At 41.5% G+C, this 144179-nt stretch overlaps 2 protein-coding genes and 1 long non-coding RNA gene across 5 annotated transcripts; 2 read left to right on the top strand and 1 right to left on the bottom strand.

The window, feature by feature from the left end:
* Nucleotides 1–57399: 57399 nt before the first annotated feature.
* LOC133135331 (uncharacterized) lies at nucleotides 57400–114662 on the bottom strand. 3 transcript variants are annotated; one of them, XR_009709383.1, is made up of 4 exons: nucleotides 114531–114662; nucleotides 113299–113438; nucleotides 112417–112475; nucleotides 57400–57911 (listed from the first exon to the last, which is right to left on the bottom strand). It is a non-coding gene; the product is annotated as an uncharacterized LOC133135331 (long non-coding RNA). The 3 variants fall into 3 exon arrangements; XR_009709381.1 differs by lacking the exon at nucleotides 114531–114662 and having other exon boundaries at nucleotides 113299–113796; XR_009709382.1 differs by lacking the exons at nucleotides 57400–57911; nucleotides 114531–114662 and adding an exon at nucleotides 111437–112113 and having other exon boundaries at nucleotides 113299–113796.
* spon2b (spondin 2b, extracellular matrix protein) lies at nucleotides 59452–90810 on the top strand. The gene is made up of 6 exons (XM_061252256.1): nucleotides 59452–59601; nucleotides 60516–60742; nucleotides 61082–61305; nucleotides 71073–71264; nucleotides 72499–72682; nucleotides 89659–90810. The coding sequence occupies exons 2-6, from the start codon at nucleotides 60523–60525 to the stop codon at nucleotides 89835–89837; spliced, it is 999 nt and encodes a 332-aa protein (XP_061108240.1). The 5' UTR covers nucleotides 59452–59601; nucleotides 60516–60522; the 3' UTR covers nucleotides 89838–90810.
* On the top strand, nucleotides 102936–113594 carry si:ch211-255i20.3 (transmembrane emp24 domain-containing protein 11). Its single transcript, XM_061252257.1, has 5 exons — nucleotides 102936–103065; nucleotides 109396–109487; nucleotides 111991–112116; nucleotides 112427–112573; nucleotides 113445–113594. The coding sequence occupies exons 1-5, from the start codon at nucleotides 102936–102938 to the stop codon at nucleotides 113592–113594; spliced, it is 645 nt and encodes a 214-aa protein (XP_061108241.1).
* Nucleotides 114663–144179: the final 29517 nt, after the last annotated feature.

Genomic DNA, 144179 nt, shown 5'->3' with positions numbered 1-144179 from the left:
CACATATATACCTGAATTGATTCGCCGTCTTTCGTGCAAGTAATTACAGTAAAACTACGCAAGTAGTCTCTCTTTCCCCAGCTAACACTAACACTCCCACTTTTACCTTTCCTTTGTTCAAAGGACACACGCGCTTGCGCGCACACACGCTCACATACCCAACTAACTTGCCCTACTAACTTCCCGTTAGTTTCTGTTCTGTGTTTGTACGTTTGTTTAATAAATATCTTTTATTAAACCCGGTGTCTGTTTTGGCGTCACATAGACATGAGAGCCGAGTCTTTCAAAGAACTTCCAACCTTCAGGTTATCGGTATGTTTAATCATTAATATTGTTATTTTAGTTATTAATTAAAATACAAAATTTGAGACTGATTACTTTTTACAGTTATACTGCTACATAACATTAATTGGTGTCCCGGTTTCGTAGAGTGTAAAATTCCTACGTTATTTGGCGGCCCGTGCAAGGACCCTACATGACACTATATCATGCCTCTTGGGAAAAACACAGGTTGAGAAACACCGATACTACATCAGAAGCATAGTGGAAGTGGTGCAGTTTCTGGCTGTGAACAAACTTCCTTTTTGTGGAAGCACTGAAAGTCAGTCTGAAATAAACGATGATAGTGATATCTCTGCTGGGCTGTTCCTGAAATTGTTTGAGTACACTCTGGCTAAGGATTCCAAACTTGCTGAAATAGCAAAAAACATCCCTCAGAATGCAAAGTACACATCAAAAGGCATTCAAAATGAGATAATTAACACTCTAGCTAGTATGGTGTTGCATGAGGTGAAAATAAAATATGATAATGTCAATACAGTTGGGTTCTGCATCAAATGTGATGGAACCAGAGGCAGGTGCAATGTTGAGAATCTTTCACTTGTGATTTGGTTTGTCTGTAATTCTGTTCCTGAGGAGCATTTGATTGGTTTACTGGACTTGAGTGGGTTGGATGCAGAATATATAACAATATAAATGCTCAAACACTTGTCCAGTGAAGGTTACAGTGCTGATAATATAATCAGCCAATATTGTGATGGCGCATCAATCATGAGTAGGATCAGGGGTGGGTGTTCAAGCAGTTGTGCATGCCATTCAGGAAGAGCCATGCGCCAAAACATTCTTTGAACTCTCCGGCTCACTACATTCCTTTGTTCAGCATCATTATGTAGCCCAGAACTATAAAGCACCCACTCTTAAAAGGTTACTCGAGATACGGTGGACCAGTCATTATGATGGGGATGCCATCTTGAACATTTTGTCAGCAATTTCTGAAGATAGTGTGGCAGCAATGGCTTTATGCACAGAGGCATCAGGGCTCCTAGTACAACTCAGGAAGCATCATTTTTTTGAAATTGGTAAATTCCTCATCAAAAGTTTTGGTGTCTTGAAGCCAGCGAATTCTATTCTGCAGTCTAAGGCTGTGGATCTTTGCAGTGCTGGGGAGGTTATCAGTGCCTCACTGCAAGCTTTAAAAGATATCCAAGAAGATGATTCATGGGATCATTTTGAGATATTCGACAAACAGCTTATAGACAGTTTTGTTCTCTCCACCTTTGGTAACACTGAGTCTAATTCCACCAACACTCCCAGCCAGTTTTTGAGAAGGGCCCTCCTAAACATCTTGGACAGAGCTATTGCAGAGATTGAGTACAGGTTTTCAAGGAGAAATATTGACCTGATGAGGGTAGTAAGTTGTCTTGTTCCCCAGTCTACGGCTTTTCTAGAGTTGGCCCTATTGAAACCACTGCATCTTGCGGTAGCCATGCAACAACCAATAGTCTGAAAATTTTTAATTGATGTGGCAAAATCCATTTTTCCACTGACACAGACCTGTCAACAGTGTGTAAACATATACAGGGTTATAAGGAAGCCTTTCCAGAGCATCATGTGAGACTTCTTTCTCCACTCTGACACGTGTCCTAACACCCTTCCACCACACAATGCAGCATGAGAGAAAAAGGAATTTGGTGATTCTGGCACATGAAAAATTAATAACCAAGAGTATTGATTTGGATGAGTTTGTTAGGGCTTTCATGAAAACAAATAGAAGACTCATGCTTTGAGGCAATTACTTTGTGTTTTGCAGTGGGAATAGCTAGGCATTCCTTTTTATTTTAACCATATTGCTAGAAATCTACAACCGTTTTCAGAGAAACCATAGACTACAATTTTTTTTTGTAATTACCTTTGTTTGTAAAGTGCTTGCTGCTTTCACTGTGCTCCTGGGGCCTTGAACACCCCAGTGTTTCTGCCTCCACCACATGATCAGGCAAGCTATTGACCACTCTCTATTTCCTAGTGTCTGTGAGAAATGTATTTCCAATGTGTTTCCATTTATGCCCCCTCGTTCTGCTAACCAAGCTCAACTTGAATAATTTCCTGTAGTTCACTTTGTTGATCCCTTTAATAAATTTCAATGCCTCAATCAAATCCCCCCTAAGTCTCCTTTTACTAAGCTTGAAAAGTCCTAGCATTTCAAGCCTTTCCTCATAAAACTTACCTTTTATACCCGGGATCAATCTGGTTTCCCTTCTTTGGACCTTTTCCAGCGCCTCTATATCTTTCTTGTAGTAAGGTCCCCAGAAGAGCAGACAGTATTCTGAGTGTGGTCTGACAAGGGCATTGTATAGTGTGAGTATGATTAGATTTACAGTGCATCCGGAAAGTATTCACAGCGCTTCACTTTCCCCACATTTTGTTATGTTACAGCCTTATTCCAAAATTGAATAAATTCATTTTTTTCCTCAAAATTCTACACACAACACCCCATAATGACAACATGAAAGAAGTTTTTTTGCTAATTTATTAAAAAATAAAAAACTAAGAAATCACATGTACATAAGTATTCACAGCCTTCGCCATGAAGCTCAAAATTGAGCTCAGGTGCATCCTTTTTCCACTGATCAACCTTGAGATGTTTCTACAGCTTAATTGGAGTCCACCTGTGGTAAATTCTATATAAGGTCCCACAGTTGACAGTGCATGTCGGAGCACAAACCATGCAAGCATGAAGTCAAAGGAATTGTCTGTAGACCTCCGAGACAGGATTGTCTCGAGGCACAAATCTGGGGAAGGGTACAGAAAATGTTCTGCTGCATTGAAGGTCCCAATGAGCACAGTGGCCTCCATCATCCGTAAATGGAAGAAGTTCGGAACCACCAGGACTCTTCCTAGAGCTGGCCGCGCGTCTAAACTGAGCAATTGGGAGAGAAGGGCCTTAGTCAGGGAGGTGACCAAGAACCCGATGGTCACTCTGTCAGAGCTCCAGCGTTCCTCTGTGGAGAGAGGAGAACCTTCCAGAAGGACAACCATCTCTGCAGCAATCCACCAATCAGGCCTGTATGGTAGAGTGGCCAGACGGAAGCCACTCCTTAGTAAAAGGCACATGGCAGGCCACCTGGAGTTCTCAGACCATGAGAATGGACTCTCAGACCATGAGAAACAAAATTCTCTGGTCTGATGAGACAAAGATTGAACTCTTTGGCGTGAATGCCAGGCGTCATGTTTGGAGGAAAGGCACCGCTCATCACCTGACCAATACCATCCCTACAGTGAAGCATGGTGGTGGCAGCATCATGCTGTGGGGATGTTTTTCAGCGGCAGGAACTGGGAGACTAGTCAGGATTGAGGGAAAGATGAATGCAGCAATGTACAGAGACATCCTGGATGAAAACCTGTTCCAGTGCGCTTGACCTCAGACTGGGGCGACGGTTCATCTTTCAGCAGGACAACGACCCTAAGCACACAGCCAAGATATCAAAGGAGTGGCTTCAGGACAACTCTGTGAATGTCCTTGAGTGGCCCAGCCAGAGCCCAGACTTGAATCCGATTGAACATGTCTGGAGAGATCTGAAAATGGATGTGCACTATTATCTGGAACTTTGGGGGTGCTTCTCAACCTATGTAAACACTAGACTTGTTAATTCACATAAGACTCGGTTCTCGTAGTGCGTCCACTCATTTTCTAATGATCTAAATCAGAAAAATGAAGAGCTTGTTTAAAATTCAGTGAATTCTGTAAATGTTGCAAAACCTTAAAAAGAAACAATGAAAATGTTCTTTTTATTATTATTTTTACAATGCACATGCATAGTAATTTCAGAAAAAGTAGGCTAAAGAAAATATAAGCAAGTAAAGCCAGCTATTTATAGTGTGCTTAAAAGCCACGAAAAAGCCCGATTCATGACATTACATCATCAAATTCCACATAACTTATGACATAAGGACATTTATTGTCTGCAACACGTTCATTTAACATTAAACTGATATTTGAATCACAATATTCATATTGATTTCCAGAAATACATTTTGCCCTCCATACGTTATGAGGAAGCAATTACACAAACTCATTCTCCAAACAATGCATATTAGGCTAATATAGTGAAAAGAATGTGATATCAATTGTAATTGTAGCCTACTAAAGACACGCTCCTTATAATCGCAGGTTAAATCCCAATGGGGAAATTATTTCAGGAAATGTTCTTCTGGCACTGCACGCAGCAGTAGTGAAGTCACATTTCGGCTCTCTTTGTTGTGTCTTTATCAATTAACTTACTCACAGTTGCTTCCTCCTGCATTTTGACAAATTTAAAAAACATAGGCTACATACGTGACATTCCTCACCTAGACTTCTCTCTGAAAGTCCTCGTGACTACTGTAGAAGTTGAAAAGCATAATATAAATTAAAAAGCAATGCAATACACTTAGCAAGCTACACGCTAGTTAGTAAAGGGATTTGTCAAAAAAATGCTAGTTTATTATATTTTCAGCGCTGCCAAGCGCACTTAAAAAAGTGCCTGTGCACATGTGCCCCACTTTGCAAGGTGCACTTCCATTAATCACTGGAGGTAAATGATTCCTAAATCAGACTAAATCAGAGGTGCTCATACAGATAACATTAAAAGGTCATGTCCTTCGGAAAATAATACATTCCCTTCTTAATGTTCTTCTTACAATTACTCTTAATTCAGTACTTTATAGGAGCCCCTTTGACAGCAATTACAGCTTCAAGTCTAATTATTTTAGCTGCTTGGTTCAGATAATAAGTTACTTAGTGAAATCAGATGGTGTAGCACACCAGCAAATTCCAACATACACTGCGGCCCACAGGACGTGGAGTTGAATTGCGCTGTTCTTGGCTGGTCTTTGGCTGGGCCACTCAAGGACAGTCAGAGACTTGTCCCACAGCCACTCCAGCATTGTCTTGGCTGTATGCTTCACATCATTGTGATTCAGAAAGGTGAACCATCCCATGCACCCTGAAGCAGGTTTGATAGATATGCCACCACCTTGCTTCACCGTAGGTGATGAGCTGTGCCTGGTGTTCGCCAGACAGTTATGCCCAAAGAGTTATATTTTGGTCTCACCATAACAGAGGATCGTCAGAGAAGACTTCCAAAGCTCTGTTTGAGTGACCGTTGGGTTCTTGGTCACATCCCTTACCAAGACCGTTCTTGCCCCATTACTCAGTTTGGACAGATAGCCATCTCTAGGAAGAGTCCTGATGGTTCCAAACTTCACAATTATCGAGGCCACTGTGCTCCTGGGAACACTCAAAACTTTAGAAATGGGAAGGAAGCAGGGCAATCCAAGGACCATGCCTACTGGCTAAGTACGCACACACATGGACTACGATTCATATTAGTCCAGGTTGTTTTCTGTTTGTGCTCTTTTCCATAGTAGGTGGCTGAGAACAAGAAACCACCGTATCAGAGAGAGCCATGTATGACCTTATAATATCTCTACCCTTTATTTGCATCATCCACCCTTAAATGCATATGCATTAAGGACATAAGCGCAAGTTGTGGCGACTCACCTAGATCATAAGCATACTGCAGTTCTAGCCCCGTGCGCCAGTTTGATACATACCGCGCATGTTTCCTGGACAGAATGCATCATACGTGTGCCTGAACATCGGCGCAAAAGGCTTAGTAAATCTGGCCCTATGTCCATTAAATTCAATTCACTTGTGGGGTGGACACATCTCAAGGATAAATAAAGCAAACAGGATGCACCAGAATTTGGAGGGGCACAGCAATACTTATGAAAATGAGAGATTTCAGTTTTTCCAAGACGGAACTTACATTTGGGCTGTACTCACCTACTGTTTCTTACCTGTTTCTTAATTCCTTACCTGCTATCTGTTAATCCATTCCTGCAATTCCTTACCTATTCATTAATACTGCAAAATCTGTTACCTGCTACGGATACAATTAACAATATTGTTGATTGAACAGCGTCAATCCTCCGACCCCAGGCCAGGAGATTTATTTTAACTGAAAATGTAACCATTACACACACCTAATGTAGGGGAAAATTCACAGAACAAAAGATCTCCCTCCTAAAAGCATGATAAACAATCACAAATTGAACTGTGTAGACCAGACAGTCAAGGACATTGGGTGTCTGATATGACTGTACAACTGATTTCTCCAAAACTCTTAATGATTCATGCCAGAAGTGTATCTATATGTAAGTAGCTTATAATCAATATATCACATGTAAGTGCATAAGTGACCCATGTGTAATCTAAAGTTGAGTAAAATAATTAATATGAAGTGGAAAGTACCAAAAATGATTACTATGCTGCAAAAAGTACCAAAAATGATCTATAGGTTGTAGAAGGTTCTACAAAAGGTAAAATTCTTGTCAGGTTTGTAAACAGGAAGCACAAGGTGGAGGTGTTAAAACAGGCCAAGAAGCTTAAAGGCACTGGGGTGTATGTAAGTGAACACTTGACAAAGAAAAATGCTGAATTAGCTTGGAATGGACGTATCTTGCGAAAGCTAAATAAAATCCAAGCAACCTGGACAAGGAATGGAAAAGTGTTCATAAGATTAAATGGACCACCAGAGCAAGCTAAGGTGGTTGTGGTTAGACATCTGAGGGACTTGGATCAATACAAGTAACAGTGACAAGTGACTAACAATGAAGTTCTCTGTGGACATTTTTCTTTTTTGAATCTTCTTTACCCTTATGGATTGGTAGATGAAGCATATATTTGCTTTTCTACTGAGGAGGATGATGATGAGGTTCTGAGAATGAATCTACTTTGGAATTTAAAAAGATTGACAGGACATAATTTATTATTTCTGATAAATGATTGATTCACTTAAGAGTCAAGTCTTTTCTAGATCTGAATTCACAGAACATAGAAGTTATGATTTTGAAGGTGATGTGGATCCGGAGAATCATGTTTTTAATCATATCAATGATTCTTGTAGATACTATACTGAGGAACAACTTAATGATAGTATTGAATTAGATAAGACATTTTCGTTAATACATTTCAATTGTAGAAGCTTACCTAAACATTTGACTAAAATCAATGAATATTTGGACACAATTAAAAGTAAATGTAAGTTGATAGCTTTATCTGAGACATGGATTAATAAAGAAAAAGATATTGATTTGCATATTAAGGGCTATGATTTATATGTTACCAGTAGAGCGAACAGGAGTGAGGAGGTGTGGCTATCTATGTGGATAGCGACTTAAAATGCAGACCAGTGGAATGCATGACAGCTGTAATTGATGATTTAATGGAGTGTATTGCTGTGGAAATTGAATTTGAAAAAGTGAGAAATATTATTGTTGCATGTGTTTACAGGAAACCAGGATCAAATATAGAATATTTTAAGGACAGTTTAGAAGAATTAATAAGTGGTTTAAATGATAACAAAACACTTATAATCTGTGGCGATTTCAATATCAACCTCTTAAAGATATCTACACATAAACAAACTTTAGATTTTGTGGATGCATTATATAGTAGAGGGCTGTACCCACTGATTACAAAGCCCAGTAGAGTAACCACATCTAGTGCAACATTAGCTCTATATGATAAACACTGTCCAACAGTTTTATGTACGCACAAACATAGTTATAATAAAAGACCCTGGATAACAAAGGGTTTACAAAATGCATGTAAAAAGAAAAACAAACTTTACAGAGACTTCATCAAATCTAGAACAGAGACTGCTGGAAAAAAATACAAGTTGTACAAAAATAAGTTAATCAGTATATTGAGACAAGAGAAAAAGAAATATTATAATAAAATGTTATATCTAAATAAAAACAATATTAAGGGTACATGGAATATCTTAAATACTATAATAGGGAACAAATATGGATCAACGGATCTACCCAACCATTTTGTAAAGGACAATAAGGTGATTAAAAACATGAATGAAGTGGTAAATGAATTTAATTCTTTTTTTTGTAAATGTTGGGCCTAGTTTAGCAAATGACATTATAAAAAACATGGACAAACTGGAAAGTGGCTGGAAAGGGGAAAATAAGGTGATACAGTCAATGTTTCTAGGAGAGGTGAGAGAAAATGAAATAATTTCTGTGGTAGCTAAAACAAAAAATAAGACATCAACTGACAGTGATGGAATTGACATGAAAATAGTAAAAATGACTATTGATTGCATAGTCAAACCACTATGTTATGTTTGCAATCTTTCATTTAGAGCAGGTGCTTTTCCAGAGAGGATGAAAACAGCTAAGGTCACTCCTTTATTTAAAGCAGGAGATAAACACAGTTTTAATAATTATAGACCAGTATCATTGCTTTCCCAATTTTCAAAAGTGCTAGAAAAACTGTTTGTTCAAAAATTAGATAGTTTTATTGAAAACAACAATTTATTGAGTGAGAGTCAATATGGTTTTAGGACAAACCGGTCTACAGGTCTTGCAATAATGGAAATAATAGAAGAAATTACAACAGCAATTGATAGAAAGAAATTTACAATAGGGGTATTCATTGATTTAAAAAAAGCATTCGATACTATAGACCATTCGATTTTTAAATACATTAAATACATATGGGGTGAGAGGAGTTGTTCTAAAATGGTTAACTAGTTATTTAAACAATAGACAACAATATGTGCAATATGCTGGTAATACATCAGAATGTATGAAAATTGAATGTGGGGTCCCACAAGGTTCAGTTTTGGGGCCTAAACTTTTTGTTTTATATATAAATGACATCTGTGAAGTTTCAAAATTATTGAGGTTTGTGTTGTTCGCAGATGATACAAATTTCTTTTGTTCAGGAGATAATTTAAAAACTTTATCTGAAAATATTGAAAATGAAATGGTTAAACTTAAATCTTGGTTTGATGAAAATAAGTTATCGTTAAATTTGAAAAAAACGAAGTTTATGGTGTTTGCTAATAAAGAAAAGGATGACATCTCATTATCTATTGATGGAATTAACATTGAGAAAGTATCCGAGTTTAGGTTTTTGGGTGTAATAATGGATGAAAATTTGACATGGAAATCTCATATATCACATGTAAAAAAAAAGGTGTCCAAGAATATTTTTATTTTGAGCAAAACGAAATATGTTTTAGATTGTAACACAATGAGAATGTTGTACTGTTCACTTATACTGCCTTATTTGTGTTATTGTGCAGAAGTGTGGGGTAACACATATATAAGCAATACAATGCCATTGCTTTTACTACAGAAAAGAGCAGTTAGAATTATTCACAAAGTCAAATTTAGAGAACATACTAATGGATTATTTGTTAAGGCACGGTTATTGAAACTCAAAGAGATAATTGAACAGCAGACATTATTAATTGTGTTCAAAGCTAAAAAGAGAGTATTGCCAAAGAATGTGCAAAAACTGTTTGTGTTTTCCTCAGAAGATGAAAATCATAGAAGGAGATTGGATTTTAAGCATCAAGTTGCTAGGACCACTTTAAAACAAATGTGTGTTTCTGTTAGCGGCGTCAAACTTTGGAATTCTCAACAGAAGGATTTAAAGGGTTGTACAGATATCTTTCAGTTTAAAAAAATGTATAAAGAAAGACAAATTAGACAATATGCATATGAAAATTAACTAAGTGTTTTGAACTTGAATATGATTTCTATTTTACAGGGTATTTTGTTTTATGTTGTTGGAATTAAGGGTGTAGGTGATGATGTGGGTGAAGGTGTAGGTTAATGGAAAAGGCAGACCATCTAAGAATGTTGTGTTCAAGTAAGGGGCAGACAAAAAATAAGAATTATATTCTTCTTTCTGCTCCTTTCCAATCATGAAAAGCATTAATTTGACAGATGTGTTGTGGACTTGTGTGTTAACTTTATATTGTAATGTGCATTTTCATGAAAGGAACAAATAAAAATGAAATGAAATGAAATGAAAGGTTCTGGAAAACACTATACAGTGAATAGCACCGTGTTTTACATGATTCCATTTAGTTAAAAATACAGCCTACAAAGCAAGATGTATGTAATAAAATCCTTTTTTGTTTTGGAAATCAATAGGGCGATTCACCACAATGGTTTCAGAACTGAGAAGGTAGCGCTGCCAAGTCAGCTGATGGTTTAGGAGGAGTTAAGATAAGAACAGTGTGGGTGATTGGCCAGAATGATGTTTTAACGGTGTATAAAATGGGTGTAAAAATGGCAGTCCGGGTCCATGTTTTTGGTCCGGCTTTATGATTTTCCTGAACAGCTTGCTGCCGTGGTGTCTTTTCCCTCGTGAAGATGTTTTTCGACAAATTGGAGATTTGGACTCTGTCGTTTCCTAGACACGACACTAACCCTCCAGCATATGTGAAACATGGCACAGTTCAGGGGACATTTCTCCATATGTAAATAGTTCATTGTGAATATTAACAAATACTTCAGATCATCATGTAAATAGTTATTGTTTTTTAATGTTGGTACCTTGCATGGCAGCCAATCGCCGTTGGTGTGTGAGTGTGTGTATGAATGGGTGAATGAGAAGCATCAATTGTACAGCGCTTTGGATAAAGGCGCTATATAAATGCTGACCATTTACCATTTACCATAATTTCACAAATTCTTTTGCAGTTTTTGAAAAGGGTTGTCTTGCCTTGTCTAGTCTTGTCATGAAGTATCCCATTTCATGAAGTCAGTACAGTGATATAGAAAGGATACTATGATTTAGTTCAAAGCAATTGTGGAAATTAAAATCAGATGGGGACAATTTATGGATTCAGTAGCGATCCAGCTAGTAAACTAGCTACGATGCCAAGTAGAAGTTTCCATCATTAGTGGAGTTATTATCAGTTAGCTAGGATATATAAGCAATAATGGTGCCACAACATTTATTAGCTGATTTTGCTGTGAAGCTCGCTAGTTTGGACATTACATAAAACTGATCCTTAGCATTTCTGATTTTTCAGCTCACTGGTTAGCTATATCCCTGAATTATATGATAGAATGCATTAAAAGTAAGCTTACAGTAAATCCTCAAATTGTGTCCGGGATTCTATTTGAAGCTGGGCCTCGGATAATAGCCGGGGGCTTGGCCGATTCTGACAAATAAAGGCCGGCCCCCAAATACAAGCCAGTTCATGAGCACTAGAAGACATTGTTTTGATTTAACTCAATGAAATAAAAGAGCTCTTCTTAATATTTTATATTGTTGGTTGGGTTAATATTGTTGCCAATGACAAGTCGTTGTCCTACACCATGGGTCTCCAACACGTTGCTCTCAAGCTACCAGTCGCTTGCCGCCCCCTTCTAAGTAGCTTGCCAAAGGCTGAAGCAGTATACATTTAAACACAATTGTTGCCGCGAGGCATTCCAGCCTACGAATTTAATAAAAAGTAAATCAGGCAAAATAAAAAATAAAAAATTAATAAGCTACTTGGCTACGCAATAAGGTTTCCATGTATTTACAGCACAGCTTATGTTCAATGAATGAATGAAAGCTGCTGCCTTGGCTCGCAATAAACAGACGGGTGGAAATCCCAACACTCTTTCAACTACATAAAACTTAACAGTGAACCATCAAATACCCCCCAGATTTCAGTGCCCATCAGTCCCAACATTTAGCAAACAGTCCAAAAGAATCCCAAACCAAAGTGAAAATCTTTTCATAGCCTACCGGTATGCTGCTCCAAACGAAACGCATGTCTCACAATAAAACACACTTTAGGAAAAAAAGATCCTTAACTTGCTGTTATCTACGCTAATTTGTTATTGTTCATGAAGGCGTGTCTGGCAAGTTGTTATTTTATGGATTCTGGACTTCCATGTGATTTATTGTGTTTGAGAATATTTGCAATAAACTAAGTCTGTTAAGACACTTCTACACCAGAAGCCTAATAAGACATAAAGGCCTGCCTCGAATACAAGCCTGCCCCAAATAAAGGCCTGTGCTTTGTGCAGCCTAAGTAAATAAAAGACCCCGGACACAATTTGAGGATTTACGGTACCAGTGAAAAAATCTGAACAATAAAGTGTGCAGAAAGAACCAGTTGTAATTTAATTCTTTGCTGTTGACCTGAGATTTAAAAATATATATTTTTGGTGGAAAAATACTTTGAGATCTTTGGGAAGGTTGTCCTCCACCGGGCAAGTTCACATGGTTTGTGACATGCATTAAGAATGATCCATACTTCTTTTTTACTTCTTCTGACTGAGGTATAATTTATCAAGCAAGATTACAAACAATGTTGTTCATAAGATAACAACCATGTACTAATAATGTTATATTATCTGAATAATTTTAAAATGTTTTAAATCAGATGAATAAGACCACTGCGATTCTGAATATTTATTAATTAATATGTGAGTTTCGCCTAGCGCGAATTCCAGCCCATTTCATTCAAATGTTTATAATTATTCTCTGGCAGGGTTAGGGGCAATTCCATGCATGAGAACGCCAACTGTAACGCACAATACAATGAAATACAGAAACATAGGCTATTTACTTCTTTTGAGGTGGACATTTTTCATCACAAAACATATTTCATAAATGGCACGGATGAATGGACGTCATGAGTAAGTGCATTGCTTCCATGTCTACAGCAACTTCTCCAGCTTTGTTTAAATATTCAGCAATATGCACATTTGTAAATCACCACACTTTAAACATGGCATCTCAAAATAATGTCGCCAGGTGGTGTGGTGTCGCCAGGATTCTAAAACTGGGTGTCCTCACACAATCAATATTAGCAAAAATAACTTACCAACTAAACAGACCAACTCCAAGAGCAAGCGTATTACTTACGATCATATTGGTAAATACGTGTGCTTTATTGCAACTTCTAATTGTGTTCTCTCTGTTCGTCTGAATATCCCGTAATGCGCATTTGTAAGTTACCACTCTATTCTGAATTTATGAAAAAGTCTAACCATTACAACTCAAAATAATAGCTCTGCAAGACATGCATGCTCTGCAGGATGGACATTGGGGAAAAAAACAGAACACTCTGGAAGTGCAAAGAGTGTGATGCCCCCTTGTGCTTGCAGCTAGACATGAACTGTTTATTTATTTATTAATGCATTTATTTCTGATTTTTCTCCCAATTTTGTAGCCAATTGTACCCTATGTAATCCAATTAGTGTTAGCTGTGGGATACACAGCCCACACCCTGTTCCTCGGCGGCCCAAAGGGATCTGGCGATCAGAAATCAACACGCCTTCTTCAAGCCGTCTCGTCTCATGCTCGTGACCGTGATTCTGAGGCACCTGGGGTGCTGTTGTGCGTGGCGATCCTCTAACCCACAGGTGTCAAACTCCAGTCCTGGAGGGCCGCAGTGTCTGCTGGTTTTCGGGTTGTTCCCAGCACCTGTGGTTCATTTAAGTCTTTAATTGGCTAAAGAATCCACACACCTTGTTCTCAAGGCCTTAATTGACAGCTGATTGAAAGGCATTACATTACATTACATTATTGGCATTTTGGCAGACGTTCTTATCCAGAGCGACATACAGTTGATTAGACTAAGCAGGAGACAATCTTCCCCTGGAGCAATGCAGGGTTAAGGGCCTTGCTCAAGGGCCCAACAGCTGTGCGGATTTTATTGTGGCTACACCGGGATTAGAACCACCGACCTTGCGTATCCCAGTCATTTACCTTAACCACTACGCTACAGGCCGCCCTGTACCCCTGCAACCACAAAAACCTGCAGACACTGCGGCCCCCTGGGAATTCAGTTTGACACCCCTGCTCTAACCCTACCAAGTCCCTCCCTCTGGAGCAGCGAGCCAATTATGCCGCTCCACGAGAGCCGGCTAAACTTGGCGTTTGGCAGGACCGGGAATCAAACCCCAGTCCTCGGTGTGCAACTGCAACGAACTGCAAAACATGAACTGTTTCGAAAAATGGCACAGAAAACATTGAGGTGTTTGTCAATGGCCTCTTCATTGTATGCAGTGTGTGTGGTGATTTCAATAAATTACTGAATCAAACAATGTACAGTACTGTGCAAAAGGTAGGTGTGAAAAAATGCTGTAAAGTAAGAATGCTTTCAAAAATAGAAATGTTAATAGTTTAATTTGATCAATTAGCAAAGTGAGTGAACAGAAGAAAAATCTAAATCAAATGAATATTTGGTGTGACCACCCTTTGCCTTCAAACCAGCATCAATTCTTCAAGGTACACTTACACAAAGTCAGGGATTTTCTAGGCATGTAGTCAGGTGTGTGATTAACCAATTATACCAAACAAGCTAATGGTCATCAATTTAATATGTAGGTTGAAACAGAATCATGAACTGAAACAGAAACACCTGTGTAGGAGGGTTAAAACTTGGTGAGGAACAGCCAAACTCAAATTTCAAGACAGACAGGGGTTTCCAGATGTCCTGTTCAAGCTCTGTTGAGGAAGCACAAAGAAACGGGCAATGTTGAGGACCGTAGATGCAGTGGTCGGCCAAGGATACAGCAGATGAAAGACACATCATACTTACTTCCCTTTGCAATCCGAAAATGTCCAGCAGTGCAATTAGCTCAGAATTAGCAGAAACCAGCAGGACCCAGGTACACCCATCTATTGCGCGGAGATGTCTGGTCAGAAGTGGTCTTCATGGAAGGATTGCGGCCAAAAAGCCATACCTCCGACGAGGAAACAAGGCCAAGTGACTCATCTATTCACGAAAACACAGGAACAGGGGTGCAGAAAAATGGCAGCAGGTTCTCTGGACTGAGTCAAAAATTGAAATAACTGTAGCAGAAGGCAGTTTGTTTGCCGAAGGGCTGAAGAGCGGTACAAGAATGAGTGTCTGCAGGCAAAAGTGAAGCATGGTTCCTTGCAAGCTTGGGGCTGCATTTCTGCAAATGGAGCTGGGGATTTGGTCAGAATTAATGGTCTCCTCAATGCTGAGAAATACAGGCAGATACTTATCCATCATGCAATACCATCAGGGAAGCATCTGATTACCCCCAAAGGTCAACAACCCCAAACATACAGCCAATATCATTAAGAACTATCTTCAGCGTAAAGAAGAACAAGGAATCCTGGAAGTGATGGTATGGCCCCCACAGAGCCCTGATCTCAACATCATTGAGTCTGTCTGGGATGACATGAAGAGATAGAAGCATTTGAGGCTGCCTAAATCCACAGAAGAACTGTGACTAGTTCTCCAAGATTTTTGGAACAACCTACCTGCCAAGTTCCTTCAAAAGCTGTGTGCAAGTATACCTAGAAGAATTGATGCTGTTTTGAAGGCAAAGGGTGATCACACCAAATATAGATTTTTGATAAATTTTGATTTTTCTTCTGTTCATTCCCTTCTTCTGTCCATGCATTCTGTTAATTGATCAAAATAAACAATTAACATTTCTATTTTTCATCTACATGTATGTAGTGTAAAGATTGAGAGAGTAATGGCATCTATAGGTATGTAGTGTAAAGATTAAGAGTAGTTTTTGGAAACATTTTTTCAATTAATATTTCAGCTGTCACTCTAGAAACTGAACATTCCGCCATTCATGAACGATGAACAAGCACACCATTTTGGACCATGCCAGAGATTTTCCAGTTGGTTTGGTGTCAATATCTTCAAAAATGTGGGAGGAGTAAGGCCGTTAAAAAAACAGGCAGTGGAGCAGGTTGAGGCCTTCAGGTACCTGGGTATGGAGATAGATAGTTGCCTGTCCTTCTCCCACCACACTGACTCTGTGTACAAGAAGGCACAGCAACGCCTGTTCCTGTTGAGGAAACTCAGGGATTTTAATGTCAAGAAGGACATTTTAACAGTTGTTTACAAATCACTTATTGAATCAGATCTCACCTTCAATATCTCCTCCTGGCTCAACTTCACATCTGTTAAGAGCAAATCAAAGCTCTCCCGGGTCATTAATCAAGCAAGTAAAATAATTGGCGTAAATTAAACTCAACTATCTGTACTCCACACACGAGCAATAGAAAGGAAAGCTAACCACATCACATCAGATTTCAGACATCCCCTGCCTAAGTCTTTCCAGCTATTACCATCAGGCCGCCGTTACAAAGTTCCCTCCATCAGGAAAAACATTTACCGAAACTCATTTATTCCCACTGCCATCAGAACCTTAAACAATCAATAACAACCCCCCCCCACCACCACCACCACCACCCACCCTCTTTTAGATGGCCATTGTTTTATTTATTAATTGATTGATTGCAGGAATGCTGTTTTGTGTCAGGTTGTCTGTTTTTTTTGTCTCTGATTGTTGAGCCACGCTGGAGATGATTTTCTGTCATGTCAGACAATAAAGTTTTTCTGATTCTGATTCTGATAATAATAACCTCGTAACCTGATCTTTGTGAGGAACTGCTCCTCTTCTAACCCCACTGTTACCCCTCTACACATGTCTGATCACCATTTAATTTCCTTCTTCATCCCCTTGCTCCCCTGCCTCCCTCCCCTCCTCTCACCACCACTGTTTCAGTCCGCTGTAACCTATGCTCTCTGTCACCCTCCTCGCTTGCCCCCAGAGTCACTGCACTCTCCTGCCTCTTGAATCCTTCTCCAAACTACCCACTGACTCTGCATCTTCCACCCTGCTTTCCTCTCTCTCCTCAGCAATTTACTCTCTCTGTCCTCTTGTCTCCAGGCCTGCTCAATCCTCAAATCCAGCCCATGGATTTCCAACCTCCTACGTACCTCCAGGGCCAGCCTACGTGCAGCTGAGAGGAAGTGGGTGAAATCGAAGGGCCCATCGGACCTCTCTTCCTACCAGTCTCTCCTAACCCTCGTCAGCTGTTCTCCATTTTCTCTTCTCTCCACCATCTCAGTCCTCCCTCACTGCTGATGACTTTCCAGTGTTCTTCAACAAGAAGGTCGCAGACATCTGCAGCACCTTCACAACCACCACCACCTCTGTGCCTGTCTCCCTTTCAGTGCCTGGCCTGTTCCTCCTCTTTCTCTCCTCTTTCACCTGCCCTCCCCTCAAACTTCCTTCAGGCAATCACACCTGACATCCTCCCATTTATTAGCTCCCTTGTGAACTCCTCCCTCATCCTTCAAGAGGGCCTACATCACCCCACTCCTAAAGAAGCCCACTCTTTACCCCTCCTTTATACAGAACCTACTGTTCTGTCTTCATTGTACGTCGCTCTGGATAAAAGCGTCTGCTAAATGCCATGTAATGTAATGTACTAAGTATCTCTCCTTCCTTTTCTATCCAAATCCATTGAACGAGCTGCCTCTGAACAACTCTCTTCCTTCTTCGTACAGAATCACCTGCTGGACCCCCACCAGTCTGGCTTCAGACCTAGCCACTCCTCTCTGTCAATTAATCCCTTCAGGTTGCACAAGCAGCCTCCCTCTCCTCTGTCCTGATCCTTCTCTCCAGCCTTTGATACGGTCAACCACTCCATACTCCTATCCTCCCTGGCATCTACAGGGATCCGTGGCACAGCCATAGACTGGATAAAGTCCTATCTCTCTGACCGGTCCTCCCCAGGTGACCTGGGCTGGTAGAGTGTCAAACCCCTTGCCCCCTTGTTACAGGAGTCCCCCAGGGCTCAGTCCTCGGTCTCCTCGTCTTCTCCATTTACACCAGATCCCTTGGCCCCATTATCTCTGCTCATGGCATGTCATTCGCCACATCCAACACACAGGTCTCTACCCTTATCTCCGCCTGCCTGAGAGACATCCAGAGCTGGGTGGGCAACCACCATCTAAAGCCCAACCCAGGTAAGACGGAGCTAATATTCATCCCTGCTCTAACCTCTCCCTTCCCCAATATTTCCATGTCACTAGGGGATACCAAAGTGACCTCATCCCCTAGTGCAAGAAACCTCGGGGTGATGATGGACCACAGGCTGTCCTTCTCCAAGAACATCGCTACGGTGATCCGGGCATGCAGATTCTTCCTGTGCAACATCCGGAGAATCTGTCCCTACCTCACCACCTACTCCACTCAGCTCCTCATACAAGCAATGGTCCTGTCCCGCCTGGACTACTGCAATTCTCTGCCACCTGGCCTTCCAGCATCTGCCATCAGACTACTACAACTGATCCTGTCTGTCATGGCTTGCATAAAATTTTAAACTTGGGTGCTCGCATACCAGGCAGTTAAGGGATCAGCCCCTGTCTATATTCAATCACTTATCAGAACGTATACACCAGCAAGACCCCTCCGTTACGCTACTTCGAGATGCCTGGCACCTCCCCCATGCCGTACCTACACCCATGGTGGTGGAATTACTTTCCTGTGGATGTCAGGACAGCAGAGTCTCTGACCACTTTCAAGCGCAGACTGAAGACTCATCTCTTCAGACTGCACCTTTCCCTCCCTACCTCACCACCATGATTAGCCTTGTGCGTGCCATATATTTTAATGGCACATATATAGATATTGTTGTATTGTATTAGATATTGTATTGTTGTACTCAGAGTATTCTAGCTGCATAAGTTATTCTTCAAGGGTTCCAATTGTATGTATATGGTCACGCTAGGACTCAGAACTGTACTGTCCTCATCACACTTGTCCCTGTGTTCGATCTGCACTTCGTTGTACATTGCTCTGGATAAGAGCGTCTGCTAAATCCTGTAATGTAGTGTAATGTAACTAGAGATGTGCACTTCCTACAGAAAATGTACATGTCTCACATATTTGCATTACAAGCTGATGTACCTAATAAAGTTCTCACTGAGTGTATATGAACATTTTGATGTATTATACATGTATGTATTGTAAAAATTGGTATTGGTATATTGTAAGAGAAATGGTTTGTGAACCAGTGATTGTATAGTCTGTTTGGTAGAAATATGAGGATTGTGAAATTCCCCATAACACATAACCATGTTAGCAACCTTTTTTGATTCTGACTAAATTAATGCCATTACCTGCCAGAATCTGTGCTCTCAATTGAGGAGTGATGGCAGCTGCAGGTGGAAGAAAAGATACACCAGTGGCCATGGCCAGTGGCAAGCGATCTCCTGGGCAGGAAGGCCTGGTTAACGGGTGGTTGGGGGCTGGACTTACCAGAGAATACTGTGGATGGCTCTGCTTCGTCGGGTAGCCTGGAGAGCTTTGCCTTGGATTCAAGCGTTCATATGTAAACGCTGGCCATTTGCTGGCCATTTGCTGTTGCTGAAAGTCGGTGGCAAGTTGCACCCTAGGCTGTGTAGAGGCTGGTGATGTAGAACTGTAATCCCGGGTGCAGTTTTTCCTTTTGGTGGTCACCTTCCGCCCAGTGGCTATAGGGGAAGATTTCCCAGTACTATACCTAAGTGTATGTCGTCTTGAAATGCTTGTTGTTGTTGTGTAAATCCATTGCTCTTTCATTTCAGTACCAAAGTAATGTAAAACATTAATATTCTTGTACAGGGGTTTCGACCCTTTCTAAAAAGGTATAATGTGTCATATTCAGGTGACACAGTTTAGGAATATTGTTGCATTCACTGAGCAGAATGCATATGCATAGTGCTTAAATATCCAATGAGAAATTGTGTTGCAGATAAAATCTTTGTCCAACATAGACTCATTGAGCACTTTATTTGGAACACCTGTACACCTACTTATTCATGCATTATTTAATCAGCCAATCATATGGCAGCAGTGAAATGCATAAAATCATGCAGGTACAGGTCAGGAGCTTCAGTTAATGTTCATATCAACCATCAGAATGGGGGAAAAAATGTGATCTAGGTGATTTTAACCCTGGAATGATTGTTGGTGGCAGACAAGGTGGATTTCACAAACTGTTGATCCCCTGGGATTTCCACGCACACTAGTCTCAAGAGTGAAGAATGGTCCAAAAAACGAAAAACAATCCACTGAGCAGCAGTTCTGCAGACAGAAACGCCTTGTTAATGAGATACATCAGAGGTGAATGGCCAGACTGGTCAAAGCTGGCAGGAAGGTGACAGTAATGCAAATAACCACACATTACAACAGTGGTATGCAGAAGAGCATCTCTGAATATACAATACATCATAACTTTATTTGTAGAAGTCTAAAAAATAATAAATACCTAATACAGTGCTCACTGAGTAGACACACCATGGAAGTAAAGGAGATTACACAAATTTACCAACCTTTCGCTTCACCAAACAATATTTGCTGACACAGCTCAACTAAAAATAGCCACTGTACCATTTGTTTCATTAAAACATTGTTCCAAGACCATTGTAAATCCCTTCCTATCATTGGAAAAGGCTCACTGACATGTTGACTCACCCTCTGCCTGTGTTTATAATCCTTAAATTCGGGTTTCAAAGTGTGCATTTGTCGGGCCATCAAATGTATCAAAACATTGTACAGCTGTACAACAGTTCAAGCTCATTGGTTGAAAATTGGTTCTAACTGCCACAGCCAGTGGGGGCTTATGCAGATTGTTCATGTAGCTGCCCAAATGGCACCCCAGACAAGCGATCACTGAAACTCTGTGTACTATTGCTTATTATCCAAGCAAAGACTCCATATCTAGTTATAAAACAATACCAGTTTGTTATCAGTAGCAAAAAGCAAATTAGCTGTAGTTACCTTGAAGCAAACCTCACTGGCAAGTCCACGGACAGCTGGCCTTCTTTAGTCTCTGTGTGTGACTTTGTATCAGACACCAGGGGAGACTTCACTGTTAAGTGAGTGCGGAGGGATGATGCAGTCATTGCTGACATCATTGTCAAGGCTGACATATTTTACCTCAGCACACAGTTCTTCTGGGGAGTTAAATAAGAGTCCGCCCCCATTTTTTGGTATAATGAAAATGTTATGCACGACATGATTTGTTATTACGCTTGATCCACATAATTCACATATCTCTCCCTTTTTCTCCCTCATATTTATGTATTGTTCAAAGAAATGCACTGTTAAAAAGACAATTAAACAAAAAAGTTGTTCCCAAAGTCCCAACCAAATGCATGTTGATCCCAAAGTCAATGAGAAATTATGTTAAATGATCGTGATCTCAATATTTACCAAGATAATCATGATTATAAGCCATAATGAATATTCAATCTTAATAAAATAAAATAAAAATACATGTAACCCAGTCATAGAAAGGGTTAATAGTATCTGTTTGAGTATAGGTAGAAGAGCATGTCTTATGACCAATGAGAAGTGTTTTATTGAAAAGTCCTGCCCCAATTGAGAACGCAATTTTCTTGGTTGCATTGCGAGAGTCCGTTAGAATAGAGCATGCAGAAAAATTGCCATTTCAAGTCTTACGTTCTAATTACTAAGTTTATTTCACTCAGAGTTGTTTGAACTATACAGCTGATATAATTTGTCAACATTCATGCATATTATGCCGCAAAGTATCCTGTGCCACGTGTAAAGATTGTCTTGGATAGGTCTTTTGATTTGATTGAACATTCCTGACGAGGAATTGGCGAGCCATCCATCCAGTCATTGTGGACCAGGAGAGAAAGACAACGATAGTTCTTCATGATTGATAAGACAAAGACCGAAGTTCTTCACGACTGACATCCTATTTACCACATCTCTCAGTGTGGTAGGACATTTAACACACACACACACACACACACACACACACACACACACACACACACACACACACACACACACCCTTTTATTTACTTTTATTTAAAAATGCCTTATTGTTTAGGACCCGGGTCATACAGGCATTCAAATTAGCCTACTGTGATTGTGACTGTGAATGTTTTGTATTGTTCATCTTCTTTTTCCTACAACTAAAATGAATCATTCTATACTTTTCTTATTCAGTGTTTGGCTCCTATCATTTCACAGTCCTGTTCCCCGCTGCTCCTACAAACCTAGGTGTGAGGGGTACTTACTCGACTAGTGGGTTACACTGTTGGCGAGCCAGCCAGGACCAGTGTGTGGCCATACTGTGAATATATATGAGCAGCAGGCGGTACTAAATTTTCTCTTAGAAGGTTTTATGTCTACTGGGTATATTTTTTGAGTGAATTGCCTTGTAAAATGGATATCATTGCAGCTGAAAATATCAAAATGCCCTTTCATTGTTAGCGGGTTGTTTGACACTAGGGTGGATGAGGACGTTTTTGTCAACCTTAAGTCACATGGGTCAATTTCTAGTATGGTCAAGATCAAAGATCCTGAATCTGAATATCACAATCAGATGATAGTTGAATTTGAAAGCGGTGCTGCAATAGAAGAACTTGAAACTGTTTTGCCATACGATTGACCATGTCCCGCAGATTCCAAGGTTGTACATCGTATCCAAACCCTGGCTAGCATTTACAGCTGTAGTGACTACTAGGTTTCTGTCAGAGCTAAAAGGTGTAGCCAAACTGAGTGGTAAACCGTTTGCCGAGGTTTTACAAGAGGAGTTGATTAAGATTACTGAATCTACTGATATAGAGGATCCCAGTGATGACGTTGAGTCAAGTGAGGAATCAGCTCCAATTACACTACCTAGTAAACCGTTGGTGACACCTCCCGTTGGTGATACTCAGCACAGCTTCACCCCAGCTTCTGTAGGGGTAAACCTGACTTCTGGTGGAACACAATCTCACGTGGGTCCTGTAGCTGCAGCTTCCCCTGGTGTAAGAGAGCAATCACAAACGTTTCAGTTACCTTTTGACCAGTTAAGCACTCCTGAAGTACAGCGTGTAGTAGTAGAGCACATTGTAAAGAGTGGAGAAATAGGTTCCCAGTTTCACTCCACTTACAAACTGAGACCCTTCTCAGGGAACTATGAGGTTGACTATGATACATGGCGTAGCAGTGTAGAATTCCACTTGTCCGATTCCATAGTATGTGACACTTGGTTGGTGCAGAATATCATTGATAGCCTTAAATGGTTAAACCATTAGGTCCACAGGCTTCTCCAAGAGCTTACCTGGAATTACTTGACTCTGCTTATGCTACTGTTGAAGATGGAGATGAGCTTTTTGCCAAGTTTCTAAACAATCATCAGAATGCTGGAGAGAAACCTTCCAACTACCTGCATAGGCTACAGACATCCCTGAACACAGTTGTGAACAAAAAAGTAATCTCCCCACGTGACGCAGATGCACAGCTACTCAAACAATTCTGTAGGGGATGCTGGAACAATACGCTGATCTCAACACTTCAGCTTGAACAAAAGAGATAGCAACCACCCACCTTTGCAGAGCTTTTGCTGTTATTGCGCACTGAGGAGGACAAGCAAGCAGCTAATTCCAACCGTATGAAGCAACATCCAGGGCTTACAAAGACCAAAGCTCAGTCTAATGCACAAGGTGCATGTTTCCTTGGTAATGATGAATCTACTCCAGTTGATGCAAGTTCATCAGCTATGGTTGAAATCAAGCAGCAGCTAGCCGCACTTCAAGCCCAGATTGTCACCCTAACAACTTCTAAAGAAGGGAAGCATGAAAAAACAAAAGGAACTACAAGCAAGAAATCTAAGCCAAAGTCAGAGAAGCAAGTGCCAACCACCACTGCTCTACCTGCTGCAGAAAAAAAAACCCAGACCTTGGTACTGCTTCCAATGTGGAGAATTTGATCATGTTGCTAATGCCTGTAGAAATCCCCTGAATCCAACTTTGGTTGCAGCCAAAAAGAAAGAGCTCAAAGAAAAGCAACAGGTATGATTCGGCAGACGCTCCTACTTTAAACTTGTAGTGGTCCTGTTGAGGGACAAACAGGAACCCAAAGTCAGACGACCTGCCCCAAATCAAAAGCAAAGAGCAAGGTGTCACTAAAGTCAATTAGTCTAGATCAGGAAGTGAAACTCCCCAAAAATCTCATTGGTGACAAATGCACAGCCAATGTCAATGTGTCGAGTGTAGACTGTAACTGTTTGCTAGATACAGGTTCTCAGGTTACTACTATATCCCAGTCGTTCTATGACAAACATCTCTCAGAACAGTCTATTCATCCTGTGAGCCATATTCTTGAAATTGAGGGATCAAATGGTCAGTCTGTCCCATATTAGGGAGGGCAAAGTGGAGCTTTAGAATGTAGACCGCTGTGTGTGCACGTGAGCTCGCCAATAGATTTCTCACAGAAAACGTAATTTGTCCACTTTTTTACTTTACAGTAGAGGTGATCAAACTTACAATAACTAAGTGCTAGTGTGTTCTAAGCCTTTACTGGTCCCTGTACGATGTTAGCATGATGTAGCTAGCATACGCGAATAGCACAAAGCCATACAATTTGCTTTTTAACGGCAGTTAGTCATTCGAACGATATAAATAAAAGCATTCGATTAAGTTCGACGGCACCGGAATTTTCTGTCGTACCGTCCATAAATGGCAAAAGTCCCACCATAGGATTTATTTAAATCTTTAAAAGTTATACATTTTCTGAATCGTCATTAATTCATCTTGTTTCTATCAGTGATTCGGCGTGATTGGACAGTTCTGTAGCTATGTAAATGACGTCAGAAGGATACAGCACTGTTATTTGCTACCTAAACTTTGACGCACGCTCGAGAGCGTTAACATGATTGAAGTCTGACATGTCTATTGTCAAAATCCATTGAAACTATGAAAAAGTAACCAGGGACTTTGGACTTATAAGGCTGGACATACCGAGTACCCAGCAAAAATATTGACCTGGCTCCAGTCACACTTTTGACAGTTCAAACCGCCACCAACTGCCATGTATGAGCGTGTGAAGTAAACCAGCAAAAGCTATTGTTGTGTCACCATTTTCGAGCTCCATACACGTAAAGAATGGAATGGCAGTGAAATCTGCCTGTTTTTCGGTGCCGTCGGGGTCCAGCATTTAACATTGATGGAATGCTGGTAAAATGAGCGCTTAAAAGCCACAAAAACAGTCATTTTGTCACATTAAAATTCAACCTAAGCAGAATTATTGTCCACCACACGTTAATTTAAGGTTAAACTGAGATAATAATCATAATATTCATGTTGATTTCCGGAAATACATTTTTCGGTTGTCCTCCCTACCCATATATGGGCTATGTAGAGATCAGTGTTAAGTTTCCTAAAGAGTTAATCGACACAGAACCTGAAATACAAACCTTAGCTTTGGTTGTACCTGACATCCGTTCTAACAGTAATGTACCATTACTAATAGGAATAAATACTCTTGATGCTCTCTATGAGCAGTACTGTCAAAACAAAAAGCTTTCTACCTCACTATGTGGTTACAGTCAAGTACTTAAAACACTGCAATTGAGGCAAAAACAGAGCTCTAGTGTTAGACTTGGGTTAGTCAAGCCATACACCGGAAGTCCTTCCAGCTGGTGAAAAGGTTCTCATAGAGGTTTTGTCTGTGCCAATCCTGTAAATAATGAGAATTGGGCTTTACTGGAGCACCCATCTATCTCATCTCTACCAGGTGGAGTATTTGCAGACAGCTGTCTAGTTACTCTACCAACGCAGTATCCTTACAAACTCCCTGTAGCGCTTAGAAATGAAACTCACCATGCATCTGAGTGTTCCAGTCAGCAGTCCACTGAAAAGACAAAAAAAAAACTTTTGTGATTTGCCCCTGCCTGAAGAATTGTCGTGAGCCACGGACCCCTTGCCGAGCTCAGACCTCACGTTCCCACGAGCAGTACCTCACCATGAGGTGTCTCGGGGATTAACTCTCTTTTTCTTTAAGTACTCCGAATGTCCTGGAGCCCTGGTAAGTTCTACTGAACTTCCAGCCCAGTCTCGAAGTGAAGGGTGTGATGCAAATCTGGTATACGATGTCCTGTATTCACTGTATTCCTCTAAAAGAACCTTTATCACATATGATTATATTAAGATATCCTTTATTATAATCAATCAAAAGAATAGAGTTATACAGCTGACAGGATATATATCGTCTTTCAGTTTGCTGATCACATGCAAGTTACATATACCCTTTTAGCTCTTTCTAATTTACCTTTCCACCATGATGTTAAAATTCAAGGTACACCCCTCAAATACCTCTTTGGCCTTTACCTTATCTTATGGCTCCCCCTTCACGGAGATAAAAGCTACTGAACTTCCATTAATACAATGGGTACGAACACCTACTTATTTATATCGTATATAGTATCTTACTAAAAAATAAAAGACATGAAAATGAAAGGAAACTTATAACTTTTAAATCACCTAATAATGCTACCTTCTATAGTATCTTACTGAAAACGAAAAGACATAAAAATGAAAGGAAACTTATAACGTTGAGCTTCTATGTACTACTTTTCCTACTTTTACAAGCAATATAGATTATAATTACCACCCATGCCCTAAATATAGTCATCTCGTTTTCCACGGGATTTGATCCCTCCTCCTTGCTGTTGATGAGCTCTTTGAACAGCTGCATTGGTTTGGGAATCTGGGGCAGGATCAGGACCCAGACTTTCGAAAGACGTGACTTTGCACTTCGTACTTCTCCTGCCTGTTGTATGGGATGTGCACTGGTATGTCTTCGAACACGTCGGGGGTTTGGCAGTGCAGCCGCAGCATATGCCACTCCTCACTGACACTGAGGTTAGGGGGGGGAGGCTTCAGGTTCTTGCGTGGGTCCAGCAGGAAGGTGTTCTGTAGCGTGGAGGAACCCCGCGTCCCGTCTGTTGGCCCCCAGGTGCAGTTCACGGCTCCAAGCATGTCGTAAAAGCCCTTTAACTCTTTCACCAGCTTTTCTGTATGATGAGGGATGCACGACATCAGTCCCGCTGCCACAACTCTTGGGCTGAGTCCGCACCGCGTACGTCACTCCTCTCTCCATATCCATATCCTGGAGTGGCGCGCAGAGGGAGCGCGCCACTCCAGCTTGACTACAGCTGTCCTGTGTTGCTCTCTCTTCAACAGCCCATAGATATCTTCTGAAGCAAAATTCTAAGATGCTTTTTTTCTTTCTTTTTTCTTGCTTTTTAACGTCTTAAAGCTCACTCCTTATATATCCTTAACTTGTATAAAAGTGTCCCTTTTTTTGATAAGAAATGTCCCCAGTATACCGAGTGGGAAGACATTTATCTCTTATGCAACTTTTTTAATGAACATATTCATCACTATTGTTTGTCTCACTGTCATTTTCTCATACCTCAAAGGAAATTTCCCCAATACTTTATCTCATGTGCCCCTCCGGTTGGGAGTTTCCACCATCTCAGTATACGAGTGGAAAAACACTAGCTCTTATGTAATTTTTCAATGAACCTATTCATCACTGGTATTTGTCTCCCTGTCATAATCTCTCCTTGGACTCTCTCCAAACTTTGACTTCATACAAGCCAGAAGTTAGTGCCCTCCACCATCTCAACACACTCTTCAGGTGCCCTTTTTTGTGGCACCTTAAGGGATCTACAAAGGACATCCAGCTAATAGCTGAGTGTAAATCATCCCCCAACTCCTCTACAGTCAGTCCTTTGATTCTATCCAATAAATTATCAGATTATAATCAGGAAGGCCCTTAAAGCCTATTAATATTCTTTTGGTATTGATATCCCTTCCGTTTTCCTTATCTTTTTGCTTTAGCCAGGCATTGTGCTCCTCCCCTGTAGGGTTGGGGTATATGTTGAATCTCCTCCAAGGTCATGCTGGAACTCATTCTATGCATGGCCTCAGTCAGAACTTTAACCTTGCTCCTTAAAACCCTAAATCTAAGTCCCCCGACTTCAGACTCCTCCACTGACAAGTAGGGCTGCTCATTATCTCTGAACCACATATTTTTCCTCTTACGGGCGTTCTTGCTACCACCTCAATGGCGTGTGCGAGGGGTTAACAATGCATTCCTTCCTAACCCATCCCCCGCCAATCTCTCATCAGGGGGGCCTAGGGCCGGGTCCTCGACAGAATAGAAGACTAGGGTAACTCACACACACTTTCTCGGATGTCTTTGCTCATCATGACCTGGACTTTGGTCATGCCACAAAGGTAAGGCATTACATCAAGCTGAAAGATGAAACGCAATTAAAACAGCGTGCACGTCCCATACATCCACAAGACTATGAAGCAGTCAGAAACCATTTGCAAATCCTTGTTGATACTGAGTCACCAAAAATGGTGACATAAGGTTATGTGTGGACTACAGAAAACGGAATACCCAGACCATCAAGGATGCATATGCACTTCCCAATCTGGAGGAATCATTTACTGCACTCACTGGATCCCAGTGGTTTTCAGTGCTGGACTTGAAATCTGGTTATTACCAGATAGAAATGGAAGTGACAAGGCGAAAACAGCTTTTGTATGTCCCTTAGGCTTCTGGGAATTCAATTGAATGCCGTAGGGCAGGGGTCTCCAATCTTATCCTAAAAGGGCCGGCGTGGGTGCAGGTTTTTGTTTTAACCCAGCAGTAACACACCTGATTATACTAATGAACTAATCGTGGTCTTTAATCAAGACCTAGATGAGTAGAATCAGCTGTCTTAGTCCTGTGCTAAAACAACAACCTGCACACACACCGGCCCTTTCTGGATGAGATTGGAGACCCCTGCCGTAGGGTATTACAAATGCTCCAAGCACATTCCAGCGTTTAACTACGGTTTCCCAGAGCATCTCCATAGTGACCAGGGTCGTGACTTTGAATCAGACACAATCAAGGAGCTTTGTGCATTAGCTGGTATACATAAATGCGTACGAGTCCATACCATCCCAGGGGAAATCCGTTAGAGCGCTTTAATCGTACCCTGTTAGGTATGTTAGGCACTCTAAATGACAAAGAGAAGTCAAAATGGCGTGACTATGAAAAACCTCTCGCACAAGCTTATAACTGTACAAAAAATGAGGTTACGTTCATCAAATTCATCAAAATCGCACTCACAGTATGTAAAGAACTTGAGGTCTCACTTAGACGAAAGCTATCAACTTGCTGTTGATAATGCCAAGAAGGTAGCAAACAAGTGAGAGAGTCTACTTTGGAAGTAGGTGACAGAGTTCTAGTGCGTAATCTTCGTCACCGTGGCAAGAATAAACTTGCTGATCGTTGGGAATCTACACTGCTCAAAAAAATAAAGGGAACGCTTAAACAACACATCCTAGATCTCGATGAATGAAATATTCCAGTTAAAAGTCTTTATTCATTACATAGTGGAATGCGTTGAGAAAGAAATAACATAAGAATGATCAATGGAAATCGAAATCATTAACCCATGGAGGTCTGGATTCAGAATCATACTCAAAATAAAAGTGGAAAAATCAGATCACAGGCTGATCCAACTTCTGTGGAAATTCCTCAAGACAATTCAAAATTAGACTCTGTAGTGTGTGTGGCCTCCACGTGCCTGTATGCACTCCCTACAACGTCTGGGCATGCTCCTGGTATCTCCTCCATGCTCTTGACACTGTGCTGGGAGACACAGCAAACCTGCTTGCCACAGAGCGCATTGATGTGCCATCTTGGATGGGCTGCACTACCTGAGCAACTTCTGTGGGTTGCAGACACTGCCTCATGCTACCTCTAGTGGTGAGGGCACTGGCAAAATGCAAAAGTGACCAAAAATCAGCCAGAAAGGATGAGGACAGGGAAATGGTCTGTGGCCACCACCTGCAGAACCATTCCTTTATTGGGGTTGTCTTGCTAATTGCCTCTCATTTCCACCTGTTGTCTGTTCCATTTGCACAACAGCAGGTGAAATTGATTCACAATCAGTGTTGCTTCCTAACTGGACAGGTTGATATCCCAGAAGTGTGATTGACTTGGAGTTACATTGTAATGATTATGTGTTCCCTTAATTTTTTTGAGCAGTGTATATTGTGAGAAAGAAAGCAGGGGATCTACCCGTATACACAGTCTGTCCTGAGGGTCAAGGAGGTCCCACAAGGACACTGAATCGTGATCTCCTACACCCTTGTGGTTTCTTGTCTGACACCGAGGAGGAGGTACCTGTTAGGCCAACACTAGTTTGTAGGCCTAGGACAAGGCAGAATCCTATCCAAGAGGAGGACGAATCGGCTGATTCGGAGGATGAAGCTGATAACTCTCAGTGGTTCTATGCTACTGGAAATCCTGTTGCGTAGAGAAGATTCACTACAGTCTTTCATATCCCCAAGATGATGGAAAAGACTACGGAGGTAGCAAATCCTATTCTGCCGATGGGGTATTCACCTGAAATCCCACTGCTGAGGTTCTCCAGCCTACGCAAATCCTGCTGGAAGCAGAAGCCTTACCTGACATATTCTCTGAAGATGCTGAAAAAGAAGAGCAACTAGTTAGTGAACCTTCTGACATATCCCCACCTGAGGAATCTCCTACTGATGAAGATGGAGACATTCCAGGGGTTCCTACAGAAGTGGCAACGGACAATGTAATGTTGAAGATGATGATGTTCCTATGCTCGACTTGTCTAGTCCAGAGGACAATGTTGCAATGGAAGGAGTCGCTACCAGTGACATCACTTCAGCAGAACCTGAAGCAACCAATCATCAACCCAGTGATGAAACTCCTCGGAGATCTGAGCGTTCACAAAGAGCACCTGGACGCTTTACATATCGAACGCTTGGAATTCCACTAATTTAATTTGCTCAAACTTTGTTAGAAAGGTTCAACAAAGCACTTGTTGATGTCTTTGACAATAATAATCCCTATACAAATCCTTACCCTGAGCTATATGAGAACATGAAGGGACTCATGTTGATTAAAGAGGGGAGGGTGTAACTCAGTCATAGAAAGGGTTAATATTACATTACATTATTATATTACATTACATTATTATATTACATTACGTGGCATTTAGCAGACGCTCTTATCCGGAGCGACGTACAACAAAGTGCAAATCAAACACAAGAACAAGTGCCAAGAGGACCTGAGAGGACAGTACAGTTCCGAGTCCTAGTGTAAACATACAGAAATTCAGAATCCTTGAAGAGTACAATCAACTTTCAAACTAGCATACCACAGTTGGCAGCTAGAATACAACAATACAACAGCCAATAAAAACAACAATACCTATACAAGTAACGATATCTATACATAAGTGCCATTACAGTCTAAGGCTAATCATGGTGATTGTGAGTTGGGGAGGGAAAGGTGTAGCCTGAAGAGATGGGTCTTCAGTCTGCGCTTGAAGGACTCTGCCATTCTGACATCCACCGGGAGGTCATTCCACCACCGTGGGACCAGGACAGACAGCAGTCATGAGCGTGAAGTGCAGGTGTGGCGAGGGGGAGGCGCCAGACGGCAGTGGCAGAACGGAGGGGTCTTTTTGGTGTATAGGTCTTGATAAGGGATTGAATATATACAGATAAGGGAATAGTATATAATATTTAATAGTTTGAGTATAGGTAGAAGAGCATGTCTTATGACCAATGAGAAGTGTCTTATTGAAAAGTCCCGCCCCAATTGAGAACGCAATTTCTTGGTTGCATTGCGAGAGTTCGTTTGAATAGAGCATGCAGAAAAATCGCCATTTCAAGTCTTATGTTCTAATTACGAAACATTCATGCATATTACCTCCAGGGACTGCCGTGAAGTATCCTGTGTATCGTTTGTTGCTGCGTGTAAAGATTGTCTTGGTTGGGTCTTTTGATTTGATTGAACATTCCTGACGAGGAATTGGCAAGCCATCCATCCAGTCATTGTGGGCCAGGAGAGAAAGACAACGATAGTTCTTCATGATTGATAAGCAAAGACAGAAGTTCTTCACAACTGACATTCTATTTACCACATCTCTCAGTGTGGTAGGACATTTAAAACACACACACACACTTTTATTTACTTTTATTTAAAAATGCCTTATTGTTTAGGACCCGGGTCATACAGGAATTCAAATCAGCCTACTGTGATTGTGACTGTGAATGTTTTGTATTGTTCATATTCTTTTTCCTATAACTAAAATGAATAATTCTACATTTTTCTTATTCAGTGTTTGGCTCCTATTATTTCACAGTCCTGTTCCCTACTGCTCCTACAAACCTAGGTGTGAGGTTGTCGTGTCTAGGAAATGACAGAGTCCAAATCTTCAATTTGTCGAAAAACATCTTTGCGAGGGAAAAGACGACACCAGGCAGCAAGATCTTCAGGAAAATCAGACTTTATTAGCACACGTGCATAAAGCCGGATCAGCTCTCCAGAACTGAACCCCGACTGGCATTTGTACACCCATTTTATACACAGTTACTCCACCTACAACTCCTCCTCAAACCGCATTCTGGCAAATCACCCACACTTTTCTTATCGTAACTCCTCCCAACGCTCCTCCCACAACGTCATTGTGGCAAATTGCCAATGGTCCTTATGCTCTGCCAACTCTGTACAAAGTTCAGGGCATTCTGCCAACTACGTGTCCTCACTTCACCCCGCACCTGCTCTTGGCAAACTACCAGACCTCATAAAGTTCTGGATGCCCTCCCTCTAACACGTCATCCATACACGTCACTCTGTATCTTTCGCTTTTATAAGACAAACTAAGCAGCAGTAATCATTGAAAATATACAGACAAACTAAACATTTCATTAATATTCACTTCTAATATAATTTTCTAATATACAGAAATACTAAACATTTCATTAATTATTCTCTTCTAAGGGAGTAAATGTACGTAGCATTCTTTGCTCTCATTTCAACAGTTTTCACTGTGGTTTCTTGCGTTTTCATAAGCTCAGCTATAATTAATGTTCTAGGTCAAATAGATACACTTCTGGCATAAAACATCGAGAGTCCTGGAGAAATCAGCTGTACAGTCATATCTTGCTCTGCCCGTGTCCTTGACAGTTTGGTCTACACAGTTCAAGACGGGGCCCCCCCCTGCCAGGTGGCTGGGCTCACTGTGTAATCCTAGCACAATTTAGCAGTTAATCAGTTTGAAACTATACAGGGTACATATCATACTTTAATACAGATATATTGATAAACTTTTAGCACACATCGTCGAGAGTTTTGGAGGAACCAGCCTGCTCACTAAGGTGGAGTCTGATTTTGACTTGTGATTGGTTATCATGCTTTTAGGAGGGAGATCTTTCGTTCTGTGAATTTTCCCCTACAAGGTGTACTTACTCTACTAGTGGGTTACATACACATTCAAAGTAACAAATGATCCCAATGAAACTATTTTCATGTTCAAAGTAGTCAATAAGACATTCATATACTCCATTTGTATAACCTATTATTATTGTAATTACTAGCAAGGGGGAGAGGTGAGCCTGGTGGTATTAGCACTACTGGAGAGGTGAGCCTGTTGGTATTGGCACTGGTGGTGGAGAAGGAGCCTGTTGGTATTGGAACTGGTGGCGGTGATCATGGTGGGATTGGCATTGGTGGAGAAGGAGCCTGGTGGTATTGGCACTGGTAGAGAGGTGAGCCTGGTGGCACTGGTACTGGTGGAGAGGTGAGCCTCATGGTACTAGCATTGGTGGTAAAGGGGCCTGGTGGTATTGGCACTGGTGGAGAAGGAGCCTGGTGGTATTGGTACTGGTGGAAAGGTGAGCCTGGTGGTATTGTCACTGGTGGAGAAGGAGCCTGGTGGTATTGGCACCGGTAACCCATTTTACTCTTCCCAGTATTCTACTTCTCCGTCAAGGTAGAGAAGACCCTGGTAATTTACTAGCACACAGCAGTTATACCATATTTGATTAATTGTGTCAGCCAAAATGAGTCAAAATATGGTGCTCACTCCAAATATCTCACCCAAAACCCTCTCCATCGGGCAACTGGCTGCATGCAAGCAGTACATGAAAAACTCATCAATGAGCAGCAATTTTCATGTAGGACTTGATGACCTCTTGTTCCACTGTATGAATGCCTTCTTCTCGCCTTGGACCAGCAAACAATTTACATGCTGTTGGCTCAATGGACTCCCGAAAGATAGAGAACACATGTTTTCATGGAAACCATGGAAGTCCTCATCAGAAACACACCACCTTTCCAGCAGAGGTCCAGACAGGATCAGGCATAAAACCATCTTCTCCAGTTCCTTAATCCTCTCCAATGCTCCATCCAATGCACCTGTTGAAACACTTTTTTATATAACACAACTGATCAACATTAATCATGAATCATACTGGTGTGCAATGGTATACACCTTTTTTTTCAGTGAAGTCCCAGTAAATATGTTTTTAACATATAACACCAAAAATAAAAGCTCATTATAAAAAATCCAGAACACCAACTGAAGGAATTGTGATGAAACAAATGCAGATCACTCTCAGATATGCTTATAGGCAATCAAGTTAGTTTCAGTTTGCAGTGACTTGTGTCTTATTATTTAGTGTTCGTGTGGAAGCATGTAGGATGGCTACATGTGGCAATATGGATGGCTGAGCATGTATTCACATCATCTTAATCTTAATTTCCACTTTCTTTTTGCACTTTCTAAAGGAAACAAAAACAAAAAAATATTACAAAACTGCATGTAATTATTGCAGTAAAAAGAAAGTGATTTTCAAACATATCTTTGAATGACTCCGAGTTCACTACCATGTTTTAACTGTTTAGTGTTTTCTGTTAATAAAATGTTTCAACAACCTAGCACAAACAGCAAAACGGTCTTCTGTATTACTATACTACACATTATTTACTGAACACATTTTGATATTGCCACCCTTAGCTAGCGAATTAGTTCAAATAAAGGCGGCATCTAAATGCACTTCAAGCTTTAGATCCACTTTTAACATTATATGTAATGACAACCGCCAAGCGATATAGCATACACTGTGCATGAAACATAGATAGCCAGGGCTAGCATGACCTAACGCCAGTACATGCATTGGAGGATACAAAAAGTTACTGAAAAGTAATAGTCAACAAATATTTTATCAAACTAGCTAGTCCTGCTCCCTTCTATTTTTCTGTGTCCCTGTCACGGCTTTTTTCTAGTAATTATCAGACACTACCTTTTTAGAGAGTACTTATTTAACTTTGGCGATCAGGTATTGAAAACCTTCTATTTGTCTGCTGCATGTGGTCTGATTACTGGTGAGGGTCAGCTGTGTGCCTTTCTATATAAGTCCCACGTCTGTCACGTTTCATGCTTGTCATGTTATGTTTAGTTGTTGTTACGATTTAACTGTTAGTCTTATCATGTCATATTATTTAGTTTATTCATGTCACATTTCCCAAACTTGTTATGTCACAATTTATGTTTGTTTCATGATATGTTCCGTTCATTGATTAGCATACACTTTTTTGTGTCTTTCTGCATTCATACTTTTTCTCTCTCTATCTTTCTGTCACTCACACTTCCCTAATTGTTTCAATTTCCCTTGTCTTCTTACTAATCTACTAACTTTAAATCAGGATTGGGTAATACTAACATTCTTACCATTACGTTTCTTGTGCGTGTCATTTACTAATTTACTAACGCTAGGGCAGGATAGGTTTATTACTAACGATTACTAATTACCTCGTTAACTTGTCAATCCTCCACACCTGGTTTCCATTCTCATGCTACTCTCAAGCTAATTGTCTAAACCTGTCTACACCTGCATATATAACTCAGTTCCATGTCATGTCTTTGCAAAATTGTTGCCCCCTGTTCGTCAGTACACTGTTGAGCGGTTTTGTCAAGCCATTGTCAACCCATTACGATCCTATTGCTGCACAGCAAGAGCTGATCAATGTTGGGTGGCAGCAGTGGGAACAGGTAAAGGACCAAGTGGCAGGCGAATCTCACCAAAACACTAAACTTGTGAAGCATACTGACACCATAGCAGAACTCATACTGTTGTATGAACATCTGTTGCGCAATGAGCGTGTGTTCGGTTAAAATCAGTCCAGAGAGTACATGAAGATGATAGACAATTGTGATGAAAACAGTGTAATCGTGCATGTGGACTTTGCAGAAGCACCTCAATATAGCTCTGAGGTACAATCATGCCATTTTGGTCAGAACCTCCCCCAACTCAATCTGCACACTGGCATGTACTTCGCAAAAGATGAATAAGCTGGCTTTTGCACTTTGTCTGAATCTTGCTTCCATTTGGGCATACATGTACCCTGTTCTCAAAACAATGAGACAAGTTCCCTGGTGTTCACACCATCCACTTTTGGTCTGATGGCCCTAGCAATCAGTATAAAAATAAGAAGAATTTCCCTCTTCCATGTGATGTCCCTTCAAGATTCGGGTTCCAAAGAGCAACTTGGAACTTCTTTGCCACTTCTCACGGCAAGGGAGCACCAGATAGCATCGGAGGGACTGTCAAAAGAACTGCAGATTGTCTACTTCTGCAAGGGAATGAAGTTGCAAGTGGGATAACATTCTATGACATGGTGGGGAAAAGTCTTACCAACATCCAATTGTTCCATGTCAAAGATTGCAATGTTGCAATGTTAATGGGGGAAATGGAGCAGGACAGCAAAGAAGTTCCCGAGGGAGTTCACACAAAGATAGCGGCAGATCACATTAACTGTGGAGACTGGCTTGCTGTTATATACGGCATGAACTGGTGGTTAGCAAAAGTCATCACTATGAATACACATCACCAAGATGTTAAAGTGGAATGCTTCCATCCTAATGGCCCAAGCACTCAGTTTCATCAAAAACGTGGAGCAAAGGACGTGTACTTCATTCAAATTGTAGAATAACACCAAATTGCTACATTTTTTCATCCAATTGTTTAAAAAGCTGAATATTAAATTTAGCATAGCAGATAAAAGATAAATATATATATATATGTACATTTCTTTGTATTCTGATCGTATGTGTTCTGATCATTTTTGGATCATTTGTTAGAATGCTTAAATTAATTACAATATTAACATCCTGGTGAAGCTGATATGAGACAATGTAAATTGATAGAGGTAACTCCCAATAGTTTTATGTTGTATCTAATTGTTTAAGTTACTTTGTTACCATAGCAGATGCACTGCAGACAAACTGTTCTTGTTCTAAATCTTGAATAAAAGGTTTATAATCAATAACATATTCACAGTTTTTTGTTTTAATGCAGTAATTCATTGATTCAATGTATTACAAAGTTGAAATGCAATCATATTTGTTGAGGAATTGTTGGTCTGTCTTCTTTTTTTTTTCTTCAGATTTTTTCCCTTTTTTTTTCAATTGTACCCCGTCTAATTCAATTAGAGCTAGTATTAGATACACCGCCCACACCCCGTCCCTCGGCGGCCCTACAAGGGCGACACGCCTTCTTCAAGCCATCTCGCCACATGCTGGTAACTGTGATCCCGAGGCACCCAAGGTGCTTTTTGTGCGGCGATCTACTAACCCTCCCAAGCCAAGTTTGGCTGACTCACGTGGAGCAGCATAATTGGCTTCCTGCTCCACGTGAGTCAGCCAAACTTGGCTTTTGGCAGGACCGAGAATCAAACCCCGGTCCCCGGTGTGCAACTGCAGCAAACTGCAACCGCATCTCAGCCTGTTGCGCCACCGCGGCCTATGTAATCTGTCTTCTAACATGAGAATGTGTTTTGAAATCTTTAAAACTTCTTGATTGTTGTTAAAGTTAAAGTTAAAATTCAATTATACAGTACAATCAAAAGGAATGGATGGAAAGCTTTATAAAATATATATATACATATTGAAAGTAATTCAGTGTGTATATATGTTTCAGTGTTGGTGAAAATGACGTCTTGTAAGTTTAGCATGATGTGGGTGAAAATTCATTCATATTTTTGGTGTCTGACAGTGTTGACATAAAATAAGTGATGGCAAGGTAAAGGGCACATTTTGATAAAAAAGAGAAAAGTTGGGAGATTGTATCAAAACGTAGCTCAGTAGCTTACTACATGTTAAATACATACAGTGGGGCAAAAAAGTATTTAGTCAGCCACCAATTGTGCAAGTTCTCCCACTTAAAAAGATGAGAGGCCTGAAAAAATCACATTGTCTGATTTTTAAAGAATTTATTTGCAAATTATGGTGGAAAATAAGTATTTGGTCAATAACAAAAGTTCATACTTTGTTATATACCCTTTGTTGGCAATGACAGAGGTCAAATGTTTTCTGTAAGTCTTCACAAGGTTTTCACACACTGTTGCTGGTATTTTGGCCCATTCCTCCATGCAGATCTCCTCTAGAGCAGTGATGTTTTGGGGCTGTCGCTGGGCAACACGGACTTTGAACTCCCTCCTAAGATTTTCTATGGGGTTGAGATCTGGAGACTGGCTAGGCCACTCCAGGACCTTGAAATGCTTCTTACGAAGCCACTCCTTCGTTGCCCGGGCGGTGTGTTTGGGATCATTGTCATGCTGAAAGACCCAGCCACGTTTCATCTTCAATGCCCTTGCTGATGGAAGGAGGTTTTCACTCAAAATCTCACGATACATGGCCCCATTCATTCTTTCCTTTACACGGATCAGTCGTCCTGGTCCCTTTGCAGAAAAACAGCCCCAAAGCATGATGTTTCCACCCCCATGCTTCACAGTGGGTATGGTGTTCTTTGGATGCAACTCAGCATTCTTTCTCCTCCAAACACGACAAGTTGAGTTTTTAGCAAAAAGTTCTATTTTGGTTTCATCTGACCATATGACATTCTCCCAATCCTCTTCTGGATCATCCAAATGCTCTCTAGCAAACTTCAGATGGGCCTGGACATGTACTGGCTTAAGCAGAGGGACACGTCTGGCAATGCAGGATTTGAGTCCCTGGCGGCGTAGTGTGTTACTGATGGTAGCCTTTGTTACTTTGGTCCCAGCTCTCTGCAGGTCATTCACTAGGTCCCCCCGTGTGGTTCTGGGATTTTTGCTCACCGATCTTGTGATAATTTTGACCCCACGGGGTGAGATCTTGCGTGGAGCCCCAGATCGAGGGAGATTATCAGTGGTCTTGTATGTCTTCCATTTTCTAATAATTGCTCCCACAGTTGATTTCTTCACACCAAGCTGCTTACCTATTGCAGATTCAGGCTTCCCAGCCCGGTGCAGGTCTACAATTTTGTTTCTGGTGTCCTTTGACAGCTCTTTGGTCTTGGCCATAGTGGAGTTTGGAGTGTGACTGTTTGAGGTTGTGGACAGGTGTCTTTTATACTGATAACGAGTTCAAACAGGTGCCATTAATACAGGTAACGAGTGGAGGACAGAGGAGCCTCTTCAAGAAGAAGTTACAGGTCTGTGAGAGCCAGAAATCTTGCTTGTTTGTAGGTGACCAAATACTTATTTTACCAAGGAATTTACCAATTAATTCATTAAAAATCCTACAATGTGATTTCCTGGATTCTTTCCCCCCATTCTGTCTCTCATAGTCATCTTTTTAAGTGGGAGAACTTGCACAATTGGTGGCTGACTAAATACTTTTTTGCCCCACTGTAGTGCTGAGTTTTTATATGCCAATTTTTGAGATTCCTAAAAGACACCCCTTTGGTTTAGATTTTTGAGTTTTGCCTTTCCCTCTGGTTTTGTTTGCCCTACTGCTTTCTTGGTTTTGACTATTTGCTTTGTTTTGTGACTTAGTTTCCTGCCTTAGCCCTTTTGTACCTTAGCCCTTTGATTACTTAGATTTTTACCCTTTGCTTGTTTTCATGACTATTCTTTTGCTTGCTGTTTTTTTGGTTTTGTCTTGGATCTCTTGGCTTGAACTTGGAATAAACACTATGTTTTTTGGATTATCCTGTGGTCTGGGTCCTCAGTGCCATACGTAACAGTGCGTTCTGACCACCATGGACCCAGCAGACCAGTCCCAGCTGCACTTTGTGTTGGGAAACCACAGAGCTGCATTGGGACGCCAGCAGCGGCAGTTGGACACCTTCTCCCAGCAGCTGCAATCCATCACCACCTGTCTGGCTAACCTGACCATGAACCTCCAATCCGCAAACCCCAACCCCGGCGCTCCACCACCCATTGCTCCGGTTGCTCCCACGGCACCACCAACCCCGGTGAGTGAACCTTGCCTCCCGCCTCCCAAGAAGTACGCCGGAGAACCTGGAGAGTGCTGATCCTTCATCACCCAGTGTCAGCTCATCTTCCATCTGCAGCCCACTACCTTCCCTACCGAGGCTGACCCGATAGGAGAAGGAGCGAAGGTTGAGAGGCCGGCTATGCCTCTACTGCGGCCAGGAGGGGCACTTTGTCTTGTCATGCCCAGGAAAAGCCAATGCCCACTAGTCAGCAGGGGAGCACTAGTGGGTGACTACTGGCCATTGGGAGTATTTGGTAATGCACCTGCCATCTTCCAGAATCTGGTCAATGACGTACTGGGAGACATGATCAATAAATTTGTGTTTGTATACCTTGACAATATCCTGATCCACTCCAAGACCAAGGATGAACACATCATACATGTTTGCAAAGTCCTTCAACGTCTGTTAGAAAATCACCTGTTTGTCAAACACAAGAAATGCGTCTTCCACTGCTCCACAACATCTTTCCTGGGATACATCATTTCGGCCCGCAACATCCGTATGGACCCCAAGAAGGTTACGGCAGTGATCGAGTGGCCACAACCCACTAGCAACGCTTCCTGGAGTTTGCCAACTTCTACCGCCGATTCATCCAGAATTACAGTACCACTGCTGCCTCCCTCACTGCACTCACCTCCAACAAAATAACTTTTCAATGGAATAATAAGGCCAATCAGGCATTTCTCGACCTCAAGGATCGTTTCACCACAGCTCCTATCCTGATCCACCCAGACCCTACCCGACAATTCATAGTCGAAGTGGACGCCTCCAACATTGGGGTAGAGGCTGTCCTATCACAACGCTGCAGCAAAAACAATAAGATCCATCCTTGTGCCTTCTTCTCTCGCCGCATATCACCAACAGAATCATCGGCAACCGGGAACTTCTGGTGGTCAAACTGGCCTTAGAAGAGTGGAGGCACTGGCTGGAGGGAGCTCAAGTCCCCTTTTTGGTGTGGACCGACCATAAGACCTTGGAGTATCTGCAAACCGTGAAAAGGCTCAATTCTCACCAAGCGCGGTGGACCTTATTCTTCTCCCGCTTCAATTTCACACTTGCCTACCATCCTGGATCCAAGAATGTCAAGCCTGACGCATTCCCCCCTCCAGCATTCGACCCCTCCAGCAAGGAGGAAAGACCAGACATCATCTTACCATCCAACTGCTTCATCAATGCTGTACAGCTTGAGATCAAGGACATTGTCTGCAATGCTCAGAACGGCGAAGGAGGTCCCAGTAACTGTCCGGGCACCCGCCTGTACATACCACCAGCAGCAAGATCGTAGATGTTACAATGGGGACACTACCACATTAATTCAGAGAAGGTGCTGGTGGTCAGGCATGAAGAGAGATATCTTGGACTTTGTTGCTGCTTGCTCTGTCTGTGCTCGAGGTAAACCTTCTCACACACCCCAGTCAGGTCTGTTACAGCCTCTCCCTATCCCTCACCGCCCCTGGTCCCATATAGCATTAGATTTTGTCACTGGGTTACCTCCTTCCTAAACAATTTCACCACCATACTCACCATTGTCGATAGGTTTTCTAAAGCTGTGCAGTTTGTTCCCCTCACCTCAGCCAAGGAAACAGCTAATTTACGTACCCAACATGTTATTCGTCTTCACGGTATTCCCTCTGTTAGATTTCGGTGTTTTCAAGATGTAACTGAGTTAAAAAGTTGACACACAAGTTCTGCTCCTATTCAAATGCATATCCCCACAATCACCCTGTTTTCCCCCTCTCTATTTACATTTCCTTTCCTGGCGTTGATTTGAGGGGGGTACTGTACTGTAATGTTTCTGTATCTGTCCTGTTTGTATTAGTGTTTATTCTTGTTATTCATTCATCATCATGCATCCCTGGCTATTGTTTCACATTCGTCATCCCCTGTTATGTCTGCGTCTGAATGTTTACATGGCCGAGTCACTCCCCCCTTAATCACTGAATCAGTGATATGCCTGTTATGTAATGTAATGTAATGTAATGTAATGTAATGTAATTAGTCGCAATCTCAGCAGAACCTCCCCACCTTCACCAATAACACTGGGATCGGGGTAGTTCAGAATGCCTCTGTGCACGACCTCAATGCCTTTGCACGCACAATGTTCAATCTTCCCAGAATTGTTGGTGCTGCTCTCCCATATACCAAACATCCATAATAAATGGCTAATCATAGCCTGATAAATCATTAATAGGGTTTCTCTGTCTGCCCCCCAGAGCCCCCCCTTCTCACACTTCATTATGATCTTCTCTGTGTGTACCTTCCATGTCATCCTTTCCTCAAACCATACCTCAAGGAACTTCAATTCCCTTACCCTTTCTAGTGGAGAGTCATACATGACCAACTCGTGTGTGACTCCTGTGATTTCGCCACTGATAATTTGAATGGCCACTGTTCCACCTTATTAAGAACACTTTCCAGTTGCCTAAACACGTACTTGACATTTTGTCCGCTTTTCCACAGATCTCCATCATCCAATCCAATCTGACGTTCCACCTGCTTAAATATATAATTAACCATGATGTTGAACAAGACTGGACTTCCGTGTGGGGTGCAATTTTCTATGACCACTGATTCTGAAAGTGATTCTCTAGCCCACATTTGTATTGTCCTGCCCCTCAAGAAATCCATAATCTAATTCAGCATTCTTCCCCTTACCCCCGCATCAAATCATTTTATCACCAGACTCTCCTTCCAGAGCATATCATAAGCTTCAATATCCCGGAACACAGCTGCTACTACCGCTTTATTTGCCAGAGCCCTTTGGAGCTCTAAGTCCATTGTTGGCCATCCGTGCCAAAAGCCACTCTGATCAATAAAAAAAAAAAAATTCAGATAGTGAGTTAGCCTATTGTCGTGAGCCACGGACCCCTTGCCGAGCTCAGACCTCACGTTCCCACGAGCAGTACCTCACCAGGAGGTGTCTCGGGGACAAACTCTCTTTTTCTTTAAGTACTCCGAACGTCCTGGAGCCCTGGTAAGTTCTACTGAACTTCCAGTCTCGAAGTGAAGGGTGTGATGCAAATCTGGTATACGATGTCCTGTATTCACTGTATTCCTCTAAAAGAACCTTTATCACATATGATTATAGTAAGATATACTTTATTATAATCAATCAAAAGAATAGAGTTATACAGCTGACAGGATATATATCATCTTTCAGTTTGCTAATCACATGCAAGTTACATATACCCCTTTAGCTCTTTCTAATTTACCTTTCCACCATGATGTTACAATTCAAGGTACACCCCTCAAATACCCATCCTCTTTGGCCTAAGCCTTATCCTATAGCTCCCCCTTCTGGATGTTTAAAAGAAACTATTCCTAGAATATTATGTTTATCTAAACTCTAACTCTAAAAAATAAAAGACATAAAAATAAAAGGAAACTTATAATGTATTACTTCTATGTATTACTTTTCCTACTTCTACAAGTAATATAGATTATAATTACCACTCAAGCTTGATTATAGTTGTTCTGCGTTGCTCTTTCGACATCAGTCCTGTTGCCACAACTCTTGGGCTAAGTCTGCACCGTGTACATCACTCTGTTCTCCATATCCAGATCCTGGAGTGGTGCGCAGAGGAAGCACGCCACTCCAGCTTGACTACAGGTGTCCTGCGTTGCTCTCTCTTCAACAGCCCATAGATATCTTCTGAAGCAAAATTCTAAGATGCTTTTTCTTCTCTCTTCTTTCTTCTTCTTTTTTCCTCTGCTTTTTTAACGTCTAAAAGCTCACTCCTTACATATCCTTAGCTCGTATAAAAGTGTACCTTTTTTTGATAAGAAATGTCCCCAGTATACCGAGTGGAAAGACATTTATCTCTTATGTAATTTTTCAATGAACCTATTCATCACTGGTATTTGTTTCCCTGTCATAATCTCTCCTTGGACTCTCTACAAACTTTGACTTCATACAAGCCAGAAGTTAGTGCCCTCCACCATCTCAACACACTCTTCAGGTGCCCCTCTCCGCAGCGCCTTAAGGGATCTACAAAGGACATCCAGCTAATAGCTGAGTGTAAATCATCCCCCAACTCCTCTACAGTCAGTCCTTTGAATCTATCCAATAAATTATCAGATTATAATCAGGAAGGCCCTTAAAGCCTATTAATATTCTTTCGGTATTGACATCCCTTCCGTTTTCCTTATTTTTTTGCTTCAGCCAGGCATTGTGCTCCTCCCCTGTAGGGTTGGGGTATTCCCCGACTGCTCGCTCAGCATGTTGAATCTCCTCCAAGGTCATGCTGGAACTCATTCTATGCATGGCCTCAGTCAAGACTTTAACCTTGCTCCTTAGTACTCTAAATCTAAGTCCCCCGACTTCAGACTCCTCCGCTGACAAGTAGGGCTGCTCATTATCTCTGAACCACATATTTTTCCTCTTACGGGCGTTCTTGCTACCACCTCAATGGCATGTGCGAGGGGTTAACAATGCATTCTTTCCTAACCCATCCCCCGTCAATCTCTCATCAGGGGGGCCTAGGGCCGGGTCCTCGACACCCCCTTCAACCCCTCGCACTAAGCCAATCTTAGCCCGTATGTGCCTCTCAATTAACTCACATAGCTTTAACATCCAGGTATCAAACGGTAGGGAGTACCAAGTACTAAATGGGCTCCCATCTGTCATCCTCCTCATTGTTTTTTATCATCAACCAAGCCCATGAGCACACCTACCAATGGGAGAGTGTTCTGCCCTATCTCCTGCACATATGCCTATATGACGTAAGCTGAGGAGAGCACTCGCCCCTCCCTTACATTTTTTCTGGTTATCTGTCACAAGAACAATTTATTCTTTTAAGCAGTCCTCTGACTATATGCATGAGAATACATATCTGGATATATAAATCCTAGGTTATATTATACTTTTCTTCCATAATCCCTCCTTTTTTCATATAAACGATAACATGTTTAAAGAGAAAATAATTTGTCTACTTTGCTCATACTGATACATAGAATAACATAAGATAATCATACTGATTCATAAGATAAACATAGAATAACTAGGAATAACTATGGAAAATATTCTATATAATTTCCCCCTTTTGCGGCTTCTAAGCCACACACATAGCAAGCTTATCCAACAGTAATGTGCCTGTTTCGTGCCTCACTCCATCGTTAGCCACCTCATTTTAGACAGTTGCACATCCGCAGTGTGCTAATATAAAAACAAAAAATAAAATAACAAAACAATGATGCAACCATTAGTCCCAAAAGCCAGTCCTCTATAGGAGCCTCGTATCCAAAGTCCTGTCCATTCCTGAGCGTTGTCTTCATTGGCATGTTGAAGCAGACGCATTCCAGGCATCCACGCATGCCTCCTCGCAGCGTGAAATGGGCAATGTCTCTCACATCCTCGAAGCAGATGATGCACCGATTCCTCGGGACTTCACCCCCTTCAACCTCGTAACTGCATCTCGAGACCAGGAAGCCATCAAGGAGAGCCTGGCGATCCAGGAAGGCTTTTCTGTACACATCGTCACCTCCTGTCCTTGTTCGGTACTTCTCCTTCAGGGGTATACCCCAAACCTTCTTTAAAGATAAAATAACACACAGATAATACAAACCCCTCCCCCACATAGTTCTCCCCGTTCGAGTGTTTTTACAGCTGCCGAGCGGGTATTTTGTTTCTCTTGATTATATACTTAGTCTGTTGTTTCCCTTCAAGGTCTTTGTAGATATAAGGAAATGCATTCCTGTGCATTGTCACAATATCTTCTCTTTTTTTATTATAAGGATAGAACCTAACTGTGCCGATACATGGTAGGGGTGTGACTAGTCCTTCTGACAATGGGTAATTTGGAATGTCTGAATATACAGTTATTGTATTTCACATTTTTCTCTGTGATTTTCTAGGTTGATGATATTGATGCATTCAGTCTTGTTCAAGACAAAGCACGGGCTGCAGAGACAACTGTACAGGCCCCTGGCCCCCTGCCTAGACTTCACGGTTATCTCAGAGTTTAGACAGGAATCTAGTGGGTGGTATTCAAGGTTGCAAGTGTTAAATAACCTCTTCTTATCTCCCAAGGCAAACAAAGTATTCACTATATGATTACGATACCCTCCTAATTCTATGGGATAACTGGGCGTATCTGTTTCGTTTGCCAACCCCTCCATTAGGGCTCCATTTTCCACAATCCATTTCCCGGTTATATTCTGCAAGAGATCAGATACAATTTTTCTTTATTTTATATTATTTCTTCATCCTACCTCTACCGGAATATATTATATATTAAGTTTTTTCATGCGCCTTTGATTATTTATACTTCCTGGGAACTTAATTTGTTCATAAATTTACACTGTTTCGACTAGGCCCGGTGGACAATTTGGGGGATTATTATTATTATTACTTTTCTTATGGACACACACTACGAGATTTCTCTTTTCACTTTGAGAATGGTTATTTATTAACCAGCAGGATTTCTCCAATCAATCTTAAACGTCCAACGGATCGAGTTACATCTCTGTTGGATGCGTGGATTTATGTATACGGTTTGCTGGTTTGGTGAAGGAGGCCAAGCAACTGTTCTTACACGGGACACCTCTCTTTGGAGTTTAGTCTTGGATTTGTAACTTTAGTGTGAGGATTCCTGTGAACTATTGATTGAATAGTTTGAGGACTCTGTTAAATCCCCTTCTTTGTTTGGAGGCCCTAGGCCTCAGGTGACAGTTTTGAATTCTAGGTATACGAGAGATATAAATCGTTCTCTGGGCTCCTGCCCCTACACTTTGATTCACAAGTATCTGCATTTCCATGGACATACAACTGAGGACTGTTATTATTTGTGACCCATCAAACACAAGCATGATCAGGTATATAATTTATATTCTTTCTTAACACCTGCCTACTAGAAAAATTAGAATTTAGATAACCCACAGTCAATGCATGTTGTACTAATACCAGCCACTTAGTAAATTTGTAATTCCATATTTGTATTCATAAGGTGCCTGTTATTGACAAAAAAAAGTCAAATTTCATATTTAGAATTCAAATTATATCTGTCATCTTTGTCTGAAATCTTGCCCTTCCGCATTCCTAGTAACCAAATAAAACCATGCTTTGGTTTTAGAACTCAATAAACAATTTTTCCACCTAATGAGTTTAATTACTGTTACTATGTTACCAAGATTGAAATCAAGAGCTCGGAGGAGGGAACTCACCATGGATAGAGCTAACGGTACTGCTTCAACGTTCTCCCGCACTCCCAGATTTCCTTCCCCTGATACATTCCCGGTTTGGCTCATGGTTTCATAGGAATTGTTCCAAGTTGCCATTATTCCTGAATGCGTGCCTCAGCTGTTTTTCTGGTGTGACTTGTGTCTCTGACTGTTCCAGGCTTTATACCTTATCTGTTTGGGTTTTTGGTAGCCATTTTGGTTTTTGAGGTCAGTGTCCTTCACCCCTCTATCTTTTCCCTATGTCTATCGTAGGCCTCCCTTAACAATCAGTGATTTCCTGCAGGGGTCGTCTGGACAAGATTTCAGCAAAAGTATGATGATGCTCATGCTCTTGTTCTTGAGACTTGAACTTGTGGTATGCATACTGTTGTCTACGACGCCTGCACCTTAAGCATACAAAAATGACATATAGTATTCCTATGATTAGTATTTATCATTAAAATAAATTAGTTGAGGCTTAATGTTCTTGCTTCCCTGTGTAATTAGTCCTGAGCGGTGGCATAAAGTAGTCAGGGACATAATTTTTGAAATAGTCCTGGTTTTGTGCATTATTCCCTATATCTCCAGCATAGGCCTCCCACCAACCACTCATTAACGTATAATGAATCCATTCTGCCCTGTAATTTGTTTTAGGATTTTTTCCTTTCATAACTTTAGTCAAGTACCAACTAATCCAATTTCTAAGTTGTTCTTCTACGGACCTATATCTGAAGGTTACGTATTCATCGCCTTCCCATGTGCATGCCATTGTCATTACACCCTTTTTAACGTCGTTTTTAGAGATTGATTTTTCCCTTATATCTTTTTCGTCTTCCGTATTTACCGATATCGCATACTGGCTCATTTCTTCTATCATCTCCTTTTCTTTCTGAAGTATCTCCTCTACTAATTCTAGAGAAGGTATTACTGTCTTAATCAACAACGATGGCCTTGCTTGGATTGTATCGGCTGCCCAAATGCCCTTTCGAAATTTACCTTGACCCCATTTTATTCCTCGTCGTTCTAATTGCGACCATCGAAGTCCAGTTTGACTCGATAACCCTTTCCTTATAATCAAGGGGTATTTAAGCTCACATCTCCTCGCCCTTTGAGTATTTTTTGTCGGGACCTCCCGCTTTACTTTACGCCCCAATGAGTTTGGACAGTATCGAGTTTGCCTGCCTCTTGAACATTTCTGTTTCCCGTCTGTGGTGATACAGCTGACATCACATTCTATCATACTGGATTTCCGACCTCCGCGAGTTAAATAGTGACAGCATGTTTCGTTTTTCATTTTCTGACCGCAATTTTCAGTACTGTTTTCACTTCCTGGTGATGTCATGTTGTATTCACACCAGATCACATTTATTTCCTTAGTAAAGCATGTATATTGGTAAGGGACTCAATATTTCATTACATAACTTCCTAATCCTAATACTGCTACAAAAATTATTAACCCTATTATTGCTAACCCTTTCCTTTCCCGATCTTGTTCCTTCTTCAAAGACTCACTGCGTAGGATTTGTTGATTTTCATGTACTCTGTCAGCATTTCCTGATCGGAAACACCTGCTGAAACACAACATTCTCGGCCTCCTTGTGCGTCGTTGCTGAGAAGCATCACTAGGTCCTCCATTGTTCGGGTTATCTCTCAGTGGTATTGGAGTAGCAAAATCGCTGACGTCCTTGTACTCTGGCTCGGTGTCTGGAACTACAGGTTCAGCTGCTTTTCCCGTAGCGCCTGCTTCTCCTCCCTCTTCGTCTGTAGACAGGGGTTCCACTGAGTGCCTAGCTGAAACAGAGTATACACCTTCGCCAACCACAACTCTGGTGGTGACTGTTATGGTAAGTGTGTAGAGAGGCCCTGTGGCCTCATCTTTATCATCAGAATGGTTGTGGCGAGGGTTTATCCGCCCTGTGGCTCCCCGCCGAGATTCCTCAACCACAATTGTTTCTCTCACTTGCCCTTTATCATCAATTAGGCCTTCTGCGCACACAGTTAATTGTCTTCTCACCCCTTTTAATATCCCTTCTACAGGGAAAGCGTGTAACCTGAAGTATGCCACTTGCCTTACTTTTTGTGCTCTAGCTTTGAACTTTCTCATTAATAGATCTGTATCACTGCTGTACCATGCTCTGGTTGTATGATCCCCAAAAGGTACGTCTAGTACTTCAGCATCTTCTGGTGGGTACAGACAATTTTTAACTTCCTCTTTATAATCTGTTAATCTCCATACTACTCTTCCTTCTCTATTTATGGCTTTTTGCCCAAACCTCATAGGTCTGGTATCTGTTTCCCCCCTTCGGTTAACCATCAGCAGCCAGGTGGGCCCGTAGTTGTATGTCTGTTCAATAACATTTCTTAGTTGGTCGTCTCGTTGTCTACCCATAATGGTCTGGGCGTATGTTGACTTTTCCTGACCTTTGGAGGTCTCGTTTTTATCATAGGGGATTAATGCATGAGTGAGGCCTGCTGCTACAGCTGATCCCTGAGTTCAGTGAGTTCTCTGCACTCATTACATGTCACGAGTTCCCCTTCTGCTGTTTCAAGGCAGTAACATTTTTTCCTAGGCTGCCCCCCCTTCCCAGGCCCCTCTATCTCTCTAGCCATGAGGAAAGTGGTATTTGTCGCAATGCTAATTCTGCATTGTCCACAGACCACTAATCTGTGCATCATCACTACTGGAGAATGCCCTGTCTGGGCTGTCATTCCCCATAGGGCGTCCCCTGGTAACCCCTCTATGTTTGGGGGTACTCTTGCCCCACCAGGTCCCTGATATCCTGGCCTTAAGTCATTACATGAACACAGGATGCAACAGCCTGGCCCTTTAATATCTTCCAGCACTGGAAAGGTTTTTTTAAATTTATTTCTGGCCTCCATTTTGTGCCAGGTCATGACCTTTTCGAGCTGTTAAAACTCTAAATGTCCCATCTGTCTGTCTGCCCACCTTGACCCAGACTTTAGGGAACAAGCTTTTAGGCAGTAAATAATTAGTAAATATATTGTCTGATCTGATTTCTTTCTTCCCATACCTTGCCGCAGAGGATGGATCAGGGTGTACCCAGTGCACAAATCAACTATTATCAGTAAGTATCGGTGCCCCCCTGTGGATCGCATCACAGGACCGGCCACGTCCATGCAAATACTTCCCCAGGGTACTCCCGACCTTATAGTTAATCCAGCACTCCACAGGCCGTGTGGTGTATTAATCATCTGGCATTGTGAGCAATTCTTAACTACTCCCTTCACTACTTCTTTCAGCTTGGGTATATGTAACCTATTCAGGTTCTTAATTACATTAAAAGAGAAATGTCCATTCTCTTCATGTATTTTCCGAACCAATGCCTCTCCCTCTGTCGGAGGCACGACTTGTTTAGTCCCTACTATGGGCTATTCTTTATTAGGAAATATACTTCTATATGTGGCTCTGGCATATCACTGACAGCCATTTTCCCACCTAGTTATGAATTTATATTTATACTATTACTTTATTAGAATTTACTGTCCAATACAGTCTTCTAATATTGTAACTTATTCTAAATTATCTCGATTCCTTTCGAGTTTGAGTATTACGGTTTCACTACGGAGGTGCCTAGCACCTTTCTCGTCAGTGCCAGTAATCGACTCAAGCCCCACGAGTAGGAATCTATTCGGGCAGTGCCCCACTAGGCCGTGAGCAGTTCTCAACAACTCAAGCCCCACGTTGGGCGCCAAAATTGTCGTGAGCCACGGACCCCTTGCCGAGCTCAGACCTCACGTTCCCACGAGCAGTACCTCACCAGGAGGTGTCTCGGGGACAAACTCTCTTTTTCTTTAAGTACTCCGAACGTCCTGGAGCCCTGGTAAGTTCTACTGAACTTCCAGCCCAGTCTCGAAGTGAAGGGTGTGATGCAAATCTGGTATACGATGTCCTGTATTCACTGTATTCCTCTAAAAGAACCTTTATCACATATGATTATAGTAAGATATACTTTATTATAATCAATCAAAAGAATAGAGTTATACAGCTGACAGGATATATATCATCTTTCAGTTTGCTAATCACATGCAAGTTACATATACCCCTTTAGCTCTTTCTAATTTACCTTTCCACCATGATGTTACAATTCAAGGTACACCCCTCAAATATCCATCCTCTTTGGCCTAAGCCTTATCCTATAGCTCCCCCTTCTGGATGTTTAAAAGAAACTATTCTAAGATGCTTTTTCTTTTCTCTTCTTTCTTCTTCTTTTTTCTCTGCTTTTTTAACGTCTAAAAGCTCACTCCTTATATATCCTTAGCTCGTATAAAAGTGTACCTTTTTTTGATAAGAAATGTCCCCAGTATACCGAGTGGAAAGACATTTATCTCTTAGGCAACTTTTCTAATGACCATATTCATCACTTTTGTTTGTCTCACTGTCATTTTCTCATACCTCAAAGGAAATTTCCCCAATACTTTATCTCATGTGCCCCTCCGGTTGGGAGTTTCCACCATCTCAGTATACGAGTGGAAAAACACTAGCTCTTATGTAATTTTTTAATGAACCTATTCATCACTGGTATTTGTCTCCCTGTCATAATCTCTCCTTGGACTCTCTACAAACTTTGACTTCATACAAGCCAGGAGTTAGTGCCCTCCACCATCTCAACACACTCTTCAGGTGCCCCTCTCCGCGGCGCCTTAAGGGATCTACAAAGGACATCCAGCCAATAGCTGAGTGTAAATCATCCCCCAACTCCTCGACTGTCAGTCCTCCAATAAATTATCAGATTATAATCAGGAAGGCCCTTAAAGCCTAATCTTTTTGCTTTAGCCAGGCATTGTGCTCCTCCCCTGTAGGGTTGGGGTATTCCCCGACTGCTCGCTCAGCATGTTGAATCTCCTCCAAGGTTATGCTGGAACTCATTCTATGCATGGCCTCAGTCAGAACTTTAACCTTGCTCCTTAGTACTCTAAATCTAAGTCCCCCGACTTCAGACTCCTCCGCTGACAAGTAGAGCTGCTCATTATCTCTGAACCTCATATTTCTCCTCTTACGGGCGTTCTTGCTACCACCTCAATGGTGTATGCGAGGGGTTAACAATGCATTCCTTCCTAACCCATCCCCCGTCAATCTCTCATCAGGGGGGCCTAGGGCCGGGTCCTCGACACTATCTGTGACCATCCTTTCCATTACTTTGTCGAGTGGTTCAAATATGTGGTTCAAGATAAATGTACAACCGTTTATGGACACTGAGGAGTCTGAAGTCAGAGGACTTAGATTTAGGGTTTTAGAGAGCAAGGCTAAAGGTCTGACTGAGGCCATGCGCAGAATGTGTTCTAGCATGACCGTGGAAGATGCTCAACATGCTGAACGGGTAATTGCTGACCCAGGGAGTTTGGCGTTCAAAGAAACGGTAGATGTGATAACATACTTAGTTGACACGTGTGGGCTTGCTCCTACAGGGGAGGAGCACAATGCCTGGTTAAAGCAACAGGATGAGGAAAACAATTAAGATAATTGGGAGATCAAAGAGTATGAGGAGATGGGAAAATGTCGAAAGAAGATTAAGAGGCTTCAAGGGCCTTCCTGATTATAGCACAAATAATTTATTGGATAGGTTCAAAGGACTAACAGTGGAGGAGTTAATGAATTACACTCAGCTATTAGCTGGATTTCTTTTGTAGATCCCTTAAGGCGCCACAAAAAGGGGCACCTGAAGAGTGTATTGAGATGGTGGCAGGCACTAACTTCTGGCTTGCATGAGGTCAAGGTGTGGAGGAAGTCAAGGAGAGACTATGAAATTGAAACAGACACCAGTGATGAATAGATTCCTTAAAAAAATACAAAAAAGCTAGTGTTTTTCCACTCGTATATTGAGATGGTGGAAATTCCCAACCGGAGGGGCACATGAGATAAAGTATTGGGGAAATTTCTTTTGAGGTATGAGAAAATGACAGTGGGACAAACAGAAGTGATGAATATGGTAATTAAAAAGTTGCATAAGAGATAAATGTCTTCCCACTCGATATATTGGGGTCATTTCTTAACAAAAAAGGTACACTCTTATACGGAAAAAGGATATATAAGGAATAAGCTTTTAGACCTTAGGATAGCATCTTAGAATTTTGCTTCACAAGATATCTACGAGCTGTTGAAGAAAGAGCAACGCAGAACAACTATAATCAAGCTTGAGTGGTAATTATAATCTATATTACTTGTAGAAGTAGGAAAAGTAGCACATAGAAGTTCAACTTTATAAGTTTCCTTTTATTTTTATGTCTTTTATTTCTCATTAAGAGAAAAATGTAGAGAAGTTTTTATAGTTTAGATAAATATAATATTCTAGGAATAGTATCTTTTAAACGTCCAGAAGGGGGAGCTATAGGATAAGGCTAAGGCCAAAGAGGATGGGTATTTGAGGGGTGTACCTTGACTTTTAAACATCATGGTGGAAAGGTAAATTAGAAAGAGCTAAAGGGGTATATGTAACTTGCATGTGATCAGCAAACTGAAAGATGATATATATCCTGTCAGCTGTATTCTATTCTTTTGATTGATTATAATAAAGTATATCTTACTATAATCATATGTGATAAAGATTCTTTTAGAGGAATACAGTGAATACAGGACATCGTATACCAGATTTGCATCACACCCTTCACTTCGAGACTGGGCTGGAAGTTCAGTAGAACTTACCAGGGCTCCAGAACGTTCGGAGTACTGAAAGAAAAAGAGAGTTCGTCCCCGAGACACCTCATGTTGAGGTACTGCTCGTGGGAACGTGAGGTCTGAGCTCGGCAAGGGGTCCGTGGCTCACGACAACTTTGCACAGCACTGATGTGAGAGCTATTGGGCAGTACATGTTCGGACTGTTTGTTCGGCTATAAAATAGGCACCACCACTGCATGCTTCCATTCAATAGGCAACTGCCCAGTCCCCCACACTGTATTCATCAGTACCAATATCTCTTCCATTGTTATGTCATTAATATGCTTTAGCATCTCATATCATGGGGGTGACATGGCTCAGGGAATAAGAGCAGTGGTTTGGCAGTCGGAGGGTTGCCGGTTCGATCCCCCGCCCGGGCTGTGTCGAAGTGTCCCTGAGCAAGACACCTAACCCCCAAATGCTCCTGACTAGCTGGTCGGCACCTTGCATGGCAGCCAATCGCCGTCGGTGTGTGTGTGTGTATGAATGGGTGAATGAGAAGCATCAATTGTACAGCGCTTTGGATAAAGGAGCTATATAAATGCCAAGCATTTACCATTTACCATTCACATCCTACCCCATCCCTTCCTGGAGCTGAGTTCTGTCCCAACTGAATTACCTTCCTCAGTTCATGTAGGAAAAATAAAACATTTCTGGCCCTGCTATTATCCCCATTGGCTTCCAGCTTCCCCTCCCTAGCCAGCGGCTCCTCTTGCCTCATCTGCCCTTCCTCCCCCACTCCATTTGGACTATGCACTGCCTTGAAAGCATTAACACATGTTTGTCTTGGCCATATTATTGACTGCCACAACCTGGTCTCACACCCCATGGTATGAATTTTGTTAAATCATTACAAATAAGGACTGCTCGCGTCATGTGACTTGACGACTTTCCCCAGTTAAGTACAAAACGTAACGGAAATCTGCCATTTTCTGGACAAAATCGCGGTTGAGAGGACAGCTGGTATACATTTTTAGAAAAATCCTTATTTCACTATTGCACTTCGATTGAGTGTGGTTTATTCATCTGTGGTTTTCATCTCTCATTTGTCTGTGTTGGTGGCTATATGTACTATTTGCCGTGTCCAAAAGTTATCGCCCTTTTAGCAAGCTACACACCCATATTGTCTAGCTTGCGTAATTTAGCAAGCTGGGTACAGTTGGATCATGGTTGTGGGGATTAGCATCACAGATGTCCACAATCTCATTCATTCATTCATTCATTCATTCATTCATTTTTTTATTAGGTTGGGTTTGTGGTCCGACCGTTTGAAGTAATTGATGGAAGAAATGTTGTGTTCGTTTTTAATGAACTGGCCTGTCAGTGACTCCCCAGTCTGATAGAATGTTTAAACTCATCAAATTAGGTGAATCAATAAACTCATAATTAGGTTGTACAACACGTTTCCGTTATATAATAATACAATCTGCTAATCCGTGTTGGTGCTTGATTAATAAAGAAGAGACAAAAGGCCTTGTAATGGGTAGCTAGCTAACTAGCCAGTACTTTTATTTATCTCCAAAGATAATACAATCAAAATATTATCCTGAATTTGTTTATAATTTACTACCAAAAGGCTTTGCTTCCAAGAGGGCTAACCCCCCCCCCCCCCCAAAAAAAAACCATGTTAGCTTGATATGGTCTAGGAAAAAAAGGAGGGAAATTCCCTTTCTGTCCCCTCATGACAACAAAGGTTTTCACTTCCTTTCAAATCCACTTACCGCATTTATAATATCAGTTTGTAAAACGCAAACTAATATTAGCCTCCGATTCAAAGCACAAAAAAAATTCTCCTTCATTGCTTGCAAACACACAACCCTACTAACACCACAAACCGGAAGTGCGTAGGTACGTATCAAGCACGAAACCAGTAGTGTATCACCGATCCTTGCTTGTTTGGATTTGCCCGGTTCCTGACAGAAACCAAAATGTATAAAAATACCCTGATCTGAGAATGTGGACTTTAACCTCATATTAATTGTATGATTCCAAATCTAGAATTGTGGCAAATTAGAGGCGAATCAAGACATAATGGGTCTTTGTCCCAAACGTTATTTAGGGCACTGTAGATTATTATCTGTGTTGTTTATTATATCCAGCTTTTTTCATTTTTATTAAGTCAGGTAAATAGAGCAGGAAGTGTGGCATTTGGTCCCGATAGGTTCAGTCTGGCTTCAGCCTGCAGCGCATTGTCTGGATTCTGCGCCTTTGTTGGATAATTACAGTTGGGGGGGAAATCCCTAATTTCAAAGTACAAGCTTTGACCTACTTTTCTTAGATTTTTTTCAACTGATGCGGCTTAAATTCTTAATTAAGTAGAGGCAGCTGTTACAGTACAGCAGACAAGAGGGCAGCTCTTTCTTGCTTTCCCTCTCAGCTAATTGCTACAGTCTGGAGAATGGGCAGTGCCTTTACTGCTATACTCTGAGTACTGCCTCATAATATTCTCATAATAGAAAATAATGCAAAATGTATGTGTGTCTGTTTGTGTGTGTTTGTGAATTATAAGTGTATGTCTTTGAGTGCCATGGTGAGCAGCATACATGCATGTAAATTTGTCTTTTGAGGGATAGGATAGGAGTGCGGAGTTTTATCAGGATGTGGTGTGATGGTACAAGTTTGGAATCCTGTGGGTTTTAGAAGAGCTATTCAAACAACAACCAGCCAGAAAGATCCAAGGCCATGACCCTGACAAAGTCAAACTCAAATATCAAAAGTTCACAACCCAAGGAAACCCGGATGCTTGTGGTTATTGCCTATTGTTCATGTGATAATTCTCACTGGTAATAAAAAATATCATATAACATGGCTATGACTTCTTCTATGACTCTACTTACCCTGCTGAAAAAAACGGCTCAAGCTCAGTTTTGAAACAGCTGGTAGCTGGTCGACCAGTTAGACCCGCTCAAGTTATGTTTTGAGCTGGTACTCAAGCTGGTTGACCGGTTAGACCAGCTCCATACTCAACATGGTTCGACCAGCTCAAGCTATGTTTTGAAACAGCTTGTCAGACTACTGATCTGTGTTCTTTCTCCTGTTTCAGTCTAGGGGCGGCCTGTACTGTAGTGGTTAAGGTACATGACTGAGACCTGCAAGGTCGCTGGTTTGATTCCCAGTGTAGCCACAATAAGATCCGCACAGCCGTTGGGCCCTTGAGCAAGGCCCTTAACCCTGCATTGCTCCAGGGGAGGATTGTCTCCTGCTTAGTCTAATCAACTGTAAGTTGCTCTGGATAAGAGTGTCTGCCAGATGCCATTAATGTAATATGTAATGTATGTCCTTGCTGTTTTCACATTCAAGTCAAAATAAGCTAAGTGTTGCCCTGGATTTGCAAGCAAGCAGGGATGCAGAGTGACTGCCTCCAATTCCCATTCATCAAGCAATCTGATGCGGATCTTGACATAAGAGAGATTCATGTGCACAGGCAGAGGTTTTATAGCTCTCTCAAGAGACTGAAGCAGGGCTCTCCATGCCGAGAAATGTGCCTTCTTATAATCATAAAATGAGTAAAAGTGATGCTAATTATGTTGGACAGTTTTTCAGTGTTTACACAATGGGAATATACAAATAAACATCAATAAGGCATAAACTCTTGTTTGCTCACTAAAACTAGCTAGTTAGCTAGCTAGTTTGGTCGAACAAAAGTTCACATTGCATAGCAACCGCCTGGCACTATGTGTGATCAGCTGGGAAGTATTTTCTTGTAATGACATTGTTCATAAATAACACTTTTAATTGGATTGTGTCTGCTTTAATTGGCTATGTTTTCCACTGATCATCATTAAATGCAGGTACATTTTTTTACTGGTAGCAGGGAACATTTTCATTTTGTTCAAGCTAAAATGAGCTATACAGCTACATAATATTACATTAATAGAGAATGGTGCAAACTTACGAAGCCTGCAGAGCTAGTTTGGGCAGACAACTCGAGAACATGATGCTTACATCTAATGGGAGCTATATAAACCACCAACCTTACCTGTTCAGGCCCTTGCTCATTTTGCTGCTGTGTTACCATATTGTGCCACCTGCTAGCTGTTGCTGCATTGCTCAAATTGTCCTGCTCTGGAAATCATGCAAAAGCTGCCCTGCTAAATGGAATGTAAAGTTAATTACATTACATTCCATTTAGCAGACGCTCTTATCCAGAGTGATGTACAATAAAGTGCAAACGTGATGTTCTCGGAGAGGGACAGCCTGTTGTCCATCATCATTCATCAAGAGGTTCCTTGCACTGGGGGATGAGGTCACTGTCGTATCCCCTAGCGAAATAGAGTAATCAGAGAAGGGACAAGTTAGAGCAGGGATGAAGATTACCTCCATCTTACCTGGGTTGAGCTTTAGATGGTGGTTATCCATCCAGCTCTGGATGTCTCTCAGGCAGGTGTAGATACAGGCAGAGACCCGTGTGTCAGATGGGGGAAAGGAGAGAGTCATCAGCATAGCAATGGTATGACATACCATGAGCAGAGAAAACAGGGCCAAGGGATCTAGTGTAGATAGAGAAGAGGAGGGGACTGAGGACGGATTTTACCAGCCCAGGTAACCTCGGAGGAGTGACTGGAGAGGTAGGACTCAATTAGCATCCTTAACATTGCAATGTAATTTTGGAACCCACTATATAATTAGCCATACGCAAATTAATCTTGTGATAACCTGAGTATTGGGAGGGCATAGTTTATGCCTGCCAAGTTTCATAGCTCTAGGACCAACCATTTTTGCTGCCACTTCGATTTTAGGGAAGAATAATGCATTACATACAAAAATGTAATAAAAAAATAGGGTTCCAGCACTCCATGTTTGGACTGGTAAAAATAATAAAAAACAGAACAAAAGCCATAGGGTAACAACACTGAGCTTGGACCCCTAATTGTTGAGTGCTTTTCATACATGGCACACAAACCGCTTTACATAAGTCAAAATAATAAATAAGAAAAAGAAAAGAAAATGCTTATTGCAGTGCGACTTTCCGTAATTATGATGGTAATCTCTCAGAAAACAGTCTAGCTTCTTGTTTTGTAGTTTGTGGAAAACAACACATGCAGACTTAATATCAGCTTATTTGGCTCATTGATTATATTGTTAAAATGGTGGTATGATACAGTTTTATCATTTTAAATTCACTGATTCGGTAAACTCAATTAACATTGCAATGTTATCACATTTGACCATGTTAATACTACGTCAAGCTGAGATGTCATAACACATATTGCTGTCTGTTTGTGAAGAGCAGGCAAGTAATTTTAATTAATTAACATGTAACAGAGATATACCGATGTTTGGGTTCAAGCTAAATCCCAGAAATGCACCCAAAATGGCTTTGGTGGAGATGATGAGACAACATTAATCTAAGGTCTTAAGAGTTAGGCCATGTCCCCTTGCCTGCTTTAATATTCTACTCAATGACAGTAACAGGCTTTGGCTTTCCCTGGAAATGCAAAGATTCTCTTTGCCAGCATTGGGAGAGGGGCTGGGTGGAAGTTTGAAATCCGGAGACAAGTTGGTGTGGGTTGGAGCCGTATGGGGCAAGATCTGAACATGTGGAAGCAATTACAGCAGCAGGCTCATAGAGTTTTGCATGTGGCCGATGTGCTGGCCGTCTCCGTGGTGAAGAGCAGTTGGCTGAGTCGCCTGGTGCATTCCTGTGAGGAGCACAGCACTGCTTTGCAGACACAGTCATGTGCTCACATTTAACAAAGGGGGGAAGCCTGAGTTTAAAAAACCAAAAGCTTTTTGTGGGTGGAATTTGAAAAAGGGCTGTGCTGCGGAGCACGGTGCTTGTATCAGAGCATGCCAGCAGGGTCAGGAGGTTAATACAGTCGCTTGACTTCAACGACCCGTGAAAGGCATAAATAGCAGACTGCAGTGGTCAAGATTTGCAGTCCACCCTAAAGACAGCCTCGGCTCAGCTGATCTCCTCTCCTCTCCACTCCTACAGCACTGCAGACCAAGGTGAGTAGCTGCATGGTCCTGTGTTTTCACTCCTCATGGTTAACTGTTCCTTTTCTGTAGCTGTGCCACATTGTCATCCTTTAACTCTGCTGTGCATTACAAATGAACATTTTTTTGCAGTGTGAGGCTCAAAACATGCATTTCGCAGAAACCTTCAAGAAAGATAACTTTGTGGTTTAGCAACCAAGCATGAACAATTCAACGAGAATCAATCCCATTCTTGCCTAGCAAGGGAGGCTGGTCTGGCTTTCCTATTGACTATTAATTTGAAGTAGTTTCTCTTGTTTCTCTGATCTACTTTGTCCTGCTGTAACTGGAATGTTCTTTTTTTTTGTACATGACATATGTGACACATTGCCTTAATGGCACTTGTTCTGGGAAGCTAGTTTCCTGAACTGATATTTTTTAAATATAATTTGTCACTTTACTATATCTGAAGAGCCTGCAATAGGGAACTAGACTCAAGACCACATGGTTTTGGTTATGTATCCGTGATATCCACAATTTCACATATTCAAGACATACATTTTGGGATTTTAATATTATTTTTTTTTGCAATCTTATTTTTGTTTTACATTTTTGTTAAATAAGACAAAAAAATTGCCAGTTAGGTGAGACTTTCTAGATTTGCCAATGACTTGCCAAATAACAAAATGCATTTAATGTCTCATCACAAGAATAAAATACTTCAGGCAGACTTACTCCTTTGCTACAAAATTAATTGGCACATTCTAAAGATATCCTTGTGAAAATACAGTATATTGTACATTTCATTTTCAGTCATAATTGGAATATATGGGAGCAGTTAAATTAAAGCAGGCACCCTGTGCCCAACATATTTGTCACAGCCCATTTTTCGAAGACTCTATGTATGAATGATCTGCCCAAAATTAAAAATCTCTCCCCCAACACAGGCACAGAATGGCAAAGATGTCATATGTCCATACAAAAGGTCTCCTGGGTTGGCTGGCCACTCTGTCTGTGCTGTGCAGAATCCTGGCAATGCCTGTGGAGGTAGACCCGGAGTGTTCTACCACCAGTGCCAAGTATGTCCTGGTATTCACAGGCATGTGGAGCCAGACAGCCTTCCCCAAACAGTATCCCATGTACAGACCACCAGCACAGTGGTCCCATCTAATTGGTGAGTTGAACCCACTGACTTCCATTTGTATTGCCATTGCTGACCCAAATGCACTTGTCTTTGCATAACCTGGTGGAAATAAAATATGCACATAACTGAGGAGAATATTAAGGCATAAACACAAAATAAAGTTGAGCGATTTTCCTTTTGCAAAAAAACCCCCCAAAAAAACTGTCCATTACCAACATTATGGGGAGCCCTTTCCTGGAGCCCTTAATTTATAAATGTTTGTTCACACACTCTTAAGAGACAACGTATGATGAGTGAGGGACATAGAAGTGAAAGTAGAGTGGTAATTAGTGTAATGACAACAGAAGGCTTGTATTACTTTCCTTCCAGGTGTGACACACAGCTCTGACTACCACATCTGGCAGAAAAATGAGTTTGCCAGTAATGGTGTGAGGGAGTTTTCTGAGAATGGTGAAGCTTGGACGCTCATGAAGGAGGTGCAGGCGGCCGGAGAACGAATCCAGAGTGTCTATGGGGTATTTTCTACTACAACTGTTGTCAACGGAACAGGCCAAACTTCCTCTGAGTTTGAAGTTTTCACCAGGCACTCCTTTGTAAGTTTACTGTCACATAACATGGGACATGTGTTTTTTGATTCCTCCATTTTCATCCTCAACAACACAGCATGCCCCACTCATGAATTACATAAACACCCAGTATGAAAGAAAATGCGACATGGCTCAGGCAGTAAGTCGTCTGGCAGTCGGAGGGTTGCCGGTTCGATCCCCCGCCCGGGCTGTGTCGAAGTGTCCCTGAGCAAGACACCTAACCCCCAAATGCTCCTGATGAGCTGGTCGGGGCCTTGCATGGCAGCCAATCGCCGTCAGTGTGTGAGTGTGTGTATGAATAGGTGAATGGAGAAGCATTAATTGTACAGCGCTTTGGATAAAGGAGCTATATAAATGTCTGCCATTTACCAAAATGCACATGACCTTTTAAAATTCCAAAAAAATATTCAAATACTTAAACATTATTTAGTTGAGCTGTCATGAAATGGCTGGACTACATGCCAGTCCAGAAAAGGACTGCACCATTTTACTTGCCTTTATGCAAGTTATCATTTTCCAATGTTCAGTGTTCACACAGAAAAACAATTATTTCCCACTGTAACATCTGAAACAAATTCATTGGCAATAAATATGTCATTTGGAAACAGTTGGTTGAATAAATTAATACAAGCATGTTTATGTATGCTACAGAAATAACTGTAACTGCAGTGCTCATTAAGAGGCATGCTGGTTTTATGTACAACAAATATATAAACCCGCTTCCCCTGTTTTAAATATGCTTGTAGGATATGAGCCACAAAAACAAATTGATATTTCACATTCCAGGTAGGGTGATATGTGTGATAATAATGACACACGAGTTTGTAGACACACCCCTCATATTTTGCATAATTGGGGGGAATTCAATTTCCTGCCATCTCCGTTTCTGGATCAGAACATTGCCAGATTGACTGGCTACCCTATAGCCAACTGCTGAACTTTTTGACTGTGCTGTATCACTTCTTTGAATTGCAGCTATTTTCCAGGGACATGAACATTGAATTTGATAACATTGCAGGCCACTGATCTTTTAATGTAACCAATGGGTGATCACCATGGTGGATAGGAGCTGGTTGATTGATTGGCTATGGGCCAGCATGGGAAGGAAATTAAGATACTTGTATTATTCTTCCCTAAAGAATTCACAAACTGAACAATTTTAGCTTTAAACTGTTTCTATTGATGCTGACGAGCACACACTGTTTTCTCCTTTACATGTTGTGTCTTGTGTGTTTACAGACATTTGCTCTAATCGTCACTAGTTTAAGAGGTAGCTGGGCTAGGCTTTACGCCATTTATTGAAATTGACTTGAATAGCGTTGATTAACTAGAGGTGACTGTCCCCAATGCCAATGGTTGGATAATTCCACACTACCGCAGCTTTGCTATATGTAAAAGCTACACTTGATATACTTGATGCTGTCTGAGATTTACAATTTAATAGCTTTTCAAAATGCTCAATAACAAACCGCACTGTTGGAAGAATGTGGGGTACTTCATTTCCATTCCATGATGTTATTGAGAGTTCTTTACAAAAGAGGAATTTAACATAGAGAGAGTATGTATTATTGGGTGGATCGAGACTCCTGGGGAATCCTGCAGTTGAAATCCTTTGGAAAATCCAAAGTTTTATGCAACAACAAAATACTGGGTCACAGATATGGTGAATTACCTTTCTCATTAAATAATCATAATAAAGGGACCCGATAATAGGGGGACTGCAGATTACAGGGAAGCTATATTATTATGTCAGGACTTTCTGGCCTGTAAATGGCCACTGAACTGTCAATGTTTTTGAATCAAGCAGGTTATATAGACCCTTGGCATTTTCATAATCCTCATTGTACGGTGTTCTCCTTTTTCAGTATACTCAATGAACTACTTGCAAGTATACTTTAGAATACCTTGAGGTTACTCTGTAGTATATTTTCTATTTATTAAGTAAACTTACTGAAATACTTGAATAAACTTCAAAGTATCTGGTGTGATGCCAGCCTGAGGAGGGCCTCAGCAGCACATGGTGAACAGACACGCAAATGTATTGCCTTGCAAGGCACCAACCAGCTCGTCAGGAGAATTTAGGGGTTAGGTGTCTTGCTCAGGGACACTGACACTGCCAGACGACTGCTCTTACCACCTGAGCCAATATTGCCCCATACTACTTGAACTACTTGCAAGTATGTTTTAGAATACTTCAAAGTTTATCTGTAGTAGACAGCCCAGCTCAGCAGTCATAGCTCAATAGTCGCGGGAGTGAACTTTAAATTGGAGAAGCCCATGCACGGCCGTTGCTCAGAGCGTCCAAGTGTATTCTGGTTAGCTAATTGAGAGGTTTACTGGTATATAACATTACAATGTTTGTAGCTGTGATAGTAAGATTTTAGATGACTCAATATAACTAGTATATCTGGCAATACACGGACTTGAGACTCGACTCTGACTCGTTCAAAAATGACTTGAGACTCGACTCGGACTCGTCAATAAGGACTTGTGAACAATAAGAGTCTGCCAAATGCCATCGTGGAAATGACGAAGTGAATAATGTCACAGCCAATTATTGTTTTTCATTTATTCATATTCCTTAGTTAAAATACACCCAATGTTGTTTTACGTGCTACACCGCACGCCTTTCAGTTGCAACCATAGCTACACCCTACACTGTATTTCTTATAGCATAGTTCGCTAAGATTACAGTTCCGCATGTTGTGGCCTTTGAGTTTTAATAATTCAGGCCCAGGGAAACAAAATGATTCCAATGTGCAAAAATTAAAATAAAAGATGCTGGAGCAACCACGTCAAATTTCAATAGACATTTGAAAACTCTGAAAATACGGAATGGTAAGTCAGTTTTCCAGCACCGGAGCTGATTCCACCGCTGTTCACTGTTGCGTTAACGTAACTTGGCTCAGACTCTGTATAATATTTGTGTTGCCGTTTAATCAGCATCACAGAAGTGCATATTTTCTTATTTTGTTGACTGCCAAGTTGTAGCGATGTTGGCTTGTATTTCAAATGGTTGATTTTGAAAAGCTATGCATGCTAGAGAACCACGAGTGTAAGCAGTTAGAACAAAAACAAACTTCTTCAGGTTGGCTTGAAAAGCCCCATACATTTTCATTGTCAACGTAGTTTACACAAATAAGCTGCATTTTCAGCAAATCGGCCATGTAATGGGATTTGGAGCCTGATCAAGGGTTGCACTATTATAAAAACCTTTCAGTATGGTTTTTAAGATTGATATGCAAGCAGGACAGCGAGTGATTTTGAATTCTTTGTTAGGTGAAGTTATATACTAGTTGCATGGACATTGTTTGGTATTCCAGTATCATACTTATGTGGGAGCGGGGGCGGGAGACCAAGAGAGACCGGGATGGGATCAGAAAGTTACTCATGAAAAGAGGATAACCACTGGTATAATCTAGGAACTCCTCGTGAATTTGTGGGACCACTAGAGGAGGGGGGAAAAAAAGGAAAGAAACTCCCTGGCGAAATGCCAACTGAAACAAAACCGGAAAAATCGGTCAAACCGGGTATCTACAGACTAACAAAATAAGGACCACCCAACCAAAGAAAAGCCGAACTACAATTAGCATAATGGCAACTTCTAGTTCCTGAATGCCTTTGAAGACTAAAAGCAATTCAGTCCTCCGGCTACCTCTTTATCGGCTCAGTGTATGTATCAGAATGAAACACCAAAGCCCAGAACAGTGCTAGGAAGCTCTCCATGCAGCTGGCCGCGATTGGCAATGATTACATCCACATTCTACATGCGGAAGGCAATTTATCATGATGAACGTGTCTGGCACGCCCTCTCGTGGTCTTCAGAGGTAAAACCCGGAATTTCCGTATGTAGGCTGGGGAAACCATGACACATACAAATAAGAACTGTATTTGATGTTAACATTAAAAGTGTAGGGGTCCTCGCACGGGACTCCAAATTATGTAGGGTCCTCGCACGGGCCGCCAAATAACGCAGGGATTTTACTCTCTACGAAACCGGGGCGCCAGTTAAACGTTGTGTAGCAGTATAACTGCAAAAAGTAATCAGTCTCATAAAATTACTATTATCAGAAATATCTAACCACAAATTTAGTATTTTAATTAATAATTAAAATAACCAATATTAATGATTAAACATACCGATAACCTGAAGGTTGGAAGTTCTTTGAAAGACTGCTTTAACTCGGCTCTCATGTCTATGTGATTCCAAAACGGACACCGGGGTTTAATAAAATATATTTATTAAACAAACGTAAAACACAGAACAGATAAACTAACGGGAAGTTAGTAAGGAAATTTAGTTGGGTATGTGTGTGCGTGTGTGTGGCGCGCTTGAACAAAGGAAAGGTAAAAGTGGGAGTAGCTAGCTTGGGTGTGGTAATGAGTTAGAGTTAGCTGTGAGAAGGGACTACTTGCGTAGTTTTACTCTATATATGCGCAAAAGACGGCGAATCAATTCACGTACATATATATGTAGCTAACCAAACACATTACAATGGTTGGCTGGTAAATATTGAAACACAGGTTCACAAAAACAGTTAAGACTAAACTAAACACTGGCTATGCCTGAATGTTTGTTTTCTTACTGAGTCCATACGCATTGCTGGATCGAAAAGACATGCTGTCCTTGTAGAAGCGGCGATGGTGCTGTGAATGGTGTCCGGGAGAGATGCGCAGGCTGGGGTGTTCCCGTCTTAGCAGCGCGTTGACGTTTGATCCGCTGGTCCTTTTCCAGGTGTAAAAGTTTGTTGCTGTTTCGTTGTTGAGCTTTATTGGGGTAAACTGATGTAGCATTCCGCGTACAACAATTTCCACTCACTATAGGCCACGTAGTTACCGCGAGGTAACTGGGTGTGTCCGTAGGCCTGGTAGTGCGCTGTGCAGCATTCAGCCTCTGTCCGAGTTTCAGAGCAGATGAGCTGAAGTGCCAAAAAGGGTGCGTCGAAGAGAAGAAGCAGAAGAGGCAGAAGAAGCAGAAGAGAGATCCCAAGAACGTGTCTTGCTCTTATACGGGACCGTTTATTGCTCCCGCCATTACGGGATTGGCTGAACCAAGTTAGACGTCATTCGTGGTGGACGTCGCAGAATTTTGAATGTGGAAGTTGTAGCCCCTACAAAAGCTACCTTAGAACCTGAGTTTGGCATATACTGTATTTGCATGCAGTTTTGAAATGATTTATAATTTTACTATGCATTGGTTAATGGCATTCCTTAGGATTTGAGGTTTTCTTATAGCAGAGTGTAGTCCCAAAACCATAGCTCCTGATTTCTTGCATAAACAATATCTAGCCTCATTTGATTTTGATGATTGAAGTAAACAGTTACCTTTCATTTAAAAATGGAAAAGTAAGAGTATATTAATAAACCAATTCTGCAACGGGATTCAAATTTCAATACATTGTATCTTGGTTTACAAATAAAGTCATAATTATTATTATTAAGTTGCAGATGCAGATTAAACCTAGTCCTAGACTAAATTTAATTGGAGATTGGCCATACAAATCTTTCTTTAGCCCAGCAATAAGATTAATCTGTGTCCATGTAACAAGCCCCTATTTTGTTATTGACCCTCATCTTATATTACAGGCCTATGGTAACATTGTGTCACATGAGTCACACCGAGTTCTTAAATAGAATGGCTATTTATTTTATCTTATTTATTGATATATCAATTACCTACCACACCAGACCTGAGGATTTGGAAAAGCCTTTCTCCTGCCAGCTTGAGAAAGGCTTTGCCAAAATGTTGGCTCTGGCATGGTAGTTCATTGATATATACGAATAAGTAAATTAAATAACCACTATCTTGCCCCTGGTAATACTGCTTTTTCCGTTGTCACACACTTGATGTCATATACAAAATATGTCTTCTCTATATCTTCAATTAGCATAGGAATTGTGATGAATATAGTATACCCATACTGTTATTTAGGCTGCACCATTCTGGAGACTTGGACTCTAGCAAAATGTAATCATAACAAATGACACCAAATTTTAGCACTCAAGTAATTACAGCCATCTGTAATTAATAAAATTGAAAACAATACAGGTCAATATTCTGATTAAAAACAAAGAAATCTCATGAGTAATTCCACTATTCCTTGCACATTACAATCAAAATATAAATGGTTATCTTATTCACTAACAGCTTGTATTAGAGTAAATTTTCATAAACTGAGATAGAAAAATACATATCACAGTCTGTATTTGGGTTAAAAACTAAGAAATGTATAATTCCCTCCATATTACAATCTAATATGTTATCTTATCCAGTTACCGATTGTATTAGATTGCAATGGCATACTGTGCAATAGAACTAGGTTATACAGTAACATTACCTTTCAATGCATTTTTCCATATATTTTGCCTGATTAACAATCAAAATATGGATTCGCTCAGTAAATAGCCTGAATTAAAGCCATTTTACACCATTGTGGAAAATGTTTTATCAATTGTGCTCAACTTAAATAGTTTGTATTGATCCAGTGTCTTCTTAAATCAAATTGTGTAACATTGTGTTACTAGGTGAGAAGAAAATGCTACCACAGGAAATTTGGAAGCATTGTTGAACAATTTCATTTCAAGCTGTAGTTAGGCTATTTCTTTGTCATTATCATTTCTTAATAGCTGTGACTACATACTGGTCTTGATGTATATAACATAATGGGCTGTAGCTTTCAAAATAGGACTGGTGTTTAAACCCATGTGGCAATAACAATATTATTTTCCATCGAGCCAATGTCGGCATAACTCCTTTTGTAGGAATTTGGTCCTTTGTGAAGTAAAACTTGTAAAAACAAGGCAGTTCAATCACAAAATCATGTTACAAAGGAATGAGCTTTTATGCCCCAAACCTCCTGAAGTAAAATGCAGGTACCTGTCCCTGATTGGGTGACAGGCAGATGAATAAACATTATATGTGGTCAAGGAAACCAAATGTTAATTGTCAGCAAAGCAGACAGTGAACCCCCTTGATCATTCAGTATGGGCTTCCTAACCCCTCTTCATCATTTAGTATGATTGAGGTGTTAGGTGACCATCCAAGAACACTGAAGCAGGAAATGTATTCTTCCTTACAATTGTACAAATACATCATAAAAGTGCCAACTTTGGTTGGCATAATTAGCCTAATTATTATCTGACCTTTATACTTAGTTTTTACTCTTATGGGTACACAACTGAAACGAATGGTTGAATGCTAAATAGGGTAGTTGGAAGATATCTAAAAGTTGTGCATTGATCTTTTAAAGGGTCATTATTTTAGTAAAAAAAAAAGATGCAATAGCATTATTCTATGAACATTAAAATTACAATATAAAAATGTGGTCGATGGTGACTGAAGAATCAGTTGGACAATTAATTTACCTATGGATAGCAGAGGTGGTGTCCAGTCACTTCTTAAATTAACCGAAAATTGTATAACCCATTTAGTCTCTCTTGTCCCATTCTACATCTCTTTCCAAATATAATTCCAGTTGTCAACAGAGTGAGAAAAATGCACATTTTAGTCCATAAACTATTTCTTCTATTGCTGGAACTCACAAACTGTATCTGCAGTTTCATCCAAGTTTCAGCTGCAGCACACCAGTATTCTGGGGCACCAACCTGACAGACTGGACTGGATGACCAAAAATTACTTTCAATTTCAAATACTTTTCAACTGTCAAATGTAGGTGTGACATGGACTACCATACAGAGAAGACTACACCAGCAAAACCTTAAGAGCAGCAGTTCCTAAAATGGGTCCCGTGGAGTAATGCCCTGTATATGCTGGTTTTTGTTCTAACCACAATTGTAAAAATTAAAGAATTTAACAAGCTGTTTTCCTTAATTAGGTGCTTTTCAGGTTTAGAGGGATTACTAGCCATCTTAAACCTCATTATGTCAGAAATAGCTAATAATGTCAGGCAGATTTTAATTCCCATATTGTGCTATAGTGAAAACAATGCATTGGTTACATTTTGAAAAAAATTGTATATTAAAAAGTAGATTCTTTTTAACTGATCAAATTAAAGACTGATGTGAATCAGTAGGCTAGTAATTTCAGAAAGTGTGGACATCTGGCCACCAAAACAAACCATCTGGAACATAATGAAGAATTCAAAGGCAGAGCAAATGAAGCAGACCTGCACACTGTAAAAACATTACATAATTAAATTAAACACATGTTCAACTACCTAATTATGAGCCTATTTATTAACCTCAGTCTTTTATTTGCTATCTCCTTTCATGTGACTGTTTGCAATACAGTATAATGCACGAAGCAAAATATGAACATGGTCATTGAAATCTTCTTTGGATTGCAAAGCTATTTCTGGTAAAAGGTGGTTTAAGGTTTCAAAGTCCTATGGTCAAGGCACCACCTACCTCAGAGACCTCATCATCATCCATGAACCTGCATGCTCCCTTTGCTCCAGGACCCCCTGACCCGCCTTCGGACAATGAGAGATTGAGCCTTCTGGTGATGTGTCCCTCGCCTCTGGAACTCCCTCCCTGATCAGCTTAGAACTGCTCCATGTATTGATGGTTTTAAAACAGGCCTTAATTTTTTACTGGCAGGCCTTCCTTTAAATTAATTTTTTTGTTGCCTGCTCACTTTTTTCTTGCTTTGCAGTAAAGCACTCCGAGATCTGCCACCACTAATGAGAAGTGCTTTATAAATTGAATTTATTATTATTATTATTATTAGTCGTAGTAGCAGTAGTAGTAGTATTAAGGTAAATAAACACAAAAAGCGCATTGCATTGCATGGATTGCATTTGTGGTTGAAATGAAAACCAGCATAGACAGGATACTTCAGAACCTTGTTTGGGAACCACTGCCTTCGATGGTTCTCTGCAATATTGCTAAAATTACATTAAAAACACTGGTTGAGGTAGTGTTATGGCTTGAGCATGTATGGCTGCCACCAGAACTGGCTCCCTTGTCTTCATTGATAATGTATAGAAACATCTGCTCAGATCCAATGCCTCAAAACTCACTGTATCACACATTGCCTGGCAGCAGGAGAATGGCCCCAAACATACTGCTAAAGCTACCAGGGAAAAAGTGGAATGTTCTTGACTGGCCAAGTCAATCACCTGTCCTGAATCCAACTGAACATGCGTTTCACTTGCAGAAGACAAGACAGAAGGCTCCCCAGTAAGAAACAGGAACTGAAAATGGCAGTGGTACAGTCCTACCAGAGCATCACCAAGGAAGATACCCAGTATCTGGTGATGTGTATGGGTCACAGACTTCAGGCAGCCATCAATACAAAGGATTTGCAACCAAATACCAAATATGATTACTTTATTTCACATTATGTTCATTACTTTCGCTCCCCTAAAATGTATAATAATGGCTTTAATTCCTACATACCTGTAGATCATAGAAAGCAGATCTGCAAAGAAGAGTGGGCTAAAGTTCACAATCCAGTATATAGTCACGTTCCCCTACATTTAGTCTAAATATCAAAAACCATTCAATCTAGCATATATGCAATAATAGAGGAAATCAGTCTACTTTAATGCATTGTTTTATTTAAAGTCCCATGTGCTGGAGTACAGAGCCAAAACAAGAAAAATCGAAGTCACTCTCCAAATACTTATTTACGTCTCATTTGTTCAGCATGTCTTGTGTCTTCTTACACTAATTCTGTATCTCATCGTAATGTTTTTGGTATCACGTTTTCACAGCATCATTCTTAATGACTCATGACCTCCATTGCCTCCGTGTATTGTTTTTGGTATTATATTTTCACCTACTAATTTTTTCTGCCTCTTCTGTTGCAGCTTTCCTTCATAATACGGATTGTGCCAAGCCCCGACTGGTTTGTGGGTGTGGACAGCCTTAACTTTTGTGAGGCAGGCCATTGGAAAGAGAACATAACGCTAGACCTCTTTCCTTATGATGCTGGCACTGACAGTGGCTTCACCTTTTCCTCCCCCAACTTTGAGACCATCCCTCAAGAGAAGATCACAGAGGTAAAAACTGACCTTTGAGTTGAGTTAGATATAGTGCGGTGCAAATATGCGGGCACCTCTGGTTTAAATGACTGTTACAATGAATATGTATGTGATCGAAAGCAAACCTGAACTCTAAATGGTACAAGTATTTGTACAGTATCATTGTACAGCAAGACAATGATCCAAAGCATAGCCTGAAATCAACTATGATATACCTCCAGGAAAAACGGATTAACGGTTTTGAATGACCACCACTGTCCCCAGACTTGAATATTATTGAAAATCTGTGGAGAGATCTCAAACATGCCATACATGCAAGGAGGCCGAAGAATATTTTTGAGCTAGAGGTGTTCCACCAGGAGGAATGGGAAAGAATTCCAAAAGTAGGAATTGTAAGACTCTTAGCTGGCTACAGGAAGTGTTTACAAGCTGTTATAGTTGCCTGAGGAGTTACAAAGTATTAACTGACAGGGCTCCCAAAACTTTGCACAGGGCCTTTTTCCTTTTTTTATAATTTTGAAACTGTCAAAAAATTAAATTAAGGGGAGCCGCGGTGGCGCAACAGGCTAAGACGCAGCAGACTTGCGGTTGCAGTTTGCTGCAGTTGCACACCGGGGACCGGGGTTCGATTCTCGGTCCTGCCAAAAGCCAAGTTTGGCCGGCTCACGTGGGGCAGCAATAATTGGCTCGCTGCTCCAGAGGGAGGGACTTGGCAGGGTTATTAGATCGTCACACAATAAGCACCTCGGGCGCCTCGGAATCACGGCAACGGGCACGGGACGAGATGGCTTGAAGAAGGCGTGTCGCTCTCATTCGGGCCGCCGAGGGACGGGGTACGGGCGGTACATCTAATACGACTACCTCCAATTGAATCAGACGAGGTACAATCGGCTACCAAATTGAGAGAAAAAGGGAAAAATCTGGAAAAATAAATTAAATTAAAAGTAATCTTACTTAAAAATTTGAAGAAATGTGTCCCTTTTAACGTTGTACCATTCAGAGGTCAGGATCACTTCTGTTCACTTCAATATTAACTGTAAAGGCTTTTTGCACACTACTGTATTTCACTATGTATGAGTTATCAATCATGAATCTTTTGAGCAAATGAGGATCATGATAGACAAACATGTCCTAATTCATAACAATACTGAGGACTATTACTAGTATGACTATCAAAACCAGGGACTAAACACATATGCAATGAATCATGACAGATCACTGAAGATATAGTGATGGTTAATTTCTTCTCCAGATAACATCATCATTCCCCAGCCACCCAGCTAACTCCTTTTACTACCCCCGGTTGAAGCACCTGCCTCCCATAGCCCGGGTGACTCTCACAAAGGTCAAGAGTAACCACATCTTCAGTCTGCCCCTTGAGCCTACCCAGTCCAACCAGATTCCCACTGGCAACGAGATTGGGCATTCTCTAATAAGTAAGCATTGGAAAATGTCTTTTAATCAGTGGAAATATGACACAGAAAATGGATAGCCATTTGGGTTATGTCAAGACAGTTATCATTACCCTTAAGTTAAGACCTGACTTTATATATTGTAGAGAGACCAATTAATTAACTAATTGATCGTATTTGTCACATGCATTGGACAGTTGTTAAGAATACCTTGTGTGCTGGATCCACATGTACTCCAGATAAATAATTTTGATACAGAACTCTGAGCAAGTTCTTTGAAGGTGTTGCACATTGGTATTTTGATTCTCTGAATCTTCAGTGAGCATCTGGAGTGCATTACTCCAAAAAAAGTGATCTTATAAGCATTAATGTTTATGCTTTGGGCTTGTGGTCTTGCACATTTGTTTTTGTTTATGCAAGTAATTTGTGTGAGCTGTATATGTTTGCAACATTTGCTTGAGCTGTGTTTATGTAAATGATGTTTTTGTTCATACAATGTGCTTGTGCAGGTGGTATATGCATCCATAAGTGAGAGCAATGTGCTTAAGTGATGTGTTGTTTGACCTTATTCACAACACACTGCCCAATTGCCAGATCTTGATAGTGAGAGCTGTTCTGAGTTGAGAGTTGCTACGGCAACCAGAAAACCAACCAAAAACAAGAAAATACATGACAACATCTACTGAAGTCCACTGTTTATAACTGCTTAGCATTCAGGAATGATTTGTAATGGAAGCAAAGGCTGATGCAATCTACAGCTCTGCTTTCATTTCTATGTTCCATCTGTTCCATCTTGAAGAAATGTGTACTATCTGCAGTAGATATTGTGATTTTAACCAAACTGGGTCAAATACATGCTTATATTTGAAAATGTATTTAAATACACATTTGCAGTATTTTCAAATAAATTTACTCATGACATACGCTGTATTTGATTTATATAAATACCTTTAATAGAAAACCAAATACTTTCACAAATAGAATTTAAAAACTACAAAGCTACCAAAATACTTTCCTGGGAAACCAAATATTTCTGAAATAGTATTTAGAGCCTTTTAAGAAAACATTAAAATAAAAATCCATTTTAGAATATTTTAAAATATTTCAAATACATGGCAAATCATTTGATAAAATTAATTATAATTAATCATGAAAAATGATAATATTCCTGCCTTTAAATCCAGTATTTCCTAAACACTATGTTCAATTGTCTCAGTAATGGAGAACTGAAATGGTTTAAGGAAAAAGTCTGTCATTCAAAATAAAAAGTCTCTCAATCTACATGTTCCAGTCTATAGAAAACATGGAACAGCTATTTGATTAGACAGATGCATCCAATCACTGTCAGGTATAGGAAGATTTAAGTAACGAATCTTGATTCTAGGATTTTGATTGCCTTTTGAGCCTTTGTTATTGGTGTTTGTCAACAGTCAACAGTCAAGGAAGACATTGGCACAGTCTTGATCCTTGTGGTGACAAATCCAATAGCAAAGGCTCCAAAGGCTCCTGCTGAATTCCGGGCATCCGATCTCCAGTGGCCAGCCCCATGAATCCGAGCGACCTATACAAATAATCTCATAAAACCTATTCACCCAATGAAGCCAGGACAAAAAATGTGGTGGCTTCCACCTCTGTGCAAGCATATTTTTAGCTGCAGTGAGATCAGCCAGGACAGCATGATACATCTCTGTTAATAATATTGAATAATGTTACAACCACTTGGTTCCAAAACTGATTTGCAGCAGGACAATTCCAAAACATATGCAGGAAGGTGCCGATGGACCCCTGAGGACACAACTCACAGATCGGAGAATGAACAGGCTTCGTGATGTGACATTTTTTATTTGTTACAGTGATGCTGTGTTTTATTTGGCTCTTTGCTTCTATGCTAAAAATGTCACCGGCCCATGAAAAAAAACTTGCAAGTAGGGGTGGTAGCGTTGCATTTCAGCCTGTAACAGGCGGAGCAGGCATTTGTAGAAAGATTATCCATAATCCATAGTGATTTAGGATTCGCTTTTCACACAACCAACACCAGGTGGCAAATGTGAGCACTCTACTCCACAGCTGTTGTGAGCCCACCCTTGCCGGTGTGATGGACGTAATTTTGCCATTTCTTTTCTTGAAATATCTTGCTTTCAGTAAAGTTATCGTAAATTTCTTGTTTTTCGCTGCTGCAAACTCTTCTATTATCTTGGAGTAATCCAATTTGCAACAGATTTGGTGCTCAATTTAATTCAATCCATTCAAACGATCTTGTGACATTGTCGAATACAAATAGTACAAGATGCAAAAAACTCCTCTCTCCTGATGCCACGGTTACCAGCACAGTTAACAAGTGCAGGGCAACGCTACATGTTTTGGGTACAAATCCAAAACATTTTCCCAGTACATGTACCTAAGGGTGAATTGCATACATCACTGGGATAGCTCTTGACAGCTGTTTTTATCTCGAAGCTCAGATTATCTGCATCAATGTCTCCAATTTCCTTTGCAAGATGAAGGTGCTTGTCATGCAGTGTGTTATCACTGATCCATCCATCTCTCAGTAAGACTGATTAAAGCTGCATGAACCAGGTGTTAACTCGTATAAAAAACCAGGAAACGAACTTTAACTTTTGTACTTTACTAGCAATCGTTAATCAACAAACATTGCTTCACTTGTCTCATACCAGAATCATTCGCGCATCCTCCTTAGCTTAATACAACCAAAACGTAAATACCGTAAGTACAGTCATATAAGCTCAACACAAAAAGTAAACTTAACAATCTCCCTCTTTTTTTTTTAATAGAACAAGAACAAGAGTAAAACCTAGATCTGGGAGATAGACTTAATAAAAATGTATTTTATAGCGGCATTGACTATTTCAACTAAAATGTATTTTCTGGTCGGAGTGTTTTATTTCAAAAGCCATATGCCATCACGGAGTGCCTTTAGAAGTACAAGTGCCGATGCTCCTTTTTTAGTCAAGCAGTCAGCAAGCTGTTCTTTTGTAGTTGACCAAATAACACTTTGTATCTTCTGAGCTTGGATCAGCTCCTTGATGCTGCTTATCTCCAGACGTAGTCTTTTTTCAGTAACGGATTTTGTGGATTTGATTGCATCAACCAGCGAGTAGTTGTCAGTGACGCATATTATGGGTAACACTTGTCCATTAACCTCTCCTTTGGTCAGCTCAGAGAACAGTGTTGTGAGGAATACGGCATTGTCAATTCCATCAGCAAGAGCTAATGTTTCTCCAGCAAGTGTACTACGTACAACTCTTCTGATCCTTTTTGACTGCCAGCAGATGGGGGAGAATTTTCCTTCCTGACCCATTAGCATGATGAGATGTCCACCTTGGGTACCTCCATCTGGGAGGTTGCCTAGTGATGCGTCACTGAAAACTATTAAGTTAAGAGAGTCATTTTTTCCCAATTGTTGGAATTTCAAAGTTACATGATCAGTTTTCAGTTTCCTAACAATCTTGTTAGCCTCATGTAAACTTTGTACTGTAGCGTCTTTTATGGAGGACGCTAGATTGCATGCATCAAACATCACATCAGGTCTACTCTGTCTTGCAACCCAGAGAATCTGGCCAATCTTAGCTGATCAGTCTCGGGTCCAGTGAGAGGAGCATCACGCTGTAGAGCTCTCGATGAATCAATGTGAATGGGATTAAGATTCTTAATGTAGCCGTCTTGCTGCATCAGTATAGCCCTATTAACAGTGGTGATTTCCATGCCAACATAACAAAAGCTATCTACCTCTTCACGACCAACTTCAAAAACAGTCTTCAGCTGTGGAATCACTTTGGCTGCAAAATCAGTTGAGCCACCCCAAATAAAGTCATCAACATGACATGCAAGTATTCCATTAACATTGCAGTCTTGATCCACCCAGTAAAACACAGCAGGATCAACCTGTGACACTCTGCCACCCGTTCTCTGCATTGTGTCTTTCACCTTGTTGTACCAATAAAGTGAAGCATCAGCCAGGCCATATACACATTTCTTGAGCTTCCAAATTTTACCCTCACTGTTAGCTTCAGGAGGAGGGCAAATGTAAATATCTCTTGACAGCTCAGCTCCTTGGAGAAATGCAGATTTGATGTCCATGGAGTGCAGTCTCCATTGTTTTTGACAAATTACTGCCAAAAGTAATCGGAGGCATTCTGAAGCACATGTAGGCGAGTCCTTAGGAAGTTCCTTAATGTCCAGTTCTTCAAAGCCTCTTGCAACTAGGCGCGCTTTAGGAACTATGCCACTCTGGGTCTCTTTCAAAGTGCAAATCCATCTTGTAGAGACCTTCTTTTGTCCAACATCTGTGATCTCCTCATACACCCCATTATACTTCCAATTACTGAGCTCATTTTGCTTTGCATAATCAAATGACACATCACTTATTACCAGAACATCATCCTCATTGACGTCAAGGCTGGGTCCTGGATTTTCCACAGGATCAATGTGAAGATTATCAACTTGTGATAGGTCAGCTGACCCTGATGTGCCCGAAATGCTAGCTGGTTCGGAGTATTGTAAGTTGTACCAGTGCTTGTTTTTTCCTTTTATTTTCCCTGCACGCCCAAGAACTTTAGCAGTATGTTTAGTTCCACTGTCCCTGTCAGTGTATTGCACAGTCTGTCCTGCCTTCAGATTGAGTCCTTCTGTTTGTCTTATCATTCGATATCTTCCTCTGTATTGTCAATGTCACTGTCCACATCATGGTCTGTAATTTTTTCTCCATTTTCTGGCATAAGAGGGGTATCTACAGCAATGGGTTCAGTGTCATGCATATCTTGGCCGCATTTGTCTTCATCCTGGTTGGGTTGCAGAACATCAGGTTCCACTTCCTCCACGTGTTGTGCATTCACTTTGCGAAGTCTGGAGTGATGTACTCGGACGTAGGTGCCACCATGCCTCACAAATATCACCATACCATCCTGGCCAATGACAGTGCCAGGGCCTTTCCATTCATCACAGTCAATGCGCTTATAGTACACTTTATCACCAGTTTCATATTTCTCATCAGTAGGACGAAGTTGCTTTCTTAGAGCCCTTCGTATTCTGTCAGAGCATTCCACTTCTGTGAAAGCCTTTCGCGCTGCATGCAGAGCAGAGATGTGTTTTCCAACCCAGGCACTCCCAGGTGGGTTGTCAATCAACACAGAGGGGAGATTTGGGTTCTGTCCAAACACCAGTTGGTATGGGCTGTAGCCATGGACATTGTGCATATTAAAGCCCAGTCAAGTGCTGTTTCCCAGTCACAGGCATTGTTCTGCTTAACCTTAAACAGAATTTCAGTGAGTGTTTGATTGTGCCTCTCAAGGAGGCCATTGCTCCAAGGACTGTATGCAGCTGTTGTCTTTATCTCAATGTTGAACTTTTCAGTCATGTCTCTCACTTCATCATTATTGAACTCACCACCATTGTCACTATACAGTCTTTGTGGCGGGCCATGGACACTTATCCAGTCATGAATGAAGTGTTTCACAATTTCTGATGATTTCTTTGTGTTAAGAATGCTTCCAGCACTGAAACGTGTGAAATGGTCAATTATGTGTAAGTACCATAAGCTAGACCCTAGTTTGTGTAAGTCTACTGCAACCGTTTCATTGTACTTTGATGCCAGGGGCAAACCAACAGCGGGCTTGGGCTGAGGTCTGCTGTATTTCTGACACGTCTCACAGCAGCTCACTCTCTGCTTTAGAATAGAGACAACATCACCATCTTTGTTACCTGAGCTACTCAACAGTCTTTGAAGTTTGTCCACAGACGCATGCCCAAACTGTTTGTGCAGCTTTTGCAGGATTTTATGCTTTTCGTCTTTGGTCATATTTTCTGTCACTGTTAGAATTTCATTGTCCATTTCACTGTCAACCACATTTTCTTTGCAAGCTCTGTCTTGAATGTTGACACAATAATGTCCTGAGGTAGTCAGTTCAAGTGTGACTGGTTGCTTGAACATTACTGCTTTGTCATTTGCAATATCTAGGACTGCCCCAGCCTTCTTAAGGGATGCTTTGCTCAATAGTAGAGGGATGTCTGTTGGGACCACCTCCGTTTCAATGTGGCACTTTGTCTGACCAATCTTTGCTGGGATTCTAACTCTCTTAGTGGAGTGAACAACTCTACCATCTCCAAATTTGAAAGCCCTAAGACTCGGAGCATTAAACATTTTCACCACCGCACTGTGATTCAGTTCACTTATATAATGATCCAGTCATTTGTCTCCACAGACTGTGCGTGTGCATGCAGTGTCAATTACAGCAGATCCCAAAGACTCAACAATAAAGATCTCTGTGTCAAAAAGAGGATCATTGGCAAATAATGTGATATTAACTTCTTCAAAGATGTCATCTTTCTTTGCATTGTCCTCTATCAGTTTCACCTTCTCGCTTTTGTGTGGACAATTCTTTGCCCAATGAAAAGTGCTTTGGCAAATAGCACATTTCGTTCTTCTCCCATACTTGTCTAAAGGATTTGTGCCTTTTAATGGTCCCCTCTCTTGGCTGGTTCTAGGTCGCACATCGCCCCCTCTCCTTTGCTCGGTGAAATACGCGCTATCTTGCTTAATTTGAATACCCACAGGAGTTGATGTGACCGTTTCACCAAAAATCCGTTTCAAAGCAGATTTCATCGATGCAAAGGTAAGGTCTGCACATGCTGTTAAGGCTAGCTGCTTGTCCTTAATATCCAAACAGGCGGAATCTAGCAATTTGAAAGCTAGCACTGCATCAGGAAGAACCATGTTGTGCTTCTTAATCCGGTTATATCTCTGTTCAAAATCAAAGATGAAGTCCGCCATGAACATATCAGTGCATTTGATAACACTGTCAAAGTTTGTGTATGCCTCATAGGCACGATCTTTCTCTTCTTTTAGAAACACTAAATCAAGCGCTGTGACTAGTTTGTCCATACCGTCATCCTCGTCCAAATCCCCCGCTGGAATTTCCAGCGCCGTTTCTCTTGCTCGCCCCGTGAGTGACAATGCAACAGCGAGCGCTTGCTTTTTCTTGTGTAGCTCCGTAACCCTTTTCCATACTTCAAGCTCATTCTTCCAACGTTCATACGACCCACTTCCGTCGAATCCTGGTGGGACCTTGTAGTTGGCTGTAGCCATCCTCTGCTACCAATGTTAACTCGTATAAAAAACCAGGAAACGAACTTTAACTTTTGTACTTTACTAGCAATCGTTAATCAACAAACATTGCTTCACTTGTCTCATACCAGAATCATTCGCGCATCCTCCTTAGCTTAATACAACCAGAACGTAAATACCGTAAGTACAGTCATATAAGCTCAACACAAAAAGTAAACTTAACACCAGGGAGAGAAAAACTTTTTGCTTGTAGTTATCCTCTGGTAGTATTGCTACAGACTCATTCAGTGATTCGGTCCTATCTTCGGCTTCTGGCACTGCTGGCTCCTATGATTGCGGTTGCAGATAAATACCCTCCTTATCGTCGGCCTTCGTCTTTCCATCCCTCTGCTCTTTATTTCCCGAAACTAGGCTAGTCACGGCTGCACTAGGACTAACTAGAGGTTAGCTTCTCTGCACACTTGGATTTGGGCTGTTTACCACATCCTGTCAGATCCTTTCAAGCTCTGTTAAATTGGATGGGGATATCTGTGAACTGCTACCTTCAGGTCTGTCACCACCACGGTTCACTGTAGGGATGGTATTAGGCAGGTGATGAGCAGTGCCTGGTATTTTTCAGACATAATGTTTGGATTTCTGCCCAAAGAGTAACATTTTTGTCTCATCAGACCAGATAATCTTTTTTCTCATGCTCTAAGAGTCCTTTTAATGCCGTTTGGCAAACTCCAAGCAGGCTGTGCTTTTTACTCGAGTGGTTTCCATCTAGCCACTCTACCGTAAAGGCCTGATTGATGGAGTGCCACTGAGATGGTCATGCTTCTGGCAGGTTCTCCCATCTCTGCAGAGGACTTCTGAAGCTCTTTTAGAGTGACGTTGGGTTCTTGGTCATCTCACTGTCCAAAGACCTTCTCGATCTATGGGTGACATTGGCTTAGGCGGTAAGAGCAGTCGTCTGGCAGTCAGAGGGTCGCTGGTTTGATCCCGCCCAGGGTGTGTCTAAGTGTCCCTGAGCAACCCCAACCTGACGCCTAATCCCAAAATGCTCCTGACAAGATGGTTGGTTCTTTGCATGGCAGCCAATGCCAACTATTTAGCATTTACCATTTACCCAGTGACTCCGTTTGGCGGGATATCCAACTCTAGGAAGACTCCTTGTGGTATCAAACTTCTTCCATATCAGTTATTTCAATTATTGCAGCCACTGTGCACCTGGGAACACTCAAAGCTTTAGAAATGTTTTTGTTACAGGAGTAGTGCACTCAACCTTCCATGGTTACATAATATTTGTTTCCATTACATTAAATTACAAAGCATTTAGCAGGTGCTCTTATCCAGAGCGACGTACAACAAAGTGCAGTTCATACACAGGAAGTGTGAAGAGGATCCTAGAGGACCTGGTTCTGAGTCCTAGTGTGACCATACAGATACAATTGGAACAGTTGAGGAATACATCAACTTACGAAATAGCATACCATGGTTGGCAGCTAGACTACCCCTAGAATACCCCGAGCCTGGTATGATATAACACCGGGTCTGTTTCACCATAGGCGACTGGTCTAATGATCATTTATGCCAATATAGGTCTACAGACAATTTGATATATTTTTATATAATGGTAAACTTGCATTTTATATGCCAATGCATTTTATATGGCACGGAACAATCGTGGTGGTGAGATTAACGTGTCCATTTTTCACTGAAAGCAGGGAATTTCCGCTTTTAATATCCGATGGATAAATAGCCGAATTATAATGGATTGCTTCATTTCTTTTTATGGAGTTTGAATTTGTGTGTCAACAAATAAAAACATATGAAGAAACAGCATAGAATAAACTATAAATTAACAAACAGCTACAGAAATTATTTGACACTGCAGTACTGTAGCATTAAATTCCCTCCGGTGTTTGCATTCTTAACCCTCTAAAATGACAGCAGATTGCTTGCTTGTATGACTGTAGCTTGTGGGTTGAATGTAAACAGCGTATTGTAAAGGTTTAAACAACCATAACCATTGTTGAGGAAATATTTTTGTCACTTTTCCTCCTCGTCCCTTTTACGTGGGTGAAGTTGTATTGGCAGCAATGATGTTGAAGAAGCCCTCAGTCAATAGTTTTTCATTACAAATCTTTAGTTTAAAATAAAACAGATTAATCTGGGGAATTTGTGTGCTCCGTGCAAGAAGCTTCAAGAGACCAGAGAATTCCAAAGTAACAGTAGGAAGTATCCTAGTTGTTATACAATATAGCTAACCAATCATTTGTCACACAAACATCACATTGTCTATCTTAACCTGCCTTAATATTTTCACTCGATGAAAGCTGAGCTGTCTAAGCCCCTCATCTCTGTAATGAGTTAGGCTGCCTGGCCTGCAATCACCGAATGAAAACATTTGCCTGCGAAGATGCACACTGCTTGGCCTGCACTCACTAAATGAAAACATTTTGGAACTAATGTCATGACTTTTAAAACACCTGATTAAGTGTACTCCTTGTACTTTGTGTGCTCTTGTACACAAAGAGCTCTTGTACAGCTCAATATGTTTTAACAGACACAGTTTTAATAACTTCATTTTAACAGCATTAAAATGATCCTTTAAACATTATGACTTGTTTATATTATCATTGTAGTACTAAACAGCATCTAAATGAAACTTAATTATTATTCTAAAATAAAATAAAAACTTCAGCACCATTAACTTTACTGAAAAGATATAACAGAAAAGAATCACAAAGACAAAATAAAAGGTGGATCTGGGGAGGTGGTGGGTGTTCTAGAGTTCAGCAGCGAAAGGTAATGGCAGGGGAACGCTACACTTAATTTCAGTAAGGACCAATCTCGTCTGGTACAATAGCTTTTTATTAGAACATAAAGGAGTAGGTAAGAGTAGGTTTTATTTGAGGGTATTCAACATACATCAAGGTACTATACATACAACCATGTAATCCCCTCATTAAACCCAATTACTGTTATCTGAAATATCTAACCACAAATTTAGTAATTAAATTAATTAATAATTAAATTAACCAATATCAATGATTAAACATACAGATAACCGGAAGGTTGGAAGTTCTTTGAAAGACTGATTTGACTCAGCTCTCATGTCTATGTGACACCAAAACAAATGCAGGTTTATTAAAATAAATGTATTAAACAGACGTACAAACACAGAACATATATGGGGTTGAACTAATGGGAAGTTAGTAGGTTAAGCTATGGTAGGAATCTACGCAAGCGCCCGTATCCCTTGGTAAAAGTAGCTAGCTTAGATAGTTAGCTAGAGTTCTGAGTGGGAGTGATAGTGTTAGTTGTGAGAAAAGATAAATGGTAAATGGTTGGCATTTATATAGCGCCTTTATCCAAAGCGCTGTACAATTGATGCTTCTCATTCACCCGTTCATACACATACTCACACACCGACGGCGGTTGGCTGCCATGCAAGGCACCGACCAGCTCGTCAGGAGCATTTGGGGATAAGGTGTCTTGCTCAGGGACACTTCAACACAGCCTGGGCGGGGGATCGAACCGGCAACCCTCCGACTGCCAGACGACTACTCTTACTGCCTGAGCCATGTCGCCCCTAAGAGAGACAACTTGCGTAGTTTAACTCTATACCTACGTGAAAGACGGCAAATCTATTCACATACACATACAGCTAACATACAGCTGCATTCAAAAGATAACACAAATACAAATAGAAAACCACAGATTCACAATTTAAGTTAAAACTAAGTTAAACACTGGCTATGACTGGAATGTTCGTTTAGTCTTACTGAGTCCACCCGCATTGCTGGCTCCAGGAATGCTAAGCTGCTGTCCTTGTAGAAACAGCGGGGTGCTGTGAATCATTGTCCTGGGCAGATGCGCAAAGCTGGAATGTTCCCGTGTGCTGCGCAGTGTAGTCCGGTCTGGTCGGTTCTGAAAAATCTCCGCTGGCCCTTTTTACATTTGGAAAATTTGTGCGCTGCAGTTTCTACTGGTGAGCCAGTACACCAGTTTCCACTCACTATAGGTAACTTTAAGTTACCGCGAGGTAAGCTGGGTGTGTCCGTGAGGCCGAGTGGTGCACTGTGGAGAACGCAGCCTCTGTTCGAGTGTCGATCGCAGGACCTGATGCAGTTGCAGGAGCCGGAGTCCGGAGGCTGCTGAGGTGAAGAAAAGAGCAAAGAGAGGGCCAAAGAGAAAGTCCAAAGATGGGCAGACAATGCTTGTCCTAGTCCTTATACTGTGAAGGTTTATTGCTCCCGCCGTTACAGTATTCGCTTAACCGTAACTAGATGTCACACCAGGGTGTTGTTGCGAAAGTGTTCTGTGGAATTGAATGTAGTTACGTGGTCCACAGCGCTTTTAACAAAGGGGCTTTGTCACAAAGCAGCTTTATAGAGAACCGGCCTCCGAGGGCAACAGTGGCAAGGAAAAACTCCCTGGCTTACAGGAAGAAATCTAGAGCAGAACCTAACTCAGCGGGGGAACTCATCTGCTGGTTGACTTCGGTTTGATACGTAGACCAGCGGAGAGGCACTGCCCCATGGTGGAGAGAGAGAAAGTAGAAGCATCTAAAGTACAGAAAGGCAAAACACACATGCTCAGTTCTATAAACTATTTACAATTAAAGTTCCCCCCTAAAATAACTGTGGCATGTAAATAAGAGCATACAGTGGTGTGAAAAAGTGTTTGCCCCCTTCCTGATTTTTTATTTATTTATTTATTTATTTTTTGCATGTTTGTCACACTTAAATGTTTCAGATCCTCAAACAAATTTAAATATTAGTCAAAGACAACACAAGTAAACACAAAATGCAGTTTTTAAATGAAGGTTTTTATTATTAAGGGATAAAAAAAAATCCAAACCTACATGGCCCTGTGTGAAAAAGTGATTGCCCCCTAAACCTAATAACTGGTTGGGCCACCCTTAGCAGCAACAACTGCAATCAAGCGTTTGCGATAACTTGCAATGAGTTTCTTACAGCGCTGTGGAGGAATTTTGGCCCACTCATCTTTGCAGAATTGTTGTAATTCAGCCACATTGGAGGGTTTTCGAGCATGAACCGCCTTTTTAAGGTCATGCCACAGCATCTCAATCGGATTCAGGTCAGGACTTTGACTAGGCCACTCCAAAGTCTTCATTTTGTTTTTCTTCAGCCATTCAGAGGTGGACTTGCTGGTGTGTTTTGGATCATTGTCCTGCTGCAGAACCCAAGTTCGTTTCAGCTTGAGGTCATGAACAGATGGCCGGACATTCTCCTTCAGGATTTTTTGGTAGACAGCAGAATTCAAGGTTCCATTTATCACAGCAAGTCTTCCAGGTCGTGAAGCAGCAAAACAGCCCCAGACCATCACACTACCACCACCATATTTTACTGTTCGTATGATGTTCTTTTTCTGAAATGCGGTGTTACTTTTACGCCAGATGTAATGGGACACACACCTTCCAAAAAGTTCAACTTTTGTCTCGTCAGACCACAGAGTATTTTCCCAAAAGTCTTGGGGATCATCAAGATGTTTTCTGGCAAAATTGAGACGAGCCTTAATGTTCTTTTTGTTCAGCAGTGGTTTTCGTCTTGGAACTCTGCCATGCAGGCCATTTTTGCCCAGTCTCTTTCTTATGGTGGAGTCATGAACACTGACCTTAACTGAGGCAAGTGAGGCCTGCAGTTCTTTGGATGTTGTTGTGGGGTCTTTTGTGACCTCTTGGATGAGTCGTCGCTACGCTCTTGGGGTAATTTTGGTCGGCAGGCCACTCCTGGGAAGGTTCACCACTTTTCCATGTTTTCGCCATTTGTGGATAATGGCTCTCACTGTGGTTTGCTGGAGTCCCAAAGCTTTAGAAATGGCTTTATAACCTTTTCCAGACAGATAGATCTCAATTACTTTCTTTCTCATTTGTTCCTGAATTTCTTTAGATCTCGGCATGATGTCTAGCTTTTGAGGATCATTTGGTCTAGTGTACTTTGTCAGGCAGGTCCTATTTAAGTGATTTCTTGATTGAGAACAGGCGTGGCAGTAATCAGGCCTGGGTGTGGCTAGAGAAATTGGACTCAGGTTTGATAAACCACAGTTAAGCAATCACTTTTTCACACAGGGCCATGTAGGTTTGGATTTTTTTTCTCCCTTAATAATAAAAACCTTCATTTAAAAACTGCATTTTGTGTTTACTTGTGTTGTCTTTGACTAATATTGAAATTTGTTTGATGATCTGAAACATTTAAGTGTGACAAACATGCAAAAAAATAAGAAATCAGGAAGGGGGCAAACACTTTTTCACACCACTGTACATCATTTGAAGATGGTGGTCCAAGTTCTAATAATATGAGACAGCTCATAGCTTTCTGTGCTGACGAAACAACCATAGTTCCTGGACGGAGGTAGCACTGGTAGGCTCCGGAAACCAGCACCTGGTTATGACACTTGGAGCTCACTTGGGTTGTGTGTGGGCGCCAGTGCAGATAGCAGCCATGGAAAAATGGGGACAGAAGTTTGTGTTAGTTTGTGATATTATAACAAAAACACCTTTCTTTTCCTGGTCCATTTACCATGAATAGAGTAATAATGCATAGTAAGATTTGATATAGTGAGGTCCAAGGAAGGGTTAAAAACCTTAGTGTAAAGGTTAATCGTTTGCCATTAATAAAGGGACCTTCCTTTTTTAATGCCTTTCAGAAGAACATTGATTGAAGGATCCCAAGTAGACTCTGAGCTGAAGGGTCCAGGCATCTGATATGAAACTGAATTCCCAAGACCAGTGCTTTAATAAATACAGGCTGTAATCTCTATGACTCAAGACACTGGACTGTAAAGGCACATACTATGTTTGGGTCCACTGTGAAAATGGCTACTAAAAAACTTGACAAAACACAAAAAGTAAGCCCAGGCTGGATTTTTTAATGTTGCTTTTGCCAAACCTGCTCTCATGTGAGAGGCTGAAGGCAAATGGCGTTGCAGATTATGATCTAATCTAGCACTGTTAGGCTGAAGGGGGGGGCAGGATAGACCATTTGGGGCAGCATCTGGGCATAGGAGTCTGAAATCCTGAAATCTAAATCAAGACAATCAGCTATTTTATTATCTAGGCCAGGAATATGTGGTGCCTAGATTGTGAAATTCCCCATAACACATAACCATGTTAGACACCTCATCAATCTGTTAATGAAAGTGATTGAAGAGCGACCTTCCATTGCTTTCCCCAAAGAATGGAAGCTACCACTATAGGATGTAATTCAAGCAATGCTGCCTGGTAAAACTTCAAATTCTCTTGGCCAGACATCAGAAAACCATTGGTTTTTAAAGATACCATTGAAACCAGTCGAGGGGGCTGCATCAGTGAAAAAAATAAAAATAAAAATTTAACTGACGTTTCTACACATCATTGTAGAAAAAAGGAAATTCCATTCCACTAGTTTAACAAGACCAATCTGATCTGCATCCCTCATCTATTAGGATTACTTTGTGCAGACTCTGCAGATTTAGAGAAGTCAAGTAGCCTGGAAAATAAAAGAAGGCCCTTGTGATACACATAGCCTAATACACATACCGAAAGTCAGATGCCCTAGCAGAGAGAGTAACTCTCTTTTAGTGACTGATCGTGTTTCAGATCTCTGGCAGAGATAAAACATGTTCTCGGAAGAATAGGAAAAGCTCTTGTTGCCAAAGATCCAGGGGACCTTGGCCTTGAATTTTCTTAACGGGCCATTCGCCGAATAAGACGTGTTGTTTGGCTGTCCCCTGTTACAATAACATCAATGACAGGTGCTCAGCAATGACTGAACCAAGAGCTGCAATGTAGGCTAAGCAATGTGGACTTGAAAATAAAAATGGACACATGGTAACCGTGTTTTATTTTAGTAATGGATTTAGTAATGCTCCATTGCTAATAGCGTTCTGTTAAAGGCAATTAATGGATTAATGGATTAAGAAATTAATGCATCAATGTATTTCGGTTGTAGCAGGTAACTTGAATTTCTTTATGTTAATTTGACCATTATTTAACCCCATCCACGCTGTTGAGACGTTGATGTCCCAAATTAGTGTTGCATTCATATTTATAAGATAATAAAAACTGCAACGTAATAAAACCTCAAGACGGTGATGCCCGATTGTTAAACACTCTCTGCTTGCAAGAGCAGCACTTTAGATTTGTGTCTACCTCTATTTGCAAAGCAGAGCAATGAAACAACGTGGACTGAATCAGAGACTGAGACAATAAAAGGCATATCCTAACAATCCTTCATACCATTTCTCTATGTCAAATAAACATTTTCCAATATAAGAACAAAAATCTACAATTCAGAAGATGCATGATTCTTTTTCTAAACTCACTTTTATTACACGTCCGACCAACATATTTCCAATTTGGTAGAAATACAAGTTTGTTTTGCAAATTATTCAATACAGACATATTTATGGAACCAAATATCCCACGTGGTTATGATTGTTTATATACTTGTTTTCTGACTAGCGTTGAAATTTATTTTGTAATCCGTTTAGCTATTTTCGATAAAATATATTATACCTTTTTTAAAAATAAATTATAGCTAAACAAATGCCGCCTTGAAGTACTTGTGAATGTGGTGTAATTGCATTGATAGGTCATTTCAATACTGAACTAATGTCAAACATAATTTTGTTCCATTTTAAATGTGATGCAGTTTATTTTATTATTTTTTTAAGCGTTAGGTTGAGTAATCCTTTTCGGAGAGCTTCTTGAAGACTTGGAGAGTTTATAAAAACATACAAATGTGAATAAATGTGAAGGTTAAGTTTTTTTACATTTTGTATCAATATGTTTTAATAGAAAAATAAGCTTTTCTGGTCATTCATGTGTCTGGACAAAAGGATATGTGGATGTTTATATTTTGGTAGATTTGGGGACACTTGAGGACATCTGAGTGCAGTTTTGGAATTTGAATGCCTGTCGATATCTTTACCATATTTGGTACACAAGTTGACATCAAGTTTGCGCACAAATGTTTTGAGTTGGTCCAGAAATAGATATGAGATATTCATTGCTAAAATATGTACATGCTCTGACATAAATGTCTTCAGTCTCAAGTCTCTTCTTTAATTTAAGTCTTCAACCATGTGTGTGCATAAATATTGATATTGAGACTTTTATAGGACGAGTACGAAATAGGTGGAAATTGCCCTCTAGGGGGGGGAAAGGCTTAAGCAGAAATACCCCATTGAGTTTAAAATGTCTTCTGCAAGAGGACATGAAAAACTAATTAATTTGAAAGTGAATGCATCTGTTAGCCTAGTGCTGCTACATTCTTCAGTTTTCCATGATTTTCAACAACATTGCATGACTGCTACGCCACTTCAGCAAACACCCAGCATTACGGATCACTACAAATTCACTAGAAACAATATTTTCACAGCTGTTCTTTTAAAAAAAATGTATTTGCATTACCCCAGACCCTCCTAGACATTTGCCATCCTTGGGATGTTACACCCTGTTGGATTGTCTTGTTATCTCCAAAAGTAAACAAACTGGACCATGTGGAGATGGTGTGGAGTTTGCATGTTCTCCCCGGGTTTGCATGTTCGCATGGGTTTCCTCCGGGTACTCCGGCTTCCTCCCACAGTCCAAAGACATGCAGGCTAGGCTGATTGGAGAGTCTAAATTGCCCGTGGGTATGAGTGTGTGAGTGAATGTTGTGTGTGCCCTGCGATGGACTGGCGACCTGTCTTTCGCCCAATGTATGCTGGGATAGGCTCCAAGCCTCCCCTGCGACCCTGTTCAGGATAAGCGGGTTAAGATAATGGATGGATGGATGGTTGTGATGGAATTTTTGTTAAGCAGTTCTCATCAACCTCAGAAGTAACTAAAGTATTTTGTGCATATTCATCAAGGGTGCCAATAAATCTGGAGCCCATTGCATATTCATAAGTAGTGTAACAATGTGCCCTGCTGTCCTGCTTTCAGATACACCACTGGACTGTGAGGTGTCAGCTTGGTCCCCCTGGGGCCTGTGCTGGGGAAAGTGTGGAGAGTCTGGGGTGATGCACAGGACCCGCTACATCCACCTGCACCCCGCCAACAATGGGGCAGCCTGCCCTCCACTGGAGGAGGACAAGACCTGCGACCCTGATAACTGTGTGTGAGGCAAGGCCATATCAGAGGGTCCATGGGTGCAGATATTTCATGTTTTGCTGCTTAGCGGCATCTAGAGCACTAGGTCTGGTACACCAATTCTGCATGTACTGCCTTTTTCAATTGTTGAATCCCTGGGTAGCTTTCAGTGAAATTCTAATGTAGAATGTTTAGTGGAGGTTATCTCCTAAGCCATCTAACTGGGTGGAATCAAAATGAGATTTTATAAATCTCAGTGCTGGTGTAGTCTTATTCAGAGGGCTTGAGGTATAGGCAGCCTACTCTCACACCAAGCCTTTATTTCCTCTTCCCCATACCTAAAGAGGCAGCCAGAACAGCATCTTGAAACTGAAAGTAAGTCACAGTTATAGGTTGCTTAGTGAACAAATCCGTAATAGTCTCCACCAAAACCACAGGAGATATATGTGATTTTTAAGGTTTCATATCTAAAATTGCACATTCACAACAGGACAGTTTGCTTGAAATTGAAATTGTGACTGTCAACACATTTTTAACAGAATCATTTGCAATGTTGTAAATATATCTATGGCCATAGAGATTGTGCTCTTAAATGACATCACAGTATTGTGATGAATCTACAGTATTCTGTATTATCATGTACTCCACATTGAGAGTATTATGTACTCCACAGTGAGGATAGCATCTTTTCCACTGTAGAAACCAAATATTCCATCACATGACTTAAACCAAGAAAATAAAATGGATAATCTAGAACTGCTTGGCCAAGGATGTCAAAAGTGCAGAAACTCCCCATTATAGAAAACAGTATCTAGCCTCAGGAGCAACAGGAGCAACAGGACTTGTTGATAGACAGTACCCTCTAGTGGTTAAATCATTAATGCACATGCTGTCAGACATCTATTGATCAAATAAATTAGAAAAGTGTTGTTCATGAAAATGTTTTCAAAAAATCATTGTAAAGTACCTGAAGGACTTTGTTTCTCTTAGTTAATATTAAATAAAATATCCCACAATATGATGCGACTCTGTTTATGTGGATATTGTAGACCACTTGTGCATTTGAGATTCACAAAGCCTCATTCTCCATTCATTCATTCATTCATTCATTCATTCATTATCCTAACCCGCTTATCCTGAACAGGGTCGCAGGGGGGCTTGGAGCCTATCCCAGCATACATTGGGCGAAAGGCAGGAATACACCCTGGACAGGTCGCCAGTCCATCACAGGGCACACACACCATTCACTCATTCACTCACACACACACTCACACACGCATACGCATGCCTATGGGCAATTTCCACTCTCCAATCAGCCTAACCTGCATGTCTTTGGACTGTGGGAGGAAACCGGAGTACCTGGAGGAAACCCACACAGACACGGGGAGAACGTGCAAACTCCGCACAGAGAGGCCCCGGCCAACGGGGATTCAAACCCAGGACCTCCTTGCTGTGAGGCGGCAGTGCTACCCACTGCACCATCCGTGCCGCCTCGCCTCATTCTCCAATCCCGACTAATTCATAAAAACCAAATCTTGTTGAACTTCAGGGCAGGAATCAGAACAGAGTTTAATTCTCATCAATATGTAACATTTGTAAAAAATGGAAATAAATCCGCCATGCTCTTAACTTGCTTGTACTCTTTCTTACCTTTAACAGCATAGAAACATTGTAAAATATGTAAAACAGTAGAAAGAACTGATCTCCATACAACCAAACTGTACAGGTGATAAAGTCTAATAAAATGACATAATTTTAGTTTAGTACAGTAAATGATCCATTGTTAACCTTTTTTCCCATTGTTATTTTGCATGTACTGTATCATGACAATGGTCCTTCAGAATCATTCAATTTTCCTGAGATAATCACATTACTCAGTTTAATAGAATTGACTTGTGTATTGTCTGAGTCTTAGGATGTGTCTACAATGTAGTCACTCTTTGTCTACATTGTCGCTCATTCAATATCACCTTCAAAAACTTCAACATTGTCCTACTTCCTTGTCTCCAGACCGCCAGATGGCGCTTTAGACTGTGTGAAACCCCTTGCGCTAGCCGCATCTATGCTGAGAACTAATGCCCAAGTTGTCACCTTGTGACGTTTGACGTGCCCCAGATGATAAAACAGTAGTGCGCACGTCAGACATTGCCTTTCGCTTTCTCGCTGTTGCTGAGAACACTTCTACAAAGAGCTACTGTGGTTTCAAAACAGCTAAACTTCGGAGTATATCTCCAACAGCTGGCTTCCACAGCCTTTTCTTTTCACAGCGTACTATTCTGCTGACTCTATAGGAAAATTTACCATTGGATTTTTTAAAAGGTAAGTTATCTCGAGTGCTGCAGACCCACCACACCGGTCTAGCAATAACTTACTATTGTGAGGTAACGTGTGAATCGTGTGGTGCCCACACCCCGGCATCGTTACACCGTGTAAACACCTCATTCTACTCTGTGTGTGCTAGCGCCCAGTCCCCGGTGCAGCACAACACGATAAAACAAAACATTAACCGACGGCCACGACAGGTGAGTACCGCTTTAGTGCTGTAGACCCAGGCCACCGGTACAGCATTACAGTGAGCTTGCTGATACCCAGCCCCCGGTGCAGCATAGCGCAAAAGCCGACGTCTCTCCACCAACGCGGCTAACAGGCGAATATTGTTTGAGTGCTACAGACCCACTCCACCGGTCTAGCTAACACCAGCTTGCTAGCGCCCTTTCCCTGGTGCGGCATAACAATAAACCGACACCTAGCGGCCACACTCAACTGCCCCATTCCTCGGCGCAGCTTGGCGAATAAATAAAATTGAAAATTAATTAATAATCATAATCATATATATATATGGTATGGTATATATATATAGATATAAAAAATAAAATAAATAAATAAATAATTGTGAGCCCATACCCCGGTACCACATATCGTTGCAACAGTAACCAGAATGGCCTGGTGTGTGCTGTGCAGCGCACCTATGGACTTGAAGGATCCACACAACCGTTGCCCCAGCTGCCTGGGGACTAACCATCTCAGAGAGGCTATGTCCGACCCCTGCGTGCATTGCAGCCAGCTCACCATGCAACAGTGGCAGGGACGCCTAGCGGGGCTTGATGGGAAGGAGGATTGCCTCCTCTCCTCTCTCTCAGGAGTGTGTGATCAAGCGCCCAGCAACAACACAGGCCCCCATTAAAACGAGAAACACAGATAAGGGAGCTACCTCTTAGTATGCACCCACAATACTCATCACAATCTGGCTCTCAGACAGATGATAAGGCCTCTCTACCTGCCTCACAGCAAAATCCACCTACTTCTCCTTTGTGCAGAGAAGAGGATACACTTTCTCTGGCTGCCACTGATAACCTGTTTCTGGGGGACAGCGATGATTTTTCGCTTCCTGGGGATCATACTACAGAGAGTGGCAGGGAATCGGAAGATGAAGTGGAGCCATCAACACCACTCTGACAGGTGCCATCCGAATGGCTCTGGCGAAGCTTAACTTAGAGCCTCTCCCCCAGAGTATGATACAGACAAACCGTCTTTGCCGCTTAACCACACACAGCAATGACCTGTTTGTTCCCCACTGTGAGGACTTCATAAAGATGTTTACTGAGGCCTTGAAGGAGGCAAACACCAGCAGGATGGACTGCCCCACAAGGCTGTTGGCATCCATGGCAGACCCAGGTTCTGCGGGCCTAGGCCCCATGCCACCAGTAGAATCTGCAGTGGTGTCACTGGTCATCTCACCGGATGAGGTGCTGAGTGCTGATCCACGGTGCCCTAGCCCAGAATGTAGACGCACTGACAACCTTGTGTGTAGAGCTTATAACACTCAGGCTACAATGGGACGGGTCCTTAATACCATGGCCCATGTCCTGCTTGCCTTGCAAACCGCACTACAGCCAGCCTCAGACGCAACAGCCTCTGAGTTGGTTGACACCGCACTTCAGGGCGTTGGAGCGCTGGCTAAACAATGTGGGAAATCCATGGGACTGCTAGTCCAAGCCCGCAGGCATATCTGGGTGGCACAGCCCCCTCTCCCTGATGCAGCAAGGAATGTGTTACGCCAACTGCCCTTAGCCCCTGGCCAGTTGTTTGGACCAGCAGCACAAGAGGCTCTCAACTGCCGCCAACTTGCTTCTGAAACACGCTCTCAACACATTAAACCGTGTGTTGTTTTCAAACGTCCCCAGTCACTGCCACCTCCTACTTTTCGCGGTGCCCCTGCCTACCGCCGTCAAACAACAGCAGCCTTCCAACAACCTCAACGGAGGCAGGCAGAGCATGGCTTTTCTCAAACATGGAGCATGTGGAAAACCCTTTTCCTCCTTTCCCAGGGGTGCACGGCCCACTCACAGCCGCCCCCCCAAAACTACACACCGCACACAGACAAGAGACTGATGGTGCTCGGCCGGCGGCACAGCGTTTTAATCCCCAACAGCTGGAGTACTGGGGCTCCACAACATCAAACCAGTGGGTCCTGGACACCCTCAAAAATGGCTATCGCCTTCAATTTCGCCACCGGCCCCCTCTGAACTTTGGACTACGCGCCAAGTCCAGAAATACGTTCTGTGCTATTGTCAGAAATACAATCCCTTCTAGACAAGGATGCTAAGAAATAGACCCCCTGACACAAAGGGGTGTGTTCTCCACCCAAGAAAGATGGTGGGCTGCGACCGATATTGGACCTTTGCCGTCTAAACACCTACCTCAAACAAACTGCCCACATCGGACATGCTCTATTCAGTTGAACCAGGAGACTGGTTCATTACTGTGGACTTGTAGTATGGACGCGTATTTCCACGTACCCATTGCCCCTCAGCATCATCTCTTTCTCCGCTTCCATTTCGAAGGTCGCTCGTTCCAGTACAAAGTGTTGCCTTTCGGGCTATCACTGGCGCCCCGGGTATTCACCAGGTGTATGCGGGAAGCCCTGGCTCCTTTACAATGCCAAGGCATCCGTGTTCTGCCCTATTTAGATGACTGGTTGATCTGCGCACCATCTCCAGATCAGGCCAGCCTAAGTGCTCGGACACTACTCAACCACGTCTCAGCTCTCGGCCTAGCCGTGAACTTCAAGAAGAGCACACTGGAACCTGCCCAGGCTATCGACTTCATAGGTATCCGCCTAAATTCAATCACCCAACAAGCTTGCCTGACTTAGGCAAGAGTCCGCAACATACTGGGGCTAGTTGCACGTGTCAGATTGGGCCAGACGGTCCGTTATGGCCTGCTGCTACGCCTTGCAGGCATGTTGGTTGCCGCGACACCTGTTGTTACATTAGGGAGACTACATCTCCGGCCTTTCCAATCTTGGCTGAGGTCCAAAAGACTCTCAGCAGAGACTCAAAAGAGAGTACTGGTGGTCATCACCCCCAAGGGCACTGCCTCCTTGGATCAGTGGGCACTGAGGTCCTTTCTTCTCAGGGGAGTCCCGCTGGGACCACCCCCAGCAAGGAGGGAGGTCATCACCACAGATGCCAGCCAATATGCTACGCTGCTACGCGGACGATACCCAACTCTTCGTCTCGTTCCCGCCGTCTGATACGCAGGTTTCAGCCCGTATCTCTGCTTGCCTGAGGGACATCCAGAGCTGGATGGACAACCACCATCTAAAGCTCAACCCAGGTAAAACTGAAATGATATTCATCCCTGCTAATACCTCTCCCCATCTGGATCTCTCCATTTCCCTCGGGGATACCACACTCACGCCGTCACCCAGTGCAAGGAACCTCGGCGTGGTGATGGACAGCAGACTGTCCCTTTCCGAGAACATTGCGGCGGTGACCCGGTCTTGCAGGTTCTTCCTATACAACATACGGAGAATCCGCCCCTTTCTCACCCCCTACTCGACCCAGCTCCTGGTCCAAGCGATGGTTCTGTCCCGCCTGGACTACTGCAATTCCCTCTTGGCTGGCCTCCCAGCGTCCGCCATCAGACCCCTCCAACTCATCCAGAATGCAGCAGCTCGTCTGGTCTTCAACCTTCCCAAATACTCACACGTCACCCCCCTGCTTACTTAAAACATTGGTGCTAGCCTTCCAAGCAGTTAAAGGGTCTTCCCCAGCTTATCTGCAAAAAATCATCAGACCCTACACCCCTGCCAGACCGCTTCGTTCAGCCTCCACAGGCCGCTTGGCACCTCCCCCTCTCAGAACCTCCACCTCACGCTCACGACTACTGTCTGTTCTGGCTCCACGGTGGTGGAACGAACTCCCCGTTGAGGTCAGAACTATAGAATCTCTCCCCACCTTCAAGCACAAGCTGAAGACACACCTCTTCAAGCAGCACCTCTCCCCATCCCTCCCTACCTCCCTGTGAACCTTAATTGTTGTCTCTGTGACTTGCTTTGTGTATTGGTATTTTTAGTTGGCCAGGTAAGCAGTGTTTGGATAGTTAACTTTGGTCACTTTTGCTCTGTTTGTTTGTTCAAAAAAAAAAAAAATGGCCCTTGTCCTTCTCTTTGTTGTACAGGTAGCAGTTGAAATTGTACTTCCCTCTAGGGTCTTTCAGCGAACTTATCCCTGGTTATGGGTATGCACTTTGTTGTACGTCGCTCTGGATAAGAGCGTCTGCCAAATGCCAATAATGTAATGTAATGTAATGTTCTGAACGTGACATTGACTCGTTAGCATGCCCTCTAGGAAACATCTTTGAGTTCCTGCAATGTCTATTGGAGGCTGGACGCTCGGCGTCCACCCTGAGGGGGTATGTGGCAACGATGTCGGCCTACAGGGACCCGATTGACGGATGGTTATGACCTTCTTGAAAGGTGCAAAATGACTTAACCCACCTGGCAAATGTGTCGTCCCTCAATTGGACCTCAATGTTGTGTTGAGCAGTCTCTGCAGTTTCCCCTAAGAGCCTCTAAAGGAGGCATACGTTAAGTGGCTTTCGATGAAGACGGCTTTCCTGATTACAGTTGCTTCTGCAAAAAGAGTAAGTGAGCTGCACGCACTCTCCGTCAAGAAACACCTGTCAGTCACATGTTCCAATACTTTTGCTCATCTAAAAATCGGGTGGTTTGATACAAAAGGTGATATTCCAATTTGTTTCACAAATCTAGATAATACCAGGAAACTCAATTGTTTTCAGTATAGCAAAAACAAAGGAATTGGTGTTTCTGTTCAAATACTTTTGGAGGGGACTGTATGTGTATAAATTTGACAGTATTTTTTGTATATTGCCTACCTAGGTGTAACACCTAATCTAATACATTCTTGCTAAAATGGTTAATCCGAGGCTCCCCTGGAAAAGTTGTCTCTGGCTAGCCACGGCGCATCCCTTTGATATGTATGGCCAACTGTATTTTAACAGACCACACACATACCAGTTCGGTAGAGATATTTTCAGAACAGAACAGCGCAACATATCCCCAAGCTATTTTCCAAACCATAGGGCGGAAGTGTCACAAGACGCATGCCCTTGCAATAAAATGCTCCCGTCTCTTCCTCTATGATCTCTGAGAACCAAAGATAGCTCCGCCTCTTCCTCTCTGTGTTACCCGGCCTTCTGAAAAGTCTGCTAGCGAATATACTCAGCAAAATCCCAGAAATATGTAACGCAACACTGTAAATGCCGTGCATGTTCCTGCAGACCTCGTTTTTTTTTTTTAATTTGATGTGAAACTAATAGATCAAAGCTACAAAAGTTGTGTATTTATTTGTCATTACTCTTATGTGTTTAAGGGATAACCAAAATGTACAATTAAAATAAAAAATAAAAACACATTAAACAAACCACATTAAGCAGCAATAATCATAAACCACATTCGTCAGGAGAAAAGCTACCACTGAGTTAACTTCTGGTGGAACACGGCGGTGAGTGTACGTCAGCCTATGTTTATTGAAATAAACCATTATCTTAGTAGCCTATATTGATGTGTAGCAAACTGTTTCATTTGGCGCATCTTCTTTGAGAGACACCGGCAAAGGTGTGTGCAGACAGCAGCAACAAGCGGGGGAGAATAAACTGAAACATGACACCACTGTATTTTTACAAATTAGTCGTTTCATTTTGTAGCAGTCGCAATAATTAACCCCGCCAATCTTCAACATCTTCGTCACTAGGCCCATTGCAGAGATTTTATGTGCGAAATTACTTTCAACAGCGCTATTGAAAGTAATCACTTTCAATGCATTTGGCATAATGTTGCTGAATAGCATAGCCTACCCATTCACTCCTGAAAATGGTATAAACTGTCTGCGAGTTTTTATTTTATTTTAAAAACATGTATTTAGAAAAAGCCATGGAAGGAGGAGGGTATTGCATTCATCGTGCTGCAATCCATACAATTAAGATAGATGAGAAGAAACAATGCGCTCGGTATTGTAGCCTAAATATTTTGTGTCATGTAGGCTGCAGCCAAAATTAGATTCACTGTGTTCCAAACTAAACACAGGGAAGCAGACGCTTACAAATAAACTGGTGAGTAGATGGGATGATTTACTCATTTTTTGAAAGCTGAAATATCAGAGTTGAATGTATGCCACCTTTTATGGCTAAGAGTATATCCACTTTTAAAAAGACCAAGACTGGTAGTCGATACACATCCCCTGGCGCTAGCAGGGTGACATCCAGCATCCATGCTGGCACTAGCAGGGTAGTACGGTGGCATAGTGGGTAGCACTGTTGCCACACAATGAGAAGGTCTTTCTGTGTGGAGTTTGCATGTTCTCCCCGCATCTGCATGGGTTTCCTCCAGGGTACTCCGGTTCCCTACCACAGTCCAAAGACATGCAGGTTAGGGACTACAAATGAAAATGAGCCCATTAACTAACACATTTACATTGATGTGGAAACTGAAAATGTTGATTAATGCACTGTCCCTAGTAAATACAGTCAGGTCCATAAATATTGGGACATCGACACAATTCTCCTCTTTTTGGCTCTATACACCACCACAATGGATTTGAAATGAAACAAAGATATGCTTTAACTGCAGACTTTCAGCTTTAATTTGAGGGTATTTACATCCAAATCAGGTGAACGGTGTAGGAATTACAACAGTTTGTATATGTGCCTCCCACTTTTTAAGGGACCAAAAGTAATGGGACAAACTAACAATCATAAATCAAACTTTCACTTTTTAATACTTGGTTGCAAATCCTTTGCAGTCAATTACAGCCTGGAGTCTGGAACACATAGACATCACCAGACGCTGGGTTTCATCCCTGGTGATGCTCTGCCAGGCCTCTACTGCAACTGTCTTCAGTTCCTGCTTGTTCTTGGGGCATTTTCCCTTCAGTTTTGTCTTCAGCAAGTGAAATGCATGTTCAATCGGATTCAGGTCAGGTGATTGACTTGGCCATTGCATAACATTCCACTTTTTTGTCTTAAAAAACTCTCTGGTTGCTTTCACAGTATGCTTCGGGTCATTGTCCATCTGCACTGTGAAGCGCCGTCCAATGAGTTCTGAAGCATTTGGCTGAATATGAGCAGATAATATTGCCCGAAACACTTCAGAATTCATCCTGCTGCTTTTGTCAGCAGTCACATCATCAATAAATACAAGGGAACCAGTTCCATTGGCAGCCATACATGCCCACGCCATGACACTACCACCACCATGCTTCACTGATGAGGTGGTATGTTTTGGATCATGAGCAGTTCCTTTCCTTCTCCATACTCTTCTCTTCCCATCATTCTGGTACAGTTGATCTTTGTCTCATCTGTCCATAGGATATTGTTCCAGAACTCTAAAGGCTTTTTTAGATGTTGTTTGGCAAACTGTAATCTGGTCTTCCTGTTTTTGAGGCTCACCAATGGTTTACATCTTGTGGTGAACCCTCTGTATTCACTCCGGTGAAGTCTTCTCTTGATTGTTGACTTTGACACACATACACCTACCTCCGGGAGAGTGTTCTTGATCTGGCCAACTGTTGTGAAGGGGTTTTTCTTCACCAGGGAAATAATTCTTCTGTCATCCACCACAGTTGTTTTCCGTGGTCTTCCGGGTCTTTTGGTGTTGCTGAGCTCACCGGTGCGTTCTTTCTTTTTAAGAATGTTCCAAACAGTTGATTTGGCCACACCTAATGTTTTTGCTATCTCTCTGATGGCTTTGTTTTGATTTTTCAGCCTAATGATGGCTTGCTTCACTGATAGTGACAGCTCTTTGGATCTCATATAGTAATGGACGTGGCTCATTAATATATTCCCAATGAACGTATTGGTCAAAGTAGAAAATTAAGAATCTCCATGAATGAACTTTGAACATACACAATACCTTTTGTATATAAAACCACTTTGGAGTTGCTGTAAGGTGTATTTCTTAACTTTGAAGGAGGTAGGCTACTATAGGTTACAAGTCTTTATGCTAAGCCAACACGTTATGCTAACATAGAAGCCTTCAACTCCGAAGCCAAATTACCAAATAAATATGCTGTGTCATGACCAAAGGTCCAGGCAGTCCGTATATGAACCTTCAAAAACATGGCTGCAATCTGTCCAAAGTCCAAAAAAGGTATATCTCCAAAAAAGTTGGTGTATACGTTCAATACAAATCTGAACAACAGCAATAGGGTTCTATCAGCTTTGATGCTTGGACCCCTAATCAGAACATCAAGTATGCATTTCATTGATTGAAGTTGTCTAATACCCAACCTTTGTCAAACATCCCACAATTTCACGTCATTCATTATTCAAAAGCAGACCTGGACCTTATTTGTAAGAATACAGAATGCAATTAGATGATTATGAAGTCACTGGAAATACTCTCTAATGTGGAGTTAAAGGCGTTTTCACTGTCCTCAGAGGGGTGATTTCTTCCAAGGTTTCCAAAGGCAGTCTTCTATTTAGACTTGGGCATTGCAAAATACATTTTTATTGTTATTTTGTCTCATCGTCTTGAGAACTGTTTTTGCCACCACACAATGGTCTCGGTGTGCATATTTTTTTGTCATTTGGGTCATTTTATGCAAGTCTAACAAGCTATACAGTGTTGGAAAAGTACTTTCATTAGTTAAAATGCTACTCAGTCATCACTGTAATACCATGCTTGTATGCTGAAAAGAAGGTATACTATAGTTGCTTGTCCATGGAGGGGCGCTGCCTATATGACTGATTTACCTTTACTGGCCAGAGAAACTCGTAGCTGGGTTGACTGTGTTCCGGAGAGTCTATAGAAAACATAGATAATAGCATTCCTATGGACAATCCCTAAGTATGCAACGGCGAAAGACACTTTTTTTTCTGAATTTTAAGTAAATAATGGACATTATATCAATGTTTCTCCAAGTTAGCATGTTTTTGCAATAACAAATCATGATGGATTTGGTTTGCTGGACCTTTGCCATGAAAAGAATACTGAATTTCTCCTCATTTGGGTTGATTTTCAAAATGATTGGCCTAAATGATTTCTTTACCCATATTGTTTGAAGAGTGGGTGGTTTTAATGCCTCCTTTCTTAGAAAAATTCTGAGGAGAACCCTGATATATTTTGATCCTTTCCTTTCATTTAAAATAGCAAATTAGATAGGCCTATGTATTAGGAATAACTTTTTGAGAATAGGTGATGCAAACATCAAAACTGGGTTTCATTTGCAAAACAGTAGATTCATGCAGAAAATTTGATTGTGTTCTCAAAACTCTTCATACCATTATCAAAATCACATATTTTCTTTTAAGACACCGCTATAACAAAAACTCCTCACAATACATCAAATCATAATTGCAATCATTTAGTCCTGATACAAAAAACAGAAAAATCAATTAATTAAATGTTTTAGGCAGTCTACTGATATTTACTACCCCACATCTTGCCTGTCATTTGCATTAGACCATAGATTAAGTCCACACAGTCCAGTGGTATACAGTACCATATGATTTCAGACAACACAGTACATACCATAACATACTGACACCAGTTATTAGAACTATGGGATTGTTCCGTTCAAATGGTACCTTATGGACTTGCTTCAGTTACCACCATATTCCTCTGCAAAGCTACTAGTGGCCAAATTTGACAGTGGTGATATTTTCTCAGGGCAAAATTGTCTTTAATTACTTCATCTTTGATGTCTTTCAGGTAGAGCAGAGTTTTCAAGGACAATATTTACAATAGCAGTCTCATATTCAGCTGCAAATGTAGCTTGTCTGCCACCAGCATATGGTCTTTTCTCAACCCTACAGTATAGTATACAGTAACAAATATTTCCCATCATAGTAATAGTAAGTAATGCAGAGTGTCAAAGCAAGCTGTATGTACAGCATTTGATGCATGTAGGACAGTATACTGTAATTGGTTAATTGCTATGTGGTTACAGTAGTACTCGGCAGCTCTCCACCTTGAAGATGTTGATCTGAATTATCCACAATTCCTTACTTGTATCTAGACTCTTTAAGGCCTTGTTCAGCTGTCCCACCTTGCATTTGCACAACCTACCCCTACATATCACTGCTGCTCTGATCTCCTACTCCCTCTGCTTCCATTTTCTGTGACATGGGTAACTAACCTGGTGTTTCGCTTTGTGTGACCTCATACTGGTAATACCCTGAGGTGACCTCTGTACTCAGTGCCAGCATTTGTGTTACAATGTGATAGTTCTGTGAAAACTGAAGACAATTGGGTAAAGAGAATTAGAAATCATAAAAAGTTTAGGTAATGGATTTGAAGTTCTCTGCATTTACAGTCTTTGTCCACAGCTGCCAACATTGCATCTGAACAATGGAGAAACATGGTAACTTGGCTTGCATCTAACTTAAAGCTAACTTAATCTTATCTGGAGAATCAATCCTGCTCAATTTGTGATTCAACTTGCGTGGTGACATGAGATTTCAAATGTCCCAGATTTCCAAAAGTTACCCGGAAACCCCCTACCTCAGCAACCCTAGCCATGAGCTTCTGTAAATTTGGAAAGTGTCTCGCGGAAGGAATGTTGGGAAATTCTGATATAGAGGTAGGATTAAGATTAATGTGCAAATGAAAATGCGCAAACACACACAGCAGTTAATAGATAAGCCATTTCTTTCTTTATCATGTGTTTGACCTTCTCTATAGCAGCTTATCTCCTTATTTTCTCTGCTGTTCAACATTGCAGTGCAGCATTTGCACAAGCACACTCACACAGGTGTTATTTCTCACAAAACACCCACCACTATTCCATTTATTTTAGTTGATAAAACTCTATGCAGCATTTAACATGGGGATTCAGATGACTGGGTTGTTGGTGCTCTGTTACCTAGAACTGACTTGGACAATGTTTTTTGACCTGGGGGAGCAAGAAGAGAAATGCATCATTGAGGAGGTGCCAGAGGACACACTCGTAACGGGTGAGTTTGGCTGACACCAGAAGACATATTTGTCATGGATGAGTTTGGTTGGTCAGAACAGAAGTCATTGAGCAGTTGTTACTTGGGCCACTGGACTTACAGTTCCATGAATATGGGCTCAAACAACTCAAACAAAACCACTTCACTATATCCCAGATTTCCAGGAGGAATTCTTGGGGAAATCCATCAAGCCCAGGATATTTACCTTTGCTCATTGAAATAAGGGCATTTTTAAATTCCGATAAAGTTATGTGATTCTAGGGCTTGGGATTCATCTACTGACAACCTACCTAGTTTTGATGGGAAGGATTTTATTTCTTTGTTTGAAGAGATAGGTTGGGATTCATACAAGTCTTGAAGGTATGATTTATTTCTATGGGATTAGAAGTTATATTTCCGCTTGTAGTTCTTTATGTTGGCGAATGATTCACACAGTTTTAATGCTAATAGTCTTGTAGGCCTTTCCCCATCAAAACAGTATTTAGTTATTTCACGATTAATACAAAATTTGGCTCTTGATTTCATTACTGCATTGGGCTTTCAATTCGGACAGTAATTTGGCAGCTTTGTCAGAAAAATTCTTAAATTTCTTAATCTGGCTTTCAAAATTATTTTTGGTCCTTGTGGTATTCAGATGTTAAACAAAATAAATACAATTCCTTCTTACAAAGCAAAAATGCAGAGGCAACCTTATTCTGAAAAGGTGAATGGCAGTTATATTTGTCCAGGGTAGCATTACACACTGTATTAAAGTCTCTGCCTACCACTATCAGATATCCTGAAACCCTAAAAATAACCAAGATATTTTGAAAGGACATCATTGTGAACATTAGGGGCATACAAAGCATACTTTCATGTTATTAACACTAGGGGTGTTAACAGTTTTAACAGTTTTAACTGTTAACAGAAACTGACTTGTATTTACAAATGATTTTTTACTTTTTTTATGAAGGTGAAATTGTAAGCCCAGTTTAAAATAAAACTCAGTTGATCTGTCAACCTATGTTTGATTTGAATAAATACCATCAATCACAAAGAAGAGTCTCACTTATCATGACATGGTGTCAGAAGTAACGGACGTTACGCCAACCAAGTAAGGGAGATGCCGAATTTCAACCCACCGGAGCCGTTCGATTTCACCCAGCCAGCTGCATGGCCGGTGTGGAGACAGCGTTTTTCCCGTTTTCGAGTAGCTTCGAAACTGGATAAGGAGACCGGCGAAGTGCAGGTGAATTCTTTGCTTTATGCAATGGGAAGAGACAGTGAACCCATATATAATGCTTTTCGGCTGGATGATGAGTTTAAATATGATGAAGTAATCAGAAGGTTTAACGACCATTTTGTGCCCAGGCGCAATGTGATTCATGAACGAGCATGTTTCCACAAGCGGGCTCAGAAGGTGGGAGAATCTGTGGAATCTTTTGTGAGGAATCTCTATGAGTTAGCCGAATATTGTGAGTTTGGGATTACCAAGGACGAGCAGATCAGAGACCGAATTGTGATAGGAATCATGGATAGTGATGTTTCACAAAAGCTACAACTGGAAACTGATTTGACGCTGCCCAAAGCGATCCAAATCGCGCATCAGTGTGAACAAATAAAGATGCAGAGTGCGGAGATGAGGGCTGACAACAACATTGAAGTGGACGAGGTGAGACAAAAGCAGCACCATGGATACTCAAAGAGGAGCACCGGAGGACTGCGGCAGTTCAACAAACAGAGAAACAGTAAGTTTCAGCAAGGAAATTGCTCACGTTGTAATCGAATGCATCATGATACGGAAATATGCCCTGCACGCAACAAGCGGTGCAGGAAGTGTAACAAAATGGGACATTTTGAGATTGTGTGCAAGACAAAGATGGTGAAAGAAGTTACGACAGAGCCTGACATGGAAATGGAAGATCAAGGAGCATATTTCCTGGGGTCAGTAACTAAACAGACAGACTGACTGTAGATAAATAAACTGACCAGATACATAAACTAACAACCTGTATTATAATTTGTAAGTATCAATCACAGAGAAATGTATACTCCACTCTGTCAAACAGTTTTGATCAGTTGCAAGAGCTTAGCATCACCAAGCTATCAGCTACGGTGGTTTCATGTTTCATTTGGTGGTTTGCCGCTACGGTAAGAATTTCGCAAGGAAAAAAATAATTTGCCCTTAACCCTGCATTGCTCCAGGGGAAGACTGTCTCCTGCTTAGTCTAATCAACTGTACATCACTCTGGATAAGAGCATCTGCCAAATGCCATTAATGTAATGTAATTTGAACAGCAAGGTCAATTCCTTTGTTTTTGCGATACACTGAAGACAATTGAGTTTGAGGTCAAAAGATGACACATCCGAATTTCAGCTTTTATTTCCTGGTATTTTTTTGTTTAGTCTAGATTTGTTAAACAACATAGAACATATCACCTTTTGCATCAGTCCTCCCAATTTGGGCGGTCTGATGCAAAAGGAAGCCATTTTTAAGCAAGCTATTTTTAGGCTAAGAAAAGAGAGGACATCGACATTCGAGTCATTGCACAAGCATTGTGAGTGAAAGCTGTGAAGAAAAACCCCACATCAGTCAGTGACATCACAAACAATCTCCACAGGGAAGATGTGAAGGTCTCGATCAACCATTTGAAGAAGACTTAGAGAGCAGCAATTTAGAGACTATACCACAAGATGCAAACTACTCATCAGTAAGAATTGGAGAAGGTGAGATTACAATTTGCAAATAAGTACAGATGATGGAAAGTTCTGGAACAAAGTTTGATGGACTGATGAGACTCTCATTAACCTCTACCAAAGCGATGGAAAGGCCAAAGTGTGCAGAAAGAAGGGATCTGCTCATGATGCAAAACATACATCTGTGAAGCATGGTGAAGGAAGTGTCAGGGCAAAGTCAACCACAAGACTTGGCTGCAGTTATTGCAAACAAGGGATATGCTACCAAATATTAAGTGTTATTTACTTTCAATTACTTAAAGGACAGTCACACTTTTTGAGTTGAGTTTATTTGGATTAAATGCTTAAATTATGTATGCAGGCATTTTTAAAATCACCACCAGTGTAGCAGTTTTCTAAATACGGGGCAAAACTTATATCCAAATATCCACAACCAACGCTTTGGTATAGCTTGTTAGCTAGATATGAACTTACTCGTCACTTAGCTGCCCTCCTTGGTTGTGGTTGTGGACCCCTTGGTTCTGGATACTTCTTCCAATTAATCCTCTCGGTTAGCTTCGGCTGCCTTGTCCTCTACTGTCTGACGCCCTCACTCATGCAATTCGTCCTCTGTAAATTCTGGTTAAAAACTCGTCGGTTGTATATTTCTGTCAAAATCGAAAAGCTCGTCCTCTAAGTTGGTGAAGTCAGAGCTGTCCGTCATATCGCTCAGACTAGCCAAGTTAGGTTCTGTGATATTTTTATGAACAGAGCCCGAAGACTCGGGGGAATCTGCACCTATACCCCTGGCGGAAGTTGCTGAGGTAGTCAAAAAGCTCCTCAGTGGCAAGTCGCCGGGTGTAGATGAGATTTGCCCTGAGATGCTGAAGGCTCTGGACATTGTTGGGCTGTCTTGGCTTCAGTGTCGCGTGGAGGTCGGGGACAGTACCTGTAGAGTGGCAGACCGGGGTGGTGGTCCCCATTTTCAAGAAGGGGGACCGGAGGGTGTGCTCCAATTACCAGGGTATCACACTCCTCAGCCTCCCTGGGAAAGCTTACTCTAGGGTGCTGGAAAGGAGGCTCCGACCGACGGTCGGACCTCGGATCCAGGAGGAGCAATGTGGCTTCCGTCCTGGCCGTGGAACAGTGGACCAGCTCTTTACCTTGGCAGGGTTGCTGGCGAGGTCATGGGAGTTTGCCCATCCAGTCCACATGTGCTTTGTGGACTTGGAGAAGGCTTTCGACCGTGTCCCCCGGGGAACCCTGTGGGGTGTACTGCGTGAGTATGGGGTACCGGGGCTGTTGTTATGAGCCATCAGGTCCCTGTATAACAAAAGTGAGAGCTGTGTCCGCATTCTCGGCACAAAGTCAAGCACGTTCCTGTGGGTGTTGGACTCCGCCAAGGTTGCCCCTTGTCACCGGTCCTGTTTGTGGTATTCATAAACAGGATCTCAAGGCGCAGCCGAGGTGAGGAGAGTGTCCGGTTTGGTGACCTCAGAATCGCATCTCTGCTTTTTGTGGATGATGTGGTTCTGCTGGCTTCATCGGACCGTGACCTTCAGCACGCACTGGAGCGGTTTGCAGCCGAGTGTGAAGCGGCCGGGATATGAAGTAGAGCCGCTGCTCCTTCGCGTCGTCCAACTGGGCGGAGACCCCGAGGGAGACCCAGAGCCCGCTGGAGAGATTATATATCTCTCCTGGCCAGGGAATGCCTCGGGATCCCCCAGGAGGAACTAGAATGCGTTGCTGGGGAGAGGGACGCCTGGAATACCCGGCTTTGCCTACTGCCACCGCGACCCGACTCCGGATAAGTGGGTGATGATGGATGGATGGATATTTTTATGCCAACATTACAATATTTCCATGGGAGTGTTATATGTGATTGCGTGACCATCCACTATTAAAAAGCGAATTGTGTGGGTTAGTGCTATTGGCTAGCTCCATCACACTAACCTCAAATGGGGACCAGTAAGGCCAACAACACACTTGTAAGTTTTATCACCACTGCTGTGAAGTAAAAAAAAAAAAAAAGTGCTGAAACTACATTTTCTCTGAGAAATGTATTGTTGAATTCACTTGCACACAGAGGTCTACATTCTCTTTTGCCCTCCCTACATGAACTTAACAAACAGACTTTATAATATTACTTGTAACGTTACAAGCAGTGCACGGCCTGCCTCCGCTTTCATGTGATCCCGAAACTATCTGATGCGGGTCTTTATTTTGCGCGATTTGTATCCGTAAACAGGTAAACGTGTGAGAGCTTTAGGGTGACTAGGTGGACCGAAGAAAGCAGAGCAGAGCTTCCTTAAATAACAGTAATAATAAAGAGTCGACCTACCCAACATGCTCCTACTAATGTTGGAGAGGTTTGTAGTGCTTGCTATGGGGACGTACAAATAAACATGAAAGGCATAAACTTGGTAGCTTGCAAGCTAACTAGCTAGCAAGTTTGGCAGAACGCTGCAGTTTACCAACTCTGCTTAGCAACCTCCTGGGACTTTCTGTAAATTATTCTTGTCATGAAATTGCCAATAAAAACGGTTTTAATTAGATTGCGTTTATAGGCCTAATATCTATGTTATTATGTTTGGTAACTGTTTTCTAAAAGCAATAACTCATTTCAGGGCGTGGTAGGCTATATCAAAATTTCATCACAGTTACGGGGGTTAGGAACAACGCCCCTTAGCTGTGATAAAATTTCTATATACCACTGCCTGTTGTGAGTTATTGCTTAAACCCCGCCTGTTATAAATGCATCAGTCACAATACCTTTTAATGTAACGTTGTATATTCCATGTCGACCATGCATATATTCCGTCCGATTTAGCACTCACTCTTATCAATTTCATAAATGGTGTGATTAATAGGCTCCCGACAACATAGACAATTTCTACAAGACAATTTTCAGACGAAAAATGTAAATGGTAAGATTCACCAACCAGCTCATCAGGAGGTTAGGTGTCTTGCTCAGGGACACCTCGACACAGCCTTGGCGGGGGAATCAAACCGGAAACCTATACATGTTATCCTCATAAATTAACCTTAACTTTTTATTTGAGTTGTGGATAAATAGAAACAAATGAAGTGAACCTCTTTGATCTGTGGTTCCTGTAATATGATATTCAAGCAACAATACTAACAACACTTTACCCCTTTATGTGTGCAAATGTCCCTACCAGTGGAAGGGCTATTGCAGAGTGTGTCTGTGTCCCTGTGTGTGCTTGTTTGTGTGTATGCGTTTGTGTGGATGTGTAAATCCACAAGTAAAACAGTCAATGCAAAGTCAAAAGGTGAAACCTATCAACCCTGGTCAGAGGGGAGGAGATTTTGTCTCCAGTTTGGTGGGTGGGAGCACGTTCACAGTAGGATTGCTGGTGGTGGTTTTTTTTCCAACACTTGTGCGCTGATGTCCAGTAGCAGTGCATTTAAATAATAATTTTCTAGTTACTGTACAGAATGTGTACCAAACCGAAAGCACCGCGCCGCACCGAACGGTACGATACGGTACATCGTTACACCCCTACGGGAGCCACTTTTTAAAAAATCTGACTGAACATTGTTCTTTCTGATATCCTACTGTACAGTGCTGAAACTTCAGTGATAGAGGAAAATGATGGTTACTATGCAGAACTGGAAGACTTTTTGAATATACACTCTTTGTGCTCTCCTCAGGGTATTTCTTACTGGAATATTGGGACTCTAAGAAGCCAAATCACTCACCCCATCTTGGTCTGACTGTCACTGTGAGCGACCCAGACCACCAGGTGAGAAACACAGGCACCAGGTTAAAAACCTATGCACCAGGAGAGACATGCAGACAGCAGGAGAGCACCCCACAGCAGAAAGGGGGGGAATACCCTTTACGGTAAAGATCTGCAAAATGCCTAATCAACCAATGAATTTGCCCATAGTCCATGGTCAATGGGGTGCCAGTCTCGATTGCAAAAACAGTCACTTTTAATAAATCTGCAGGCATCATAGCCATCTATATCTATTTGTTTCCATTTTAATGCCTTAAATCATATGGCAGGCTAACTAGCTAACCTAATAAGACTTCTCATGGTGTTACCACTGTCCTTCAAGATCACTTTGCACATCCTTGCGATTTCTCCATTACTGACCCCAAAATGAAAGGTAAAGGAGTTAGGAATGATAAAATAAAATGTACCAAATTTTCACAAAAGTTAGGTTATAATGCCAACACCATCTCCAGAAAATCAGTCTTAGATATTTGAGTCTTTGCCAAGGTATCATTAGTTATCTGAAATAACATCACACCAAATTACGGCTCCAGCCACTTAAAGCTATGCTGTATACTGTTAAACCTTTGACCACGGTTTTACATTCCATTAATGCCATCAGCGAGCGTTTTGTAAGGCAAACAAAAGGCAACATCAGCAGCTGTTATAATTCTCAATATAAATAAGGATATCAAAAGCACTCTAAAAATCTTGTCTAAATGAACCAGTTGCAAGATTAGTTTTATAACGTCTCTGATTTTCTGATTTTACTTATGTGCAGTCTTTGCAGTGCAAATGGCAGACGTTCAAAGTCATAATGTGTAATCTAACTAGTGCGCAATGAATGAGTCACATTCAAAACATAAATAACTTCTCTTAAAATATGTTTATTCAACAAATTTCAATTTCAGTGTTTCCATGTCCAAGTCCAACGTTTACCATCACCCTAATAAACACATAGCCATGTGCAAACTGCGAATACACAAATAAGTCATCTGTAATCATAGTGCAGCCCCTCCATCTGATAATCTTGTTAATTTTCTTTTCAGCATGTAGATACAGGCATAGATAAATTGTATATAATGAAAAACAATGTCATAGTAACCGGTTTGTTATGAGTGGCGGGTGTTATATTATTTCAAGACAATAAAGCAGCCTAGCTATAATCAATAAATTGAAAGCAGTAATGGCATGTAGTAGACTCGCCCTACTAGTAACCAATAGTAGGCATCCAGACTACACAGCATTTACATAGTAAATGGCTCATGATGAATATTATTATCAAAATTATTAATATTATATTCGTATCAATAAGTACAAATCTTAATATAAATCTCATTGTAATTTTCTAGTCTATGTGTATGATTGTGCAACTGCAAACTAATTCTGACACTTAAGCCTAATTTATACTTCTGTGTCGAATCTACGCAGCCTATGGATAGCCGTGTTCCCTACGCCATAGGCTACGCAGAGGCTACGACGCGTAGTTACATTTCTGGGGAGGTGCGCATCAAGATACGTCGTAGGCCACGGCATAGGGAACGCGGCTACGTGTAGGCTGTCGTAACCTCTACGTAGATTTGACGCAAAAGTATAAAACAGGCTTTACTGTTACTTTTTTCTTGCACTTTCTTTCTCCTAGTAAAAAACAAATCTGTTTGGATGATTTGAGCTCTTTACTCAAAGATGGTCTAGAGCAGGTGGCATCAGAGAGGCAACTACAGAAGTGATCTAAGGATAGCAGTATCGCACTTCAAAAACTTAACATAAATTTTGAAATGTTCAACTGCAATTTTTACCAATTGTCCAATCAACTGAATCAATCCAATACTTTTGCTCACCTAATAATTGGGTGGTCTGATACCACAAGTGCTTTGCTTGTGGTATGCTGCTGTGGGGACAGAGGAACCTATCGCAGACTCAGGGGTTATGAGAAAAAGGGCGGGTTTAATAAAGGCAGACGAAGGGGCAGACAGAGCGTAATCAAAACAGGCAAAGTTAAAAAACCAGGAGGTCAGTCCAAACAGGGCAGAGGTACTGAAATCACAATCCAGAGAGACAGAGTCCAAAAGGCCAGACAGGAGTCATAAAACAGAAATCCAATGCAGAACAAAACAGAACAGAATATAAACGGATAGAAAACAGGCTAGACCGAAACAGAGCCGAGCACAACCATACACAGGGGGAATATACTTGACGAACTAGCAACAAGAGAACAAAACAGGCAGGCTTAAATGGACTAACAAATTAACTAAACAATAAACAAGTGCTAGTGCTGGGGAACAGATAATGAGTAACAGCTCGAAATTGGGAGAGAAGTAAAAGAAGAACATAGAAAAGGGGAAAACAAATAGAAGGCCACAGACGTGACACATAACCATGTCTTAACCTGAACTGTTCAAGTAAATATGCCGGCTGTATAAACAAATAAAATGAACAATGTGGTCTAAACAAATGGATGTGGATAAGATCATTGGCTGAACAAATTAAACTCTTTTTTTCTTTCTTTTTTTTTTTTCTTATGCAGACTTTGATGTCTAAAAGATATGGGCGAAAGGGAAAATTTACATTTACTGCACATTCCTCTGGCCTCCATTTCCTGTGTATGCAGTCCAACTCCACACGCTTTGCAGTGTTTGCTGGGGACAGGCTGGTGAGTTCAGTCACACAACATACTTGATGGTTTGGTATAATAAGACAACAATAATACACAACACAGACCCAACATTTGGATATCAATTCAGCATTAATAGGCTGACTGCAAGTTTCCTGAACCACAAAGCCTGACTCGCAAAAAAGTGAGGATATGCTAAATTCATGTAGGTATTGGGAGAAACTGCTTGCTTTCCTCAAATGCAGCCAATAGCCTATAACTTGAAATTAATTCTTACATTGGCTAAAAGCCCATGCCACCGAGCATACATACAAATGTCTCAATAAAGTATATTTTCACCTGGTTTTAGCGACTGCACCTGGATGTTCAAACGGGAGAACACACCATGGACCCAGGCACTGTGAAAGCAAAAGACACAGTGAAGACCATGGAGTACAGCCTGCAGCACATAATCGACCAAATGATGTACATCAGCAGGCAGCAGAACTTCCAGAGGGTAGCATGTGGATCCTGTGATAAAGCTCAGCATGTGATAAAGACAGAACAGCATATATCCATATCAATTTTCCATAGCATGTTTATCCCTACAGACTCGTGAATCTATGCCCTGGTTTGAATGCACTGCAGTGTTGACAATCAATGTCAAAGCCTATACAGTAAAATATTCAATGTTAATATTGAGTCCAACTGGAATCAAATGCACTGTGTAAAGGAGGCTGTTTAGGGTTGGTTTAACACGGAACATTTTACTGTATGCGGATTCTTAGATGACCAAATGGGTTGGCTCAGGATTGGTGCACCATTTACACAATCTGAACAAAGAATCAGAAAAAAAAAAAGTGTTCCTAGTTGATTTTTTTAGCATGACGGCAAACAATCTACCAGTTATTTTACTTATCTGAGCTATCCTGAATTATGCCAGATAATCTTTTTTTTCAGCTCATAACAAATACTGGCCAAACCGTTCATTAATGAAGATAAACTACTTAGAATGTAATCAATGAATGAGCATTTGTCAAAAATAGCCTAGCCTTCCTAGAGAACCTCTTGCATAGAGAAATAATATGCATCTCATTCTCATTGATTAGCTATGGTTACAGGGTTTAAATAAGACATAGCAGGTAACTTAGAAGTGGTAATACCAACTGTTTTAAGGCAAACTAACACAAATTCTAATTTATTTATTTATGGAATTCCCCTTTAGCACGAGTCAAGCTTTACCTGCTTACATTCCATCTAGCCGAGATGGTGTGGCGTGTGGCGAAGGCCGTCAGAACTGCATATGAGTTGTTGCAAATCCATCCTACCGATGCCTACCCTCTGTAAAATGTAGCCGCCGACACTCTTCCATATATCTGTTTCTTTAGGAGCGGGAAGAGACATTTCGTCAAATCAGTGAACAAACCAACGGAAATATTTTGTGGTGGGCTATCCTGCAAACGTCCATTCTTCTCGCCGTCGGTGTCTGGCAGATGAAGCGTTTGAAAGATTTCCTCATCGAAAAGAAGCTCGTATAAGACTGTCAAGTCCATCCGTGCCTGCTTTTTTTCACTCTACACTCAACTGGTCACACAATAAAATCTTGATAGCATCAACAACGCTGGTCTTGTTTGAATCAACGCACACCACGGCCAAAAATGAGAAACCAACAACACGTAAGCTCCGTCAACTCCACATTTTAACACCAACTTCCCCGATTTCTGATATCTGTGTATAGATAAAGCCAGGACTAGGAAGATAAATAAGCCAGGACACGCGCATAAATAGTTGGATTTTGGAGATAAGTCACGTGCAAGGAAGTCCATAGCAGGTTCAGTTCTTGCAGAACAGATTTTAAATTTCAGAAGCTTTGTGGGTGAGAGAAGAGCAACTATTCTGGTTACCAGATTCGGGTAAGACAGCCGAATGTTTTCGGGATAGTATGGTGGCTAGCCAGCGAAGTAACGTTGGCTACTTCGAGATTGATCGGTCAGTAGGCAACGTAGATGGCTATAGCGTTTGCTAACATTACGCTAGTCGAGATAACACCGGCAATGTTTGCTTTCACTGACAATTAGATTTATCCGATCTCACAAACATAGCTACACTTTTTGAGTACTGTCAAGTTTACTGAAGCAACATTAGACTAACGTACTTTGCTAGCTAGCTAGCTGTAACTAGCTGGCTATATTAACGACATTATGTCATCATCGCAATGGTGACAGACGTTGAAGCTCTAACGTTAACTACATTACATTACATTACATTACATTATTGGCATTTGGCAGACGCTCTTATCCAGAGCGACGTAACTAGCCACTTAGATAACGTTGGTTAATCATGCCTTAGACATAACGTAAACCCACCGTGTTCCGATCACCAAGCTAACTGACCTTGTTGAACAGTGCAACTTTCATGACGAATGACCAACAAAAAAAAAAAGTATAATTCTTTCCGTTTTCATAAAAACTTACATACGCGATCCATTTCAGCAGAAAGTGACATATTTGAATTGGTAATAGTGCTCCACTGTGGTGGGGAAGCTGTTGCTAATGAGAGACTACGAACCTGACAGGCTTATGCATAGGTGTTCGGACCATCGTGAGCTAACACGGTCTTCCGAACACAGGGACATTGTGCAGTTATTTGTCTTCTCTAAAACTATTGGTCCAGCTCACATCAATCAAAGTGTTTTACTGTCTGACAGTCAATAACCAACCATAATCATAAGCCTCATTTCTCAGGAGAAAAGCAACCATTGAACGGACATTGGACATTAACTTCTGGTGTTTACGAGTTTACATTACCTAAATTAAGATAACGTTAGCGGTTTGTAAATTAGCTAAAATACACTGTAGTTAATAGAGCTAATCTGATTAACTAGGTTGTTTATTCTGCTTTTTACCATTCCAAGACTTGGAATAAAGTATTTGTCTTCTACTAGCTTCTACTATTCTACTTCTAGTCTTCTACTATTTATTATGATTATTATTATTAATAATAATAATAATAATAATAATTATTATTATTATTATTATTATTATTATTATTAACTCAGTATTTATTAGTATTAACTAGCTACTACTAACTGGTTAAACTTAAAGTTCTGATTAATTATAGTAGTAGTAGTACTAGTTCGACCATGCCAAACTCAAAAACACATGCCAATGTTTACTTTTCCCAAATTGAGCCCAGAAGCAGATTGAAACAATTGAGTTCACCTGGCCACACTTTTGATGTTAGCTAGCTCCTGCTAGCTCCTCCTGTCAGCCAGTGCTCCTGCCATCGACAAAGGTGCATCTAGCTAGCTACCAAACTCATTCATTTCATACGCTGCTCCACAGGCAGATGTTCACAGCTGCACTTAGATAAATGTTAATATATGTTAATACGGTATACTAATATTCTAAACAGTGGTGATCGTATTTAACAACAAAAGTCCTGACCACAAAGTTTCTACAAGCACACTGACAATGGCATGATCAAAGGAAATTCCCGAAGAGATTGCTCAGGCTTAAGGACAGCGAATCACAACTGGGTTTTCCCTGGCTCAAAACTAGGGCTTAGGTGGTGACTTTTCGTGACAACGGCTGCTGTTCTATGAGGGGTGGAAGAACAAAAATGACTGAATAAATGCTGAATCAATTAATTTGCAATTTAATGAAATGTTGCATTTAACGATAGAATGCCCATTGTTTACTTCAAATTTCTCTGGAGGAATATTTTTCATTTCAACGTTGCATACATGTTATGACAAAGTCCTGAGTGGTAGGAGTAGTCACGTGACTAAATGCAATATCCACGACAGCACAATTCTAATTGAAGTGCAATTGACTACTGCAATTCCCTCTTGGCTGGCCTCCCAGCGTCTGCCATCAGACCCCTCCAACTCATCCAGAATGCAGCAGCTCGTCTGGTCTTCAACCTTCCCAAATACTCACACGTCACCCCCCTGCTTACTTCCCTCCACTGGCTGCCTGTCATGGCTCGCATCAAATTCAAAACATTGGTGCTAGCCTTCCAAGCAGTTAAAGGGTCTTCCCCAGCTTATCTGCAAAAAATCATCAGACCCTACACCCCTGCCAGACCTCTTCGTTCAGCCTCCACAGGCCGCTTGGCACCTCCCCCTCTCAGAACCTCCACCTCACGCTCACGACTACTGTCTGTTCTGGCTCCACGGTGGTGGAACGAACTCCCCGTTGAGGTCAGAACTATAGAATCCCTCCCCACCTTCAAGCGCAAGCTGAAGACACACCTCTTCAAACAGCACCTCTCCCCATCCCTCCCTACCTCCCTGTGAACCTTAATTGTTGTCTCTGTGACTTGTGTATCAGTATTTTAGTTGGCTAGGTAAGCAGTGTTTGGATAGTTAACTTTGGTGACTTTTGCTCTTGTTTGTTTGTTCAAAAAAAAAAAAAAAAAAAAAAAAAAAAAAATGGCCCTTGTCCTTATCTTTGTTGTACAGGTAGCAGTTGAAATTGTACTTACCTCTAGGGTCTTTCAGCGAACTTATCCCTGGTTATGGGTATGCACTTTGTTGTACGTCGCTCTGGATAAGAGCGTCTGCCAAATGCCAATAATGTAAATGTAATGTAATGTAAAGTGCAAGTTTATTGCTGTTTGATGGGGGGAAGAGGTAGAATTAAGGGTCAGCGTCTGTAAGTCCATAATCCAAGAGAATCATCATTGTCCGAAGCCAGGGGTCGGTACACAGAGAGAGGTTCTCATACAGTCCAGGGCTGGGCTTTCCTTCGGGTAGTCAGACAGGCAGGGGTCGGGCACGAAGCGTGCAGGGGTCGGGCACGAAGCGGGTTCTCATCCACAGCAGATTTTTCCTTTCAAAACAGATCATACACGGCACGTTAATACATTTCTCCAACCACAACTCTCCACAATACAACTCTCCACAACTTTGGTTTCGCCTAAGCTACTCCGAATTCCTGGTGTCTCGCAGCCCCTCTTATCCTACACTGATTACCCTGGTGATTTGCTGCAGCTGGATTGTTTATGGGCATGCAGCTTCTCCACTGCAACCTGACGTATCACCCATCTATTACCTCTCCCTGGGGCTGTCCCTGCCAGCTGCCACAGTGTACAAAAGTAATTGTATAGGAATGCTATTACCAGTGCCGCACAGTTAAGGCATCGGACCTTGATGCAGGCATCAGTTTGATGCAGTTGCACACGAGGCCCCGGTCCTGCTGAAGCCAAGTATGGCCGGCGCATGAGCAGCATAATTGGGCTGCCGCTCCGAGGGTTGGGGGAGAGACTCTGCGGGGAGGATTGGCATATTCGAGAAGCGCCCCGGATTTCCCCAGAATCACGGTCTTGAAGAAGGCGTGTTGATCTACTTCTGCCCGCCGGGATGTGGGGTTGTACGCAGTGTTTCCTCAACATGGGTAATTGAAATAAACAGGGTAGAAATAGGGTTTCCAACGGTGTATTGTTTGTCGGGCTTGCATTAAACATCTCAGACGTTTTCGATGGCATAATCATTTTCTTTATATTTTCAGTACGAACATTAGGAGTGTGAACGGTTAAACATTTAAGCAGTTAACCGAAACTGAGTTATAAACGTTTCCAAAAATTGCTAACCGATAATTTTTTTCTGAAGCTGAAATGGCTCAGTTTGAAATAAATGGGCCTTCACCACCAGGCATATTATTGTGGTTTCTTAGGGTTCACAGAGGATCCGTGTTTATTTGTTGACACGCAAATTCAAACTACTGCAAACTAAATGTAGCTTTCCACTATGCCGTATCTACGTAAAAATGAATAAAGCAATACATCATCGGACAAATGTTGCAATATTACAATACACTGTTTACATTCTAAACTAGCAATTGACAAGCTACAGTAGTTCTTGCAATCTTTGGCCATTTCAGGGGGTTTAAAATGCAAACACCACAGGGAAATGAATGCTACAGTATTATAGTTATCAAAGAATTTCTGTAGCCGTTGGTTCAGTTATGGCTTATTATAACGTTATTTTGTTTCTTAAGGTTAACAGAAGATCTGTGTTTATTCATTGACACGCAAATTCAAACTACTGTAAACTAAATGTAGCTTTCCACTATGGCGTATCTACATAAAAATAAATAAAGCAGTACAAATTGGACAAATGTGGCATAAAAAGTCACATAAAGGTTATGATTGTGTGTAAACACTGTTCAGAATTTTATTAAATCCAAAAATTTTCCAACTTTTCAGTCTAATTAATAGTGCGATCACTATCTTATGTTTTTTTAAAGTGTTGTGTTCTATTTATTGCTGACCAGAGCTTAGTCCTCAGACCAGTCTATCATTTGGCTATTTATCCATTGGATATTGAAAAATGAAAATTCTCTGCTTTCAGGGAAAAATAGACCACATTAATCTCACCACCACAAAATAAAATGCATTGCATAAGTTTACCATAACATAAAAATATATCAAATTGTATAGAGACCAGTTTTGGCAGAAAAGTTAAATCATTAGACCAGTCGTCTATGGTAAAATAGACCCAGTGTTATCATATTATATCAAGCAAATATTGCTTGACCACAGAATTTTGAGTGCATTTGCCCATATGTAACAGTTCTTAACAGTAGCATATTTACAGATTTCATGCCCATCAAGTCTGTCTGGCAGATGCCATTGGGAAGAATTATAATGCATTTTTTGACACAAAATCATGCTTGGACGTACCCTACAGGGATTTAACTACTGCTATAACTGTGAGTTCACACGTCAGGATGTCAATGTAAATCTTTAATTTGGCAATTAGGCTATTATCTCACTCACATTGTTGACATTTAACTATTAAAATGGCCCAACATAAAATTTTAAAATGGAATTAAATTGGTCAGTATTCCAGTTAAAAAAATAAAAAATAAATACGACCCCTAGCGGTCATAGGCAGTAGGCCTATTGGTTACACGGCTAACAGTTTAAAAACTGGGATGGTAACCGTTTACAAAAACTGATGATTTGTCACACCCCTAATGCACGCTGAAACTGTGGTCATACCATTTGCACTTCAAAAACATTGGTAAAACTATCTGCACCTTCGGTGCGCATCTTCATTGCGTTGTTTTCATGACAATGTAAAGCAGGAAAACTGCACAACTCGCACATTCAACACTCCTAATGATGGTGTTTGGTTACTTTGTTCATCTGTAAACATTCAACAACAAAAAGAATAACTTTGAATAGGCAATGCCATGCCAATAGAAAAACAATTCAACTGAAAAATAGCAACATATTCCACTATATTTATGAAGACCACCCTTGCAGGTATTCGTGCCATCGATTCCGTGCATTTCTACTGCAGGTATTTAGAATTATGGGGGCTTTGCCATAATCGCCTTTCAAGTCAATACATGCCACTATTTAAAAATCTATAAAAAATAACATCAGACTGTTTTCAGTTAACGCGATAAGATTCTTGAAGATCACAATCCCAGGTATAGATGCCATCGATTCTATGTATTTTTTCTGTGGGAATTTGGATGGCAAACTCTGACATGTTCACTGTTCAATTAAATCCATGACATTATTTAAAAATGGATTTGGAATTGTGGGATTCAGAGAGAGAGAGTGCTCACACCAACACAAGATAAATACACAAAAGTATTTGCCCTTCCCCCTCATGTGTTCCAGGCAAAAATGATAAAGTAACACAATAAACTAAAATAAAAAAGGCAAAAGGAAGTAAAAACCGAGCGAAAGCTTTACAGCTCGCGGCTTGGAACTGACCACTTTTCAGCTGGCCAGCTGCACCATTTTTCATTGGTTTCTTCCTCTCTGGAGTGATCTCCAGGTTTTGGCCCTGTACTGTGAAAATGAGCACACTTTAAGCAGCTGGGCTGATTATTTAATGTACCCCAGGTGCGTGTGCCCTCTCCAACAGTAGGTGAGGCTGTTCTCCAACAGACTGAATCTCACACTCCTCCACCACCACAATGCAGCCACCACTGACCACCGCTCCCTCCTGGGTTTCAGCACCAAAATGTCACACAATACTAGATGCTATCTCCTTCATCTATACACTGGAAAAAAGTGGGTGCATTGTACTTTTTTCCAGGACAATGCTATCATTCTCCTGGCCATAATCAATTAGAATACTGTCAGTCCAAAACGGACCAAAGTTCTCTGGGTATATACCTAATATACATATTTGTGCTAGTAGAGGCACCTGTACACTGACAATTTCAGATATGGCCTGGACAATAGATTTCCAGTAGTTTTTTTATTCTGGACAATCCCATACACAGTGAAACAAAGTACCCTTTTCCTCCAAACATTGAATGCATGTGTCCGGGATGCCAGGGGACCAAACGGTTCAACTTGACTGGGGTTTCTCATAAACCATTTGTGTTGTAATAGCTTCATTCTCATATTTATTGATTATTTTTGAGCTTTTCCTAGAGCATGCCATTTCCCAGTCAATCTCTTGTACGTCCTCTTGAACATCCCGTCTCCATGCCTCTAATCTGTCAATGGTGGACTCCTTATCAGATGATATCAAAGCTGTATAGAATAAAGAAATCTGACTCCTCCCCTTTAGGTTATGTTGTGTCAGGTTTTCAGGATGTGATTCTGTATGCTCAGATTGTGCATGCTGAAATGTTTCAATTGCAAATATTTAAAAAAGTGTTTTTTAAAAATAGAGTCTGACACACTTGTTCAAATGTAAGAAGATTACTATTCATGTAAAGGTCTTCTATTTTCTGCACAACTTTCTCTGCTCTGTTTCTGAAACCACCATCTGATCTTCCAGCCGTGAAGTACGTATTACCCCATATGGGAGAGAACCGAGAAATGGGAGGAGTATCCCCAATATGTTTATGTGCCTTATACCAGATGTCAATTGTATTTTTGAGGAAAGGGTTCCCTGTTTTTTCAGAGTATAGATAAATACTTAATGGGAGGTTTGGTGTTGATGTCTGTTCAATATTAACCCAGGCTGGGAGATCTTCCCTAGAGAAATAAAACATTGCAGGTACGTAACTGAGCAGACCAGTAATATAATTTAAGGTTTGGGAGACGCAATCCTCGCCTTTCATAAGGCAAGTATAATAAGTCTCAATCTAGATTTTATTATTCCAAATGAATTTACTAAAAACATTGTTAAGTTAGTCAAAAAATGATATTGGTATTGGGAGGGGGAGTGATTGAAAAATATTTTTAAAATTTTGGTAATATACTCATTTTTATCATGTTTATACGGGCAATCATTGATATAGGCATTGTCATCGACCCAATGTCTCCTTTTTTTTTAAAGATATTTTGTTTAGGCTTTTTTCAGCTTTATTGGACAGTATATAGTATAGAGAGACAGGAAGAATGGGAGCGAGAGAGAGGGGAAGACATGCGACAAATGTCGGAGGTCGGATTCGAACCGCCGACGTCGCGGCTCACAATGAGCATGCGGTTAGTGCTCTACAGGCTGCGCCACCGAGACATCCCTCCAATGTCTCCTTTACTTCACTCACGAGTGGGTCATAATTTATTGGAGTGATAATTTTCATTTCTGGGGTAACTTTGATACCCAGATAGGTGAATCCTTCCTTTGCGTTAGTAAATACAGTGTTTATGACTGGTTTTAATCTTTCCTCTTTGTTCAAAAATAGTATTGATGATTTTGAGTGGTTAGGTAATGTTATAACCAGAGAACCGTCCAAAATGTTCAATCTGTTGCATTATGTTTGGGATACTCACAGATTTGTCATAAAAAGAATCACATCATCAGCATATGAAGATAGTCTGTGTTCCTGTTCTCCGAGTTGGATGCCCGACAGGTCCCCCTGTGTCCTTATTGTCATAGCCAGAGGTTCCATGTCCAAAATAAACAACATCGGTGACAAAGGGCATCCCTGGCAAGTAGATCGCTCCAACATGACTGCTTTTTAAACTATATTTTTTGTTAAAATACTGGCAATTGGGTTTGTATATAAAATTTGAATCCATTTAAGAAAGTTATTTCCAAATCCAAATCTAGGTAAGACATTTAATAAATATGGCATGAATTATATTAAGTACTCTTCTTATATTATGGAATCCTTGGCGTTTAAGCACAAAACCGTTCTGATCATTATGAATTAGATGTGGGATATAAGAGTCTAGTCTTCTTGCCAAAGCTTTTATTTTTGTGTCAGATCCAATTAAGCTTATTGGTCTAAATTAAGAACATTCTGTAGGAGGCTTGCCTGGTTTCAAGATCAGCATTATCATTGCTAGCCTTAGAGAGGGTGGGAGAGTTCCATTTTGTTAAGATTTATTATACATATTTAAGAGAGCGACAAGTAATTTTCCTTTAAAACTTTTGTAGAATTCAATTGTTAGGCCATCAGGCCCTGGCACTGTTCATGTTTTGAATAGCCTGTGATATATCTTCAATTGTTAAATCAGCATCCAACTTTTTTTTGCATCTACAGGATGCAAAATTCTACTGGATTCTGGTTTATGTCTGGAATTGTAGCTGATCAAGAAATGTGTCCCATTCCTCTGAGGTTTGGAGACATTCTGACTTATATAGATAAACTTTACTTAGAAAAAATTCTCTAAAGCTGTTATTGATTTCTAATGGGTCTACTGTTAGGCTTCCCGAAGAGGTTATTATATTATTAGTTGCTCTATCAGATTTTATTTTTTTAATTCTCCATGCCAAACATTTTCCAGCTTTTCCTCCCTGATCGTATTTAAGTTAACGGATAATTTATTATATTTAGTTCTCAAAAGCAACAGATCGGTTTATTTTTATGGATCATCTGTTTCATTCAACTCTATCTCTAGAGACTGAATTTGTTTTTCCAAAGTTTCCATTTCAATTCTTTGTTTTTTGGCCTTGGAGCTTGTGTAGCTAACTAGTGATTTCTCCTCTAATATATGCTTTGAATGCCTCCCATCTCGTGCTAGTGCTAGTTTGGTTTGTATTTAACTCAAAGTAATTGTCTATTTTAGTTTCAGAATATTTAACTAAATTTGGGTTTTGTAGCCATCTCGCCTGAAACCACCAGTTAGGGGGACAATGAACACATTTGTCCACATGGATATTTAGTGAAACAGCAGTATGGTCGCTTTTTACTATGCTATTAAACCAGCATTCTTTAATTTTTGATAGCTCTCTTGAGACAAGGAAATTGATACGAGAACGAGATTTACCTATACTTGAATGACAGGAGTACTCGATTTTGCTAGGGTTCTGTTCTCTCCATACTTTAAAATCTCACCAATGTTAAATCACGAACACCCTATGTGATAAAAAGTCCTCTGAAAACCCTTGATCCATCGATGGAGGATTTCTTTAAATTAAAGAAATTTGCATTGTTTACCTATCCTGGGATATTAGTACACGTTGTGGTCGAGCAAGCGCTCACCGACGTTAATTTGAGAATGCCGCCACAAGGATTCCCCCAATTTACATATTTAAATCAAAGGAATGTGCCTTGCTACTATTGTACAACTATTGTACCTGGGATATACACGTCATGGTCAAGCAAGCATGCACCTTCCTTCATTTACTTCTTTAAAGCAATGACATGTGCCTTGCTACCTATGTATTCCCATGGAATCCCCTTCTACAGATTAACACTGACAATTTACTGCAGATTCTTATAATGTTTGCTCCCGGGGGTATGCACTTCATGGTCTAACAATCGGGTACCAGCATTAAATCACAAACATAGCCACAACACTCTATTGTGGTCAAAGCCCTCTGAAAACTGATGACCACTGAAATGGAGGATTATTTAATTTACCTTCCAAAATTAAATAACTGTACCTTGTCACCTACATTGAAACTCCTTACATCCCACCGCCCGACCACCTGTCCTCTTGACCCCATCCCCTCTCCCCTCCTACAATGAATAGAATAGAATAGAATAGCTTTATTGTCATTGCACAGTACAGAGCAACGAAATTACAGTTGACAGTTTCATCCTGTCCAAGAAACATACAGAGGCCATTTCGTGGCCAACATGGGGAGGGAGACAGGAGCAGGAGAACTATCATTAGATAAGAAAGAAACAAGGGGTGGAGATGAGGGAAAAAAAATACAACTCCCCAAACTGGGCTCCTTTAGCGGGGCCCAGTGTGGGATTAGGGAAAAAAACCTCGGCACATAAGCAAACAATTAAACATCACAAGAAAACTCGAGACATGCACATTTTGGTATTGGGAAAGGTCAGGGAGGGGAGGTGTCACAGCTCAGACACTAGGGGGAGCGCGCAGCCACATGACGCAATGCTCAACTCTCCAGCAGACTGCTCTATGATAGGGAAAGACTCGAGGGGGCCGACTAAGGCGTTGAATCCAAGGGTGTGTGTGCATGTGTCTTTGTGTATGTGTATGTGTGAGCCTCTGTACTTCGTCACCGCCCAGGCCAACAGTGTTCTCTATCGGTGGTGAGGATTGGAGACAACCTTGGGTCCCAAGAGGTGAAGTCCACAGGAGGAGTAGGGAGGGTAGAGGGGTGGGGTTTGGGGGATGGGCTGAGCAGCTGTCTGCATACCATCCAGTAGAGTAGAAATCGGCTGTCCAAGGCCGAAGCGGGGGAGCCAATGAAGATAAGCTTGTTTGGGTTAGGCCGACTCTGCAGTTTTCTGCCTGCCTTAAAGTCTCACTGGTTCTCTCGGTCCAAATTAGCCGAATGTGATGGCCCATTCCGAGTCGTTCCAATCCACTTCTCCAAGTCGTTATCCATCTTGCGAGTGAGGCGATGCAGTTCGCCTATTGCTTGAGTCTGAGTGTTCATGATCCGACACATTCCCTCAAAGACGGGCAGCTTCTCAATTGCCAAAACTGCTGCCAACGCCTTTCGAACTTTGCGATAAACCAGGAACCCGCCAAGGAGGCAAACTGGAAACCTGTTATCATAATCCCAATTATGTAGACGTCTTCAGTATCGTTCACGGAAAGGATGGACAGACACACGACCCTCGGTACCTCATACGAGTCCATCATGTATCCGGCTGCATGCGTTCTGTTGGGGCAGGCGGGTTCTCCCTTACCCAGTTTTCTCGTCGAGAAAATTTGATCAATTGCATTGAGTTGATCAGATCCATAATTTCAGTTTTCGGAAAGAGATGCAGAGAGAGGCTCAGAGTTACAGGTTCAGACAGAGACTACACAAGGACAAGAGCAAAGCAGGAGAGATAATAGCAGGGAGAGAAAGAAAATGCGACCGCCTCCGTCGAGAGTAGCAGAAGACAATCTATATCCAATGACATTCTCCCTTTTCTCTCCTCTCTAATCAATACCTCCCTCTCTTCCGGCACCATGCCCTCTTCCCTGAAGAGGGCCAGAGTCACTCCCCTGCTCAATAAACCTACTCTTAACCCCTCTGCCCTGAACAACTACCGGCCTGTCTCTCTTCTTCCCTTTCTCGCTAAAACTCTGGAACGGGCGGTCTGCTCCCAACTGTCCACTTATCTTCTCCAGAACAATCTCCATGACCCCAACCAGTCTGGCTTCAAGAGTGGCCACTCCACTGAGACTGCCCTGCTCGCTGTCACTGAGGCACTCCACTCTGCTAAAGCCAAATCCCTCTCCTCTGTCCTCATCTTCCTCGACCTGTCGGCCGCCTTCGATACAGTCAACCATGAGATTCTGCTCTCATCGCTGTCTGGGATGGGTGTCACAGGGTCTGCACTCGCTTGGTTTTCCTCCTACCTCTCTGGTCGCTCCTACCAGGTGACTTGGAGGGGCAGACAAGGATAGGGATATCAGAAAGGAGGGGCAGGGGAAATCAGGAGGGAGGACTAAGGTAGAGTTTGAAAAGGTGGGTTTTGAGTCTGCGTCGAAATTGGGGGAGGGATTCTGCTGTTCTGACAGTGGTAGGCAAGTCATTCCACCACTGAGGAACCAGAACGGAAAACAGGCGTGAACGTGCAGCTCGACCGCCAGGTGCACGTAGAGAGGGAACCATAAGGCAACCAGAGCTGGCAGACCGGAGTGGTCTAGCTGGGGAGTAGGGAGTTATCAGGGATTGTATGAAAGGTGGGGCAGTCCCCTTAGCAGCCTGAAATGCCAACACTAGGGCCTTGAAACGGATGCGTGCGGCAGGATGTTGTATATAATTATAAAACAAAATACAAATGAAACGAACTTTTTGCAAAGCTTGTCGGCCTAAAATGTGCACTGCTTATTCAGTCTTAGCAACACTTACCTTAAAATTGCTCTACAAGTCAATTTGTCTGTTTGTCAGCGTGTCTGTATAGCAGCCGCATTTCGAGGCCCAAGAGCTGGTTCCGGAGGCAGTCGTTCCTCTGCATTGGGGACTTCAGGCAGGGGAAGGCCCTGTTTAATGGCCACATTGTGCAGGACACAGCAGGCTAATATTATTTTGCACACCTTCCCTGGTGCATAAAGAAGGGTGCCACCTTTATTGTCCAGACATCCATCTTGCCTTCAAGACCCTGTTTGTGCGCTCCACAACGGCCCGAGTTGCGCCTCATTGTATGCCAGCTCCTGTGGTGTCTGCGGGTTGGTCAGTGGGGTCATAAGCCACGGCGTCAGTGGGTAACCCCTATCCCCTATGGATATAGAAGGGTAAGTCCATATATAAAACACACATGCAATTGTATAGGCAGGCTATATTCTTACCAATGAGCCAGCCGTTCCTCACAGCTCCATCCTCCAAACACGTGCCAACTGCGCTATTACGCAGGATAAATGCATCATGCGTCCCACCAGGCCACCGTGCCACAACGTTTAACCCCACACACTTTGCATCACAGATCAGTTGCACATTAACGGATTGAAAGTTTTTCCGGTTTATGTAAGCAAATGCATCACCAGATGGAGCCTTGATGCGTACGTATGTGCAGTCTATGGCACCGATGACACCTGGCATGTTTGCAGTTGCACTGAATCCTTGCATCATTTCTACCTGCCGTTGTGCGTCATAGGGAAATTTGATGTACTCAGGCACTAGTTTTAAAATACCATTGAGCACAGCAGGGAGGATGCGGCTCATAGTTGGTTGTGAAATGCCGGACCTGTCACCTATCGCACGCTGGAAGGTCCCTGTGGCTAGAAAACCAAGCACAGATAGTACCTGTAGATGTGCAGGGATGGCATGGCTGCGTCTTGTTGGCCTTGTCAGATTAGGCTCCAAAATGTTGCATAAATGCAACGGAATTGGTCTTGGTAGTCGGAAACGACTAATCAACCATTCATCACTCTCAGCCAACATATCTGCCCGATCCCTGAAATACCTCTCTCTCCAGCGTCTTAATTGCGCCAAATCATGCAAGAGCGCAAGGTCAGCTATTGTTACCATTAACTAAGACTGAAGGCCTTTTATATTGTGGGAAGTTTAATTAGAATTGACACCACCTGAGTGACCCAGATATGGTAATTGTTTACATCCTTTTTGTGATTTTAGCCTATTATTGGCCTATATTCTTATATATTTATTTTTTTATTATTATCATTCAACATGTAGAAAGAATGTGTAATCTATTGAGTCAATTTACATAGATAATTCACAATTATGAACCTAATCTGGATCTTAAACCTGCTAATTGCCAACTAATTTAACTAAATGTGTTATATTTTTAATTGTTTGTCATATCGTGATGTTCATATCACGTGTTTCAAAGGCATCTGCGTATTGTTTACATAACAGAGCGCAATATGAATTAAAATGTAAATTTCCAATAGTGACAAGCATTATTTATGTGCATTCTTGAATTTACACAAGCACTACGCGTGGTCAGCAGCAGGTGTAGATTTTGTAAGTAGCTACGAAAAGATCGGAGCTACTAAAATATTGATGAATGCCAAAAACCCGTAAATTTCCCTCTACTCACATTTTACACACAAATTCGTTCTGCTCACGTTTCATGAATGAGACCCCATGTCTCTTGGTTCTGTTATCGCTTCCCATGGCTATTCTTATCATTCTTACGCTGATGACACCCAACTCTTTATTTCCTTCCCCCCCGACACCCAAGTTACCACACAGATCTCTGTCTGCTTGGCTGATATCTTTGCTTGGATGACTTCCCACCACCTGAAGCTCAACCTTGCCAAAACTGAGCTTCTTTACATCCCTGCTAAGTGCTCTCCGTCAATCGACCTCTCACTGACTGTTGAGGACTTTGTAGTTTTCTCCTCCCGTACGGCAAAGAATCTTGGGGTGACTCTTGATAACTGCCTCACCCTGGCTCCACAAGTATCCTTCACTGCCAGAACCTGCAGGTTCTTTCTGTATAATATACGCCGTATCCGTCATCTCCTGACGGAGAAAGCCACCCAGCTCCTAGTCCAGGCGCTCGTAATTTCCCGCCTGGATTACTGCAACTCCCTCCTAGCCGGTCTCCCAGCGTGTGCCATCAAGCCCCTCCAGCTGGTCCAGAATGCTGCAGCCCGCCTGATCACCTGTCAGCCCAGGTCGGCTCATGTCACCCCGCTTCTCATTGGCCTCCACTGGCTTCCTATTGCCGCACGCATCCGTTTCAAGGCCCTAGTGTTGGCATTTCAGGCTGCTAAGGGGACTGCCCCACCTTACATACAATCCTTGATCACTCCCTACTCCCCAGCTAGACCACTCCGGTTTGCCAGCTCTGGTCGCCTTATGGTTCCCTCTCTACGTGCACCTGGCGGTCGAACACGCCTGTTTTCTGTTCTGGTTCCTCAGTGGTGGAATGACTTGCCTACCACTGTCAGGACAGCAGAATCCCTCCCCCTATTTCGACGCAGACTCAAAACACACCTCTTCAAACTCTACCTCAGTACTCCCTCCTGATTTCCCCAGCCCCTCCTTTCTGATATCCCTATCCTTGTATAACCCCCCCCCCAAAAAAATAAAAATAAGACGCACTTATGATGACAATATTTTTAGAACAGCATTCCATGTGTATTTTCCTAGTTCTGGATGTGATGCTTTGACTTGTGGTAGAACCTATGCACTTGTAAGTCGCTTTGGATTAAAAGCGTCTGCCAAATGACAAAAATGTAAATTTAAATGTAAATGTACGTGGGGTCCCCTGAACAACAACTGACGGTTAGCGCTCAGTTTCTGCAAGTATTAACTACACTCTTACAATGTTTGCTCCCGGGGGTATGCACGTCACGGTCTAACAATCAGGTATCAACGTTAAATCACAAACATTGTGTCGTGTCTAGGAAACGACAGAGTCCAAATCTTCAATTTGTCGAATAACATCTTCACGAGGGAAAAGACGACACCACGGCAGTGAAAATCTATTAGCACACGTGCATAAAGCCGGATCAGTTCTCTAGAACTGAACCCCGACTGTCATTTTTACACCCATTTTCTACACAGTTACTCCTCCTACAACCCCTCCTCAAACCTCATTGTGGCAAATCACCCACACTGTTCTTATCTTAACTCCTCCCAAAGCTCCTCCCACAACGTCATTGTGGCACCAACGGTCCTTATGCTCTGCCAACTCTGTACAAAGTTAAGGGCATTCTGCCAACTACGCACAAAGTTCAGGACTCCCCCTGTCCTCACCTCACCCCGCACCTGCTCTTGGCAGAGTGGAAAACTACCAGACCTCATAAAGTTCTGGATGCCCCCCCTCTAACACACACGTCATCCGTACACGTCAATCTGTATCTTTCCATTTATGGGTAACTTTTCTGTCACAACTTTTCTTATGAGCAGTAAATCATTGAAAATATACAGACATACTAAACATTTGATTAATATTCACTTCTAATATACTTTTCTCATATACAGACATACTAAACATTTGATTAATATTCACTTCTAATATACTTTTCTCATATACAGACATACTAAACATTTGATTAATTATTCTCTTCTAAGTGAGTAAATGTACGTTGCATTCTTTGCTCTCATTTCAACAGTTTTCACTGTGGTTTCTTGCGTTTTCATAAGCTCAGCTATAATTAATGTTCTAGGTTCATTTGATTTGATAACAAGCAGCGTACATAGGATATAGTGATTATAAGTCACTTGCATATAGATACACTTCTGGCATAAAACATCGAGAGTCCCGGAGAAATCAGCTGTAAAGGCATATCTCGCTTTGCCCGTGTCCTTGACGGTTCGAGACGCCTCCCCCCCCAGCTGGCTGCTGTGTAATTCTAGCACAATTTAGCAGTTAATCAGTTTGAAACTATACAGGGTACATATCATACTTTAATACGGATATATTCATACACTTTTAGCATACAGTCATGTGAAAAAATTAGGACATCCCGTTAAATATTCAGTTATTCATTAAGAAATGATCACATATCGATGTCTAATCTTGTTTTTATTTATCTCTGGAAAAGAAAATGATCTAATTGCAGGTAAACAACAAAAATTAACCTTGTTTTACTCATTAAACCAAAGACATCAACATAAATGCATATTCTAACTGAGGAAAAAGTTAGGACAACCTGCCCCCTAATACCTAGTTTGGCTGAAATAACTTCAGTGAGACGCTTCTAACCATCTACCAGTCTCTGACATCGGTCTTGGAAAGTTTGCCCCACTCCTCAACACAGAATTCTTTAACCTGTGAGATGTTTGAGGGGTTTCTTGCATGTGCAGCCTGTTTCAAGTCACCCCACAGCATCTCAATGGGATTAAGATCTGGGCTTTGACTGGGCCATTCCAGGACTCTCCACTTCTTAGTTTTCAGCCAGTTTTTGGTGGATTTACTGGTATGTTTTGGGTAATTGTCATGTTGCAGGGTCCAGTTCCACTTCAGCTTTAATTTTTTTTACAGATGGTCTCATGTTCCTCAAGCACCCGCTGGTACACTGTAGAATTCATGATAGATTCTATGATGGTGAGCTGGCCAGGTCCTGCTGCAGCAAAGCATCCCCAAACCATGACACTTCCACCTCCAAGTTTCACAGTTGGTATGCGGTTCTTTTCCTGGAAGGCTGTATTTGGTGTGCGCCAAACATGTCCTCTGTTCTGGTGTCCAAATTATTCAACTTTAGACTCATCTGTCCAAAGAACATTATTCCAGAAGTTCTGGGGCCTCATTTATAAAACTGTGCGTAGGATTCACGTTAAAAGGTTGCGTACGCATGAAACCCAGGACGTGCGTACGCACAAAGATATTCGGATTTATAAAACAGTGCACACGCACGTCCCATGCCAGTTTTCCTTTATAAATCACAATCAACTCTAAATCTTTTGTTCTGTGAATTTTCCCCTACAATTGCCTCAACATTGGATTGCGGTCAAAGCTCTCTGAAAACTGATGACCACTCAAATGGAGTATTTCTTTAATTTAAATAAATGTGAGACGGATGCGTGGGGGGTCTGGACCCAAAATGGACGACTCAGAAACAATGGTGTAGTAAAGTCCCGTCAGGGCTTTATTCGGGGAATATCCAGAGAGCGTAGTCAAAAACAAGCAATGTTCATACATGTAGAATCCAGCCAAAAAACCAAAGTGCAATACCGAGGGAGAAGGCAGTCTCGTAATCGGTACACCATGCAAGAAGCCCGGTAGCCAGGAAAGCGGTCAGTGGGGCAGAAGTACAGGCGGGTGGTAGGCAGGCTCAGGGTCGATGACGGCGCAAGAGTGAAGACCGAAGGCTGCTCCACAGGGCAAAAGTACAAAAACAGCAGGCAAAGTCGTGGTACAGGCAGGCAATGGTCAACAAAACAGAAGTCAATAATATTTGTTCAATAAACAGGCTTGGATCGTAACGGGTAGCCAATGGCTTGCCAAAACCGCTCAACCGGCGCACTGACGAACAGGGGCAACAATTTCGCAAAGACGTGACATGAAACTGAGCTTTATATGCAGGTGTAGACAGGTGTAGACAATTAGCTTGAGAGCGGCATGAGAATGGAAATCAGGTGTGGAGGATTGACAAGTTAATGAGGTAATTAGTAATCGTTAGTAATAAACCTATCCTGCCCTAGCGTTAGTAAATTAGTAAATGACATGCACAAGAAACGTAAGATAACATGAACACATGGTTAGAATGTTAGTATTACCCAATCCTGATTTAGCGTTAGTAGATTAGTAAGAAGACAAGGGAAATTGAAACAATTAGGGTGTGAGTGACTGAAAGGGAGAGAAAGCAGGAATGCAAGACACAAAAAAGTGTATGCTAATCAATGAACAGTACAACATAACATGAAACATAAATTGTGACATAACAAGTTTGCAAAACTATGACAATAAACTATATTACGTGACATCACGAGACTACCATAATACGTGACATGACAAGAACATAACCAAGACAATAACTAAACATAAAACATGACATGACAAGCATGAAACGTGACAAAATGTACCTTGTCACCTATGTAAGTGGGGTCCCCTGAACAACAATTTAGTGCTCAGCTTCTGCAAAGTATGAACTACACACTTTACTTATTCAACATACAATGCTATGGCGATGTCAACATCGCCATACCATTGCGGCCGATAGCGTAGTGGTTAAGGTAAATGACTGGGGCACGCACGGTTGGTGGTTCTAATCCCAGTGTAGCCACAATAAGATCTGCACAGCCATTGGTCCCTTGAGCAAGGCCCTTAACCCTGCATTTCTTCAGGGGAGGATTGTCTCCTGCTTAGTCTAATCAACTGTACGTCGCTCTGGATAAGAGCGTCTGCCAAATGCCAATAATGTAATGTAATGCCATCAAAGCAGGTATTTCCTCCCTATTCCTGAAATACAACTGTACCAACAGTGAATTTTCCCATTCGTTTACCAGATAATGGAGAAAGAAACAGACTCTGATGTGCAGTCCAATCTTCTCTGGCCACTGGAAAAAGTCCTGCAGTCTTGGTGCTTCGTGATCTCGGTGGAACCTCCAATTTAATAAATTCTTGTTTCTTCTTCTTAATTAAACTGTTCGCTGCTGGTACTTCAAATCACAAGACAAGTTCAGCTCTTTATTTGTGGTTCCAGGTAATCTTTTATGTTGTCCTGAGCTTTCTCCAATCTTACACAATCCTTACTGGGAATGACACAGTTTATGTGCAGTATCTGAATAAATGGAAACTAGCTGAAAGGAAGTGCTTCATCTTCTGTGACAAAACACTCCTTTAGATATGATCATTTCTATTGACAGTTGGCCAAAGACAAATGGTTATCAGCACCTAGACCTCAAATCAAGGCATTTCAAAGGAAATTAACTTTCGTGTAAAACATTTTAAATCAGTTATGTCTTGAAAAACGCCGAAATCGAACGCTTATAAGTATCACAACCTGTGGAACGATCAATTGCTGGATTTAAGGTGCAGTTAAAATCTCATCCAGTAATATAACAGCCTTGTAAAGTGGAGAAGGTAAGGAAGGAAATATTTTAAAAACTTTCGTTTGTCCTCATTTGGGCCATATACTGACTAGGATTAATTTGAGGGAAAGGATATTATCTTGAGTAATGACATACCTTCCGCATGGGTCTTGGATTATTTTAATGGTTTCAAATGGTATCGTTCTATGAATAAGAATAAGTACACCTCTAGCATAGTTGTTATATGCATGCATGTATTATCTGTTGCGTACCAATTTAATATCTGAGGCTGTCATATGGGTCTCTTGAAGAAAAGCTATTTGATCCGATTTATAATCTGTTTCAATTTAGTTACCTTTCTTAACCCCCTAACATTCCAACTTGTGACCCTTATATTAGAGATATTCTGGGTGCTCATTATTTCCATGTACAGTATCTATTATATAAGGCCAGGGAGCAAAATTATCACTGCGTTGAGTGCGTTACATAATGAAAAATAAAAACATATATACATTTACACACATAAACATTTAAACCTATAGGCCCCCCCTTACTCAATAAACTGTAGAGTGTGTGCTGATCCACTATAGAGGGGAGCAAAACTATTCGAACCAGACCCCTCAGGCAACCAGTGGTGTCCCCCAACCTTGCACCTTATTATAACACCATTATGCTCAACCCACATAAAATACAAATAAAAAGGTTCTCACCCCAGATCAATCAGAGCGGAAAGTAGGCCCATCTCGCATTTGTAAAACGAAAAAATAATAATAATAAAATAAATGGAGCCACCAAATTGTATGTCAATAGCTAGGCCTACGATAGGGCTACTGCTTATATTGAAGTGTTCATTTAGGTCCATAGCAGTCCCAGTTGAATGTAAATAGTTATCATTTATCATTGATAACTATTATCATTTTCATTTTAAATGTCTTCTGGGACTGGGTCAGTGTAGGTCTCTAGCCTATGCCAAAACAGAAATAAGTAAAAACATAAAAAGAAATCGATAACCCTATGAAATGATGTCGGACTATTTGGTAGTCAATGCAGCCTACATTCTTATTTGTTCAACCGTTAATCAATTTTCATGGGCAAGAGAAAAAAAGATAAATAAAACCGTTCTCGCTTCTCAAACCTGCTTAATTAGACATGTGCTCACGCTGGACATCTTCTGCTTCTTTTCGTGATGAAAAGGCGAATTTTGTTGTGGAGGATTCTGATCTTGCATGGATTGTGTTGGAATCCGCGGAAAGTACCCTTCTCCACAAACAATTTTTTGACTGTATGGAATTCATTCCGCTGTCGCACGGTTTCAGCTGAGAGATCCTCGGCAAAGATAGTCAGATAGGCTACTGTTGCTTTGGTCGGCATAATTAGCCTAATTATTATATTATCTTTATACTTAGTTTTTACTCTTATGGGTTAAAATTAGTGCTGTCAATCGATTAAAAAAATGAATCTAATTAATTACAGGCTTTGTAATTAATTAATCGAATTAATCGAAATTAATCGCACATAATGATATTTGCCGTGAGACGCAAAACAATGTTGTAAAAATGTTTGAAAAATGTTTGGATTTTAGTAGATGAGTGAACAAATGAACATAATAGACATTATTTACTTTAAAAGATCAACATATTTTATTTCACATCTTTTATTTCACAAACGGCCATAATATTGAAACTAAGATATGACCTAATGCATATGCAATAGACCGTTCCCCTTATCGCAATGCATCCTGGGTCCTGTATCCAGGAAGCAAGAAAACCCATTGGGTTATATGGGAGTTTGACGACAAATTATGGAAAATCAAATTACATCTTGTGAAAAATCTTTACGTCTTTCAACTCAACCTGACCCCAAGACTCATCCATGAGGTCCGGGTCTAGTTTTGAAGTGTTGCAGAGGCAATAAATCGCTGCAGAAGTTGCAGATAAATGCACGCATCCCCGCCGGCGGCAGGCGGGGCCAGGGGAGGACGCCCTTACCCAGGCAGCGGGTCTTATGGGGCTCCACCGGAGCTCGCTACAAAAGGGTCGGCGCAGAGGAGGACCCCGCGCGTTCCTCCTCTGCCGCCGACCCTCTCGTAGCGAGCTCCGATGGAGCTACAAGACCCAGTGCCCGGGGAAGAGCATCCTCCCTCGGCCCCGCCAAATTCAACTTCTGCAGCGATTTCTTGCCTCTGCAAGACTTCAAAACTAGACCCGGACCTCATGGATGAGTCAGGTTGAGTTGAAAGACGTAAAGATTTTTGCAAGATGTAACTTGATTTTCCATAATTTGTCGTCAAAACTCCCGTTTTCTTGCTTCCTGCATACAGGACCCAGGATGCATTGTGATAAGGGGAACAGTCTATTGAGGAACAAAGAAATCAGACCTGTTTCAGAACACAATGAGGTAGGTCCTTAAATTGCTGTCCTTAAAGGAACTATCATTCCTTAGACAGCATAACATTTTAATTTCACTTAACATAAAGAGCAATATATATCACATAGACCTTAACAAAATAACAGCCCCATTGGACTCAATATCTCCCATTTTCTTAGATAATATAGACAATATAAATCAAACTAAGGAACACTTTCTGTTGCAACATAGGCTTGTTTACAGTTTATCAACATGTAGTGCAACTGAACAGTAACAGACACATGGGCCTCATGATGCCTCTTACTTTTCTTTCAGCCAGTCACTGAGACAGACTAGCTTGTTCACATTCTCGGAGCTCAGGGCTGCCCTCTTCTTTTGAATTATGTTACCTGCAAGTGAGAAAAGTCTCTCACAGGGGACAGAAGTAGCAGGGGTGGCCAGGTATTTGTGAGCTAGGGCAGACAGCTGTGGATGGGCCCCTGCATGAGTGGACCACCACTGCAGTGGGCACTCCTCCATGCCGATGCTGGGCTCTGCTTTATAGAGGCTCAGTGCTCTGTTAGGCCCCATGTCATCATCTGAGTCTGAGTCTGAGTCTGAAGCCAACAGCAGGAGGCTCCTCTTTTTCTTGGCTGGTTCCTCTGAGGTCTCTGGAGTAGCTGTGCTGGTTTCCTCTTGCAGCAGGGACTCGAGGCTGGTCACCACAGAGCATGAGACATAGGTCTCACCCCCCAGAAGCTCAGTCACATATCTGCAGTGGATGATAAGAGGTGCATACAAGTTTACTATTCAGGTGATATCTGTAAATCAGTACATTTAAATCAAGAAAAGCTTTTGAAATTACTTTTGACTAAACCATATTCAGAAAATAAACTTTGCAATCATTATTACAGATATTGCACTTGATTTTAGGGGAAATTATAAATTATGCATTTCATTTTAACTCAAAAAATGCACCGCAATTCTTTATTTATAATGCTATGTAAGCTTCTGAAAGTTGGATATTGCACTTAGGCTTATTGTGATTTTGATAGTATTTCAATTAATTGTTCAGGTCTAATTTAAATTTGATAGCAAATTCAAATATCTTTGCAAAAAAGATACAATCTCGTTATGATAATAAAACGTGCGGGTGTGTGGGTGCTTTTACCTGCATGGTTCAAGGATGGTCCCCAGCCTCTGCAGTTTGTCCCACTCGGATGTTGTCAACAGGACCAACTTGTGCTTCTGGCTGGCCAGAGTAGCCTTTGCAGCCTCTTGGTTCTTCAGGATACGAGAGATCATGGCGAGTGACGAGTTCCATCCTGTAGAAACATCCTGTATTAATTGCTCTCGCTGTTCTCCATGTTTTGCTTGCTGCTGGTGTAGCTCCTCCGTATTGGCAGGGCTATGTTTAAAATGCCCTACTATCTTGCGACACTTGGCTAATGCGTCACCAAACCCGCTGTCGCCAAGGCAAACAGTGATTGTTCTCTGTACCATATGTGCAATACAGGGCATGTGCTCGAATGGGAGCTGTCTCGCCGCAGCGATCATGTTCCGAGCGCTGTCAGTTCCAACTGTGGTTACTTTATGTTGAACTTTCCAGTCGTCTGCCACAGACAGAAACTGTTCGGCGCAAGCATCCGCAGTGTGCCTGGTGACTGTCTTAAGCATGGTTAAAGCAAATGACTGAAGCTTCCACTTACTGTCAATAATGTGTGCAGTCACGCCGAGGTAATTCTGATTGCTCACCGAGGTCTAACACCAGCTTTAGCAGTCTTCTCGGTGTCTTATAGCTGATGGATTTTTGACACAATTGTGCCTCTCGATGGTGGCTTGTAAGTTGTGTCGGAGGACGCAATCTGCAACGCCTCCCTTAACCCCCTGTCCTCGACCACCAAAACTGGCCTGCAGTCCATTGCAATCCATTTTGCGAGTGAGTTGGTCAATCGGTCACTACTAGACTTGCTCAGGTGGCGTCTGAACGCCTCCTCCAGTGTGGCTTGACGAGCCTGGTTGCTAACGTTAGCATCAGTCGCTGAGCGGACCACCGAGCTCACTGCTATGTGTTTTGCGTTGAGGTGATATTTTAGGCTGGAGTTACTCCGATGGTACGCAAATTCCTTGCTGCACAAATTGCACAGAACCGTACTCCTGTCAACAGTTCCATCCGGCCGTTTTTTGAATGTATATTTCCTATTCAATATTCCAAGCAACCTGTTCTCATCTTGTTTGCAAAGCTACTGGCCAGTGACGTACGGGGTCAAGGGCATCACAGTGCATAATTAATTGCATAAATTTTTTTAACCCGTTATTTACTCTATAATTAATTAATCGAAATGAACGCGTTATTTTGACAGCCCTAGTTAAAATGTAGCCTGCTTCTGAGTTGTGTTTAATGACTTTGGCGCACAACTGAAACGAATGGTTGAATGCTAAATAGGGTCACAATGCACCTTCAAAACAATGTCATGCAATAGCATTATTCTATGAACATTAAAATTACAATATAAAAACGTGGTGGTCGATGGTGATTGAGGAATCGTTGGCAAACGATTAGCTTCTAGCAGAAGTGTACAGTTTTGGCTGGTCACTCTTCTTCAGTTATTCAGTTATTTGCAAATTCACCTTGGCCATTCAACATGAATATTGTGATTAAAACATCAGTTCAACCTTAAATTAACATATTGTGGACAAAAGTCTGTGGTCACCTCTTGAAACGGATAATAGATCTAATAGAAATATTGTGAGCAAATTAATGTTTTTTTTTTTGGTTGGTTGTATACTGTGGAATTACAGTATATATTGTGTATGTCGTCCCACTGAGGGCGGCACAGGGGAATGACCCCAAAGTGTTTGTCTTATTTGTCTGTTATGTGGATATATTTACACAGTGTTTATTATTTTTACTTTGTGTTGTCTCTGTAATTCTTTGTAATCGGCTTAATGTAAAGCACTTTGAGCTACATTTTATGTATGACAAGTGCTATATAAATAAAGTTTATTATTATTAAAAATCTGTGTCTGGAATTTTAATGTCATATACTGTAGCTACACACTGTTTTTGTGAATTTAAAACTCGCAAATTCCTAGCATTCCATCAATGATAATGGCCGCGTTTCCCGATAGCGAACGTTCTTAAGGCGTTAAGAACGCTCTTAAGAAGGGTTCGGCTAAGAAGGATCCTTAAGTTACGAGTGTTTCCCGAACACCTTCTTAGTGGCGTTCTTAAGACTGCGCTTAAGAAGGGTTGGAAGAACGTTCTTAATGGGAGCTGTCCACCCCGTCAGTGCTGGATTCAAAACAATCGATGCCAGGCTAATCGATTGTTCCACATAATTACATGCTCACAGATGAAGTTCTGATGTAACAAGTGGCGTCCTACAATAAAACAACACTGAGAATAACGCGCGGGGAAATGAGGCGCCAGAACGCGATTATAATACTAATTGCAGGCTGAATCCACACTTTTCTTTTCTAATTTGCCATGCGTAGGCTATGTAACAGGGTAGGAATTTCCTCATTTTCGGGGCAAAAAGGCCTTTGAGTGAAATAAGAGGATGTGGAGAATAAATTACTTGACTTTAAAGTTTTTATTGTAGTATGAATCAGTGGTGAAAGTGGATTGAAATTCTTGCCGGTACTACTACCCCAACCATGGGGCACTTTGGCAAAGACAGACCCTATGAGACAGACAGCAGAAAATTGGCTTGAAACCGGCTACGGTTTGCAAGCCTACGGCCTGGTCACAAGAGTGCAAGAACCGGGAGAACAGCTGACATCCCGCAGGATACGCGAGTGAGGCCGTGGGAGGGAGGCGGAGCCCGGAACGGGACTCTTAGCTTGCTGGATTTGACATGGACTCTTTTAACACTGAGACATTTTAATCTGTTCTTAACTTGTGTTTTAGTAAGTATAATAAATCTTGTTTTTAACCTTCCGTCTGCATGTTGTTTTGGGTCAACAACTCCCCAGTAGAAATCATTGGAGTTACACTCCACACCCGTAACATTTCTAAATTCTTATGTTTATTTTGTGTGCGAATCATGGCCAATTACACAAATATAACAATAATAATAAATGTTTAAACCGGAAATAAGGTGTTAAATAACTGTGGAAAGGGTGGAGGTCTGATTTGAACCTGATTCTCTTGTATGCAAATGCACAGTGATAAAGGAATCTTTACTCTTTAATCTTTAATCTGCCGTGCTATAATTCCATGTGTCAGTTGCCTGATGCGGCTGGATCTGCAAGCGTTTGGTCGCTACGAAGCCTGTTAAGTTGGCCGGGTTTCCCGATAAAGAACGTTCTTAAGAGATAAGAAGGCTCTTAAGAACGCTCCGGACCCTTCTTACAAAACCTTCTTACAAAACCTTCTTACGAAAGATCATCTTAGGCTAAGAAGGTGTTTCAGGAAACGCGTTTGCTTCTTTCGGGAGGCCTAAGAAGGTTCTTAAGAACGCGGCCAATGTCACTTTGCAAAGCAAAAGAAGACGCGAAGCGTCAAAGTTAAAAATACATTGTTTGAGTAATCAACAATAATTATGCTGAGCAAAAGCTTATGTTTAGCTGCTTAGCATGCTCGCAAAAAGTTACGTTATATTAGCTTGCATTTGGGTAATTTGGGTGCTTATGCACCAAACGGCAGTTCAGAGTATCCAGCCTTCTTGGAGTCACTGGGCGGCATCCTGGAAAGGGTGCCACCCGGAGACTCCATAGTTCTGCTGGGCGACTTCAATGCTCACATGGGCAATGACGGAGAAACCTGGAAAGGGGGTGATTGGGAGGAATGGCCTGCCCGATCTTAACCTGAGTGGTGTCTTGTTATTGGACTTCTGTGCTGGTCATGGATTGTCGATTACAAACACCATGTTCGAGCATAGGGTAGCTCATAAGTGTACTTGGTACCAGAGCACCTTAGGTCGACTTTGTGGTCATATCATCAGATCTGCGGCCGTATGTCTTAGACACTCGGGTGAAGAGAGGAGCAGAGCTGTCAACTGATCACCATCTGGTAGTGAGTTGGATCAAGTGGCCGGGGAGGCTGCCGGACAGACCCGGTAAACCCAAACGTGGGAACGTCTGGCAGAGGCCCCTGTCTGCGAGGTCTTCAACTCCCACCTCCGAAGGAACTTCTCACTCATCCCGGGGGAGGCTGGGGACATGGAGTCCGAGTGGGCCATGTTCAAAGGCTCCATTGCAGAGGTGGCAAGCAGGAGCTGTGGCCGCCTGTCGGGGTGGCAACCCAAGAACCCGCTGGTGGACACCAGCGGAGACGGAAGCCGTCAAACTGAAGAAGGAGGCCTTTCGGGTTTGGCTGGCCCGGGGGTCCCCTGAAGCAGCAGACAGGTACCGGGTGGCCAGAAGGGCTGCGGCTTCGGCAGTCGCTGAAGCAAAAACCTGGGTATTGGAGGAGTTTGGGGAGGCTATGGATGACTTTCGGTTGGCCTCGAGGAAGTTCTGGCAAACCATCTGACAACTCAGAAAGGGAAAGCAGGGCTTGTCTCAGGCTGTGATAATGGATGGATGGTGATATTGAAAGGGAAAATTCCCCGCTTTCAACAAAAAATGGACGTGTTAATCTCACCACCCTGATTGTCCCACACCATGTAAAATGCATTAGAATATAAAATGCAAGTTACATAAAAATATATGAAATTGTACAGAGACCTGTATTGGCAAGAAAGTAAAATCATTAGACCTGTCGCCTATGGTAAAATGTTTTTGTTTTATTCTATCCGCCAAATAATGCGTGACCACATAATTTTGAGTGCACAAAATTCTCAGTGGTCTGAAACAAAGTTGTTCACAGCAGCATATGAAAACATGAAGAATTATAATTTTAACTGTAAACTACAGGGATTTCTGCAACTGTGAGGTTACACTGCACAATGTCAATGTAAATATTTAATTTGGCAATTAAGCTGGTGATTTTTCACATTCCTACAAATAATAATCATTGTATAGCTTAGCTATGATACTTAGAATAGCCAATTATTTAAGCTTTGAAAGTTTGGAATAGGCTACAGTCATTTCATTTTTTCTCCAGCACATGCGCTGGCTACAAATTTCAACCATTCTGTCGAATAAAAAATTACCCCAAACGGGGCCTGATGTCCTGGGGTTCTGTATATACTTGTTTAAAGCTTCTTTTTAAAATAGACACAACTGGAAGATTCTTATGCAAATGGGTTTATTGTCTATGACTCAAGAGTAACATGCAAGAACCCGAGCAGGTCTGCGCAGAACAAGTACATGCAAACATTTCTCATGAATTCCCAAGAGAAACTGACAAACAAGACGGACAAGACTGACTGAGAATTTCCCCAAATTAATCCCCTTTTTTTATCCTGTTTCTCTTGCAGTGTAAGTGCTCATTTCCCCTTGGCCCCTGCCCACATACTATATGTTTTGACATGTAGCTAGTTATGCATTTGCTTGACAACTAAAATCTTGTTGGATGAGTTATTATGTTATGGACTTAGTTTAAATCCAAGTGTCAGTGTTATTTTCAAGCTCCGTACCCTCCCCTCTATCTGGCTTCCTTTGCACAGGAATGTACAGAAATGCATCTGAAAGAAAAAGATTGATATATACTTATTGTAGATGAGTTACTAATACAGTTATTTTAAGCCTTTAACTTTAGAGAAGGGAATCTGCTAATCCTAAATTTATTAGTTGTATAAACTTTTAAGAATTATAAGTATGTTTAACCTGTGTTCTGATGCATCGAGGCATTGTGCAAACCTGCTGCGCTCAGATAAGTTTCTGCTTGGGAGGGGTAGACTATTACTTTTCCCCTGTCAGAAAGGGAAGCTGAATTTCGAGCATTGAAATACAATTGGGAGAGTGGTATTGCTGACTGTAAAATAGAGATATTGAAATGGGGAATAACGTGCACGACAACTTCCCACAGTTCCCTCTGCAGATGATTGACACAAGGAGGAGCGCTACATTTTTGATCATCAGCCACAATCGGCCGTGATCATCCGCCAATGCCAATGTTCTCAAAATGCCAGATATCGGCCCGACTGATCAGCCGGCCAATGCTACAGTCGACTCCTAATCTGTACTCGTACTCGGAAGTGGGATTGACGTAACCCGGAGGTGGGCGTGACGTAACCCGGAAGTGGGGTTGTTTAAACAGTCCCCCATACTACATTGCCATTTGCAGTACATTGTAAAACCAAGTCTTTCACTTGAAGCACAACTACTACAGTTTTGCACTCTGTATTTGTTACATGCAACATTCCCATTCCCAAACAACTCTAGCTATGTTTCCCTATATTGGTTATCACCAGCACAAAATATAGAAGCTGGGTGGAAATTTTAAGGTGGACTGGGAAAGGAAACACATTGCTCTTGTCTGTTTAGCATGTATTTGAAAACGTCTACTTTACAGTTACCTTTTAGGCTACTAAAAATATAAAAATAGTGTGCTGATTGAAGGACTTGCCCAGTCCTTGAATTCTCCTTTCGTTTTTTCATTCTTTCCTCTTCTCCGGCCCGGCAGGAAGTATGTGGAGGGCAGGAAGGGAAGGAGGGTAGAAGATGAGTGCTAGGAGTCGCTGCCAATGGTTACTGCTCTAGCAAAGACACTGGGTGGGAATAGAATGCCTATTGGCCAGGTGCATAGCAGCCAATCAGTTTGCCACTAATATGTCACCAAAAAGAGAAAACATGCCCCTCCAATTGAACATCCATGTTATCTTTGTTACCATTTGTTACTGATGTACAGCTACTGCAGCCTATGTAAAAAATAAATGAAGCAGGACAATTCCCTCTCAATTACTCGTACAACACTGAAAAAAAAGTGAATAATCATTACGGGTACTTGTCTAAGTACTCTGCTCACCCCTAGTATAATTAATTTTAGACATGCTATGACTGTGTAAAATTTTGAATTAGTCAGCCATTACAGGGCGCTATAGCAAATATGCAGGTTTCAAAGAGTGTATCATTGGCTGTGATTAATGGAAAATTATATACCATACGTCATTTGATCCTCCTGCCAAACAACTTTGCCTCAAGAAGCAACATTGCTAGCCATTTAGATTTTCCACTATTTTAACTTATTTGCAAAACCTACTTTCATAAACTAGTCTCTGGGTTTTTGACCCACCTTCACCAAATAGGTCTTGCAAGAATCTGTATAATCTGATATGCAATAATAATCAAAACGATTTTGACTTTTCATAACAAAATGGCTGCCAGGCATCAATACGTTTTTGTGGGCGTGGCCAATTTGACTAAAACAGCTATAACTCGTGAATGCTTTTGCCAAAGTTTTGGATCTTATATCCACTTCTTCGATAGGTCACTGTGAATGAAACAAAACAATCAATAAGTGTTGATAAGTGTAGAACCTAGAGCACATTTTATCATTTTCTACGCATATTAGGCCAATTTCCTTAATTAATTATTGATTTTATTCATAGCAACTTGCAACTTACATTTTCTTATACCTTGTCGGGCATGTCGTTCTGAATAAAACAAAATTTGAATGGCGTCAATTGGTTAAGAAATGTAGAAACCAGAGCAGTTTTTGTGGCAAAGCTGCTTGAATCCTATTGTTTAGGCCTCTATA

Source organism: Conger conger, chromosome 8, assembly GCF_963514075.1.
Source record: "Conger conger chromosome 8, fConCon1.1, whole genome shotgun sequence".
Lineage (NCBI taxonomy): Eukaryota > Metazoa > Chordata > Actinopteri > Anguilliformes > Congridae > Conger > Conger conger.
Note: the sequence above shows the minus strand (reverse complement) of the source record. Positions and strands in the feature narration are given on the sequence as shown.

Coding starts and splice junctions, on each gene's coding strand:
- spon2b (XM_061252256.1), top strand. CDS start 60,523: ATGGCAAAGATGTCATATGTCCATACAAAAGGTCTCCTGGGTTGGCTG. Junction 60,743..61,081: donor ACAGTGGTCCCATCTAATTG/GTGAGTTGAACC, acceptor CTTTCCTTCCAG/GTGTGACACACAGCTCTGAC. Junction 61,306..71,072: donor TTTTCACCAGGCACTCCTTT/GTAAGTTTACTG, acceptor CTTCTGTTGCAG/CTTTCCTTCATAATACGGAT.
- si:ch211-255i20.3 (XM_061252257.1), top strand. CDS start 102,936: ATGGGGATTCAGATGACTGGGTTGTTGGTGCTCTGTTACCTAGAACTG. Junction 109,488..111,990: donor TGAGCGACCCAGACCACCAG/GTGAGAAACACA, acceptor TTTCTTATGCAG/ACTTTGATGTCTAAAAGATA. Junction 112,574..113,444: donor GGCAGCAGAACTTCCAGAGG/GTAGCATGTGGA, acceptor CTGTTTCTTTAG/GAGCGGGAAGAGACATTTCG.